This window comes from Dermacentor variabilis, chromosome 5 (assembly GCF_050947875.1).
Source record: "Dermacentor variabilis isolate Ectoservices chromosome 5, ASM5094787v1, whole genome shotgun sequence".
NCBI lineage: Eukaryota > Metazoa > Arthropoda > Arachnida > Ixodida > Ixodidae > Dermacentor > Dermacentor variabilis.
The window spans coordinates 194,197,099-194,341,277 of NC_134572.1; the positions used below are offsets into that span (position 1 = coordinate 194,197,099).

Sequence of the window (144,179 nt, forward strand, 5' to 3'; positions counted from 1 at the left end):
CCTCCGCTGCGGGTGAGGTCGGCCTTGCACTATCTTCGATATCGGCCCACGTATGTGGAGTGCTTAATGCCTGCTTCACCTCCGCTACGCGTCGGCCAGGTATTGTAATACCTTCGGAATTGTCCGACGTGTGGGGCGTGCTTAACACCTGCTTCACCAAGCCGCGGGTCGGCCCGGCATTGGACTAACTTTGGTTTCGGCCGCTTGTGGGGAGTGCTTACACCCTGCTTCCCCTCCGCCGCGGCCAGGTCGGTACTGCAATGTCTTCCGGATCGGCCTACGTATGGGGAGTGCTTAATACCTACTTCACCTCCGCCGTGGTGGCGGAGGTGAGTTGCAGCGGTGGCGTAGAGGTAGAACACCCGCCTCGCGTGCAAGAGGTCCGTGGTTCGAAGCCCGGTGCCGGCAATTTTCCACCGGATTTAAAAAAAAAAGTCCGCGTGTTGATAAAATTGCAGAAACAGGCCTGGAGTGTGGCCTAATCCCGGTGACCAGAACCGGTAACGCACTCCCTCACCAGAGCAGGATTGGCCACCCTGGTGCAGTACTTGGCCACAACTTCCTATATGAAAAACACAATCAAACCCCGGCCCTCAGTCCCCAGCAGTTGTGAAGCAACTGACCACGGCGGCGGTCAGGCCTGCGACGCAGCAGAGGGTGCTAAGAATCACTGGCTCCGGACAGGCCGCCATTGGAATATGAACCTGGCAACGTTTAAGGCTAGAACGTTATCTAGTGAGGCGAGTCTAGCAGTGCTATTGGAGGAATTAGAGGGCAGTAAATGGGATATAATAGGGCTCAGTGAAGTCAGGAGGCCAAAAGAGGCATATACAGTGCTAAAAAGCGGACACGTCCTGTGCTACCGGGGCTTAGCGGAGAGAAGAGAACTAGGCGTCGGATTCCTGATTAATAAGAACATAGCTGGTAACGTACAAGAAGTCTATAGCATTAACGAGAGGGTGGCAGGTCTTGTTGTGAAACTTACTAAGAGGTACAAAATGAAGATTGTACAGGTCTAAGCCCCTACATCCAGTCATGATGACCAGGAAGTCGAAAGATTCTATGAAGACGTGGAATCGGCGATGGGTAGAGTGAAAACTAAATACACTATACTAATGGGCGACTTTAATTCCAAGGTAGGCAAGAAGCAGGCTGGAGACAAGGCAGTGGGGGAATATGGCATAGGCACTAGGAATAGGAGGGGAGAGTTATTAGTAGAGTTTGCGGAACAGAATAATATGAGGATAATGAATACCTTCTTCCGCAAGCGGGATAGCCGAAAGTGGACGTGGAGGAGCCCGAACGGCGAGACTAAAAATGAAATAGATTTCATACTCTGCGCTAACCCTGGCATCATACAAGATGTGGACGTGCTCGGCAAGGTGCGCTGCAGTGACCACAGGATGGTAAGAACTCGAATTAGCCTAGACCTGAGAAGGGAACGGAAGAAACTGGTACATAAGAAGCCGATCAATAAGTTAGCGGTAAGAGGGAAAATAGAGGAATTCCAGATCAAGCTACAGAACAGGTATTCGGCCTTAACTCAGGAAGAGGACCTTAGTGTTGAAGCAATGAATGACAATCTTGTGGGCATCATTAAGGAGTGTGCAATGGAAGTCGGTGGTAACTCCGTTAGGCAGGACACCAGTAAACTATCGCAGCAGATGAAAGATCTGATCAAGAAACGCCAATGTATGAAAGCCTCTAACCCTACAGCTAGAATAGAACTGGCAGAACTTTCGAAGTTAATCAACAAGCGTAAGACAGCAGACATAAGGAAGTATAATATGGATAGAATTGAACATGCTCTCAGGAACGGAGGAAGCCTAAAAACAGTGAAGAAGAAACTAGGAATTGGCAAGAATCAGATGTATGCGTTAAGAGACAAAGCCGGCAATATCATTACTAATATGGATGAGATTGTTCAAGTGGCTGAGGAGTTCTATAGAGATTTATACATTACCAGTGGCACCCACGACGATAATGGAAGAGAAAATAGTCTACAGGAATTCGAAATCCCACAGGTAACGCCGGAAGAAGTAAAGAAAGCTTTGGGAGATATGCAAAAGGGGAAGGCGGCTGGGGAGGATCAGGTAACAGCTGATTTGCTGAATGATGGTGGGCAGATTGTTCTAGAGAAACTGGCCACCCTGTATACGCAATGCCTCATGACGTCGAGCGTACCGGAATCTTGGAAAAACGCTAACATAATCCTAATCCATAAGAAAGGGGATGCCAAAGACTTGAAAAATTATAGACCGATCAGCTTACTGTCCATTGCCTACAAACTATTTACTAAGGTAATCGCAAATAGAATCAGGAACACCTTAGACTTCTGCCAAGCAAAGGACCAGGCAGGATTCCGTAAAGGCTACTCAACAATAGATCATATTCACACTATCAATCAGGTGATAGAGAAATGTGCGGAATATAACCAACGCTTATATATAGCTTTCATTGATTACGAGAAAGCACTTGATTCTGTCGAAACCTCAGCAGTCATGGAGGCATTACGGAATCAGGGTGTAGACGAGCCCTATGTAAAAATACTGAAAGATATCTATAGCGGCTCAACAGCCACCATAGTCCTCCATAAAGAAAACAACAAAATGCCAATAATGAAAGGCGTCAGGCAGGGAGATACGATCTCTCCAATGCTATTCACAGCGTGTTTACAGGAGGTATTCAGAGACCTGGATTGGGAAGAAATGGGGATAAAAGTTAATGGAGAATACCTTAGTAACTTGCGATTCGCTGATGATATTGCCTTGCTTAGTAACTCAGGGGACCAACTGCATTGCATGCTCACTGACCTGGAGAGGCAAAGCAGAAGAGTGGGTCTAAAAATTAATCTGCAGAAAACTGAAGTAATGTTTAACAGTCTCGGAAGAGAACAGCAATTTACAATAGGCAGCGAGGCACTGGGAGTCGTAAGGGAATACATCTACTTAGGGCAGGTAGTGACTGCGGATCCGGATCATGAGACGGAAATAATCAGAAGAATAAGAATGGACTGGGCTGCGTTTGGCAGGCATTCTCAGATCATGAACAGCAGGTTGCCATTATCCCTCAAGAGAAAAGTATATAACAGCTGTGTCTTACCGGTACTCACCTACGGGGCAGAAACCTGGAGGCTTACGAAAAGGGTTCTACTCAAATTGAGGACGACGCAACGAGCTTTGGAAAGAAGAATGATAGGTGTAACGTTAAGGGATAAGAAAAGAGCAGATTGGGTGAGGGAACAAACGGGAGTTAATGACATCTTAGTTGAAATCAAGAAAAATAAATGGGCATGGGCAGGACATGTAATGAGGAGGGAAGATAACCGTTGGTCATTAAGGGTTACGGACTGGATTCCAAGGGAAGGGAAGCGTAGCAGGGGGCGGCAGAAAGTTAGGTGGGCGGATGAGATTAAGAAGTTTGCAGGGACGGCATGGCCACAATTAGTACATGACCGGTGCTGTTGGAGAAGTATGGGAGAGGCCTTTGCCCGGCAGTGGGCGTAACCAGGCTGATGATGATGATGATGATGATGACCTCCGCCGCGGGTCGACCCGGAATCGCACTACCTTCGAGATCGGCCCACGTATTGGGAGTGCTTAACGCCTGCTTCACCTCTCCAGCGGGACGGCCGGGCATTGCCCTACCTTTAGGATCGGCCGACGTGTGGGGAATGCCTAGCTTCTGTTTCACCTCCGCTACGCGTCAGCCAGGTATCGCAATACCTTCGGGATCGTCCGACGTGTGGGGAGTGCTTAACACCTGCTTCACCTCCGCCGTTGGCCAGGTTGGTACTGCAATGTCTTCGGGATCGGCCCACGAGTGTGGAGTGCTAAACACCTGCTTCGCCTCCGCCGCCGGTCAGTACGGTATCACATCTTCGGGATCAGCCCACGTATGGGGTGTGCCTAATGCCTGATTCACCTCCGCCGCCGGCCCGGCATTGGACTATATTCGGGATATTCGGTATTGGCCCACGTATGGGGAGTGCATATTGCCTACTTCACCTCCGCCGGAAGCCGGCTCGGCATTGCTCTACTTTCAGGATTGGTCCACGTATAGGGAGGGCTTAATGCCCGTTTCGCCACCGCCGCGGGTCGGCCCAGCATTGCACTACCTTAGGAATCGGCCCACGTGTGGGGAGTGTTTAACAGCTGCTTCACCTCCTGCTGTTAACAGCGCAAAATGCAGACAAGAGACGAGACAAGAAGACACCACTACAGCGCATGTGGTGTCTTCTTGTCTCGTCTCTGCTCTGCATGTTTTGCTGTTAACAGCAGGATGAAAAACGAGCAAGCGCAAGCTGCTATTCTAGTGCTTCACCTCGCCGTGGGTCGGCCCGCTATTGCACTACCTTCGCGATCGGCTCAGATGTGAGCAGTCCTTAACGCTTTCTTCAACTTCGCCACAGGTCAGGCCGGTATTACACTAATTTTGGGATCGGCGCATGTATGCGGAGTGCTTAATGCCTGCTTCCCTTCGCCAGCGGGTTGTTCGACCTTGCACTACCTTCGAGATCGCACCACGTATAGGGAGTGCTTACTGCCTCCTTCACTTCCACCGCAAGCCGGCCCGCCATTGCACTACTTTTGGGATTGGCCCACGTATGGGGAGTGCTTAACGCCTGTGTCATCTCCGCCGCGGGTGGCCCCAGCATTGCAGCACGTTAAGGATCGACGCACGTGTGGGGAGTGCTAAACGCCTGCGGCACCTGCGCCGCGGCTCAGGACGGTATCACTATCTTCGGGATCGCCCCATGTATGGGGTGTGCCTAATGCCTGCTTCACCTCCGCCGCGGGTCGGCCCGGCATTGCACTATGTTCGGAATCTCCTACGCGTAGTGAGTGCTTAACGCCTGCTTCAGCTCCGCCGCGGGTCAGACCCGTATTTGACTGTCTTCGTTATCGGCCCACGTATGGGCAGTGCTTAATGCGTGCTTCAACTGCGCCGCAGGGCGGCCTGGCATTGCACTACCTTCGGGATCGTTCCACGTGTGGGGAGTGCTTAATGCTTGCTTCACCTCCGCCGCGGGTCAGGCCGGTATTTCACTATCTGCAGGATCGGCCCACGTATGGAGAGGGGTTAGAGGCTACTTCACTACCGTAGCGGCTTGGCCCGGCTTTGCGCTAACCTTAAGGATCGGCCCACGTGTGGGGAGTTCATAGCACCTGCTTCACCTCCGCCACGGGTCAGGCCGATATCACTATCTTGCAACAGAACCGTTTGTTGGTCTAGTTGGTGCTTGCTAAAAGACGTGTTTTTTGCCGCCATACAACACACACAAAAGGAAGACACATATAGGCAACCCGGGTGGCACGTTTAACTGGTTTAATCTCGGCTGTGACCCAGGAAAATATATACACATACAAACATGCGCTGCCTGTTCACAAATCTGCGTTACCCAGCGGTCAAACAATCTAATTTTCGATTTGTAGAGCAGTACAGATGTATCACTAATGCAATTTGTACCTATCATTTTTATATATTAAGTTTTCAGTAGCTCACGTGCTGTTTGAAATCTACTTCTGCCAAGAATCCTAATCTCAGGAGAGCGCGGTTTGCACATGAGGCCTTGCAGTGCGCAGGGAAATTTGCAACGCCATCTTTCATTAGATTTAGTTCGTGTTCCCAGGCTTGCTCATTTATGTAACGTCCTGTCACTCCTATGTAGGACTTGCCGCGCTCAAGACGAATTTCATACTCTACGCCCGTAGCGCGCGTCGCATAGGACGTGCTATGTTTCTTCCCGCAGCCTTACGAACCGGTCTCCTCGCGAGTGGTTCTCGAACAGAGTCGACCCAGTTTGACGGAAAAGGAAATGGGTACACCATACCGGCCTGCTACCTTCTTGAGGATAGGGGAGACCTGGGTGCAGCCGTGGCGTAGAGGTAGAGCATCCGCCTCGCGTGCAAGAGGACTCTGGTTCGAATCCCGGTGCCGTGCAGATTCCACCGGATTAAAGAAATTCCCTGTGTTGATAAAATTGCATTAACAAGGCCTGGAGTACGGCCTGATCCAGGCGACGAGAACTGGTAACGCACACCCTGACCAGAGCAGGATTGGCCACCCGGGTGCAGTACTTGGCCACAACCACCTATATGAATACAACCATCAAATCCTGGCTCTCAGTCCACAGCAGCTGCGAAGCAACTGAGCACGGTGGCGGTCAGACCTGTGACGCAGCAGAGGGTGCTAAGAATCTCTGGATCCGGACAGGCCGCCATTGGAACCTGGCAACGGTTAACGCTAGAACGTTATCTAGCGAGGCGAGCTTAGCAGTGCTATTGGAGGAATTGGAGGGCATTAAACGGGATATAATAGGGCTCAGTTAAATTAGGAGGCTAAAAGAAGCATATACAGTGCTAAAAAGCGGGCACGTCCTGTGCTACCGGGGCTTAGCGGAGAGATCAGAACTAGGAGTCGGATTCCTGATTAATAGAATATAGCTGGTAACATACAGGAAATCTATAGCATTAACGAGAGGGTGGCAGGTCTTGTTGTGAAACTTAATAACAGGTACAAAGTCAAGGTCGTACAGATCTACGCCCCTACATCCAGTCATGATGACCAGGAAGTCGAAAGCTTCTATGAAGATATGGAATCAGCGATGGGTAGAGTGAAAACAAAATACACCATACTGATGGGCGACATCAATGCCAAGGTAGGCAAGAAGCAGGCTGAAGGCAAGTCAGTGGGGGAATATGGCATAGGCACTGGGAATAGCAGGGGAGAGTTATTAGTAGAGTTTCTGCCAGCGGGATACCTTCTGCCAGCGGGATAGCCGAGAGTGGACGTGGAGGAGCCCGAACGGCGAGACTAGAAATGAAATAGACTTTATATTCTGCGCTAACCCTCGCATCATACAAGATGTATACGTGCTCGGCGAGGTGCGCTGCAGTGACCATTGGATGGTAAGAACACGAATTAGCCTAGACCTGAGGAGGGAACGGAAGAAACTGGTACATACGAAGCTAATCAATGAGTTAGCGGTAAGAGGGAAAATAGAGGAATTCCATCCAGATCAAGCTACCGAACAGGTATTGTGATCTCAGGAAGATGACCTTAGTGTTGAAGCAATGAACGACAATCTTGTGTCCATCATTAAGTAGTGTGCGATAGAAGTCGGTGGTAACTCCATTAGACAGGATAGCAGTAAGCTATCGCAGGAGCCGAAAGATCTGATTAAGAAATGCCAATGTATGAAACCCTCTAACCCTACAGCTGATATAGAACTGGCAGAACTTTCGAAGTTAATCAACAAGCGTAATACAGCTGACATAAGGAAGTATAATATGGAAAGAATTGAACATGCTCTCAGGAACGGAGGAAGTCTAAAAGCAGTGAAGAAGAAACTAGGAATTGGCAAGAATCCGATGTATGCGTTAAGCGACAAAGCCGGGAATATCATTACTAATATGGATGAAATAGTTGAAGTGGCTTAGGAATCCCATAGAGATTTATACAGTACCAGTGGCACTCACGACGATAACGCAAGAGAGATTAGTCTAGAGGAATTCGAAATCCCACAAGTAACGCCGGAAGAAGTAAAGAAAGCCTTGGGAGCTAGGCAAAGGGGGAAGGCAGCTGGGGAGCATCAGGTAACAGCAGATTTGTTGAAGGATGGTGGCCAAATTGTTCTAAAGAAAGTAACCGCCCTGTATACGCAATGCCTCATGACCTCGAGCTTACCGGAATCTAGTAAGAACGCGAACATAATCCTAATCCATAAGAAAAGGGACGTCAAAGACTTGAAAAATTATAGACCCATCAGCTCACTGTGAGTTGCCTACAAACTACTTACTAAGGTAATCGCAAATAGAATTAGAAAAACATGAGACTTCTACCATGCAAAGGACCAGGCAGGATTCCGTAAAGGATACTCAACAGTAGACTATATTCACACAATCCATCAGGTGATAGAGAAATGTGTAGCATATAACCAACCCCTATATATAGCTTTCATTGATTACGAGAAAGCGTTTGACTCTGTCGAAACCTCAGCAGTCATGGAGGCATTACGGAATCAGGGTGTAGACAAGCCATATGTAAAAATACTGAAAGGTATCTATAGCGGCTCCACAGCGACCATAGACCTTCATAAAGGAAGCAACAAAATCACTATAAAGAAAGGCGTCAGGCAGGGAGTTACGATCTCTCCCATGCTATTCACAGCGTGTTTACAGGAGGCATTCAGAAACCTTGATTCGGAAGAATTGTGGATATGAGGTAATGGAGAATACCATAATAACTTGCGGCTCACTGATGATATATCCTTGCTTAGTAACTCTGGGGACCAATTGCAATGCATGCTTACTGACCTGGAGATCCAAAGAAGAAGTGTGGGTCTAAAAATTAATCTGCAGAAAACTAAATTATGCTTAACAGGCTCGGAGGAGAACAGCAATTTGCAATAGGTAGCGAGGCACTGGAAGCGGTATGGGAATACATCTACTTAGGGCAGCTAGTGATGGCGGATCCGGATAATGAGACTGAAATAATCAGAAGAATAAGTATGGGCTGGGGTGCGTTTGGCAGGCATTCTCAGATCATGAATAGCAGGTTGCCATTATCCCTATAAAGAAAAGTGTATAATAGCTGTGTCTTACCAGTACTCACCTACGGGGCAGAAACCTGGAGGCTTACGAAAAGGGATCTACTCAAATTGAGGACGACGCAACGAGCTATGGAAAGAAGAATGTTGGGTGTAACGTTAAGGGATAAGAAAAGAGCAGATTGGGTGAGGGAACAAACGCGAGTTAAGGACAACTTAGTTGAAATCAAGAAAAAGAAATGGGGGCATGGGCAGGACATGGAATCAGGAGGGAAGATAACCGATCGTCAGTAAGGGTTACTGACTGGATTTCAAGGGAAGGGAAGCGTAGCAGGGGCGGCAGAAAGTTAGGTGGGCGTATGAGATTAAGAAGTTTGCAGGGACACAATGGCCAAAATTAGTACATGACCGGGGTAGTTGGAGAACTATGGGAGAGGTTTTTGCCCTGCAGTGGGCGTAACCAGGCTGATGATGATGATGATGATATGGACATACGGAATCACTGCAGGATTTAGGGTTCTGGCTCTTTCTTCCTGCCTTGTGACGCTAGTACTTTTAACCTTCCATAAAAGGCTTTCGGTGACTCACCAACGAATCAGCGAACCGTGCTGCTTTAAGTCGCTTAATGTAATTATTGAACGAGGCCTGCATCGTGTGAGTACACGACTTTCCGAGGGCAGACTCCGGGCAGAGCATAGCAATTCGAGGCTTGAAAATTTTGGAATGGCATGAATTATACGGGAGCAACCCTTTCTTGGCACGTGGGAAATATTGCCAACAAGCTTGTCTGTCATGAAAGGTTAAGATTAGAAACTGCAGGGTGTTACGCTGTGGCACTTCATGCGTAAACGAAAGCCCTTTACCATTGTCCCTAAAAATGTTTAAAATATCATCGCAGCGCTTCTATGAGCCTTGTCTGTTAAAAAGCATTAAGAAGTCGTCCATGCATCTAAATACATTTAAAATGTTTGAAGTGCTGTCCCGTTTAAAATCATCATCGAGCAAGTGCTCAACACTAGATAACAATATGTTGCTCAGCAGCGACGCATTACACGAACCAATGCAATTGCCGCGTTTTTGCAAAAAAAAGCTGTTTGTCAAAGCAAATAAAGGTACTACTAAGATAGGCTTCCAATAAGGTTGAAATGTCCTCAAGCGTAACACCGGCTGCATTTTGAAAAGCTATGCTGCCGCTTTCTTCTATGCGCATTTTTTACCGCAACAAGTGCAGCATATGGAATTGAATAAAACAGATCCTGAACATCCACATAAAACGCATTGCCTATGGATTGTTTGCTTCGTAGAAACTGCGCTATGTCTTGTGAATTGCATGTCGAGAAATGGCCATTTATTTCAACAGTTTTTAGCACCTTTAGAACGTACCTACTAAGTAACGACTGCCAAGTGCCACGTTTGCTCACGATGCTCCTTAACGGCACATTGGGCTTGTGCGTCTTTGCACTGAAAAATATGTTTAGCGCTGTAGCTCTCAGATTGGTAATATCTTTGGACAACTTGTCCAAGTTGAACGCCTCACATAGCCTGACAACTTTGCTCTTTACCTTTGATTCAGATTTGCTATTCTGTACAAAGTTTTGGTTACAGCATCTGCAGCTTTCTTATTGTACATTCATCTAGGAAGTACCACAAAACACCCCTTTTTGTCTGCTTCCCAAAAGCTAGGTGATGATCTCAGCAAAATGTAACAGTCTTCCGCCTAACAGCAACATCACGATAAACCTACACCCTGAAACACTTTTTTCTAGACGGTCCACACCATCAAACAAACATCCTTCTTTGTCCTCCTGGGGAGATTTCCTAGCCACATCTCTGTTAAACGCTGCTAGTTCATGCACATGAACGCCGGGCTCAATGCCACACTTAGGACCTTTCATAAGGAGATTTGTGGCATCCTCAGGAATGCTGGCATTTCCTAGCAGCACCAGGTTGTTCGTTGCTACTGTTGTCTTCGTTCCAGCATGGGCTTTGCGGGGCTGTCCGAGGGCTTGGTTCCACCAGTACTCCATCATATGATGGATGAGGCGTCTAGACGTCTTCAGCTTCCTCTCCGCTAGCCAAGCAGTATCTTTGTTAAAATGGACTATACGTAGCCAACCATTAAGCAAACGTATATGTCTCCAAAGTTCAGAATGTAGTATCTTGCACAGGCGGTTACTGTGTCCTCTGGGTGGTACAACATGACCAAAGAGGGTACTCACTCCACAGGGCGTCAATCCATTCTTCATGCAGAATCTGATGTATCTTGCATGGCATGTCGCTTCGACGATATAATTGGCGATTGTGTCGAAGCTAGAAAACGAGTTCGCAAAACGCGTACAAGAAGACAGGCCGGCTGTACTAGAAGTATGTTGCAACAGAACGGCTCGTTTACGTAATTGGTGCTTGCTAAAAAGCCATGTTTTTTGCTGCAATTTAACACACAACACAAAACACCATGTACCAGAAAGGGTTGCTGCCGTATAATTCATGCCAGTCCAAAATTGTCAAGCGTGGAACTGCTATGCTCTGCCTGGCGTCTGCCTTCGGAAAGTCGTGTACACACACGATGCAGGCCTCGTTCAAATATCAGATTAAGCGACCTATGGCAGCACGGTTCCCTGACTCGTTTGTGACCTCACTCACCGAACGCCTTTTACGGAAGTTTAAAGGTAAGGCGCCAAAAGGGAGGAAGAAAGAGTCAAAAGCGTAAGACCTGCAGTGATGACGTATGTTAATAAGGTCTCCCATAACATGAAGAACGTGGCAGGCCGATATGGTGTACCCATTGCCTTTTCTGCCCCCGTCAAACTGGGTCGAGTCTGTTCGAGAACCACCCGAGAGGAGACCAGTTCGCAAGGCTGCGGGAAGAAACATAGCACGTCCTACGGGAAATGCGCTACGGGCGTGGTGTATGAAATTCCCCTTGAGCGCGGCAAGTCCTACATAGGAGTGACAGGACGTTACATAAATGAGCAAGCCTGGGAACACGAACTAAATCTAATGAAAGATGGCGTGGCAAATTTCCCTGCGCACTGCAAGGCCTCATGTGCAAACCGCGCTTTCCTGAGATTAGGATTCTTGGCAGAAGTAGATTTCAAACAGCACGTGAGCTACTGAAAATTTAATATATAAAAATGATAGGTACAAATTGCATTAACGATACATCTATCGTGCTCTACAAATCGGAAACTAGATTGTTTGACCGCTGGGTAACGTATATTTGTGAACAGGCAGCGTATGCGTGTATGTGCATTTATATATGTTCTTGGGTGACGGCCCAATATAAACCAGTTGGAAGTGCCTCCCGTGTTGCCTATATGTGTCTTCCTTTTGTCTGTGTTAAATTGTGGCAAAAAAAATGTTTTTAGCAAGCACTAACAAGGCCAACAAGCCGTTCTGTTGCAACATATTTCTAGTACAGCCGTCCTATCTCGTGCGCGTTTTCCGAATTCGTTTCCTAGCGTCGACAGAATCGCCAGTTATATCGTCGCAACGAAATGCCATGCAAGATACATCGGATTCTGTGTGAAGAATGGATTGACGCCCTGTGGAGTGAGTGCCCTCTTTGGTCATGTTGTACCGCCCAGAGGACACAGTAACCGCCTGTGCAAGATACTACGTTCTGAACTTTGGAGACAAATACGTTTGCTTAATGATTGGCTTCGTATAGTCCATTTTGACGAAGATACTGCTTGGCTAGCGGAGAGGAAGCTGAAGACGTCTAGACGCCTCATCCATCATATGATGGAGTACTGGTGGAACCAAGCCCTCGGACAGCCCCGCAAAGCCCATGCTGGAACGAAGACAACAGTAGCAACGAACAACCTGGTGCTGCTAGGAAATGCCAGCATTCCTGAGGATGCCACAAATCTTCTTATGAAAGGTCCTAAGTGTGGCATTGAGCCCGGCGTTCCTGTGCATGAACTAGCAGCGTTTAAAAGAAATGTGGCTAGGAAATCTCCCCAGGAGGACAAAGAAAGATGTTTGTTTGATGGTGTGGACAGTCTAGAAAAAAGTGTTTCAGGGTGTAGGTTTATTGTGATGTTGCTGTTAGGCGCAACACTTACGTTTTGCAGAGATCATAACCTAGTTATTTGGGAAGCAGACAAAGAGGGGTGTTTTGTGGTACTTCCTAGATGAATGTACAATAAGAAAGCTGCAGATGCTGTAAGCAAAAACTTTGTACAGATTAGGAAATCTGAGTCAAAGGTAAAGAGCAAAGTTTTCAGGCTATGTAAGGCGTCCAACTTGGACAAGTTGCCCAAAGATATTAACAATCTGAGAGCTACAGCGCTAAACATATCTTTCAGTGCAAAGATGCACAAACCCAATGTGCCGTTTAGGAGCATCGTGAACAAACGGGCCACGTGTCAGTTGTTACTTAGTAGGCACGTTCCAATTATGCTAAAAGCTGTTAATGTAATTGACCCTTTCTCGACCGGCAATTCGCAAGACATAGTGCAGTTTCTACGAAACAAACAATCCATAGGCAATGCGCTTTCTGTGGATGTTGAGAATCTGCTTTATTCAATTCCACATGATGCACTTTTTGTTGCGATAAAGATGTGCATAGAAGAAATCGGCAGCATAGCTTTTCAAAATGCAGCCGGTGTTACGCTTGAGGACATATTAACATTATTCGAAGCCTATCTTAATAGTACCTTTATTTGCTTTGACAAACAGCTTTTTTTTTTTGCAAGAACGCGGCATTTGCATTGGTTCGTGTATAACGCCGCTGCTGTGCAACATATTCTTACCTAGTGTTGACCGCTTGCTCGATGATGCTTTTAAACGGGACAGCACGTTACAAATTTTCAAAGTTTTTATATACATAAACGACTTCTCAATCCTTTTTAGCAAACAAGGCTCATCGAAGCGCTGTGATGATATTTTAAACATTTTTAGGGACAATGGTAAAGGGCGTTCGTTTAGGCATGAAGTGCCCCAGCGTAATACCCTGCAGTTTTTGGATATAAGATTAACCTTTCATGAGCGACAAGCTTGTTGGCAATAGTTCCTATTTACCAAGAAAGGGTTGCTGCCGTATAATTCATGCCATTCCAAAATTGTCAAGCGTGGAATTGCTATGCTCTGCCTGGAGTCTGCCCTCGGAAAGTCGTGTACACACACGATGCAGGTTTCGTTCAATAATCAGATTAAGCGACTTAAAGCAGCACGGTTCGCTGATTCGTTGGTGAGATTAATCACCGAAAACCTTTTACGGGAGGTTAAAGGTACCAGCGCCACAAGGCAGGAAGAAAGAGCCAGAACCGTAAGACCTGCAGTGATTGGGTATGTTCATGAGGTCTCCCATAACCTCAAGAAGGTGGCAGGCCGGTATGGTGTACCCATTGCCTTTTCTGCCCCCGTCAAACTGGGTCGACTCTGTTCGAGAACCACTCACGAGGACAACGGTTCGCAAGGCTGCGGGAAGAAACATAGCACGTCCTACGGGAGATGCGCTACGGGCTTGGTGTATGAAATTCCACTTGAGTGCGGCAAGTCCTACATAGGACAGACTGCACGCTGCATAAGTGAATGAGCCGGGGACACGAACTAAATCTAATGAAAGATGGCGTGGCATATTTGCCTGCGCACTGCAAGGCCTGCATTCGCAAACCACGATTTTCTGAGATTAGGATTCTTGGCAGAAGTAGATTTCAAATAGCACGTGAGCCAATGGAAGCTTATTATATAAAAAAGAAAGGTACAAATTGCATTAGGGATACATCTATTGTGCTCTGCAAAACGAAAAATAGATTGTTTGATCGCTGGGTAACGTACATTTGTGAACAGGAAGCGCATGCGTGTATTTGTACGTATATTCATGGGTTACAGCCCAAATTAAACCAATTGGAAGTGCCGCCCATGTTGTCTATATGTGTCTTCCGTTTGCGTGTGTTAAATTGCGACAAAAAACATGTCTTTTATCACTATCTGCGGGATCGGCAGACGTATGGGGTGTGCTTAATGCCGGCTTCACTTCCGCCGCGGGTCAGCCCTGCATTGCACGACTTTGGGGATTGGCCTACGTATGGGGTGTTTGTAATGCCTGCGTCACCTCCGCCGCGGGTCAGGCCAGTATTGCACTATCCTCTGGATCGGCCCACGCATGGGGTGTGCTTAATGCCTGCTTTACCTCCACCGCGGGTCGGCCCGGCATTGCACTACGTTCGGTATAGGCCCACCTATGAGAAGTGCTTAATGCCTGTTTCACTTCCGCGACGGGTCGACCCGGCATTACGGGACCTTCGAGATCGCCCCACCTATGCCTGCGTGCTTAATGCCTGCATCACCTCCGCCGCGGGTCGTCCGGGCATCGCACTACCTTCGGTATTGCCCAACATATGGGGATGGGTAAAGGCTACTTCACTACCGCTGCGGGTCGCCCGGCATTGCACTATCCTTGGGATCGGCCCACGTGTGGGGAGTGCTTAAGGCGTGTTCCGCCTTCACCGCGGGTCGGTCAGGCATTGCACACCTTCGGGATCGGCCCACGTGGGGGGAGTGCTTAACGCATGCTTCACCTCCGCCGCGGGCAGGCCGCTATTGCATTACTTTCGGGTCGGCCCAAGTAAGCGGAGTGCTTAATGCCTGCTTCACCTCCGCTGCAGGGCGGCCTGGCATTGCACTACCTTCGGGATCGGCCGACCTATGGGGTGCGCTTAGCAGCTGCTTCACCTCATCATTGGTCGGCCCGCGATTGCACTACCTTCGGTATCGGCCCAAGTGTGGGGGGTGCTTAACGCCTGCTTCACCTCCGCCGCCGGTGAGGCCGGTATACTTCCTTATTAGATTGTGGGATGTCGTGTCTTCTGAAGGACGAATCCCAACATAAGGCGTAACTATAGAGTGGAAGGGGAAGTGGAAGAGGAAGTGTAGTTCCTACCATCATCAGCGCCCACAGCCAAGGGAGCGGACAAGCCGCAGCAGCGGAATTTTTTGAAGAAGAAAAAAAATAGGAAATTTCCTCTTCGTTCTTGACGAGAGAGAGAGAGAAAGGTAAACTTTATTGAAGGCATACATTAGTAGTTGAGAGCCTGGCCGAGGAGCTGGCGTGGAAGTTATGTGGCCGCGACCTGGTTAGTGCGCTTTGCCAGCATGAACAAATTTGCTTCTGTTGGGGCTTGCTTGTGTTTTCGTATGGCTTGTTTTTGTTTGTTTATTCGTGTGTCGTGAAATGGTTTTAGTTGTCTTGGGTACCAAAAGTAGACTCCGCGCTCAGCTTTCCAGCATATTGACAGTAATATGTCAATAGTTACGTTTCCTTTTATTTTATCATCGTGGAATGTTTTGCTTTTCTCAATCATTTCCCGAATATCTGGATTGTTCTTTTTTATGAGTGCTTGTTCTCTTTTAGTTTTTCGCGAGTATTCCTTCCAGTTATATTCTTTCGGATTGGAAAACATTTTCTAAAAGTGATCGAATGATTCGGCGTGTGCATCGCAATTGCATGCGATTCGTTTTTTTTTTTTAACCTTTCGCCATAGTAAGGTAATCGGCCATGGCCTGAAATTGCTGCAGATGCATAGAAATTGCTTAGAAAATGGTCCAGTATTTGTTTTGTACTTTTAATAAATTGATATGCGCAGATGTTCTATTTATGCTTCACAACAATCGCCCCAATGGTCCTTTCTAATGAATGTGTAATTTCTGTCCCTGTTTTGCAGCCTCCTTCGCTAAGCTAAATTATTTCCATAATTGCTATTGTGGTCCTTTAATGTATGCAAATAAATTTTAGAGTTTATTTTTACTAACTCCTTTTTGGTTTGTTGGCCTAAGTGATTGTTGTATACATGGTTTTTATTAGCTTGAAGGGCAGACAAGCTATTTGTATATAGTTGGTAATTACATGACTGCTGTAGTGTTTTCGTATATGTGACACCTTTCAAAATTGCTACTTGAGCTCCTAAAGTGTTCTTGTATGTTGGTAGTTTGTATTGTCTACTTGTTATCTTGTGATTTTCTTCGTTTGGTATTTGGAATGCTGCTCCTACATTAGCTTGTGTGTTGAAGCAACGGTATAAATTCTAAATTTTAATGTGCAGTCGTGCTATTTGGTAAAGGGGTATTCTATAGTGTCTGCAGGTGATCCTGACAAAGAACATATTTTTCAGTTATTGCCTCCTTATTGCCTCCTCCTTAGTTAGCGCCTCCTTCCTGCATAAGGCGTTAAACTTAGTAAAACGGGTAGAAGAATTTTCTGCGCTGGCGTGCCTACTGTAATAGCGGGTGTTTGAATCGCACCGCTGGCGCGAGTTGTTGTGGTCGCACGGATGGTACGACCTGTTGGGAACTCGGCGCTGACGCCCGTTGTTGCACCTGGGTCGCAAGCCCCAAGGGTAGCGTTGGCCTGGCGGCCTGGGGTACAACTGGAAGCATCCGGAGGTCCCGGCAAAGCATGAGTCGACTGGTAACAACAAAACAACTTGTTTATTTTAACATCGCAAAGAGTTGGCGGTCAGGTTGACCGAAGTAGAGAGACGGGAGTGCACTTTACTCAACAGAAGAAATCGGAGCCCTCCTTTTGGCGTCCGGGGGCAGCTGTTTTTATACTCTCGCAGTTGAGGGCAAGAAGGAACCCCTCAATAGACGAGCACGTGATTGTACAATGGGATAAGGTGACGCATACTGTCGTAGCGCCGCCGGTCGGGCACAAAGACTGGGAGGAGAAGGTGACTTCTACTGTCGTATCGCCTCCGGTCGGGCACAATGGCACATACACTCACACACGCACATGAAGACACTTGGCATCGGAACATGCCTGGACGCGCTTGGCGGGGAGCGTAGCGGCGACGCCGAACGGGCCAAAATGTCTGCCGCTTTATTGCAGTCGCGCCGGCTAAACTGCGCGTCGTAGGCGAAACGTAACACGGGCAATGGGTCGTTTGTCACTGATTGCAGCTATGAACCACGCGCACAATGGATTCTGCATTCTCTCTCCCTGTAATCGGAAACGGTTTTTCACGCTGAAATTCTCGACCGGTTCGTCATATAATGTCACATAATCTAAGCTTAATTGCTGAGTGCGGGCTGCGACGCATGCGGGCGCCAGCTGTCGAGAATCTAAGCGCAAACTTTAGGCTCTGCTGAGTTAGTCTGGCCAAGTTCTTCAGGGTCTTTCTTTTCTTTGTAATGATTTTTCTTTGTTTACAATAGGGTTGCCTCAGTTGGGCGTTTAGTAGAAAGTAAACTGATGTTATTGCCACTTATTTTGGGCGACAGGGGCTATTGGAGCTGAGGATCATGATGCAACTTGCACTTGAATCCCTCCCCCCTGACCAATATACTTTGATACTTTTTACTGACTTTGTTACATACTTTAACACTGACCAATATACTTTCAAGCCAAGTCTATTCTACACTGATGAGGATACCAACCTTCGCGTGCAAACGACAATGGAAGCAACGGACACGCCGTTTGGTAGTTCTCTTCTCACGTTTAAAGATACGCAAGCAATCTGTACAGAAATGTTAGAATTTCGTGAGAGCTCGTAGATTTATATACCTGATAATTGCAACCGAACATTTTGGCATTTGTTACAACATAGCATGAATTGATTATTCCAGAATAGGTTATACCAGTTGGCACTGCCCACGATCCTTACACCATTAGCTCTCGGTTGCCAAACACAGGAATTACAGTGCATAAAGATTCTCCTGCAGACGTGTTAGCATGCTTCCTCATTTGGTCGTTTGTGCAGCGGTCACTGTGCCCCACTTAACAGTTTCCACATGTGAGGAGGACTTCATACACCACCACAGTGGTGAACTGCAGATAAGCCTTGACGAACATTATTCTGCAGAGCTGTTCATCTTGGATTACAAAGTTAGCTCCGCTTAACTTTCTTCCCGCATTATTGCTGCTTACAAGCGCGTAATAAACATTGTGTGTTCAGCGGGCAATGTATGTGCTCTATATGTGCTCGTGAACAAGCTCAGAATACTTTCTAAGGCAATGCGTCAAGCTCAGCAGGTGGTTTTCGCGTGAGTCAGCTGGAATCACAGCCGTAAGCAACACAAGCCATGCCAGGTCTACAGCATGCGCCTATTTGCGGCTGTCTGTACGGACGCCTGCATCATTTAGTGAAAACCTTGGCTGGCTGGCTTATTCAGTGAAACAGAAGCAAGCACATCGGATTTGAAACGCAAGTTTTTTTGTCTTTTCGTGTAACCAGCACGAATGGCCACAGCTCACAGATGGGGCCCTGCAAAGCACACTGCGCCAGGACGTGAGGCTCGTAAACAGGGCGAGTGTCGGCGAGGCTCACGGAGACTGGTAGCAGAGGACAGAATTCTTGCGGTAGATGCACTTGACACCTTCGCGTGCAGCTTCGGGTCTGTCCTGCTTCGTTTCGTCCTTATTTCGCGCCGGAAGCACGAGCGGAGCCTGCATTAGTTGGCCACAAGAAAAGCGAGAATGCCTGAGAAAGAACAGATACGTGCATTACATAAGATTTCAGCCACCTTCCCCTTTCTAATTTTTGATGACACAGCACTTAGGAAACCGTCAGCTAGCACGTGCACGTCAGCTGGCCGCCAAGCAGTATCATGACGAATATTTTGTTATTCTGCTAAGAGGTCCTGTCACTTGTGCCGACAGCATTGACCCGTCGATTGGTGCGTAAACCTTTTATCATGGCCTGACTGACATCCATCAACGGAGACTGCAAAGCTCAACGCTTCGCCCACCGAAGGGGCCCTTCCCGTGGGCAGGGAAGCTGGCCGCCGAGCAGTTAGTCAGACAAGTTACCGAGAATAATCCCCATTCAATTGCTTAACTAGTGACTGCTCCTTATCTGCATCAGAACGGCAAGTTGAGCCAGTTGGTTGGGATTCATGGTAAGGGTTGTAAAAGCGCATCCAAGACGAGGACAACAGAAAGAATAAAACGATGACACAGCGCTGACTTTAACTGATTTTTAATAAAGATATGTCTAACATATATATAGGAGCCATTTTATAACCATGACATGCACAAGATACAGATATGCGTCGAGGCAACTTTGACAAAATGACACATAATCAAAATTGGCATAGGTAATACAGTTCCTTGTCATAAAGAGTGATAGACGGTTCACTGTTACACGCTTTGTCCCTAATCTTTATATTGTGAGCTTCGGTGATTTCCCTTTTCAATTCGCTTGCGTGTTTAAAAATGACACTAGTTCTTTTAAATTCAGGACGACAACCGCACGACTTGCAATGCTCCGGGGGAAGAAGTGGCGCAACCCCTTGAAGGGATAGCTCATGCTCCCGAAGTCGAACATTCACACATTGCTTCGTTTGTCCCACGTACGCTCGACCACAAGATAACGGAATGGCATGCACAACCTGCTTAGCACAACTGATATATGTGCTCACATGTTTGACAGTGCATTTTCCCTTCACTTGCTTTTCCTTCAGCAAATTATCAAGTAATGGACATATGCGACCTATCTTATGTTTCGCAGAAAAACGAACATCAATGTTGTACCTTGAACCAACGTTCTTAAGCCCGTGCGCTAGCTTGTGTACATACGGTAAAACTGCGTTTTTCCTTTTTTCCTTCTAATTTAGTTTGAATACCTTGGTCATTTACGCTCTTGACGCCGCGAACCATACTTTACTCCTCCGCAACAATATTCCTTATCTAGCTGACGCGCAAAAACACATGAGTGTTCTTACCCTATGTGCAACATTTCCTGTTCATTTTGCTTAAGCTCGGCGTTGGCACTTAGCCTAATCCCAGGCCCACATTGTAATAGCTGCGAAACCGTTACCTAATGTGTTTATGGAATATAGTGAGGGGCTTCGTTTGGCTCATATATATATATATATAGTCATTTCATAAAAAGCCAACAAACACTGACACCAAGGACAACATAGGTAAAATTACTTGCGCTTAATAAATGAAATAAAGAAACGATAAATTAACGGAAATTAAAGTGGATGAAAAAACAACTTGCCGCAGGTGGGAACCGAACCCACAACCTTCGCATTTCGCGTGCCATGCTCTACCAATGGAGCTACCGCAGCGCTGTTTCCCCATCCACTTTCTTGGGTATTTATGTGTACTAGTAGAACCCTGGGAGTGTTAGCCAGCGCCACCACTCACAGACCTTGGCGGCGGACGTGGAACACCCTTTTTACCGCAGGCGTCACGAGAACGTGATCTTTTTGGGTGAAGGCAACTGGTCAATAAACCCACACATGCTACCTGAAGGCATCAATGTTGCCGGATTCGAGACATCATTATGTAATAAACGAGAAGAGAGGGGGTTAACCGAGAGTCCCGATTTTTATTAGTCATTTCATAAGAAGCCAACAAACACTGACACCAAGGACAACATAGGGGAAATTGTTTCTGCTTAATAAATGAAATAAAGAAACGATAAATTAATCGAAAGTAAAGTGGATGAAAAAACAACTTGCTGCAGGTGGGAACCGAACCTTCAACCTTCGCATTTCGCGAAGGCGAACAAACACAGGGTTCTACTAGTACACATAAATACCCAAGAAAGTGGATGGGGAAACAGCGCCGCGGTAGCTCAATTGGTAGAGCATCGCACGCGAAATGCGAAGGTTGTGGGTTCGGTTCCCACCTGCGGCAAGTTGTTTTTTCATCCACTTTAATTTCTTTCTTAAATAGCGACAACCTTTGTTGTGCGTCGCCTTTTCCCCTCTCACCAAATCCGGTTCCGGTATTTCCGGTTTAAAAATTTCCGGTTCCGGCGTTTCCGCTTCCTGGAGTTGCGTTGCGGGAATTTCCGCTTTGACTGCTGTTAGACGATGGTGAGACGCCCGCGCGTGCTTAGCAGAGCTGTGGCAGTCACCATAAGAAGAATGCAAAGGGGACAAGCTGTTGTATTCCGCTGGAGTAGTAGTTCGCGGTCACTGTTTTTCAAATGCACGAAAAACGGCAGTGGTCTCCAGGCGGCCCAGGCACTACATTCCACTGTACGTTGTCGCTCGTGACACAACCGGTCGCAGGTTCACGCGAAGCAGCGAACACAAACAGATTGTTGGTTACAATAGGCGGTGGTTCTTGGATGGAATCGCATGCACAGTTTCAAACGCAGCTGGTGCAATTAAAGCCTCTCAAGCGACGCGAAAGTAAACAACGCTAAAAAAAACAAAACGTCGCTTCCACTCGGTACAGGAAGCTGAAGCTATGTAAGTTCCGCTTGGCGCCAGAAGCTAAGGGGGTGAGTGGGAGAGGAGCGTGGAGGAGGAGGGCAAGTTGGCGGTACTTAACCTGGTCGGCGGAAACGTGTATGGAGGTGCTTTAGTCTAGGCTGATTTGACTTCTTACCATCCTATGCTCTCTGCAGCGCACCTTGCCGAGCACGTTCACATTTTGTATGATGCGGGTTAGCGCAGAGTATTAAGTGTATTTCATTGCTAGTCTCGACATTTTGGCTCCTCCACGTCCCCTTTCGGCTATCCCGCTTGCGGAAGAAGGTATTCTATATCCGCATATTATTCTGTTCTGCAAACTCTATTAATAAGTCTCCCCTGCTATTCCTGGAACCTATGCCACATTCCCCCACTGACTTGTCTCCAGCCTGCTTCTTGCCTACCGTGGCATTGAAGTCGCCCGTCAGTATCGTGGATATTGTTTTGACTTTACCCATTGCTGATTCCACATCTTCGTAGAAGCTTTCAACTTCCTGGTCATCATGACTGGATGTAGAGGCGTAGGCCTGTACGACCTTCAATTTGTACCTCTTAAGTTTCACAACAAGACTTGCCACCCTCTCGTTAATGCCATAAAATTAATCCGACTCATAGTTCTCGTCTCTCCACTAAGCCCCTGTAGCACAGAACGTGCCCGCTTTTTAGTAATGTATATGCATCTTTTGTTCTCCTATCCTCACTGGATCCTGTTATATCCCATTTACTGCCCGCTAATTCCTCCAATAACACTTCTAGACTCGCATCACTAGATAACGTTCTAGCCTTAAACCTTGCCAGGTTCAGGTTACAAAGTCAGGTAATGGGTGGCAACACTGATCCATCTATTGCCAGCTGTAGAAGTAGGAAATGGACCCAGGGAATCCATTCCAACTTGGTCGAAAGGCTGGCCTGGTACGTCGACCGGATGTCAGAGACCTGGGGGCTTGCCGGGGGGTGCTTTGCGACTTTGGCAGTCGGCACACCTTTGCACGTGATGTTTTACAGCAGCAGGTGGCTTCGACCAGTAGTACTTGCGTCGGAGTCGTGACAATGTTTTCGTGTAGCCTAGATGACCTGCGGTGGTTTCATCGTGGCATGCTTTAAGTATTCATTTGCGAAGTGATGCTGGTCCCACAAGCAGCTACATGCTTGTCGGACCAGCATCACTTCTCTATACAATGTTCTCTATAAGAAGAGTTCTTCTTATAGAGAATATTGTTCCGGAGACAAAACGACGGCAGGCCGTCGTTTCCATCACCCAATCTTTTACTTGGGTGATGACGTCGCAGTACGCAATTGCGGTACCCTTCTGTATGTGACGGCGTTCATTGCTGAATTTCCTGAGAAGAATTTCTGCATGCCCATGAGTCTTGTCGAGTACGCATATAGCAATAGAAACGCCTTGCGTGACCAAGAGTGCAACAATTTGCTCCGCTATCAAACCCCCGTGGTAAGGCTTCTTGCCTGATACAGATACAAAGCGACAGGATTGCGGCTGAATGGTCACCTTGCCGGCGATTCACAAACGCTCATGTTGCCTGTCATTCACCGTGTCGCCGTATGGGCTGGTAGAAAATGTCACCATACGTTCCGGAATGTTTATGAGTCGCGGAACTTCTTCGACCTTCCAAGAAATTAATGAGTGGGAGCAGCTCTGGGTCGTGGCTCTGCTTCGGTGAAACGGTGACGGCGTTAACGACGCCCAAAAACACAGCGTCTACGTCCATGTCATCAGTACCTCCTGACTCCACGGGTGACCGCGAGAGGCAGTCGGCGTTGGTGTGCCTCTTTCGTGATTTGTAAATTCTGGTCACGTCGAACTCCTTAAGCGTAAGGCTCCAGCGCGCCAGACGGCCAGGTGGGTCTTTCAAGTTAGCCAACCAAGAAACAAATGATGATTGCTGAGAACCTTGAATGGACGGCCGTACAAATAATGGCAAAATTTGATAACCGCCACACAACGGCGACGCTTTCGTTCTCGGTAGTCGAGTAGTTTTCCTCTGTACGAGAGGGAGTTCGGCTAGCGTAGGCAATGACTTTTTGGAGCCACCTTGCCACTGCACCAGTATGGCACCTAGACCAATATTGCTCGCGTCAGTGTGGAGTACTGTAGAGGCATCCTGGTCGAAGTTCCCAAGAACAGGAGGCGTTTGCAGGCGTTAGCGTAGTTCGCTAAATGTTACTTGCTCATTTTCCCCCACAGAAAGGGAACTTCGTCTCGTGTTAGGAGTGTTAACGGTGCACCAATACATCAAAAATTGACAATAAAGCGTGGGTAGTAGGCGCACAGCCCCATGAAGCACCTCACTGCCTTCTTGTCTGACGGTGTGGGGAACTTTGCCACAGCGTCGATTTTGTCTGGGTCAGGTCGCACACCCTTGTGACACAATGTGGTCGAGGAAGCACAAGACACTAAGCAAAAATGACATTTCTTGGGCTTTAACGTCAGGTCGGCCGGGCGTATGGCTTGCATAATGGTGAGTAACCGGCTTAGGCGCTCCTCAAATGTAGCTGGGAACACTATGACGTCGTCTAGATAGACCAAGCATGTTTGCCACTTCAGGCTAATAGTGCGGTATCCCTTAGACGCTGAAAAGTGGCAGGCGCTGAACACGAGCAGAAAGGAAGAACCTTGAATTCGTAAAGACCGTTGGGGTTCACGAAGGCAGTTTTCTCGCTTTCTCTGTCATCGAACTCGGCATGCCGATACCCGCTTCGCAGGTCCATTGATGAAAAATAACGTGCACGCTGCAACCTGTCCAGTGAATCGCCGATGCATGGTAGCGGGTAGGCGTCTTTCTTCGTGACCTGGTTTATTTTCCGTAATCGATGCAGACTCGCAAACTGCCGTCTTTTTTTTTTAACTAAGACCACGGGTGACGCCCAGGAACTTTTCGAGGGCTGTATCACATCATCCTCGAACATCGTCTCCACTTGCTTTTGAATCTCTTGGCATTCCTTTGGAGCTACACGGTAGAGATTTTATCGAATCGACCGAGTAGTATCCTCCATGAAGATACGGTGCTTAGTCAGAGGCGTTTGCTTGACCTTAGATGTAGTCGGAAAGCGATCTTCGAACTGGTGTATCAGCTCCAACAGGCACTGCCGCTCGGAAGGCGACAGGATGGAGCTCACGTCGACAAAGGTATCAAGGGCTGGAAGGTCGTTTCTCGTACAGCGAAACAATCTTTTACTTGGGTGATGACGTCGCAGTACGCAATTGCGGTACCCTTCTGTATGTGACGGCGTTCATTGCTGAATTTCCTGAGAATTTCTGCATGCCCATGAGTCTTGTCGAGTACGCATATAGCAATAGAAACGCCTTGCGTGACCAAGAGTGCAACAATTTGCTCCGCTATCAAACCCCCGTGGTAGGGCTTCTTGCCTGATACAGATACAAAGCGACAGGATTGCGGCTGAATGGTCACCTTGCCGGCGATTCACAAACGCTCATGTTGCCTGTCATTCACCGTGTCGCCGTATGGGCTGGTAGAAAATGTCACCATACGTTCCGGAATGTTTATGACTGCTCCATGATCTCGCAGAAAATCCATCCCCAAGATGATATCTTTGCAGCAGTCAGGGAGAATGATGAATGCGGCAACGAACCTGGAATTACCAATGTGGATTCGGGCGGTGTATGTTCCCGTTGATGTCATTAGCTGACTCCCGGCACTTCTTATGTGGGGCGCTGTCCATGGCGTCCTCACTTTCCTAATGCGGTCGGCCAGCTCTTGCCACACAATCGAGAGATCTGCACCATTGTCAACAAGTGCGATGACGTGGTGTCCACCGAGAAGAATGCTAAGATCGGGACGGACAACGTCCTCGGCGTGAGTACTCATCGTCGTCATATCGCCTTCGTCGGCGTTAGTATTCGTAGTCGTCATATCGTCTTCGTCGGCGTTAGTATTTGTCGCCGGTGTATCGTCGTTGTGGAGAGCGTGGGTGGCGTCTTTGGCGTCGCGACACAGGGCAACCTTCCCCCGGACGTCGCTACCGCTAGATTCACCGGCGCAGACTAGGGAAGCGACCACCCCTGCTGACGTTAGTGGTGAAACTCTGGCGATTTGGGGAAGTGTAACGTACAGGTGACGGGGACTGCCAGCGACAATATGGTCAAGCTGCTTGGCTGGGCGACAGCTGATCACTGCTCGGGGCGCGGTGGTCGTCGATGTGCAGAGAAGAGGCAGGCGAAAAAGGAGCCGGTTCCAGAATCTGGATGGGGCAGTAACTGGCAATGTGGCCTGGTTCACCGCAGTGGAAGCAGGGTGGTCGACGGTCGGCCGCGCGCCACGTACTTCCGCATACATGGCGATGGTTTCGTTGGGTTTCTGAACCCGAGCTTCAATAAGTTGTTGCGCGTAATCTCGTAGGTCTGTGCTCGATAATGTATCGAGGAGCTCACGATAAGTATTGCCCAACGTTTGGAAGCTCGCTTGCCGGTTCGCGTATCATGTACGATCACTGTTTTCTAGCGCGAAGTAAGCATGCGTGAGTTTTTGTTGTTGGTTCCAGTGATTTACCAGAGCGACGCGTTCGTACTGGTCAAGCTAGTCCTCGACACCTTCAAAAGCATCACCGTGGAAGGTGTCGGCGACGCGAAGGTGTCACCGAAGAGTCACCTGGGAAAGGATAAGCACCATCGGTGAAGGAGGGAGAAGCGCCGACGATGTAGCCATGCTGGTGGGAGTCGCAGCGGGAGGGAAGTCCGGGTTCAGGACGAGCAGGCGCCGACTGTAAAAGTTGACTGGAGTCGTGATGAGAGGAGGAGCTTCGGGACTGGGTGCACGGCTCCGAATAGGGGTTGCCCGCATGGGGTTGCAGGCTCCAGCAGCTCCACGAGTGTCGCGATGTTAAAAACACGGCTTGTAGAGCACAGGTAAAACTCTTGCTTGGGCTTGTTGGTTCATGCTTTACTTAGCAAAGGCAAGGCGCAGAAGACCAGGACTCAAAAAGAACACAAACGATAGGACCGGCGCCGGTCCTGTCGTTTGTGTTCTTCTTCTTGAGTCCTGCTCTTCTGCGCCTTGTCTTTGCTAATTGTAGAGAACAATTTGGGAGGCACACAACAGCAGGTCGCCTTTCGATTACGAGCAAAACCGCGACTTCTTCACTTCACAAAAACGGTCACGCATACTCGCATTCCCCTCTCCTTTATCGGAGTGCAGGCGCGGCAATATGCATACCGAAATTTGCGATTTTGTTAAGCACTTACGCGCTTGACGCCGTGAACTTGTTCGAAAGCAAATGTGTAGGTACCATTGTTTGTTTCCTTGTGCAAATGCGTAGTGAACACAGTTGATCACCGACACATATCGGTTGCGGGTGTGGCTGTATCAATACCAATTCTGTGCGAGAGCTATTTGGCAAGACAGCGGCAGTAGCACCCAGTAGCATGAGCGGCAAAGCTCACAAAGAAACCTTTGTTTAACACAAAGACAGCGAAATATTAAAAGTTCTATTTGAATTTGCAGTGCTGGTTTCCTTCACGCTCACTCGCAGAACGCTCAGCTGCATCACTCGGCATTCCTTATGTTTCTCAGCTATAAAATATTTGTAACAGCCTTATCCTGTGCGCGCCACATGGAAGACACAAAAGCACAAAAACTCATAACTGCAAGATCCCTTGTACGTTATATTGCAGCATCAATACTTTCAAAATTAAATGGAGAGAATTAAGGAAAATATTCATTGTGTATATGAAGTGAGATGCATGCAGAACTGCACGGAAATATTTGAATAACGTTCTTGGTTTTTGAACGTCAGAAAATTCACATTTATTTCAGACGCGCGGCGCAGCTCTTACGAAGTTATGGATACGCCGACAAATAGGAAGAGCAAAGCGGAGAATAGACCTCTATATTACGCGAAAGTTATTTTGACGCGAACCATTCTTCTCTGAGTCTACTCATCTTTTTGGTGCGTATCTAGCCATCTTAATGAGCTGATTCCAAAAATAGTCAAGCCTAAAAGAGCAACTAGTAAAAAGAATGAAACGGCGGTTTCGATAGTCATCGAATATGGCACATCCTGAATTAAAAGCTTTGAACTGCACGCTTAGACATCAATGCGCTTCTTAAGATGCTCATTTGCATCAAAGGTCGAGCACATCCTGCTCTTGGTTTGAGGTGGCATTTATAATAGTGCGAGGGTCCACTCACACTACAAGAGAGATATTGAAAATGCATTAAATAGGTACGGGATATTGTGGATAACGACAGTGGCATTCTTGCTTCTTTTGATCTCCGTTCAATTTTACCAGTGTAATAGCCGACTTAGCTGTGAATGTATCTGAACAAACTCTAGTTGGACAATACGGTACCACAAAGGAGCACAACAGATATACCCGACCTGGTGAGGTTACTACGATTCTGCCTTAATAACACTTCATGTTTCAACAAGTAGCCTACAAGGAAGTTTATGGTACTACCATGGGGGCCTGAATTTCCATGAATATTGCAGATCTATCTGTGGAAGACATGCAACGTCGTCCCATGGATTTTAGTTCCCCCAAAAATTCTTCCTTAGATATCTCGCTTCCATTTGTGGGCGCGCTTGTGAAGCATGAAGGGATCGCCTTGTCGTTCAACGTACACCGTAAGAGCACGCACACAGGACGGCTCTTTAATTTTACATCTGAGCACCCTGCTTCCCAAAAGCGTGTCATGTTTCATTCGACTTGCACAGAAGACCTGCTCTAAGCTGAACGATGCTTCGTCTGACGCCGGCGAGGACCTCCCTGCCTGTGGACACTCCGCTAGCTTCAGTACAGAGTCAGTTTGTACTCCCGGCTTCTCCCGCGTCTCGCCCACTGCATAAAAGCACCGCCGTTTCTTACCTTCCGGGTGGCAGTTGTTCCTTTCAGGAGACCAGGAAATAAGAAATCTGCAGGTGCCCAGGGGAGTGGCAAAAAGGCATGAAAGCCTGACAGCGCGCCTGCCTCCTTTCACTTCCCCGAACATCGAAATTCACCGCCAAAATGTGTCATTTACTAAAATTTCTAGCAGTGCAGAAAGAAAAAGCAAGACCCATAAGACAGGAGAACTAGGTGTGTACAGGAACGCCTTTCTATATAAGTATACGTAAAAAACAATTCTGACATGCAAGTCACAAAACGTATACAATAACCAGTTAAATCCAAAAGACAATAAAGCCAAAGAAAGCAACGGGGAAATCAGCTGTCGCCGGTGGTAGCCGCGCCCACAACGTCCGCATTACGCGTGCGCTGCAGGACCAATTAAAATGATGTTCCACGTCCGCGCACCAAGGCTCTTAGTGGCGCTGGCTTACGCCCCTAAAGCTACATCTAATAAACAAGTACCCAGGTTGGGGGACAAATTGATTCCCGTCTGGTACAACTGGTAGTGCAACGCACGTGTAATACGGGGGTTTTGGGTTTGGCTCCTGCCGGCGACAAGTTACCTTTTCATGCACTTTCATTTCTTCTTCATTATTTTCTACCTTCCAATTTCAATAACAGCTAATTTCCCGGATGCTTTCCTTGCTTCATTGTCTGTTGGCTTTATAAGGTTATGGTTCACAAAATCAGGCCCCTCGGTTGCCCTTCTTTTCTCTTTTATTCCTAGCGAGGGTCTCAAATCTGGAAGTCTTGATGTCATTAGGTAGCATGCGAGGGTTTATTAGCCACGTGCCTGCTCTTCTAATATCACGCTATACGTGACGCCATTGCGCAAAAAGAATGTTCCACATCCGCCGACCATGCCTCTGAGTGCCGCTGGCTAATAATCCTAGCGTTAGATCTACTAAACATTATTACCCAAGGTAGTCGACAAATTGATAGTCATCGACCAACTTGCCCAGATGTAGATCAGCGCTGCCCTCTCTATATCGCTATTTTTTTCTTAGTCGTCTTGTGCTGCCCCTTGAAGATGTTCAGCCAGTACCAACTTGCCGAAATGTCGATTAGTGCTACCGTGTGCCTTTCGTTCTTTTTGTCTTAGTCGTCATGCGCTGCCACTTCAAGATGTTAAGCCAGTGCCAACTTGCCCCTATATCGGTCAGCGCTGCTCTGTGTATTTCATTCTTTTTGTCTTAGTCATCTTGCGTTGCCCCTTCAAGTTTTAAAACCGGTAAGAACTTGACCAAATATTAATCAGCGCTTCGCTATGTCTTTCATTCTTTTTGTCTTAGTCGTCTTGCCCTGCTCCTCTGAGATGTTAAACCAGTACCAACTTGCCGAAATGTCGATCAGCGCTTCCCTCTGTCTCGTTCTTTTTGTCTCAGTGGTCTTGCGCTGCCCTTTCAAGATTTTAAACAAGTATCACCTTGCCCGAATGGCTTATCAGCGCTGCCCTGTGTATTTCGTTCTTTTTATCTTAGTCATGTTGCGCTGCCCATTGAAGATGTTAAACGAGCACCAACGCGCCAAAATCTCGACCAGCGCTACCCTATGTATTTCATTCTTTGTGTCTTTGTCGTATTGCGCTGCTCCTTCAAGATGTAAGACCAGTACCAACTTGCCCAAATGTCGATCAGCGTTGCCGTATGTCCTTCGTTGTTCTTGTCTTAGTCGTCTTGCGCTGGCCATTCAGGATGTTCAACCAGTACAACCTGCACAAATATCGGCCAGCGTTGCCCTGTCTCATTCGTTCTTTTTGTCTAAGTCGTCTTGCGCAGCCCCTCCAAGACTTTCAACCAGCACCATCTTGCCCAAATGTCGATGAAAGCTTCCCTGTGTCTGCTTTTTTATGTCTCAGTCATCTCCCATTGGCCCTTCAAGATAGTAAACTAGTACCTACTTGCCCAAAACGTCGATCAGCGCTGCCCGGTGTCTTTCGTTCTTTTTTGTCCTAGCCATCTTGTGCTTCCCCTTCAATATGTTCAACCACTACCAACTCGCCCAAATGTCGATCCGCATTGCCCGCTCTTTTTCGTTCCTTCCTTATGAGGCGCCTTGCGCTGCCCCTTCAAGATGCCCAACCTGCACCAACTTGCCAAATTTTCGATGCAAGCTCTTCTGTTTTTTTCTTAGTCCTTCTGCGCTACCCCTTCAAGATGCTCAAGCTGCACGAACTTGCCCAAATGTCGATTGGCGCTGGTTAAATCTTTCGTTCTTTTTTGTCTTAGACGCTTTACGGTGCCCCTTTAAGATGCTAAACCAGTACCAACTGCCCAAATGTCGTGCCAACTTGACCGAATGCCCATCACCCCTTCTCTGTGTCTCGTTCTTTCCGTCTCAGTCATCTTTCACTGCCTCTTGGAGATGTTCAACCCGTACCAAATTGCCCAAAGGTGAATCAGCGCTGCCCTGCGTCTTTGGTTCTTTTCTTGTTAGGCGTCTTCCCCTTCAAAATGTTCAACCTGCACCAACCTGCCCTAATGTCGATCCGCGCTGTTTCTTCTTGTCTTGGTCCTCTTGCCCTGGCCCTTCAAGATATTAAACCAGTACCAACTAGCCCAAATGTCCATCAACGCTATCCTGTGCCTCTAGTTCTTCTTGTCTGAGCCGTCTTGGGCTTCCCCTTCAATATGTTCAACCAGTATCAACTTGCCCAAATGTCGCTCAGCGCTGCCCTGTGTCGTTCGCTTTTTTTATTTGTCTTGCGCTGCCCCTTTAGTTTCCTAAACCAGTACCAAGTTGCCCAAGTGTCGATAAGCGCTGCCGTGTGTCTGTCGTTCCTTTTGTCGTAGCCGTCTTCCGCTGCCCTTTCAAGAAGTTTAAACTGCATAAACTTGTCCAAATGTCAATCCGCGCTGCGCTCTCCTTTTCGGTCTTTTTCTCTTAGTTGTCTTGCCTTGCCCCTTTAAGTCATTTAACCGGTTCCTTCTTGCTTTGTTGTGAAACTTCATAAGAGGCACAAATTGAGGTAAGGTAGTAAGAGGTACAAATACGACCTTCCACAAATTGAAGGTCGCACAGGTCTACGCGCCTACATCCAGTCATGATGGCCAGCAAGTCAAAAGCTTCTATGACGACGTGGAATCAGCGATGGGTAAATTCAAAACAAAATACACAATACTGGTGAGCGACTTCAATGTCAGAGCAGGAAAAAAGCAGGCTGGAGGCAACTTAGTGGGAGAATGTGGCATAGATTCTAGGAATAGCAGGGGAGGGATATTAGTAGAGTTTGCAGAACGGAATAACTTACGGATAATGAATGCCTCCTTCCGCAAGAGGGATAACCAGAAGTGGACGTGGAGGAGCCCCGAATGGCGAGACTAGAAATGAAATAGACCTCATACTCAGCGCTAACCCTGGCATCATACAAGATGTGCACGCGCTCGGCAAGGTGCGCTGGAGTGACCATAGGATTGTAAGCACTCGTATTAGCCTAGACTTGAGGAGGGAACGGAAAAAACTGGTACATAAGAGTCTGATCAATGGCTTAGCGGTAAGAGGGAAAATAGAGGAATTCCGTATCAAGCTACAGCATAGGTACTCGCCTTTAACAAAGGAAGAATATCTTAGTGTTGAAGCAATGAACGCCAATCTTAGGCCATCATTAGAGAGTGTGTAACAGAAGTCTGTGGTAACTTCGTTAGACGGGATACCGCTAAGCTATCGCAGGAGACGAAAGATCTGATTAAGAAACGCCAATGTATGAAACCCTTAACCCTACAGCGAGAATAGAACTGGCAGAACTTTCCAAGTTAATAAACAAGCGTAAGATAGCCGACGTAAGGAAGTATAATATGGATAAAATTCAGCATGCTCCCAGGAACGGAAGAAGCCTAAAGCAGTGAAGAAGAAACTAGGAATAGGCAAAGATAAGATGTATGCGTTCAGAGGCGAAAGCGGCAATATCATTACTAATATGGATAAGATAGTTCGAAGGGCTCAGGAGTTCAATAGAGATTTACACAGTACCACTGGCACCCACGACAATAATGGAAGACGGCATATTATAGAGGAATTTGACATCCCACAAGTAACGCCGGAAGAAGTAAAAACCTTTGGACCTATGCAAAGGGGAAAGGCAGCTGGGGAGGATCAGGTAACCACAGATTTGTTAAAGGATGCTGGGCAGATTGTTCTAGAAAAAACGGCCACCCTGTATACGCGCTGCCTCATGACATCAAGAGTACCGGAATCTTGGAAAAACATCAGCATAATCTTAATCAATAAGAAAGAGGACGCCAAAGACTTAATAAATTAGACAGATCACCTTACTGTCCGTTCCCTAGAAAGTATTTACTAAGGTAATCGCAAATAGAATCATGAACACCTTAGACTTCTGTCAACCAAAGGACTAGGCAGGATTCCGTAAAGGCTACTCAACAATTGACCATATTCACACTATCAATCAGGTGATAGAGAAATGTGCGGAATACAACCAACCCTTATGTATAGCTTTCATTCATTACGCGAAAGCGTATGATTCAGTTGAAACCTCAGCAGTCATGGAAGCATTACGGAATCAGGGTGTAGACGAGCCTTATGTAAAAATACTGAAAGATATCTATAGTGGCTCCACAGCCACCGTAGTCCTCCATAAAGAAAGCAACAAAATCCCAATAAAGAAAGGCGTCAGGCAAGGAAGATACGATCTCTCCAATGCTATTCACAGCGTGTTTACACGAGATATTCAGAGACCTAGATTGGGAAAAATTGGGGATAAAAGTTAATGGAGAATACCTTATAAACTTGCGATTCGCTGATGATATTGCCTTGCTTAGCAACTCAGGGGACCAATTGCAATGCATGCTCACTGACCTGGAGAGGCAAAGCAGAAAATTGGGTCTAAAATTAATCTGCAGAAAACTAAAGTGATTTTTAACAGTCTCGGAATAGAACAGCAACTTACAATAGGTAGCGAGGCACTGGAAGTGGTAAGGGAATACATATACTTAGGGCTGGTAGTGACAGCGGATCCGGATCATGAGACTGAAATAATCAGAATAAGAATGGGCTCTGGTGCATTTGGCAGTCATTCTCAGATCATTAACAGCAGCTTGCCATTATCACTCAAGAGAAAAGTGTATAACAGCTGTGTCTTACCCGTACCCACCAACGCGGGTGAAACCTGGAGGCTCACGAAATCGGTTCTACTTAAATTGAGGACGACGCAGCGAGCTATGGAAAGAAAAATAATCGGTGTAACGTTAAGGGGATAAGATGAGAGCAGATTGGGTGAGGAAACAAACGCGGGTTAACGACATCTAAGTTGAAATCAAGAAAATGAAATGGGGGGAGGGGCATGGGCAGGGCATATAATCAGGAGTGAAGATAACCGATGGTCATTAAAGGTTACGGACTGGATTAGAAGGGAAAGGAAGCGTCGCACGGGGCGGCAGGAAGTTAGGTGGGCGGATGGGATTAAGAAGCTTGTAGGCACAACATGACACATTTAGCACATCACCGGGGTAGTCAGAGAAGTATGGGAGAGGCCTTTGCCCTGCAGTGGGCGTAGCCAGGCTGATGATGATGAGGACCTTGCCCAAATGTAGATCAGCACTGCCTTAGTCGACTTGCGCTGCCCTTTCAAGAATCTCAACCTGCACTACGTGCCCAAATGTCGATCTGCGCTGCCCTCTTCCGTTCGTTCTTTTTGTCTTAGTCGTTTTGCGGTGCCCTTTCAAAATAGTAAAGCAGTACCAACTTTCCCAAATGTATATCAGCGCTGCCCGATGTCTTAGTCGTCTTGCGCTGCCCTTTCAAGATGTTAAACCAGTACCAATTTGCCAAAGGTCGATTAGCGCTGCTATGTTTCTTTCGTTCTTCTCAGTAGTCTTGCGCTACCAGTTCAAGATCTTGAACCTGTGCGCACTTTCCCAAATGTTGATCAGCACTGCCCTGTGTAGTTGGTTCTTTTTGCCTTAGTCGTCTTGCGCTTCCACTTCAAGCTTTTAAACCAGTACCAACTTGCCCAAACGTCGATCAGCACTGCCCACTTTCGTTCTTTTTGTCCTAGCTTTCTTGCGCTGTCCCTTGGAGATGTTCAACCAGTATTAACTTGCCCTAAGGTCGGTCAGCGCTGCCTTGTGTCTTTCGTTCTTTTTGTCTCAGCCGTCTTGCGCTGCCCCTTCAACATGTTAAACCAGTACCAACTGCCCAAATGTCGATCAGCGATGCCCTGTGTCTTCCGTTCTTCTTGTCTTAGTCGTCTTGCGCTGCTCATTGAAGATTTTCAATATGTACCAACTTGCCAAAGTGCCGATCAGCGCTTCCCTATGCCTCGTTCTTCTGACTCAGTCGTCTTGCGCTACCCCTTCAGTCGTCTAGCACTGCCCCTTCAGCCGTCTTGCGCTTCCCCTTCAAGAAGTTTACCCTGCACAAGCTTGCCCAAATTTCGATCCGTGCTGCCCTCTTCTTTGGGTTATTTTAGTCTTACTCGTCTTCCGTTTATAGTACCAACTCGCCCAAATATATATGAGCGCCGCACAATGTCTTATTCGTCTTACGCTGCCCTTCAAGATAGTAAACCAGTACCAACATTTCCAAATGTTGATTAGCGCTGCTATGTGCCTTTCATTCTTCTTATCTTAGTAGTCTTGCGCTGCACATGCAATATTTTCAACCTGTGCCCACTTGCCTAAATGACGATCAGCGCTGCCCTATGTCTCTCGTTCTTTTTGACTTAGTCGTCTAGCGCTGTCCTTTCACGTTCGTAAACCTGTACCAACTTGCCCAAATGTCGATCAGCGCTGCGGTGTGTCTGTCGTTCTTTTTCTCCTAGGCGTCTTCCGCTGCCCCCTTCAAGAAGGCCAACCTGCATAAACTTGTCCGAATGTCAATCCGTGCTGTCCTCTCTTTTTGTTCTTTTTCTCTTCGTCGTCTTGCACTGCCCCTTCAAGATCCTAAACCAGCAGCAACTTGCCCAAATGTCGATCAGAACTTTTCTATGCCTCGTTCTTTTTTCTCAGTCATCTTGAACTGCCCCTTGAACATGTTCAACAAATATCAAATTGTCCATATGCCGATCAGCGCTGCCCTGTGTCATTGGTTGTGTCTTATTTGTCTTGCGCTTCCCCTTCAAGTTATTAAACAAGTACCATCGTGCCCCAAACATCGATCAGCGCTCCCCTATGTATTTCGTTGTTTTTGTCGTAGCCGTCTTGCGCTGTCCCTTCAAGATGTTCAACAAATATCAAATTGTCCATATGCCGATCAGCTCTGCCCTGTGTCATTGGTTGTGTCTTATTTGTCTTGCGCTTCCTCTTCAAGTTATTAAACAAGTACCATCGTGCCCCAAACATCGATCAGCGCTCCCCTATGTATTTCGTTGTTTTTGTCGTAGCCGTCTTGCGCTGTCCCTTCAAGATGTTCAACCACTACCAACTTGCCCAAATGTCGATCCGCGTTGCCCCCTCTTTCTCGTTCTTTTTATCTTAGTTGTCTTGCGCTGCACCTTCGAAATGTTCAACAAGTACCAACTTGCCCAAATGTCAGTCAGCACTTCCCTGTGTCTTTCATGCTTTTTGGCTTAGTCTTATTGCGCTGCCCATTCAAGATGTTCAAACTGCACAAACTTGCGCAAATGTCGATCCGGATTGCCCTCTTTCTTTCGTTCTTTTTGTCTTAGCCGTCTTGCACTGCCTCTTCAAGATGTTATTCCAATACAAACTTGTCCAAATGTCGATCAGTGCTGCCCTATGCCTCATTATTTTTGTCTTAGTTGTGTTGCGCTGCCCCGTCAGGTTTTTAAACCAGTACCAAAGTGTCCAATTATCGATCAGCGCTGCCCTGTGTCTTTCGTTCTTTTTCCATTAGTCGTCTTGTGCTGCCCCTTCAAGACGTTCAACCAGTACCAACTTGCCCAAATGTCGATCAGCGCTGCCCTTTGTCTTTCGTTCTTTTCTTTCCTGGCGTCTTGCGCTGCCCATTGAATATTTTCAACCAGTACAAACTTGCCCAAATGTGGGTCAGCGCTGCCGTATGTTTGTCGTTTTCATTAGGCGTCTTGTGCTGCCCCTTCAAGATGTTCAACCTGCACCAGCTTGCCCAAATGTCGACCCGCGCTACAACGAGCCCCTTTATTTTGTGCAATTAAGGCATGTGTGGAATAATCTCTGAGTAGGGGACATCACCTCTATTTCTGAATTCATCACTACCAAGTACGTAAACACTCCCGCCAAACAGTGCCACATGGCGTCGGCCGTATGACCTGTGCGCTCCTGACAAGAGCAAATTGCCACATACAGATGCACGTCTACAAGCTTCGTCTTCAGTAGCGCAGCGGCGTGCGGCACGACGAGAATTTCATAGCTGCTTAATTTTGCGCAGATGTGGTATTCGTGGAATGAACTCTGCATGGGGGACATCACCTGTATTTCTGAATTCATCAGCTAACAAGTACGTGAAACTCCCGCGAAGCACGTTGCCGCGTGGCGAGAGCTAATGGACCAGGGCGCTCTGGATAAGAGCAAATTGTCACATATAGACGTATGTAGACTGTAAGCAGGCCGGTTGTCAGTGAAGAACAACGTTTAGTGCCGATGGGACGCTGGTATATATGGGAACGGGAGCGTGACGTCACAAGTCACGGTGCAGCGTTGCTGACAGCTCTGCTATATCTTCCCTTTTTTATATAAACAATCAGTTCAACGTCTCTCAAACAGTAGGCACAGACAGGGCTTCCGACGTTGCCGTGGGCTTCGTCGTAGCTCTGGTAAAAGTGGTTCGACGTCTGGGACATCAAACACTAGAGGATCGTGTGGTTGTGGGGCCACGTCGCGTAGATGCTCTAGGGTCCGCTCGATCTCTCAGCCGTCTTCCGTTTTCAGGATCGCTGAACGTGGTGCTTCCGCTGGGCTAAAGAAGACAGCAGGTGCCCAGGTCCGGTGAAGAATTTCGCATGTTGTTACGTGTTGCTCCTGCGATAAGGGGGAAGCTGTGTGGAGCGGCGGTTGCAGTAGATTTTCTAGCGCTGACGAATTTCCCGCAGACGGCGGTGAACGGCTTTACAGGGCACCGTCTCTGGCACCAGGTGCGTTGTGGGTACTGGGGGCAGGGTTCTCGTCTGTCATCCCATGAGTCTCTACGCAGGGGACCTCAGCACCTGATCCGTGGGGGTATTGCGCCACTCAAGTAAAGTCACTCGGAAGTCGAGTGTCCTATCGGAGCACTTCTTTAGTAGCTTCTTAGCATCTTTGACAGCCCTTTCAGCCATCCGTTAAAGCGGTAATACGGGATCGAATACGAGCAATAAAAATAGCGCTAAACAACAGGACGAGTGAAAGGACACAGACAACAGCGCTGAATAACAACCAGTGTCTTTATTCTTTCAGTCAGCATATATATACTCCGCCGCTATCTCAAACCACAGGATCAACAGAATTTGACATGCGAGCGGGGGAGGATTACAATTATTGCGATAGGAAGGCAATCTCCTTCGGAAGGAGAGAAATAGAGGGAAGGCTTACACAGGCATCGCCGCTAACATGAATGTGGAAAGCTTCCGAAATAAGGCGTGCGCGGACATCGCGGTATTTTGACAGGTTCACATCTTTGAAAGACGGCTTGCAGCCGCATTCATTGCAATGCAGTGATAACTCACTATCTTTAGCTCATTTTTGAACTTTGTTTGAGTGCTCGCGCATGCGGTCATTGATGCACCGCCCCGTTTGGCCGATATAAAAAACGCTTGCATAAAAGGGGAATCTTATACACCACACAGTCACAACGGTCACCAACAACCCCCTGTCTGTGCTGCTTTTTACAACTTTTGTTGTTGTTCTTGGTTACCCGATTGACTTGATGACACAGGCTACCTAACTTATTTTTGGCAGTGAACAGCAACCTGACGCCTGCCCTGCTGACAGCCTTTCTGAGATTATGCGCAACCTGGTGCACATATGGTATAACCGCAACCATTAGCTGTGAGCGATTCTCAGATTTAGCAGCTGCCGACTGCTTTCCTTTAAGGCTTGTTGCGAGGCTTTCAGCGATGCTGGTCAAAACAATAAAGACACTTTGGTTGTTAGCGGTGTGGTCTGTGTCCCTTCATTCGTCCTGTTGTTTAGCGCTGTTTTTTATTGCTCGTAATCATGAACCAACCAGCCTAAATGCGTAATCTTCTATGGGATCGAAGTTGCGTGTGCAATACCTAATCTGCTCAGAAACTTTTTGAATTCCGCGCTGTGGAACGGTGGGCCGTTATCACTGCACAGCTTTAAGGGAAGTTTATGAACAGCAAAAATCTACCAACTTAATGATTTCAGCAGTTTTGCAGTGACGTTTTGGAATTCACGCATCTGAAAAAAGAAGGAATAGAAGTCTGCGATTATGAAAAACTGTCGGCCACCCTAAGAGATAAAGTCCATTCCTACAGTTTCCTAGTGTAAACTAGGCAGTTTGTTACACAAAAGCGGCATCTTCAGGTTCCGTGATTAATGCGTTTGGCAGATCTTACATGCTCTACAGTACTGTTCAATGCCTGCGGACATGTTGGGCCAGAACATAACGCTTCTCGCTCGTTTTTTGATTGGGTCTGCTCCCGAATGTGCGGCGTGAAGGAGGCTCAATATTTCTGCTCTCTTTGAGTGTGGTACGATTACCTTATTGCTGTGGAACAGTAGGCCATCCTGGGTCTGTACGCCCTCGCGTAGTGACCAGTAGGGGCGCACGTCTTCCGGGATATTACGTTGATCGTCCGGCCAGCTTGTTTCCGCATATCCTCGTAGGTGAGCAGGGTTGGATCGCAATCGGTTGCTGCAAGGAGGTCTTCGATGTGTGCTTTGAAAGCAGAAACAAAATCGAGCACATTTACTTGAAACTGTTCGGTCTCTTCAGCCATGCACACTTTGCTAGGAAACCGTGACACAACATCCGCAAGAAATATCTCCTTGCCCGGTTTGTAGATAACGTTGATGGGATAGCGCTGCAAGGTTAGCCTCATGCGCTGCAAACGAAGGGGGCACTGGTGCAGCTGCTTCTTGAAAATCGACACCATAGGGCGATGATCGGTTTCAACCATTACTTCTGGCTGGCCGTAAATGTATCGTGTGATTTCGTACGACCATGCGTAATCGCGAGCGTTTCTTCTTTAATGTATGCATAGCGCTGTTACGTGTCCGTGAGTGACCGAGAAGAAAAAGCGACAGGGCGGCCTTCTTGAAAAAGCACCGCGCTAACAGCCAGTTGGCTCGCGTCGATTGAGAGGGCGATATCTTTTTTCGCGTCGAGGTAGGAAGCACAGGTGCTTGCGCCAAGGACTGCTGCAACTTTTGGAAACTTTTTTTCTGCTGTTTGGTACATACCCATGCATTATCATTCCGCAGTAAGGTTCGCAGCGGTGCAGCAACGTCAGACATGCCTGGAGTGAATGGCTGTTCGAAATTAATCATACGAAGAAACACTTGCAGCTCCTCACTGTTCTTGGACGCTGGCATTTGTAGAATGCCGTGCACTCGTTGCAGGTATACTCGCAGGCCCTCTGCACTGAATATGTGACCCAGGTAACGCACATGGGGCTGCAAGAATGCGCATGTCTTGAGGTTCAGTCTAAGATTGTGTGCTTGACAGCGTATCAACAAAAGTTTCAAGTGGTAATCGTGCTCTTCTTTAGTCCTTCACCAGAGCAATATGTCGTCCATGACTACCGCTACACAGGCGGTGCATTACTGCTTGGAAAATCTCTGGGGCAGAGGTGATGTCAAACGGCATTCGAAGAAACCGATAGCGACCATACGGCGTTCTCACAGTGCAGAGTTTTGAGCTTGACTCATGCAGTTTAATCTGCCAAAATCCAGATGCCGCATATAATGTTGAAAAAAAAAAAGAAAAGCCACGGAAAGTCGTGGTACTATGTCCTCTATTGTTGGCATAGGATAGTTCTCGCGTAACAATGACTTGTTTAGCTCTGCTGGACCCAGGCAAATGCGTACTTAGTCCTTTTTCACCACTGTGATCATGGGACTGGACTATTCAGCAGGTTCGGTCACCTTATTACTCCTTGGTCTTCCATGCGCTGTAATTGGGCCTTAACCTTGTGTTGAAAGGCCACAGCGACTCTTCTAGATGGCACGACGATACCCGCTGCCCCGGCCTTCAGCTTCGTTTTGTACTCGAAGTCCCTTAGCTGGCCGAGCCCTTTGAACACTTCTGCAAAAGGCTGTGCTGGGAAGTAAGTATGTTCGTATTCAATGTTCCACAAACAGCTCATGAACCCCAAACGTTCCGCCGCTGAGCCGCTCAGTGTTACCGGCACGTTCTGCTCTACAATGAAAAATGTTTCTTCCTGAGATTTGTTGTTCGCTGAAAGTAACAGCCGTAATTTCTGATGCGATGCAGTTTTTGTCCAAAAAATGCCATAAGTGTGACCCGCCAGGATTCTGTTCGCTTATCTGGTAGCGTCTCAATGTCTTGTTTCGAAATAACGTAGCAGTTTGGGCCCGAGTCTTATTTACACGCCATTAGTGTGCCTTCAATATGAACCATCGCATTCCAGTTGTGTGTTGTTATGGTATGCACCGTAAAGTTTCCAAAAAATTTACTCGTCTGCTTCTAGATAAAGTTTCCAAAAATGCACTCGTCTTCTTCTAGAAGCAGCTCATGCGAATCTTTGCATCTCTGCACCTCGTCTCGTGATGGCGGCGGCGTCTTCCATGCTTGGGCAAAATTGTTCAGCCTGCCGCACTTTATCCAAGTCTTCCAGTTCGCAGGACATATACCGCTGCGATGTGTCTGGTAGCCGCATTTACTGCAGATGTTTCTGTTGCTTGCTACTGCATGAACTCTCGTTTCCTGAGTGGTTGCGGCTGCTTCGCTAATCTCGTGAAACTGCTCTTTTCCTTGCTTATCGGCGCGGCAGATGTCGACAGTCTTCTGATACGAAGGGTGTTCATCGGTCAACTTTTGCTGCAAATGTTTGTTTCGAATGCCCACAATAATGCGGCTGCGCAGCAAGTGATCTTCTAGCGCTCGAAATTCGCACTTTTAGCTAGTATATACAGTTAGGTCAACCATTCACTAAAGCTATCGCCCTCCTTTTTGTTTCTTGATCAGAAACTGAATTCCTGAAAGGTTAGATTCGTTTGAAGCTTGTGGAAATCCTCAAATTTCTGTAAGAAGATGTCGACGTCGTTTTTGTCTGCTGTTGCTTCAAACCTGAATGTGCTGTACGTCTTTCTAGCCTCCTCACCTATCGTTACTAGCAACGTGGCTCCCTGTATATCTTTGCCCTGCTTGCTCAGCTAAGTGGTAGTAGAAAAAATGGCAGCAGCTTAGCTCGGCTATGCCAGTATATACGTAGCGAAAGCTAAGGCATATCATGGTTAGCCTTGGTTACTCTTTATTGCAAGTCCAGGTTAGCCTCGTTGTATAGCTATGTTGCGGCGTTTAGCCAGTCGTTCGGCGCGCTGTTCGTCTGCTTCGTGGGCGATTCGTTTCGTCTTCATCTCGTTCCGATGTCGATTCCAGGCCTCCTCCTGCTTATCAGAATTGTCGCCGTCCATACTGCCGCCTCAACTGTGGTCGGGGCGCACGCGAGCTCTCCTTTTCAATCCTCCGACATGTTATCAGGCATGCGATGCAGCTGGCGAAGCGAGCGGACGAAAGCGCAACGATGAGGAACCAAGTGTGACGTCATACCAAAGGACGGCGGCTGAAAGGCGCGGCGCTGTGCAGCGGCGGAACACCTGTGGCTCGGTGCTACTAGTGGCGCATGCGCAGTAGTGACTAGGGAGCGAGAGAGAGAGAAATATCCGTGGCAAGGCGAGCGTTGTGACGTCATGTGCCTCCTCGGAGCACCGCCACGGCGAAATCGCAAGCTATCGGCCAGTAAAGCTTTCGCTTCCAAATAATGTAACCTCACTCTCCCAAGTTTTCCATCCAAGCCAAGCGTTGCCTGATGTGTGTAAAGCCTTTCGGCGGTGGAAGAAGGGACGCCAGCGACGACGTGCCGACTAGGAACCGCTGCCACCAAGTAAGTAGGCCGGTTTTCGGTGAAGAACAACGTTTATTCCTGGTCTACAGTTCCGCAGCGGCGCGCTATACGACAAGCATTTCATAGCCGCTTTCTTTTGTGCAGATGTGGCATGGGGTGTGGAATGATTTCGGCATGGGGGAAACCAGCTGTATATCTTAATTCATGAACTCTAAAGCATTAGAACACTCCCGCCAAAAGCATTGCCGTGTAGTGGGAGTCGTAGGACCAGTGCGGTCTTGAAAAGAGCAAATTGCCACATATAGATGCACGTCGACAAACTTGTCACCTGCTGCGCAGCGGCGCGCTACACGACAAGCATTTCGTAGCCGCTTTATTTAGTGCAGATGTGGCATGGGGGACTTCGGCATGATTTCGGTATGGGGGACGCCACCTCTATTTGTCAGTTCATAAACTATCAAGCATAAGAACACTCCCGCCGAAAACATTGCCATGTGGACTCGTAGGATCAGCTCGCTCTTGACAAGAGCAAATAGCCACATATAGACTGCTATGAGTCACCGGCAAGACCTGTATGACAATGTGAAAAAGACGAAGACGCCGGTCGACGAAACGGAGAAGGGATCCGCAGGCGAAAAGCACGTGAAGTGCGAAAGAAAAAAATTAAGAAAAAGGAGACGCAGGCGAAGATTCAATTCAACTCTATTCAACATCTGCCAGTTATTTGGAGATAGGACAAAAAGCAAAACAGTGGCATCTCCAGCTGTGCTCTGGAGACGGGAGGCAGCAGCTTCGGGTAACCACGGAACCAGAGAAGGGACGTTCGTGAGTTGGCCAGCGACAACTCCTGAGCCTCGACTGTGTCGCCGTAGCTGTATTCCGCGGCCTCGGTCCAACCCCATGCTGCCGTAACCGGGTGCTGTCCCGTGCCACGAAGGCAATCTCCTGAGCACGTCAGCGGCACAGCGGCCGACTGGTCCTGACCGCGTCCTGTGCCACGCGGTTCCCTGCGGAAGACTACAACCTCATCACTCTCGTCGGAGCTCAACGCCCACGCTACATCGGAACCACGCAGGCCAAAGTTTTTGCCTCGTTGGGCTGGAGTCCGACACGACTAGCGACGGTCAGAACGTTCGTTTGCTCGTGACATCGTGTTGGTTAGTGGAGTAGATGAAATATGTATTTGAGAGCTTGTTTGTTTTTGATGTGTACAGCTAATCTTTGGAGGGTCTCATATGTGTATAGTGTTTATAGTGTGTTAGGGTAGTTTGCTGTTTGTTTGTTTTTGTTGTTTTTTGTCTTCTAGAGAAGTGTTCTTTAACATATTTGAATTGTGTCTCTTTCCATTTCTGGAGCGCTGCAATTTGTGACAATTCACGAGCGTGCCAGGATTGATTTTTCCTGCCTCATCACGATTTTTTTATCCGGAAATGGATTCCCTTTTTCGGTGGCATATATTGCACCTTAGTACTGGCTGCGACTACACAGCGTAACATTAACAGGCAGTTGCTGCTCTAAAAAAAAGCTCTTCGTTGTATTCACAATGTTCACTATTTACATCCTACGAAATAATTATTTCAAGAAAGCAGAATAATTAACGTCAAAGCACTGTGCGCATACCGTCGCCTACACCAACTACAAGCTGCAGTTAAAAAAACCATACAATTCCTAAAGAATGTGTCAGCCCTCGTAGAACGACCCAGCACCTGTGCAACACAAGGGTTAGCAAAAATGGATTATCAGGCACCATCGAACAAATTACTTTATGCAAACCCTGACATACAACGTACCCGCGCAAGTAAATCAACTGCAGAAGTGCGTAAATGTAGATCCGGTTCTATCACGCATGCTATTGCGCAATATCTTTGTCTTTGATAAAGTTCACCTGACTGTTTGAAATTTGTAAACTAGTTGGATTCCATACCTGTTCAGAATGAACTCATCATATGTATATTCATTTCATTTCTTCTAAGTTGCAGGTGCACATTCTTTACTCTTGCCTAACTTCCTTTTAATTATTTCTTTTAGTAATGTTCATTTTTAAAAGTGTAACGGTATATATTCCCCTGGCGCTAATGTTATTTAGCCGAATTTCAATGCGCTCGTAGTGTGTATACGTTTATGTAGATATATTCGTGCCCAGGGAAGTGGATATATACCACGTGTTGTATTTATGAAGCTACTTACGAAAGCTTATTGACTGTATTACGGATGTGTGCGATGCTGATGTCGCCTGGTGTTGGCCCCCCGGCCTCGTCAAGTTGTATGTTTACAGCTTTCTTGCCAGGGTGGCCTCAAAACTGTACTTTGTGCATGTTGTAAATAAACTTGACTTGACTTGACTTGATTGGGTCAAGATTCAAGCCTCAGTGAAACAGTTGGATTATTCGAAGGACGAAGCCGGGAGATTTATTGAGAAACACAGAGAGATCATCCAAAAAGAACGCGAGGCCGAACGTGCGGAAGCGCGGGAAGTGCATGCTAGGGAGAAGGAAATTTTAGAACTGATACTCAGATTGGCACAAGCAAGAGAGGGTCACCGCGATGACGAGGGTTTGGCATCAGTGTCGTCGTGCTTGCAGTCCCCAAAAGCCAACAAATTCTCCAGGCGTAAGCTAATGGCACCATTCGATGAAAAACGTGACGACTTGGATCAATACTTCCACCGGTTCGAAAGGATAGCCCTCCGACAAGGCAGGGACCGGAGCGAATGGGCCACAGCCGTGCTAGGCGAGGCACTGAGTGTCTTTCGGAGGATGACCGCCTCCGACTCCCTAGACTATGACAAGATTAAGAGGGCACTACACAAAGATTCCAACTTACAGCGGAAGGCTTTCGTGAGCAATTTTCCGAAACTGAAAGCCGGAAGACGCAGACATGAGAAAGCTCTTTGCATGCCACCTGTCAAACTATAATGACCAGTGGGTGGAAATGGCCGATGTCGCGAATACTTAAGCGGGGGTTCGTGATTGCATGGTCAGTGAGCTATTCTTAGCTTGCTGTAGACATAATCTGGGTGTCTTTATAAAAGAGAGAAACTTGGATTCTCTCAATGATATGCTGATCCATTTTTCGTTGAACAGGGGCTGAGAAACCTAGGAAGTGTGAAAAAGGACCTAGATAGAAAGAAAGTAGACGAGGAAACATACGAACCCCAGTTAAGGTGTTTCTTCTGTAATCGTACCGGGCACCCCACCGTTAACCACCACGTAGGGAATAGCCGCTCCCACCAACAAATAGTGTGTCAATTATGTAATAGAAAAGGACACCGTGCGAATGAGTGTAGGTGTGGCACAACATAAAAAAAAGCGTGCGTAATAGGCAAGTGCGGTGAAACAGACTCGCAACCGAACTGTGAAGAGGTGAACCAGGTTCAAGAGAGCCAAGAGGTACCGGGAGAAAAGCGGAAAGGAGACCCAAAGGAACAAGCTCTACCTGCCGTAGAAAGAGAGGCTCATGGACAATGGGCAACGGTGCTAAGAGATAGCGGCACAAATGCAGTTTTATTAAAGAGGTGCCTAGTACGTGACGAAGATCTGACAGGAGTGCTGAGGCAAGTTACCTTGGCTGACACCACAGTGAGGTACCTACCTGTAGCCTGTATCCAAGTCTCCACGCCGCATTATACCAGGTGGCTTAAGGCAAAATGCCTTCAAGAGCCATTACACGATCTAATTCTAGTGAATATTTCTGGAGCACGGAGAGTGAATGATCCAGATTGGAACTGGAAGAGAAGTACAGCGATCGCAGTAAGAGAGATGAATATTCAACTGTGGTGAACAACCACGTCATGAAGTGAGTAAGCAATAGCTGTACATCAATAATTCACGAGAAGTGGCAACTGGGGTATGCCGTCCAGTTATATCGTCCACTCTACAGACCAGAGCCCAAACCCAGAGCAAGGCACCCATGGCAGCTTTGAGGGTACCTGCAATTCAGTGGTTAAGAGTCACGCCCGCTGATTTCATGGAGAAGCAAGACATAGACGAGACGGTCAGATCGTGCCAAAAGGAGATAGGAGAATTAGTGAAAAGGAAAAGAAGCCGCATTACGTTTGAGCTTGTTATGCACAATGGTCTTTTATATAGAAGATGCGTGTTCAGCTCTGGCAGAGAAGCTCAGCAGCTCATTCTGCCTAAGGCCTTTAGGGAGACAGTGAAGTGATCAGGACATGATAGTGTAATGGCTGGTCACCAGGGCGTAAAAAGCACCTTAGCAGGGATTACATGAGAGTTCCTTTGGCGCGGAATGCAGAATGACGTGGAGAGATACGTAAGGTCTTGTGATGGCGCACCAAAAGGGCGAGTGGGGACATAATTCTAGAGTAAGGCGAAGTTAATAAACGGAAGAGTAATGAGGTGGAGCCTCGCTTTGCAAGAGTACTGTTTTCAAGTGGAATACATTAAAGGGAGAGGAAACGTGGGTGCGGACATTTTGAGTAGAGTTACTTGGCTTGGGACGTTAATTAACAAGACAACAAACAGTGTAAATGGTATTTTTGCAGTGCATAGAGTTGTGTTTAAGTGCAGTGAAGAGAACAATCGTTTCGTGCCGTGAGGTGATGTATGGAGAGTGGACATATGCAGTGGCATTGTGATCGTTTATTTCCAACCTGGTGTGACAGCGTGCGATGAGCAGTTTCTTGTACAAAAAACTCTTGAAATGGGCGCTTATGTTATGAGTCACCGGCAAGACCTGTAGAAGGGATCCACAGGCGAGAAGCGCGTGAAGCGCGTGAAGCACGCAAGACGAAGAAATTATTAAAAAGGAGACACAGGCGGAGATGACCTGGCATTGCTGACGTGGTCCAGGACCAGAACAGTGGCATCTCCAGCTGTGCTCTGGAGACGGGAGGCAGCAGCTTCGAGGACCACGGACAGCAGAGGGGACGTTCGTGAGTTGGCCAGCGATAACTCCAGCTTCTGAGGCTCGGCTGCGTCGCCGTGGCTGTGTTTGCCGGCCGCGGTCCAACACCACGCTGCTGCAACTGGTTGCTGTCCCGTGCCACAAAGTCAATCGTCTGGCCACGCCAGCGGCACAACGGCCGACTGGCCCAGCCCGCGTCCTTGTGGCACGCAGATCTCTGCGCAAGACTACAACCTCATCGCTCTCGTCGGAGCTCATCGCCCACGCTGCGTCGGAACCACGCAGGCCAACATCCTTTGCCATGCTGGGCCGGAGTCCGACACGACTGGCGACTGTCAGAACGTTCGCTAGCTCGTGACGACGCGTTGGTTAGTCGAGTGGAGGAACAATATATAGTTGAGGGCTTGTTTGCTTTTTATGTGTAGAGCTAGTTTTCGGAGTGTGCATAGTGTTTAGAGTGTGTCAAGGTAGTTTGCTGCTTTTTTTTCTTTCGTGATTTTTTCATTGGAAGTATATGTTCTTTAGCATATTTCAATTGTGTCTCTCTCCTTTTCTGGAGCACTGAAATTGCTGACATAGAGGCACGTTGACATAACTGGCCTTCAGTTCGGCAGTGGCCCGCTGCACGACAAACATTTCATAGCCGCTTCATTACGTGCAGATATGGAATGTGTGGAATGATCATTGCGTGGGGGACATCACCTCTTCTTCCGAATTCCTCATCTACCACGTAGGTGAACACTCCCGCCAAAACATTGCCGCCTGTCGCGAGCAGTAGGAGCAGGATGCTCTTCACAAGAGCAAATTGCCACATGTAGATGCACGTCGACCAACTTGGTCTTCAATTGTGCAGCGGCGCACTTCACGACAAGCATTTGATAGCCGCTTTATTTTGTGCAGATATGGCATATGTGCAATGATCTGCGCGTCGGAGATATCACCTGTATTTCTGAATTCATCAGCTCCCAAGTCCTTGAACACTCCCCCCAACAACACTTCCACGTGGCGAGAGCCGTAGAACCAGTGCGCTCTGGACAAGACCAAAGTGCCACATATAGACGCACTTCAACAAGCTTGATCTTCAGTTCGGCAGTGGCACGCTACACAACAAACATTTCATAGCCGTGTTATTTTGTGCAGATATGGTAAGTGTTGAATGATCTCTACTTGCAAGACATCACCTCTATTTCTGAATTTATCAACCATCAACTACGTGAAGACTCCCGCCAAAAACAAAAGACGAGAGCAAATTATCACATATACATGTACGTCTATAAACTTGGGCTTAAGTTCCGCATCGGCGCGTTACGCGACAAGCATTTCATGGCGCCTCTATTTTGAGCAGAAATTGCATTTGCATATTGATCTCTGCGTGGGGGACATCACCTCTATTTCTGAATTGATCACTACCAAGTAGGTCAACACTCGCGCCATAATCAATGCCGCATCGCGAGTGCCGTTGAACCAGGACGCTCTTCCCAAGAGCAAATTAGCACATATAGACGCGCCTCGACAAAACTGGTCTTCCGTTCGGAGCGGCGCGCTGCAGGACAAGCATCTGATAGCGACATAACTTTTTGCAGCTACTGGCATATGCGGAATGATGCGTGAGGGACATCACCTCTATTTCTGAGTTTATCACTATCAAGTAGGTCAACCCTCCCCTTAAAGACATTTCCACATGAAGCGATCCACCTGGTCTTGCCGACGAGAACCACCTACCAAAGAAAGCCTCACTCTCCCGGCAAAAATTGTGCCACGGGATGAGAGCCACTGCGTTAACTAGGAGGAGGGCGACTTTCCAGTTCAAGACTCCCGTCGACGAGTTTGCTCTTGGCGTTTCCTTGCTGGAAAGCCTACATTTGTCAAGAGGGGTGGTAAAGGCAGTAATATTTTCTAAAGAATATTACAGGGAGCGCTGCGATCATTCTGATACCATGGAAATGAGGGCTAGTACTTTACTTAGTGCATACGTTCGCCCTAGCTTTGTGCTGATGGTTCACACGTTCTTCAGGGGTTATTTCTTGCGCCTAAGTTCTTTTTTCAGATTCGAAGCAACATATACTCTTCAAGCACCGCAAGGTTATATGCGTAAGCTTTGGAAATTGTTATATTTCTAAGATAGTATGCCGTTAAGAAAATGATCATTCTGCTAAGTCGCAAGTCCGTTGAAAGCGAGCAGGCTCAAATTTACACAAAATTATCCAATGCATGCCATTACCGTATGCTCCTAAAGAAGCTTAAGAGAGGCCCCGACGAGCCCGGTTGGGTTCCAGAGTGTGTTTCTGAAGTAACGTGCTGCGTTCGCAAATGTGCACTAGAAATGCTGGTCCAAACATCGTCATTTCTTTAGCAACCATGGCAGTGGAGAAGCTCGCTGCTCTCGGCCTCCAAAAAGTGAGATCAGAAAATTTCTTCCCGAGCCTTTCGCGAAGCAAATTCCGTTCGCAATACAAGCTTCGTTTGAAGAGTAGCGTATTAGCTTGAAAATTGATTTTTTTTGTCACTGAGCTATGAGTTTAGCGAGCAACACAAGCTCACGCGCAATGAGTGCTTGGTTCTTCGTCGTCTTCTTCAAAATGCCGTGGAAAAGCACAGTGGTGCGTCTGCTTCATTGCAAAACTGTTACAGACGTTTCGTAGGTTTCTTTCTGACGCGCGTCAGCAGCGCGCACTCCCACCGGCTCGTCGGAATTGAAGTTCGAATCTCAGGCCTATCTGCTTCGACAAGTTTATTCCAGATGCAAAAGGGGATATCACATCAAGGTGGCAGCACTACCGGTTACAAAAAATGAGACGACAGGGCCTCCCTTATTTCGTTTGTTTTCTCAATGACGCTAGCTGATCCGCAACAGTTTCTACACCCGTAGACAGTAATGCCAGTATTGGCATACTGGCATTATATTCCATTGCCAATATAATCCCAAGGTGCTGTGTGTACAAGAAACGTACCTAAAACCAACACAGTCAGGCTTTCTGTCGCAATTCGCCATTTTCCTCAAGGACAGTGACGATGTAAACACCTCGTCCGGTGGTGTAGCAATATTAGCTGATAAGTCCGTTGCATGCCGTGCTCTTGAACTTCAAGCACCTCTTGAGGCAGTTGCGGTTCGGGCCTTACTCTTAGGAAAACTAATTAGCATTTGTTCTCTCTACACACCGCCTAACTTTCGGCTCCATAGAACAAAACTTGGGGGATTAATAGATGCCCTGCCAGATCCATACATATTGGTTGGGGATTACAATACACACAATACTCTTTGGGGAGATTCTCGATGCGATGCAAGAGGCCGAATAATATAAAAAATCCTGTTTTCTTCAGGAGCCTGCGTGGCAAATAGTAAACAACCAACATTTTACAGCCTTGCACATAAAACATACAGTTCCATAGACTTAAGCGTAGCATCCCCGACCTTAGTACCCTGTTTAGAATGGAATGTTATTCAGAACCCATATGGCAGTGACCATTTTCCTGTGTGCCTCAAAGGTACAAAAGAAGATAGTCCTTCACCACATGCCCCTGGATTGTATCTGCAGACTGAAAAAAAATTTAAGACGATGGCTTATATGCCTCCAAACGCTCTCAACGATTTTAATATTGTTACGTATGGAAATACACAGATGAAAGAGGCTATACGCAGGCCACTTACATTTGAGCCAGACCGCCAGGCCGACACTCGCTCGCGCCAAGGGCATGGATCCACTTCGTCGTCGTTCTCGCGGGGGCTCGTCCCTCGAGCATCTCTCGATGACATCGTAATACTACCCCCCGGCGGCAAAAGCGCCGTCACGGTGCTGTTGAACATCCAAGGCGCGGGGAGAGTTGTAGGGTTTGAGTCGGGCGACATGGACAATGCCACTGGTTTTCACAGCGGAGGACGTAGTGGGAGTGGCTAGAACAATTTAGTAGGTGACATCGGTCACTAGGCGAAGCACGCGATATGGGCCTGTGTAGTAGGAAAGGAGTTTTTCACAAAGGTCAACCTTAGGCGATGGTGACCAAAGCAACACGAGGGTGCCGGGCGCAAAATGGGCATCACGGTGACGGAGGTCGTAGCGTTGCTTTTGTTTGCCTTGAGAGACTTGTAGACGAGCAGGCGCAAGTTGGCGAGCACGGTCAGCAAGGGTGGTAGGATCACGGGCATAATCGCTAACTGAAGCTGTAGCGAACGGAAGCACAGTGTCCAGTGGTAGCGTCGGTTCACGGCCATAGAAAGAGGTGAAAAGGCAAAAACCAGCAGTTTCGAGACGGGAAGAGTTGTACGCAAAGGTAACGTAAGGTAGAGCTTGGTCTCAGCCACGCTGGTCGTCTGAAACGTATTTGGATAGCATGTCTGTAAGGGTGCGGTTCAATCGCTCAGTGAGCCCGTTCGTTTGAGAGTGGTAGGAGGTGGTAAATTTATGCTGTATTGAGCAGGCACGCTTGATTTCGTAAATGACTTTGGCTAAGAACGTACGGCCACGGTCTGTTAGCAATTGACGCGGAGCACCATGAATCAAAATGATATCATGCAGGAGGAAGTCCGCAACAACAGTTGCGCACCTGGTCGGAAGAGCGCGGGTTACGGCATAGCGGGTCGCGTAGTCCGCCGCGTCTGCAGCCCACTTATTTCTTGATGTAGATTCCGGAAATAGGCCGACAAGGTCAAAGCCGACACGATGGAAGGGCTCGGCAGGGATGTCGAGCGGCTGCAGGTAACCAGCGGGGAGCTGGGAAGGCTTCTTGCGTCATTGGCAAAGTTCACAAGCGGCGATGTAACGTAGTACGGAACAGGCAAGGCCCGGCCAAAAGAACGGCAACGTACACGGTCATAGGTTCCAGAAACGCCGAGAAGTCCACCGTTGGTGCATCGTGACACTCTTCTAAAACGGTGGAGCGGAGGTGTTTAGGTATTACAAGCAGGAACTCAGAGCCGTCCGGATGAAGGTTACGACGGTACAGAGTACCGTCGTGGAGGACGAAGAGGCGTAAAGTGGCGTCGGCCGGAGAGTGTTCAAAACGGTCGATGAGTGCTCTGATGTAGACGTCATGGCGTTGCTCGTCGGCGAAATGAAGCAGCTGCGAGACAGAGAATACGCAAGCAGCACTGGCAATATTGGAGGAGTCAGGGTCGTCAACATGGTAACGCGACAAGCTGTCAGCGTCTTGGTGCAGGCGGCCAGACTTGTAGACCACCGAATATGAAAATTCTTGTAGCCTCAAAGCCCGTCAACCAAGCCGGCCTGTAGGATCTTTTAGCGATGAGAGCCAGCAGAGAGCACGATGGTGAGTGACTACGGAAAAAGGGGGACGGTAAAGGTAAGGACGGAATTTCGCAACCGCCCAGACTACAGCAAGATATTCTCGTTCCGTAATGGAATAGTTGAGCTCCGATGGTGTGAGGAGGTGGCTCGCATAAGCAATAACGCGATCCTGGTCACGCTGACGCTGGGCTAAGATGGCACCTACGCCATGACCGCTGGCATCTGTACGCAATTCTGTAGGGGCATCAGGGTCGAAGTGGGCGAGAATGGGTGGTGGCGAGAGAAGAGTGACGAGACGAGAGAAGGCGGCGGCTTCTGCAGTACTCCACGAGAATTGTACGTCTTTCTTCAACAGATTAGTGAGGGGTCGAGCAATTGCTGCAAAATCTTGAACAAAAGGACGAAAATACGAGCATAGCCGTACAAAACTTCGAACGTCTGCGGCTGTCTTCGGGACCGGAAAGTCTCGGACAGCGCGAGTTCTGTCGGGATCAGGCTGTACTCCGGAAGCGTCAACGAGGTGGCCCAGAACAGTAATTTGGCGGCGGCCGAAACAAGATTTGGACGAGTTCAGTTGCAGCTTCGCCTTTCGAAATACATCAAGTATACCTGAGAGACGCTCAAGGTGAGTGTCGAACATGGGTGAGAAGACGATGACGTCATCGAGGTAGCAGAGACATGTGGACCATTTGAAACCTCGGAGCGAGGAGTCCATCATACGCTCAAATGTGGCAGCGGCGTTGCATAATCCAAACGGAATTACTTTAAAATGGTAAAGGCCATCAGGTGTGATGAACGCGGTTTTTTCTCTGTCCATATCGTAAACAGCAATCTGCCAGTATAGAGAACGAAGATCAACACAAGAGAAATAGCTGGAATCGTGGAGGCCGTTAAGGGCGTCGTCTATACGTGGGAGCGGGTACATTTCCTTCTTATGAATGTTGTTCACATGACGGTAGTTTACACAGAAGCGCCACACGCCATCCTTTTTTTTAACCAACACTACAGGTGGACGCCCATGGACTCGAAGAAGGCTCAATGATGTTTTTGTCTAGCATTTTGTTCACTTCACTTTGAATTACTCGGCTTTCCGACGCAGAAACTCCATACGGTCGTGGGTGAATACGAGCACCATCGCCAGTAAGAATCCGATGCTTGAGCGCGAGCGTCTGGCATAAAGGGCAATCGTCGAAGTCGAAAATATCTCTGTAGGACGATAATACTTGGTAAACGTCTTCAGCCTGCGCAGAAGACAGGTCCGTCGCAACCATTTTCTGTATCTTGGGATCGGTGGCCGAGGCTGGTACGATGGACCTGCTAAGCTCGCAAGAAGCATCGGTCGATAATGTTGCCACGTGATGGCCGTCGAGACAATCAACGTTGGCAAGGCAAATACCTTGCGGTAGAATTTGCTTTGCCAATCCAAAGTTAAAGATAGGCATGAAAGTGTGGTTCCCAGTAATAGTAAGTATACTGTGAGGCACAGTAACGTCATACTGCAGTGGAATGTCGGGCAGAGGAGTGACGAGGTACTCGCCATCAGGAACTGGTGGGGAAGACAACAGTTCAACATAGGCTATTGATTTTGGCGGCAGGCGAATAATGCCGGTGGGGCGTAGGCGGCACTGGGGTGCGTCGGGGGTTCTGCGAGAATCGGCAACTCAAGGCGAAGGGTACTGGCAGAGCAATCAATAAGAGCAGAATGCGTAGAGAGAAAATCGAGCCCGAGAGCGAGGTCGTGGGGGCAATGAGCAATCACGGTGAAGAGGGCACGAGTGTGGCGGTCGGCGATGCTAACACGTGCCGTACACATGCCTATGATAGGCACAGTACTGCCATCCGTAACGCGGAGGACGCGTGCCGACGGTGGGGTGAGGAGCTTGTTCAGTCGTCGTCGGAAGGCAGCACTCATAACAGAACGATCTGCACCTGTATCGATGAGTGCCGTGATAGGATACCCATCAATGTCAAGAAGGTTTTGGTTCGTGTGTAACGTGAGCAGAGGATTTGAGGGCAGGGTGGACAACGCAGCTTCACCTCCAGAAGCAGCAGTGCCTTGTTTTCCGGCTGGATCCGGGAGGCGATAGGCGACGAAGAGAAGCAACGTGGTTGGGGCGAAGGAGACTGATGGCGGCGAGGTGAGGGCGAGCGGCTGTAGGGAAGGTTCGGTGCAGCGGCATCAGGGGTAGTGGGTTCATGGCGGGTGGCATAGGGTACAGAAGGTCCATGGGTGCGGGTATAAGTGGCGGCGTAAGTCCGAGGAGGTGGTGGCCATCGGTTGCGTCAGTGACGAGCGACGTGGCCGATGCGACAGCAGTGGAAGCAGATCGGCCTGTCATCAGGGATACGCCATTCGGACGGGTTGCGGCGAGATGTGGCAGAAAAAGACTGCCGGGGACGAGGAGGGCTGCTAGAGAACTGGGAAACCGTGAGTGGAGACGATGAACACACGGAGTTGAGACCCATGTTCTCAAATTCCTGTCTGACAACAGCCTGAATCATCGCAATCGTGGTTGCTGGTGGATCGGGAGGCGTCGCGGAGAAAGCTGACAAACAGGCGGCCTCGAGCTCACGGCGAACAATACGGGTTACGTCGTCACAGGGCGTGGTCTGACGCGGTCGACCCTCACATGTCGACGTAGCAGCAGTGTTTGGTAGCCGCGAGATGCGATGTGCGATACGGCGGCTCTTAGCTTGTTCAAGGCGACGCCATTCTTTGATGATGGCGTCGATAGTCGAGAAGTGGCCGAAAACAAGCAAATTGAAAGCATCGTCGGCGATGGCCTTTTAGCGCATGCGATACTTTATCTGCTTCAGACATAATATCGTATGCTTTGCGGCAGAGAGCCAAGACGTCGAGGATGTATGAAACGTACGGCTCTGTAGATGTCTGAGCACGAGACGCAAGAGCCTTTCTCGCGGCAGCCTTGCGCCCAATGGGGTCGCCGAACAGTTCCCTGAGCTTTTCTTTGAAGCTGTCCCAACTGTTTATCTCGTCGTCATGCGTTTGGTGTCACACGCGTGGGGTTGCCGCCGAGATAAAAGATGACATTGGCGAGCATGATCGTTCGGTCCCACCTGTTATTAGCACTGGCGTGTTCGTAGAGCTTGATCCATTCGTCAACGTCCTTTCCCTCCAGGCAAGAGAACACATCAGGGTCGCGATGTTGGGCAACCGTGATGATTGGAGCAGTCGGACAAGCCGAAGCCGTTGCACAGGCGGTCTCGTCACCGGAAGGCATGGTTGCAAGATCGATGTACCGACCACTCCGGAGTTCCGTGGTGAGGACGGGAATCGCTGACCTCCACCAGAATGTTACGAGTGGAAATACACAGACGAAAGAGGCTATTTACAGGCCATTTACACTTCAGCCAGACCGCCAGGCCGACACTCGCTCGCGCCAAGGGCACAGACCCACTTCGTCGTCGTTCTCGCGGCGGCTCGTCCCTCGAGCATCGCTCGATGATATTGTAATAATATAAACGATGCCGTTGCTTGTTTTACCTCTTTTATGATTGACGCCGCTTTGGAGTGCATTGCACAAACGAATGGGGCGCCGAAGAATAGGTGAGTGCCCTGGTGGAACAAGGATTGCGGGAATGCACGAAAAAAAGAATAAGGCTTTGGACAGGCTGCGCCACTCTCCATCCACTGAGAACTTCATTAACTTCAAACACACAAAGTCCCAAGGAAGACGAACACCGCGCACCGCTAAAAGTGAAGCTGGGAAGAATACGCCTCCGGCATTATCTCCTAAAAACAAGAAGGTAAAGTATGGAATCGCTTGAAAAAACATTAGTAGGCCAGGAACTTTGCCTCCTGCTTTTAGTCGGTGCCCAAGGCAATAACCTTGAAGACCAGGCTAACGCCCTTGGACAGCATTACGAGCATGTGTTCAGCTCCGAACAGTACTCGAAGCCTTTTCTTAAATTAAAACAATCTGCGGAAAGCAAGCCATTCAATAGAAAGTGTGGTGAAAACGAACCTTACAACCGTCCATTCAGTGTTACGGAATTCAGAGCATCATTAAACACTTGTCAAAGCTCTGCTCCCGGAGCCGACCGTATTATGTATGAGATGATAATGCATCTTAACTCTGACGCTCAAATGGCTCTGCTGTCCCTCTTTAACACTATTTGGACAACGGGGTACTTTCCACTGGCATGGAAAGAAGCCATCGTAGTACCCATTCTAAAACAAGGTAAAGATCCATCCTCAGTGGAAAGTTACCGTCCCATCGCTTTAACCAGTTGTCTTTGCAAACTTTATAAAAAATGATAAATCGCAGGCTTTTATATTTCCTTGAAGAAAACAATCTGCTCGATCCTTACCAGTGCGGCTTTAGAGAATCGCGTTCTACAACAGGCAGTCTTGTTCGCATGGAAGCAAATATTCGCGACACTTTCATACACAAAGAGCTTTTCCTGTCTGTCTTCCTCGACATGGTAAAAGCATATGATACAACGTGGCGGTTTGGAATATTACGAGATGTTTCAGAAACTGGTATTCGGGGGAATATGCATAGCATATTTCAAAGCTACTTATCAAATCGCGCGTTCCGTGTTAGAGTTGGGACTGCTCTGTCCAGACCACATACACAGAAAACCGGAGTGCCGCAGGGAGGCGTACTCAGCTGTACACTTTTAATCATAAAAAGGCACTCTTTGCGTTCAGCAATACCACACGGCGTGTTCTACGCCCTATATGTAGATGATATACAGATGGGTTTCAAGTCATGTAACCTCGCAATCTGTGAACAACACATCCAAATTTGACTGAACAAAGTGTCTAAATGAGCCAGAGAAAATGGCTGTAAAATAAATCCCAATAGAAGCTCGTGCGTTTTATTCACACGAAAGAGAGGACTGACCGCAGATCCCAATATACACCTAAATGGACAGCGCATACCTGTAAATACAGAACACAAATTTCTGGGCATTATTCTGAATGAAAAATTAACAATCATTCCGCACCTAAGGTATCCTAAATATAAATGCCTATAAACAATGAACATTCTGAATATCTTGTCGCATGCAACATGGAGCAGTGACAGGAAATGCCTCATGAATGTATACAAAAGCCTTATACGTACACGCCTAGACTACGGGGCCGTGGATTACCAGTATGCCACTCCAAGCGCCTTAAAGATTCTTGACCCTATTTGTCATCTAGGTATCCGCCTTGCTACCGGTGCTTTCAGGACGAGTCCTGTAGAGAGTCTCTACGTTGAAGCCAACGAGTGGTCGCTTCATCTTCAGAGGTCCCATACTGCAGTTTTTTTACTTTCTGAAAGTTAACGCGAGCAGCGACCATCCATGTTACGAAACCATAAACGACCTCACATCTGCAAAGCTGTTTGATAATCGGCCTGCAGCAAGAGAACCATTTTCTCTGCGCGTTAGAAAACTTTTTGAGGAAATGGACGTTCTGATGCTTGTGCAAAACCTCATGGTCCCAGCGAAGCCATTGCCGCCATGGCAGTGGCAGCACATAGAATGCGATACATCGTTCGTAGAGGTTACAAAACATGTTCCAGAGGCACACATAAGAATGCATTTCTTAGAACTCCAGCACAAGAACCCGTACATGGAATTTTACTCTGATGCTTCGAAGTCGCATGCTTGCGTTTCGTATGCAGCTGTCGGCCCATCGTTCTGCGAATCCAACGTTATGCACCCGGAAACAAGCATCTTCACCGCAGAGGCGTACGCAATGTTGTCTGCTGTTCAACAAATCAAGAAAACAAAGCAACAAGAAAGCCATTGTATTTACAGACTCCCTGTCTGTCGTAAAATCTTTGATGTCACTCAAGAACCTCAAGAACCCCATGCTATATTCACTCCTGTGCAAATTACATTCGAATAATAAACACATCATAGCATGTTGGGTGCCTGGGCACAAAGGCATCGAGGGCAACGCCCTTGCTCATGAAATTGCCACATCCGTTACAACAAAAGCTGGCAACTTTTCCATAGGTATCCCACCTTCAGACCTAAAACTATTTTTGCGCAAAAAGCTTTCAATGCATTGGCAACAGATGTGGAACGCTGAAACTTCCAATAAACTCCATTTAATTAAGCCACACTTAGGAAATTGCACACCAATAACAAAAACACGGCGAACTGAAGTCACATTCTGCCGCCTTAGGATAGGGCATACCTATGGCACACACTCGTATCTATTGACCGGTAGCGAAGCTCCAACGTGCTGTAAATGGGGCGAGACACCGACCGTCCCCCATGTCCTTATGGAGTGTCGGGAAGCGTAATATCAATGGAAAAAGCACTTCCCTCTAGCCTACCGACAGCAGATCCCTTTACACTCGTGTATGTTCCTTGGTGCTGACGGCCTCTAATCAGAGGGTCCTGCTGCGAAAGCAGCCCTTTGTAAAGCGCTTGCCTCCGGGCCCTTTCACTTAAAGGGAAGCTGAAGAGTCTGTCGAATTCAATAAGACACCCATATACGGATGCGGGAACCTTATAAACCATGAAGGCAAAATTTTGGGGGGGATTTATCACTTAGGAGCGACGCAATCGTCGGTTAAAATTGCGCTGTAGCTCCGCCCCCCGTCGAGCGCCGCGCGCTGCTGCTGACGCTGACGATGCGAGCGGAGACCGGAAACCGCGGCGTAGTGACGTCAACACTGGTGTTCCGCTCCTTCGTAGTGTCCGCGACCGTGCCTGACCGGGCTTATTTCTGCGTGCGTGCCGTCCTGATCTGCTTCGCTCGACCCCACATTCCTTCGTTTGTGTGCATATAGGAGGGGTAGTTGACGTGCGCAGCATGAGTTGAACTTGTAGGCCGATCATGTCGCTGTTCTGTGCAGCCTACGCTTGTACGAACACCAGCGGCCGCGACGATGTTTCGATGTTCCATTAGTTCCTGCAAGACAAGAAGCTTTCAGCTAAGTGGGAGGCTGCTGTGAAGCGAAACAACTTCAAGCGCTCAAGAACAACAGTGTTGTGCTCTAACCACTTCCGTGACGATTACTACCGGAGTTTATCAATAATGCATGCTTTCGGTTCTGCTAAAAAAAAATTAGCACGCTGAACGGAAGGTGCATGTTTATCTCCCTCCCTTGACGCAGGTTTCATCGCCAAGCGCTGCGAATTTTCTATTCGCACGTGTGTTGTGAAACAGCCTGCATGCAGCTACCTTAACGCAGTGCAAGCGTAAAGTTTGCATGTGTTGGAAAGCCTGCTCACGCCAGGATGCTGCGCTCCCCCTTCTGTCGCACACAGAGAAACCGACCATCTCACGTAGCTGACGGAATTTTCCGGTTACGAGTAGCGTGCGGATGGCGCGCTGATGAAGGTTCTATACTATACGTGCTACAACAGCCAATGAACTTTTCCCGCGTTTAAACCGTCTGTGTAGATTGCCGACAGCTTTGGGGCAGCGCACAAATGCCGAAGACCGCATCACCGCTTACGTTCTACGAGGAGGCATGCGGGAACATAACAATACAGTTGTTTGCCCGGAAACGTACTCACCGGAACGCTGAATGCAGCTTAGCAAGAAACATACTCGCCAAAGAACATTTCCAACACAAGGAGATGCTAACACTTCGCCTTCGTTCGCGTGGAAAGCAGTGCTTGCACCAGCATTTTTTGCTTCTTGGAGAGGCCGGCTCTTCGCACTCGGCTCGTACATGTAGGGAGTAAAGTATAAACCCCTTACAAGTGATCTTGCACGCGACGACAGCGCGACAAGCGAGGCGATGTCTGTCGCGTTCACTCGTCGCCTGCAAGCCGAACTCCACGCGAGCGACGGCTTTGAGCGACGACTTCCCGGCATGAGGGCAGCAGTATACGCGCCGAAACTAGCGTGACGCATGCTATATCAATTTTAGTTGATGTATTTTACTGAAGAAGGGGCATAAAATATTTCTGAAGGTCTTGCACTAGGTTCTTATTTTTGCACCTGTAAAATTCAATAGTTTGCTCGTTCCGTGCGACAAACAGTAGTATTTGAGTTATGTACATCCAGTTTCGGCTTCGCACTATTGGCTAGTCGCTCTTAGCATTTCCGGGCGACGAGTGACGAGTTCTAGATTTCTAGAAACGAGTGATCGAGCGACAACACCGAGCGATTTGTTCAAGCGAAGGCCCGTTTTGTCGCTCGAAGCCGTCGCCCGTCACCGTCGCGCGCAAAATCGCTCTCGTGGAGTTTGGACTTAACGCCGAACTCCTCAGAGAAACGCAAGCTCTCGAAATGTTCCATGACCGTCTCAGCAAAACACCACCAAACTACCTTGGACCGTCCTTCGTGTGTAGCGGCAGCAGTCGGTCCGGACGAACACCATTGTTGACGTCACGAGGCGCCCGACCAAGCACAGGCGAAAACGAGGCCCGCGAGCTGGGCGTGTCTGCTGCTGTACTTTTCGTCGAAATAAAATATGTTTCCGCTTTCTTTCGCTCAATTTCGATGCGTTATTCGAATTCAGAGAGGTAAAAACCACGACGTACTGCTCTTCACTCATTTTTTTTTCTGGAAAAGCTTTCAGCTTCCCTTTAAGGACCCCATTGAGGCTGTAGTGCTACTGGCATATATAAGTTTTTAGCATTTCACACCTTCATGGTATAACTTTCAGGTTAACAGCACGCCTCGCAAGCCATTGTCATTATGTTAACGTGTTCACATTGTTGCGTGTGGAATGACACAGACGAAAGATGCTATTTACACGCTATTTACAATGGACCCAGGCAGCCAGGCAGACACTCGCTCGTGCCAAAGGCACCGACCAACTTCTTCGTCGTTCTCGCGGCGGCTCGTCTCTTGAGCATCGCTCGATGATATCGTAATATTACCACCCGGCGGCAAAAGCACCGTCACAGTGCTGTTAAATATCCAAGGTGCATAGAGAGTTCCAGGGCTTGAGTCGGGCAACGTGGACAATGTCACTGGTTGTCACAGCGGAGGATGTAGTGGGCGTGGCTAAAACAATTTCATAGGTGACATCGGTCACTTTGCGTATCACGCGATATGGGCCTGTGTAACAGGAAAGGAGTTTTTCACAAAGGCCGACTTTACGCGATGTTGACCAAAGCAACACGAGGGCGCCGGGCACAAAAGGGACATCACGGTAACGGAGGGTGTAGCGTTGTTTCTGCTTGTCTTGAGACACTTGTAGACGAGCGCGCGCAAGTTGGCGAGCATGGTCAGCATGGGCGATTGCGTCACGGGCATAATCGCTAATTGAAGCTGTAGCGAACGGAACCACAGTGTCCATTGGTAGCGTCGGTTCGCGACCATACAAGGGGTAAAACGGGGACAAGCCAGCAGTTTCGAGACGGGAAGAGTTATATGCAAAGGTAATGTAAGGCAGAGCCAGGTCCCAGTCACAGTGGTAGTCTGAAACATATTTGGATAGCATGTCTGAAACGCTCAGTGAGGCCGTTCGTTTCGGGGTGGTAGGAGGTGGTAAATTTATGCTGTATTGAGCAGACACGCATGATGTCGTTAATGACTTTGGCCAAAGAGATGCGGCCGCGAACTCTAAGCAATTGACGCGGAGTCCCATGCATCAAAATGATATCATGTAGAGGGAAGTCCACAACATGAGTTGCGCAACTGGCCGGGTGAGCACGGGTTACGGCGTAGCGGGTCGCGTAGTCCGCCACAACTGCAACCCACTTGTTTCCGGATGTAGATTCCGGAAATTGGCCGAGAAGGTCCAAGCCGACACGATGGAAGGGCTCGGCAGGGATGTCGAGCGGCTGCAAGTAACCAGCGGGGAGCTGGGAAGGCTTCTTGCGTCGTTGGCAAAGTTCACAAGCGGCGACGTAACGTCGTACGGAACGGGCAAGGCCCGGCCAGAAAAAACGGTGACGTACGTGGTTATAGGTTCGAGATACGCAGAGGTGTCCTGCCGTTGGTGCGTCGTGAAGCTCTTCTAGAACGGTGGAGCGGAGGTGTTTAGGTATTACAAGCAGGAACTCAGAGGCGTCAGGATGAAGGTTACGACGGTACAGAGTACCGTCGCGGAGTACGAAGAGGCGTTGAGCAGCATCGGTCGGAAAGTGTTCAAACCGTCGATGAGTCCTCTGATGTAGGCGTCACGGCGTCGCTCGTCGGCGAAATGAAGCAGCTGGGATGCAGAGAATACGCAAGAAGCACTTGCAATATTGGAGGAGTCAGAGTCGTGAACAGGGTAACGCGACAAACTGTCAGCGTCTTGGTGCAGGCCGCCAGACTTGTACACCACGGGATATAAAAATTCCTGTAGCCTCAAGGCCCATCGACCAAGACGGCCTGTAGGATCCTTTAGCGATGAGAGCCAGCAGAGAGCATGATGGTCAGTGACTACGGAAAAAGGGCGACCGTAAAGGTAGGGACGGAACTTCGCAACCGCCCAGAGAACAGCAAGGCATTCGCGTTCCGTAATGGAATAGTTGCGCTCCGATGGTGCTAGGAGGCGGCTCGCATACGCAATAACGCTATCTTTGCCACGCTGACGCTGGGCTAAGGCGGCACCTATGCCATGACCGCTGGCATCTATACGTAATTCTGTAGGGGCGTCAAGGTCGAAGTGGGCGAGAATGGGTGGTAACGTTAGAAGAGTGAGCATTACTGACGAGGCGGCGGCTTCTGCAGTACCCCACGAGAATTGTACGCCTTTCTTCAAAACATTAGTTAGGGGTCTAGCAATTGTCGCAACATCTCGAACAAAACGACGAAAGTACGAGCATAGCCCTACAAAACTTCGAACGTCTGCGGCTGTCTTCGGAACCGGAAAGTCTCGGACAGCGCGAGTTTTGTCGGGATCAGGCTGTGCTACGGAGGCATCAACGAGGTGGCCCAGAACAGTAATTTGGCGGCGGCCGAAACGACATTTAGACGAGTTAAGTTGCAGCTTCGCCTTTCGAAATACATCAAGTATAGTTGTGAGGCGCTCAAGGTGAGTGTCGAACGTTGGCAAGAAGATGATGATGTCGTCGAGGTAGCAGAGGCATGTCGACCATTTGAAACCTTGGAGCAAGGAGTCCATCATACGCTCAAAGGTGGCAGGGGCGTTGCATAATCCAAAAGGCATTACTGTAAATTGGTACAGACCATCAGGTGTGATGAACGCGGTTTTTTCTCTGTCCACATCGTCAACAGGTATCTGCCAATATCCCGAACGAAGATCAATAGACGAGAAATAGCTGGAACCGTGCAGGCAGTCAAGGGCGTCGTCTATACGCTGGAGTGGGTAGACGTCCTTCTTTGTAATGCTGTTCAGATGGCGGTGGTCTACACAGAAGTGCTACGTGTCGTCCTTCTTCTTAACCAACACAACAGGTGACGCCCAGGGACTCGATGAAGGCTCAATGATGTTTTTATCGAGCATTTTGTTCACTTCATCTTGAATTACTCGGCGTTCCGACACAGAAACTCGGTACAGTCGTCGGTGAATAGGCGCAGCACCGCCAGTAAGAATGCGACTCTTGACCGCGAGCGTCTGGCCTAAAGGCCGATCGTCGAAGTCGAAAATATCGCGGTTGGACGATAATACTTTCCAAATGTCTTCAGCCTGCGTAGAGGACAGGTCCGTCGCCACCATTTTCTTTATGTCGGGATCGACGCCCGAAGCTGGCGCGAGGGGCATGCTAAGCTCGCGAGAACCATCGGTCGATAACTCTGCCACGTATTGGTCGCCGAGACACTCAATGGTGGCAAGGCAAATACCTTGCGGTAGAATTTGCTTTCCCAATCGAAAGTTACAGACAGGCATGCGAGTGTGGTTCGCAGTAATAGTAAGTATACTGTGAGGCACAGTAACGTCATACTGCTTTGGAATGTCGGGCAGAGGAGTGACGAGGTACTCGCCATCAGGAACTGGTGGGAAAGACAACAGTTCAATGTAGGCTATGGACTTTGGCGGCAGGCGAAGAAAGCCGGTGGAGCGTAAGCGGCAGTGGGGCGCGTCAGAAGGTTCTGCGAGCATCGGCAACTCAAGGCGAAGGGTACTGGAAGAGCAGTCAATAAGAGTAGAATGGGCGGAGAGAAAATCGAGGCCGAGAATGAGGTTGTGGGGGCAATGAGCAATTACGGTGAAGAGGACAGGAGTGTGGCGGCCGGCGATGCTGACACGTGCCGTAAACGTGCCGATGATAGGTACTGTACCGCCATCCGCGTGCCGACGCCGGGGTGAGGAGCTTGTTAAGTCGTTGTCGGAAGGCAGCACTCATAATAGAAAGATGTGCTCCTGTATCGATGAATGCCGTGACAGGATAGCCGTCAACGTCAACGTCAAGAATGTTTCGGTTAGTAGGTAACGTGATCAGAGGATTTGAGGGCAGGGTCGACAACGCAGCTTCACCCCCAGAAGCTGCAGTGCCTAGTTTTCCGGCTGGGCCCGGGAGGCGATAGGCGGCGAAGAGAAGCGGCGGGGTTGTGGCGAACGAGACTGGTGGCGTCGAGGTAAGGGCGAGCGGCTGTAGCGAAGGTTCGGAGCAGGGGCATCAGCGGTAGTGGGTTCATGGCGGGTGGCATAGGGTACAGAAGGTCCAAAGGTGCGGGAATAAGTGGCGGCGTAAGTCCGAGGAGGTGGTTGCGGCACTGCCGGACGAAGTGGCCGATGCGAAAGCAGTGGAAGCAGATCGGCCTTTCATCAGGGGTACGTCATTCGGACGGGTTGCGGCGAGATGTGGAAGAAAAGGACTGCCGGGGACGAGGAGGGCCCCTAGATAACTGGTGAACGCTGGGTCGAGATTTGGAGCACACGGTGTTCAGACCCATGTTTTCAAATTCCTGTCTGACGAGGGCCTGAATCATCGCAATGGTGATTGCTGGCGGATCGGGAGGCGTCGTGGAGAAGGCTGGCGAACAGGCGGCCTCGAGTTCGCGGCGAACGACACGGGTGACGTCGTCACAGGTGGTGGTCTGACGCGGTCGACCCTCACATGTCGACGTAGCAGCAGTGTTGGGTAGCCGCGCAATGTGGTGTGGGATACGGCGGCTCTTAGCCTGTTCAAGGCGACGGCATTGCTTTATAATGGCGTCGATATTCGAGATGTTGCCGAAAACAAGCAAATTGAGAACGTCGTCGGCGATGCCTTTTAGCACATGTGCCACTTTATCTGCTTCGGAAATATTATTGTCACCTTTACGGCATAGAGCCAAGACATTGATGATATAGGAAACGTATGGCTCCGTAGAGGACTGAACACGAGACGCAAGAGCCTTTCTCGCGGCAGCCTTGCGCCCAATGGGGTCGCCAAACAGTTCCCGTAGCCTTTCTTTGAAGCTGTCCTAACTGGTTATTTCGTCATCATGCGTTTGGTGCCACACGCGTGGGGTGCCGCCGAGATAAAAGATGACATTGGCGAGCGTAATCGTTGGGTCCCACCTATTATTAGCATTGGCGTGTTCATAGAGCTTGATCCGGTCGTCGACATCCTGTCCCTCCAGGCCAGAGAACACACCTGGGTCCCGATGTGGAGCAACCGTGACGATTGAAGCAGTCGGACAAGCCGAAGCCGTTGCTGAGGCGGGCTCGTCACCGGGAGGCATGGTGACAAGCTCCGTGTGCCGACCACTTCAGAGTTCCGTGGTGAGGACGGGGATCGCTGACCTCCACGAGAAATGTTACGTGTGGAAAGACACAGACGAAAGATGATATTTACACTCTATTTACACTGGAGCCAGGCAGCCAGGCTGACAATCGTTCGTGCCAATGGCACCGACCAACTTCCTCGTCGTTCTCGCGGCGGCTCGTCTCTTGAGCATCGCTCGATGATATCGTAATATCTTACTTCTGGTCGTATGCCTCCATACAGCCACGCTATCTCGTGATAGACAGCCACCATACCCTTTGTTGTTATTTTCCTCACCCGCTACCTAACATCATTGCTTGGCACTCTTTGGCCATGACTGGCCCTTGCGCCACAAAACGCTATACATCATCATCATCATCATCATCATCCTTCTAGTACACAGAGTAGGCAGCCGGTACTTTCACTGGCTAACCTCACTGTCTTTCCTCCCCTTTTGTCTCTCTCTCTCCACCTCCAGTTATCTTGGGATGAAACTATGGGTATGGACTGGTGTGGAAGCGCGAAGTTGTCAGAATGTTTTGTTTGGGGTCTTCGGTGGCAGCAAATCCAAAATCAAAAGTTGTCAGTGTTACAGTGCATCGGCAATGGTAGTCCGTCCTTTACTTGGGTTCCCATAGCGCTTAAGTCCCGGATTTGTTATCTCTAAAAAACTCCTCGATGTGGCGTCTATTGAAGCAGCGCTGACAGCCCTACTAAAAACATTTAGATGTAGTTCTGTTGTAGAAAGAAGCAAAATGTGGCGCCCTGTGTCCAACAACTGCTCCTTCTGTCTGCCACGGCTTGATGCTACTAAATGGTGGACTAATTCCTTCTCAAAACTATCTTGAGGCACATTCTTACAATAAGCGAATAAGAGGAGCCCGAGTAGCTCGGCTTCTTGTTAGTTGTAATCACATGAACATTATAGGTAATGAAGCCATAGAAAGGATATGGGTAAATAAGCTGTCATGTTACACTTGAAACGTAGAAATGATAAATAAAATGCATAATAAAGTAGACGGAAAGACAAGTTGCCGCTTGTATTAACCGTAATCGAGCAAATATACCGTATTTGCTCGATTATACCGCGCCACCGATTACAAAGCGCAGTTGCGTTACCACCTAAATATAAAAAAAAAACTTCGTGCCACTTCTAACGCGCAGCAATAACGAAACCGGAGTCGATGCGTACCGTGTTGAAACGATGTTATGCAACATACAAACGCACACAGACACGCACACAGCTGAACCTTAGCGGCTAGTCCCTATCAGTGTCTAACGACACCTCCTTTCAACTGTCTACCAACTACAGAAAGTCATCTGCAGTTTCATTTACCGCATTAGAAATGCAACATATCTGGAAGATAGCGCAGCTGTCGTCTGCGGGAGGGCATTGCGCGCACCATGGAACCACCTTGCGATCTATTCGAGCGATGTCTACGACCCGTTCAATGGCAGTACGGCTAGCTACCTTGTATTGGTTTTCTTTTTTAGTAAGAATCGGTTTGCTTTTAATTTTTGAGTAGAATTAGCTACGATTGTAAAGCACATTCACATTTGAAAGCATCTATTACTCAAAAAAAAGGTGCGCGTTAGAGTTGTGCAAATACAGCACTTCGCATTATGTATGCGGTGCTCATGCTATGGATTTCAAATGCGCTTGGTGGTACCGAAGGAGGGGTTCATCAGCAGGTGTCTCGCAGCAACAAATGCTGCCATCCGCCTGCGTGTTTGCTAGTACCGCCATGCATTAAACTCCTATAGTGGGCGAAAAGAAGCCTTTCTCCTCCACTTGTTGCAGCAGTTAGAAATAAACGAGCGTGCGCAGAAACCTCGCGTGCAACTTCGTGCCCATGTCAGTGTGTTTGGGAGATGCATGGCAATCTCCGGTTCAATACTAGTGCCACCTTGATTTGCTTCTTCTGAACACAAGTGTACCTGTCTGCAGATGACATTGGCTCTACCCCGTGAATGGTGCTTACGATCGTTACTACAGAATTTTACATCCAGCGGACAAAATTATCCCATTGTCGCTCAGCACGGGCTCTTCGTGCCCGCGAGGTTGGCGCTTGAGAAATTGTGGTCGAGCGATAGGGCACTCTTTAGGAACACGGCTCTGCTTCACTGTGCCTGTGCCTTCGTAGCCCTGTTCCTTGAGACGCCTGAGTAGCGGCATGCCTGTGAATACATTATCAAAATAGAAAAAAGAAAGGAAGGTCGGGCGTCTCTGCTGCGAGTTCATCCACCATTTGAAGAAGGGGCGCCGCTGCTTTTCCGAAGTTCTTTTACTATTTTTTCAGATGTTCCGGGATACCCTGCTTGCCTTGATACACTTTGAAGTTTAAAAGTTATCCGTTCTTGGCATTTAGGCACCATACTTTATACCCAAAGCGGATAGGCTTTCCGCGTATAAACTGTTTACAGCCATGACGACCATAATACTCAATCATACTTTCGTCATAGCTCAGGTGGCGCACAGGTTGAAAGTGCTCCAGAAACCTTGCTTTCAATAGTGTCATCAATGGACGCAACTTTGCCAACTTGTCACTAAGCGTTAGGCTTGCATTTCGCACAGTGCAGGAATCGCATTATCTGTACGAAGCGATTTCCTCGCATAGCATTGTAGGCCATCGTGTTGCGCATATCGAAGCCGCTGTCCCAACGGCACTTTTTTCCCTGGCTAGCGGTTTGAGCCGGACAAAACGAGCACTCCAAGAAAAACCTAATTCTTCTTTGGTAACCTCCGTCTCGGGCCTATTGAAAAAATAACGCATACTTTGTTGTTTCTTCGACTAGCAGCTCCACGACGGCTTCGTCAAAAAAAGATTTCGAACAACTCAACATGTTAAAAGTCCCTGTAAGCAGCAAAGTTCGGGTAGGGAAATATGCCAAGGCTTTTCTGGAGATTACCGTTCGTCCACTTGGAAGCAGTGGATAATTTTGCAGGAATGGCCGCATCAACTACAGCAGAAGAAACCTGGTTCCGTCACCTAGCCCGCCGGGGTCGTCTTCGTCCGAGTCGGATCCACCGATGCGGCGTCCGTCAGAGAAAAAAAGTTTCAGCGCCGGCTCATAGCTGCCACCCGATTAGATTGTCAATGAGCCGGCTGAGTCTTCATCGGCCGACTCTTCATCCGAATAGGTGCTAGCCTCTCCCGGGTCGATATAAGTCACTGACAAGTCGTCATCGTCTTCGTCGAGTATCTTCGCTATTTATTCCAACATCAACCTATTCAGACAATAAAAATAAGGAATAACTACTGCGGTAACATGCTAGCAGCCGTGCAAGAGATGAGAATGCCGTTTTTAAAAAAAATAAAAATGTTAGGTAACCTAAAGGCACAGCGTGACCATATGGCAACGCGCAAGATAGCACGCTCGTTCATGGATAAATCAAACAATAATCTTTCACAAATGCTCATCGAAGGTCACATATTCAAAGAGCAATATGGAGGTAAGGATATCCGACTATTGCTCAAACAAGTAGTGAAAAAAACATTACCCCTTGGAGTGATGCATGGCGACGCTACTCGCACAGCAACGCTTATTCCCGCCCTTGCGAGGGGCTGCGACAGAACGACTGACAACTGCTGCCACTTGAAATCCATAAAGGGAACTCTCATCTGTCTAACGGCATGTCAAAGGCGATTTTGGTGCCGTTTTGCTAATCTTAATTAATTGAAATCCACTGTGCAGACTAACGAGACCATATGGTCACGCTGGTCTTTGATGGTTTAACAAACTCTGTGTCTGGGTTTGCTTCTTCAGGAGACTAACTCGCTCTCACGCCTCTACGCTTTCAGCTCGTATACCGCCCCTTCTATTGTAGACCACTGCTGTGGTGCCTCTGCCTGTACTCCTGGCCAAGCGGCAGGGTATGTAAACAGCAAATATCCCCAGACACCGATCCCGCTATCACAGTGGTGCACTCAGTTTGAGTGGTTGCCGTGTTGATTCACCTCTTCTCACACAGATATGATTCTTGTATCCTGCTATGGGCGGCTGTACATTGAAAAGCAACACCAAAATCCGTCTCGGATGGCTGCGTCGCCTGCTTCAAGCCTACTTCGGCCAAACAATATTAGTGGCTGGTGACTTAAATGTACCGCACGTGGCCTGCGGATATGCCGCTGTTAGCGCCCGGAGCCAAATAATCATTGGAAATTTTAGTAGACGCCCAGTTTGTGTCTTTTAACGCCCCAGTCACATAAACTCGTCGTTGGGATCATGCCGGTATCCCTACTTATTCCCCGGATGTCACTTAGTGGTTAGGCATGCATTAGTCAACTGGAATCAGGAACCACAAAGTTGGGGTAGTGGGCACTATTCCATACATATAGGCATACATCCAGATTGTCCCCGATGCCTATGCCGTAAGTGTCAAGTAACTAACTGATATCTGTCCCGTGCTAAAATGAATGTGTTGTTTTCGTCGAACGCTGACGATGCTAATGGCGACCCCTTGAAATCATTGGGACTTTGGTTTCCAGTGTTACACTGTGCACATGGGTCGATGAGTCCTGTCCACCAGCGGATTTACAGCTTCTACGTCTGTGGGCAGAGCGTAGTGGTGCGGAGAGTGTTGTGTCTTGCTCTTCAGACTCCGGCTTTGCTCGTTACAACCGCAACCGAACAAGCGCAGTGGCTCGCAGACATGAAAAGAGACTTTCCCGGAGCAACTGGATGGAACGGTGTGCGTCGCCTGCACCTTCATCTCCTAGAGCTCCGGTGTGGTGGACATTCCGGGTGATAGAGCGAGGTCCACGTACTCCTGATTCAGTTTGCAGTACGTGTCTTGCATCCAGACTGGATCCTGCGGTATTCGCATCGGAGGTTGCGCGATCTTTCTATCCGAATTTCGACATAACACCGCCAATCTTTACCCGCTCATTCACTATTCCGGCCCTGTGGCAGGATTCCCTTGCAAGGGAGACGTCGCCGATCAAGTGTTCCCACTCATACCGCTGCCAGACGCCGCGTGCTGTCCCTTCAGGGTCGTGCACCCGTTGCCCCTGCTCATGATTCCCGACTCTGAAACAACGGGCATTCAAAAAAAGAAAATTCGCTGTTGCGCCGGAAAGGCGAATCACTGATTGCGATTGCAAAATAGTAGATAGCTGTACGAAGCAAGGATAGTAGTTTTATCGGCCGTATAAGCCTGTAAACATTGGCTGGTTAAGTAAATTACCAATGATAGAATACGTAAGCGTGACTCAACGATGGCGCAGAAAAAACAGACACACAGAGACAGCGCTGTCTTTGTGTGTCTGCTTCTTTCTACGCCCTTCTTCAGCCGCGCATGCGCATTCTAATATAGAATCAAACTAACTAGCGCGTCAACGTCTTTTATCCAAATTAACCAGCACTGTGTCGGGCGCACAGGTAAACACGAACACACATCATTCGCTGACAGCGGAAACTGTGTGTGAAAACGCTGGAGTTGGGAATCACGGCCCCAGCCGGAACCCAATTGATCTCCGTGAATATGTCGCTTAAACGCGTAAGAAATGTCGAAAGCACAGCACACACGAAGCTACCCACAGTACGCGCACTCTGCAAACATCGCAGTTGGGTTTAAAGATGAGGCCCGTGCGGGCGCGCACTTTAGCCATGTCGGAGACCACTTTCAAGACACATGAGCGCCGGCAACGCGTTCCTACGGCGTCCGCCAAAGGCGTCTACTACGGCGTCCGCGATTCGCGTGGCCAACGGGTTGTGTCAGAACCACCTAGGTTAGGAGAAGGCCTCGGCACTCCTTCCGTGGCGTCACCAAACTAAGCCCGTCCGCCTCCGCTTGAGGTGCCATCGAAAGAAATAAAAAAGCACAATACTGCAGCATGTTCGAGGGTATACCTACGGAATTTATTTGCATCCAGTATAAATTTAGCAATTACGTGATTTAAAAAACTGAGACAAGTTCTTTCCACGTCAACTTCGGCATTTGGAGCAAAGCGGACAATGGCCCCCATAAAACAAAGTGCACTACAGAATTTGGGTATAGAAAGACGGTGCGCCGGAAAAAAATATCTTTCTTTTTTCAGTCTGTCACAGACAGCTGTACAATTCATATCACACATTTTATTTGGCATTGGTTTCCACTATCACAGAATTACATTCGAACACACAACACTCATATCAATAAAATATGACATACATCAACCTCACTAGCTTAATAAGAAAAATCTGCTGAACTTCACAATGCTGAATAATTTTAAAGATTTCCAGAGATGTCAAGACAACATAACACACAGTTCATATATTGTATGCATACACATTTGCGAAAACAGCACACATCATTTTCACTTGAGGGTAATCAACATTCTCTTTTCCTCATTATTCTTTTCTTTGTTTATCTTGTCGTTCTTGAAGGCTGCGTAATTCTTCAGCAGAGTGTTTACTGCTGGATTAAGGATGTTCTTTAACATTGACTCTTGACTGTGACCAGTTGCACAAGTGTAAAGTCTTCACTGCCACAGAGCAAATACTTCATCACACTTAGAAATGCAGCTCTCTGATTACTCTCTGCATGAAACATATTCTCATATTCTTTGCCGTTAATATGTTCTAGCAAACATGAACGACACATGGCTGTGGAAATTTCAGGCTGCCTCTACTCTTATTATCAATCAGCACATGCTCACTGCGTTCAAGCTCTCTCTCAGTAATTGTGAATAAATCACAGCAGTCATTGCAAGGCTGGTGCTTCAAAGCAGCATATGGAGAGTAGCCAGCGATGTACACCAATGCAGGCATGTCTTCCCGGGGCTTCATTAGGTCACAGCTTCTTAGCTTTATGTAATATTTGTCAATCAGCATTTCAACACAGGTCTCTTTGCAAGTGTCAGTGGATGCTGGCATATCTCGCAAGATCAGTGTGTTCTGGAGGCGGATCTTTGCATCAGCTTCAAGTACCTGTGTGATCAACACATTGTAATGGGACCCACACAGCTTCCGATACTTTCCAAACCTAGCTTCGAGGGATAGGTTTGAAATTTTCCAAGGAGAACGTACGTAAAACTGAGCTCCTCCAAACAATACCTTGACACCTTGATCAAGGCGTATGCGGAAAGTCGGAGAGCTGAGTGGGTCTCCTATGTCAACGCACCTGTATGCACACGCCTACATTCCCTGTCATCCACCCAGGTAACAAATGTGTCGAGGAACTGCAGCTGCTCACCATTGATTTCTCGTACTGGCTCTTGCCACACATCTCTCACTCTGTGTCCCTTTTGGGGAGTCTTGACGTTGATCATGCTCCACCATCGCACAATTAGATCAATGAAACTTGCAATACCCTCTGCAAGTGTCAGTTGCAGGGTTTCACCTCTTATCCTCAAAGCAGATGAAACAAAATAGTTAAAAATTTGCAGAGCAAGTTTAACGTTCTGCCTCTCAATATTTGTGGGATTTAAGGCTTTATACGTTAGCCCAAAAGCCACTTTTACAGTATTAGTTGGTTGAGCCTCATGAAGCTTTCTGAGTGATGTGAATGAAGCATCCTCCATTTTCTTACTTTCAGTGGTTTCACAGGGAAAAGGTGGGTAATAGACATTTGTCAGGATTTTTTTGGTTTAGCCAATTGTTCCTGATGCATATCAGCAAATGCACAGAGTCCGCAATATGAAAGAGTGGCTCCTGTGGATTAGCTGGATGGGGGTAAACAATTTCGAGCTTCTGGGCCTCACTGAACATAGCCATTACTTTCCGGTTAATGGAATTATTGTCTGTGATGACTGCAACGATATGAAGGTTCGCTTCTTCAAGCCTCAAGACTACTTTTTACAGTTTCATACAGCTCCTCCGTAGTAATTTTTGACACTGGAAGGATGTGTGCAATATCTTTGAACGGTGACAGGAGAAACTGCACCATAAATACATGCGTTGTCTTAGCAGGTTCAGAACAGTTCGCAGCAGCCCGTGTTATGCTGCCACCCTTGTATTCAAAGAACTGCTGTAAGTGTATCTCATCTACCATTAATGTAGCATTTCTTTCATGAGCTTTGAGCAGAATTGCCCTCCTGTTCATATTTCTTAGGAAGCCCTCTTCATTTTGCTCCTTTAAAGGTCTAACATCATGTGCGCCACAGACACACTTGATTGTTTCAGTATGAGGCAACACTTACTTTTCACTGCTCCTCAAAAACTTTTAGCCATGCAGTGAAATAGCGTACAAAATGCTACACAACACCAAAAGTTCCGCAGAGTACCAAACAGCATTATTCCTCTTCATGAGGAGATGACACTGCTCTTTGAGGAAGATCGCAGCGCCCACCTTTTCGTCCTCCAGAAGGTCTCCACTTGAAATGTCATCAAGAAGTGAGGTCACCAATTTAAGTGCAGCCTTTCCTTTGTCCACTTGTGGTTCTCCTTTAGTACAGTGGTCCTCGACATCAGCCAAGAGCCGAACAAGCACGCGGAAATCGTGAATATGATCCGGGATCTCAACACATTTGTCAGATGTAAGACGAGCCCCTCTCAAAGAAACACGCACAGACATATCCGACGACACAGTCACTGACACCAAAATATCGGGAGCATCTGTTGTCACGTTGATGTGAGCAAAGATCACGCACTTGTCGCAAGGTACCGCTGCCCAAAACATTTCCTCTCCTAGCTTGTGCAGGCGTGAACTGATGTCTTGGAGGCTGTTAACTTTGTTTTCTCGTTCCTCGTTCTCGTGCGCTAAAGATGACTGCTTTAAGGCTCTTTGAAGCTCTTCGTTCTCCACACGTGTTCGCTTTGCATCAGGGTCTTCTCTCGACTGGCGAGAATCCGAAATATATTGCAGGCAGTCGGGAAATATTGTTGAAATGGGATCAGGCGTAAGCCGGGTGACTTTCATTTGAACCTCGATGGTCCGTCCGTCGCAGTCCATGTATTTTGATGTTGTACGTAGGCGCTCGGGCTTGAAATGCCGTGCACAAGCCTGCGAAACAACCAGCGCCGTTGTATTATGAACACACCTTGACGCCTGCAAAACTGTTACATACGCTTACAAAGCTAAGCGCGAGCTCTATTAAAAGCGCATTTTACTGAACCATGAGCCATTCAGCGAATGAATATACGCACACCATCGCAAACGCATGCGAACCCACCTTGGTTGCTCAGTGGCTGTGGTGTTGGGCTGCTGTGCACGAGGTCGCGGGATCAAATCTCGGCCACGGTGGCCGCATTTCGATGGGGATGAAATGCGAAAACACCCGTGTACCTAGATTTAGGTGCACGTTAAAGAACCCCAGGTGGTCGAAATTTCCGGAGTCTTCCACTACGGCGTGCCTCATAATCAGAAAGTGGTTTTGGCACCTAAAACCCCATAATTTAAACTCACGCGAGCCCACGTAGTTTGCACGTGTAAACAAATAGTCACTTGAAAACGTATTTATATAACAATGGAATATCGTAGTTTTCACTAATGCAATTTTATTGTACATTCTTTATATAAATCATCACTACACGAATTGAAAAGCGAGACAACACTTACAGGCGGATCTTTCAGTTTTCCAACGACGACATCGTCCCGTCGCACTGCCCGCTGCCATTCTTTCCTTCGTTCGGGATCACTTGGGAACCCAAACAGCCTGACCTTTGGCCCGTTGTCGTAGTTTCCTCTACAGTTCGGCACACAACACTGGCCCATGACATCGAACAGACCGCACGTTTACACAGAGGAATAAATGCAAAAAAGCGAACCGCGTGCAGCGACGTTCTCCTGCGGTGTCTCGATGGCGCAGGACATGCGCGTCACGTGCGTCGCGTAGCACCGAGCATACAGCGCCATCTCGGCGCGTCCTGATTGGTGGAGCAGTCACGTAGTACCACTCGCACCATCTCGACAAAAACAAGGGCGCGAACGTCTGCGAGCAGCCAACCGTTTGTTTTCTTGATTTTTCGTTTTTAGTTTCTTCGGTGTCATCACACTTGCTCGTAGCGACCTTACTGTACTGCGTACGCCAATGCGTGTGGCGTCTTTTGCGAAAATTCTGACATCGCTTTTTTGTCATTATCGAAGTTTCTCTTGGGTGGAACTTTACTATGAAGTCTGGAGAATGCAAGAATGTGGTCACCTTCCATCTAGTGGCTTTCACACATCAGCGATTTGAAGGATCTCGTAGATGTAACTTTGACAGTTGTGAGCCAAAACGGGGATGACGGTGTTTGCGGAAGACTTGTGCACAAGGCGGCTATCTGGTGTACGTGATTGTTGTTCGCAAGCACCAGAAACAATGTTAGGGTGCAGCTCTCAGGCGCCCGTTCCTGTGTTGGGCACCGGCGTTCATCGGCGTAACTGAGCGAACGAGCACAGTGAAGGATGAAAGAGCGAACGCGGAGCGCAGCGGTTGATGAAAGACGGCGATAGCGAAGAGAGCGCGAGGAGGAAAGCGAAGGAGGAGGGTGCAGCGGTACCATGAAACGGAAAGCGGAGGAGGCGGGTATGGCGAATGCGGGATAAGGAAAGCGTAGTGCCACACAAGACGTATTCTTCGGCAACGATCGCCACGAGGTAGTGCCAGAGTAGCACGCGTCGTTTTTTCACCGATGACGTCATCGATAAGGCATGCGGCGAGCTCGTCCACTGATACCATATATGGAAACAAAGCGCTGCATGAGCGGAGGTGTTTCTGCAGCGGCTGCTGTAAATGGCACCCATGCGTCACTCATGCACTGCGTCTCGCGACCTCCCGATTAGCGAGGCGATCTCGCCCCAGTTCGCACCGTTCGCAACGTGCCGCGTGAGTCGGATTGTCCGAGCCAGCGAATATATTGCGAAATGAAAACACGTATACAGATCCGCTCAAATTTCGCATTAGGGAGTACCTTAATCGTGATTTTTTTTAATTTTGTTGGACCACGTTACATGCGTAACTGGTAACTGTAGCAAGGTGTGAGACTGGACTAGTTGGTATTCCGTGCTGAGGTGGCTAGCGCAGGAGTGGACACGGGACACTGTAAAGGCGACAAGGGCAGGCGCAAACGTCCAACTAGTGTTTATTACAAAAAGGTGCGTATATATACTCTCGCGCACTTGATCATACTCAGTTACGATCGTGCAAGGCAACATGGCCATCACAAATAAACAAGAGCGCACCATGGCCGCGCCATGAATATATATACTTTTTGTAATAAACACCCGTTGGAATATTGCGCTTGTCCTTGTTGCGTTTTTAGTGTCCCGTGTCCACTCTTGCGCTAGTCACTTCAGTGAGACGTAATACGTTTATGGACAAGGTAAAACTCCACAGTGGCATTTGCGCCATTGTGCAGAGGCTTTTTATTGACGTTCGTCTAATTAGATGGCGGCTCACTAGCTGGTCGGTTGGCAGTGCAGCGACTCCCACCAATTACAAAAGTGACAAGCAAAAACTGCTGACAGCATAGGGTGTTACGACTGAACACCGCCAGATGCGTTAATTAGATGTTTGCCCCGAGGCAACATCTCCCCCCTCCCCCCATTCGTCAGCGCCTACCTTAAGTAGTCAACGCAGCGCTGACACCGACTGCTGACGCGTCCACAGAAAGCACCCACCCCCACCCCTATCTGGCAGCCTAACTAATGGTGAAAGCAACCAACCTTAAGTGCTACCTAAGCCCGGCGCTGACCGCGGATTCCTAGGTTGCTATCCCGTCCTCTATTCTAACCTTCGGGTGAGTGGAGGCTTCGGAGAGGGGGATGCTGCGGAGCGTTGCGAAAGCATGGGCGTGATATCGCAGCCGGCTCGGTGATTGCGATTTGCCTGCTATATAGTCCTCAGATTCCCAAGTCCACTCGCCTAAGGAAGAATACGGCATTAAAAGCGGAGACTTTTCGTGCAGCAGGGCCAATGTGTCCTGGTGTGAAGTGGGACGTTTAACTTGCTCCTGCATGGAGCGGGCTTCTGTAACTGGAGCCGTGTAACTAATGCCAATTAAACCCTTTTTTCTCATTCCTACAACTTTAGTTGACGGCCTTGAGGGATCCTTTGGCCTAACGCCACTTCGAGCTGCAACGAGTCCATAAAGTGCTTTCATGTCAAGCGGATAAAATAACACCAATAAACTGCTTTGGAATGAAAATATACTTTGAGCAAGAAACACAAACATTTTTAGGTATTTACGGACATTTTGCTCGAATGCAACAAGGTTGGTCGGAGTTAGGAAATTTCCAAGCAAACATTTTTGTACATACGCGTTTGCTGCTACATTATGCACATGTATAAGAAGGAATTTCCGAATATATTGAAGGAAAACAGGGGGAAGGTGGGAGATGGAAATTCAAGATGATGAGCAAGATCACCTTGTCTCGTTTTGCTTATCGTCTCACAGGTATCCAAGTATCTTAAGATAAAAACGGAATTACCGCATAGGATAATATAATTGCGGTAGTATCTCAAGTGTGTATCTCAAATACTTGTTGCCCGAGTATATTGTATCGTATCACCTTACAATTACCATTGCCCAGCCCTGCCCTATTGTCCATACTCTCTTAGCAGCAAGCACACGACGTTCCGCGCAACACAGTGCGGTTGCATCCCGATACAGCCATCCCGATGATTTCTTTGTGATTTTAAATGTACTCCATCATTTTCGTTCTACTGGTGCTCTAATGACCGGACGGCCAGTTGTGAGCCGTGGTCGCGGACGTGGACAATGGCTCACCTGTTTCGGTGACGCCCGTGCCGGCCGGCTGGCTGTGCCGTTCGCCACGTACTCGAACAGTTCGCCCGAGTAGCGGTTAGACGGCTCACGGTGTCGGGCGGGCTGCGGCTTGCCGGCAGGCGGCTGTCGCGCCATTAAATCCTGCAGCGCAGCCTCAGAGACCCGCGCGAAGAGCGTGTAGTAGCCGCCCGACTCATTCGCCGGCTTGGGGTTGATTGCGAATGCGTTCAGCGCGTAGTGGGGGCTGCGCTTCGGCCTGGTCTTGACCCAGCCCGGTAGTCGGACGTTTCGTGCGGTAGCGCTACGTTTGGGCCTGCCCAGAGAGCCACCCATGGGCTTTGCCGACAGGAGGTGCTTGTCGTCAGCGCTTCGCTTGAGCCTAAATGGCGGCTTAGAACCGGCGGTTTCGTGAAGGTAGAGGTCGAGAATGCGCAGGCTGTCGCGTATCACCGGCTCCAGCTCCTCGCGCGAGCGGCCCTGTGGCAGCAACAGCCCGTGGCGCACGTCCACGATGATCGCTCCTGGCACCACGCCTGCGAGAAGGGCGCTGCAGACGCATGTGGCGGAGGCGCGCGCAGCCATTGCTCACCGGCGTCTTGGCGTCCATGGGCTCGCGCGGTAAGCGCCAGCAGCACGGACAGCAGCGAGGCCACACGCATCCTGCAAACATCAGGGGTATTTGGAGCACTGGACGTGTCTTCGGGGAAAAGTGCTACAATGGTTAAACAACTGTGCCGAGAATAGAGCGGATTCGTTTGGAACGCGCCATTGATGCGAATGAGCCATCTTTGCTGGATGTTCGTCCGAAATCACCTAGCTTTGCGAACAACATCACGGTGGCTGGATGGGTAGCTATGCCGTCTTCGAACGTGAAGCGCAGTTCAACGATTCCCCGCTTCAAGGCCAACTGCAACGAAATTTCTCTTGCGCTAAATGTACCATAGATGCCTAGCGTATACTGTCAAAATGGTATTTGGAAAGCCGTAGGGCTGGTAATTGGTTAATTTTGTTATTAGCAGCTATTAAATAGCGCCTACGCAGAGGATGCGTGCACCTGGCGGCAAAGCGGCAGCGATGCGGATATGGCGAATATTGAAGAAGCGTACGCAATGGTTGATCTCTCAGTTGCGCCTGGAAAGCCAGACGCATTGCTCGCTCTTCATTTGCGAGTTGACGGGCGTCTCTCTCGGCATGAGTTCTCCCTATTGCGCTCGTGATTTGAGCTGTTGTAAGAATAGCGATGCGTTAGATGGCCGTCAGGTGCTCGAATAAGTACTCCAGCACAAGCGATGATTAGGCAATAAACAACGCTGAGTACAGGAAGACCGAACAAATCTTTCCTGTCCCAGCTTTCAAAGCGCAAGCGTGCACCGCACAGTAGCCGGCAAGTGCGCCGCAGAGCAGCCAACGTGCACAAAGCATGTAACCTGTAGTTGACGAAGTCGCACAAGCCAGATTTCTACAGCACAATCACTCACCCATCAATATCTGCTTGGCAAACGCTTTCTAGGGGTGAATATAAGTACTGTAAGACGAAAACCAAAGGTAAGTTGTATTCAGGGCCGATATTCTCGAGCGACCATTTTGCATTGTAAATCATCTTCAAGACATTTCGCGCGTCTTTACATTGAACGCGTCGAAGTAGACGAACAAAAGCTTTCTAACCCAGCTCCATAGACAAGCAGAAACCGCATGCCGCATTTGTCACGAAGTAGAACGCGACGCGGCGGTTATGGTGTAGATGCGGCGGGACGCCTTGTATTCCCATAGAAAAAAAATCAACAAGAGCGGGCACTCCAGAGAGCCCAGCGATCGAATCGACAGTTGCTCTCCAAGCTGCCGGCATTAATACCTGAACCAAACATCCGGTTTCGCTTCTACACGTGCTGCGTTTTGAGCGCTTGCTGGAACGCGTTACGCCGGCTGCGCTGACCGGCGCGGCCTTTGTTTTCCTTTTGGCTTCTGCTGCTCAACCAGGCGCGGTGGTATTGCGGAATCGTTTTAGTACTAAGTAAAAATGATTGCGAACGGTCTTTACAATCCTGGCACTGAATCTGTGCTATGTGCAGTTTCATAAAGTAGGCGCATGACGCCTTCCGAAATAAGGAAATGTTTATTTTGCTCTATATAAAGGCTCTTTCCGATATTTTTGTACACTCCTCCAACGTTTTGGCACCAGGTAAGCAGCAGCACTTCCCGTGCGATGCTCCAACGGACGGTCCCAGCTGGAAAAAATTAATTGCAAGCAAGTGTCACTTCGGTTATCAATGTCTCATGGGTATACTGCGTGTAGGGGCGAAGCGTGCGAAAATGGTGAATGGGCGGCATTACAAACAAAGCAGTTAACTTTTAGATATACATGGCGTAGAAGATACGTGACTCACATAAACAAAACATCAAGTTTCCCAGAATTACCCCATTCCAGGCCTTATTTCCTGCACTTTAGGATCACGAATACAAGGTCGACTGCGCGTTTTATAAACTACTTGGCCTTAGCAGACGCGATGGTGCGCTACGTACACCGAGCTGGCCACAACACACCCTCTCTACGATACAGTGGTAGACGCTAGTACAATTCCTTGTACTGGCACTCAAGACAAATCGTGGGTGCAAAGCCTGTTTTTAGTCGTTCTGAAGACAGAATTTTCGAGTTACAAGTTCGTCGTGTTTGATATCCTCGGCGTTACCTTTTGCGCGTTTTGGCGCAAGCAACACACTCCCGTGTTATCAGTAATAGTCATCACTCGTCGCGTTTTGGACAAGCGTCAGAATCAAAACAAGGTATATGTTGTTGCAGCTTCATAAAAGTGTCACAACTTTGTCCCACTAATATTCAATATACGTCATATTATGCCCCGCGGCCGAACTTCTTTTCCCTAACTGCTTCACGACAGGCGCAGAGAGCGTGCCTCGAAATTATCCCAAAATGTAACGAACTTGATTGTAACAATGCTCAGAGTCCGACAAAGTATCACGACGTTATCATAGTAAGGTTCAGTACACGCGAACTTAACTGCGACACACAGCCGAGCTGCTTTCTGCTATAGAGAGACAGAAACAACTTTATTTAGTCGCCTGCAGAACGACACCATGACTAAATGGCGCCGCGACGCGGGCCCTGACGTCTTCTCAGCGGGTGGTCTCTACTCAACTGCAGCGTGTGTTACTCCCGTGGTCGGTCACCCTGAGGGGCAACGTTCCGTCGGTTTCGCTCGGTCTTTGTCTTTCAAGAGCAGCCGAGACCTGCTGGACGGCCCAGGTTTGGATTTCATGGTCGTAACATTCCGCCGCAGCCGCGAGTCGCGGCGGAATCGTCGTACTTGTCGAAGCTTCGTCGGGGAACCTGGTGCACTCCCATAGGATGAGCGTCAGGGTGGCCCTCTCCCGCTGGCACACGGGGCACACATCGCTCACATATACTTTCGGGTACATATGATTCATTAACACTGGGGTGTGTAAGGAACCAGTTTGTAATTGTCTGAACAGCACCGCCTCCGCTCGGCTCAACCCCGGGTGCGGCGGTGGGAAAGTCCTTCGAGCCAGGCGGTGAAAGTGTGAAGTTCGTTGAACGTCGTCATGCGGTCCTTGGCACTACACCACGTTGGACGGCCGGTTGCAGCGGCGTGGTTGGTTAGCGCTCGCGCCACTGCGTGTGCCGTCTCGTTGTGGTTATCGTGCTTCTCTCACGCATCGCTGCCCGCGTGCGCCGGGAACCACTTGATTTTAGCATACCTATTCTCTCGTTGCAGGTCAGCCGAGCACAGAACGCACACAGCCTCACCACACACTTTGCCCTTGGCATAATTCCGCACAGCATTTCGCGAATCACTCAACACCGTTTGGCATCCGGTGTCGGCAATGGCCAGGGCAATGGCCACCTACTGCACCTGACACGCCTCTCGGACCCGTAAGCTCGCTGCTGCCCTCGTCGCGCTGGAAGACGCCTCAATGGCGGTAGCTACGAACGCCGCGCTGTATCATTGGTATTCTGCCGCGTTCACGAACCTTGCGTGCTCGTCCTTGGCGTGAAAGTCGATGAGGGCCTTGGCCCTCGCTGCTCTTCTCTCCTTGTTAAACTCCGGTTCATGTTTCTCGGGATGACGTCTACCCGAATCCGACGCCGGGTCCCGTCCGGGACAGGAACTTCGCTTCTCGCCTTTTTCGCTCCGGGCGTGGAGCCCAAGTATTGAAGTATGCGCCTGCCGGCTTCGGTCACAGAGAGCCGCTCCAGCTGGGCGGTCCGTTGCACTTCCGCAATTTCCTCAACGATATTGTGTATCCCCCGGCTCAGGAGCTTGTTGGTGTTCGTACACTCGAATAGTCTGAGCGCCGCCTTGTAAGCTCGGCGTATCAGGGCGTCCTTTCCCACTGCATCCAGTTGTGGAAGGCTGGAACGCCGGTGACGTGGCTGATTACGAAGGAGTGCACAAGCCGAATCAAGCTTTCCTCCTTCATTCCGGCATTGCGGTTGGGGACTCGTCTGATGAGACGTATTGCGTTGGTAATCTTGGCTGTAAGGCGGGAAATGGTCTCACCGTTGCCCCGTCGCTTGTCTATAATCATGCCGAGCACCCGGATTTTTTCGTCCTCCGGGATCACTTGGACATTCCTCGTCACGATCTTGATGGCCTCGTAATCCCTCGGTTCGCTCTTGTTAAGTCTGTCGTACTTCGGTGGTAACACCAGCAGTTCTGACTTGCTCGGTGAGCAGATCAAACCGGAACCGTTTAGCTGGTCTTCGATCGCGTCGTTAGGGTGTCATCGTCAATGATATCTTTCTTCAACAGAATCATCGCGTCTTGGGTGCCGAGGGAACGCCGAAACCCGATGATCGTGGTGGGGTATTGTCCCGACTCCTCCAGGTAGTCCTGCTACCTATACATGAGGACATGCTCCAACACTTTGCCCACGCAAGACGTGAGCGAGATGGGCCGGAGGCTGCCCATGTTCGGCGACTGCCTGGTTTGGGGATGACGATTGGCTTGGCAGTCTTCCACTGCTGGGGCAGTGACCCCACCCTCCAGCACTTGTTGTAATAACCGGTGAGGTTCTCGATGGCCGCATCGTTGAGGTTCTTGAGCGCTCTGTTCGAGATGTGATCCGGGCCGGCCGCCGACTTGCAGTTTAGTTCGTGCAGGGCCGCTCGCACCTCCTCGACGCTGATGTCGTGGTCGACCCTCTCCTTGGCTCGACCGCCGTACTCGGAATGCCTTGCCGTGGGTGTAACCAGGAGGTACTTGCTGTCTATGCGTCTGATTACTTCGGTTTCCCCCTTTTCGTTGACTGCTCAGTGAACGGTCTTTGCGAGGTGGTCGCGTTGGTAGGATTTTGTTTTAGTCTCTTCGAGCAGATGTCGCATCAAATTTCAGGTCTTGTCGCAATGAATCTGCCCGTCGGCAGCGCTACAGATTTCGTTTTACTGTTGCGTACAGAGCACCCGATAACGGACTTCTATGGCGCGATTCAGCTCCGCCACCTTCTTCCTTAGGCGCCGATTTAGTCGTTGCTTCTTTCGCCTGTTTAGAATAGACTGCTTTGCTTCGATTAAGTGCGCCAGGCGGCTGTCAACCTCGTCGACCTCTTCATCCGTTTCTATGATCTTAGTCGCCTCTTTGATCTTCCCCGTGATGTGGGCTGACCATTCTTCTATGTTCTCTATTTCCTCCACCTCCGTTGGTAACAGGCTGGGGAAGGCATCCCAATCCATAAAATTATGTTTTCTGGTGTCCTTCGAGGCCTTGACCTCCTCCGGTATGATGACCTCCACGATGTAGTGGTCGCTGCCGAGCTCAGACCCCGTGTTGCGCCAGGAGATATTTCCCTTCTTGTCGTTCTTCACGAACGTGAGGACCGGCGTCGTGTCCTTGCACACAAAGTTCCCAATCCTCGTAGGATCAGTCGGGTCTGTGATGAGGATGACGCCCAGGTCTATTGCGTCTTGGAACAGGTCTCGCCCCTTGGCCAATTTCTTTTATATTCCCATGCCTGGTGCGCCACGTTGAAGTCCCCGCAGGCGACGAGCGTATGAGTCCCCGCCACAGTACTGGTTCTGTGGAGCCTCTTGAATTTTTGCTTCCAGTGTCAAGGGCCAGTGCAGACGTTAAGCAGAAAGGTGCTGTTTTTTTTTTTGCCCGTAACGACTTCGATGAGAGTGTATTCAATTTTACTGTTCTGCAACTCATGCTCAATGAAGGTGAGTTCCTTGCGAACCAATGTGCATATCCCTCTACCGCCGCTGACCTTCGGAGACTTGGTGTATACCCGATAACCGGGTAGCGATTTCTGCTGAGTCACAAAGCCAGGCGCGGCGAGCGTGCCTGAAAGAATCTCAGAAGTAACCATATTATTTACAATAATTCCCGCGGTCAGAAAAATCACCACGAACACGTCCCAGTAAGATCAAATACATGCGAAACTAAGTGCGCCACACAGCCGAGCTGCATTCTGCTGAGTCACAACGCCAGGCATGACGAGCATGCCTCTAAGCATCCCAAAAGTAACAAAATTACAATAATGCTCGCGGTCAGAGAAAGTGCCACGAAATTGTCCCAGTAAGATCTAATACATGCGAAACTAACTGCGTCACACAGCAAAGCTGCTTTCTGCTTTCCGCGTCACAGCGCCAGTAGCGGCGAGCGTGCCTGATAGAGTCCCAAAAGTAACAAAATCAATCACAATAATGCTGGCGGGCAGAGAAAGTGGCACGAACTTGTCCCAGTAGGATCCAATACATGCGAAACTAACTGCTGTTGCGTACTCCAGGGTAGCGTACCGTACTGCTCCCGAGAAGCAACGGCGCCTGCCTATCAAAGCTCGACCGACATTACTTATTGGGTAGCGTGGCGCTGTCGGCGGGCTGCAGGCATCCGGTAGATCATGGCGACCAAGCAGGGGCGAGACGATTTGCTAAAGCGAAACATGCACGGTATATTCAAAGGTAGTTGGAAGAAAATAAGAAAAGCATGAAGTATGAAGTATCAAGTATGAAGTCTGAAGTCTCAAGTAGTACATTTCGGAGCCCCTTAAATAGGCTCTTTACAAGTGTGGGCGGGATCTTGCTTCCGTCGAATGACACGTGACAGGCACGGAGAGACGGCCCCCGTGGGCTCCGGCTAAGGTGGGGGGGGTGAAGAGGATGAGGTAAGCACACACGATGCCACGACCATGAGAGGTGACGGGGATGAGGTCAGCACACGGGATGCCACGACCATGAGAGGCGACGGGGATGAGGTCGCTCGTGGGCTCCGGCTCAGAGGGTAGGGTCAATGACCTCTCGCCACGTGGTGTCAGACGCCAACCCTAACAGCATCTCCGGCGGGGGAGGAAGATCCCGACGTGTAGGGGCCAACAACCGCTGTACGAGGGATCGGCGTTTCGGTATCAGGATTCCCCGTAGAGGTCACGAACACTTCGGTCGTAGCAGGTAGATTCCGGGGAGTGGTCTTCCGTCCTCGTGGCGCTCTTGTAACTTTCTCCTTGGTCCGATCCGGTGAAATTGGTCTTTGCAAGCAGGTCTCGCAACTTCTCGTCTCCTGCATGGGCAAGCAATCGCCCCAGAACAGTGCCGGACCCACAACCACAAAGCAGCGAGCACAAGGCCACTCTCCCCCAAGACACACCCGGCTTTTAACAAAAAAAAAAGAAAACCCGCTGCACCTTTCCCATTTCCTACGCGCGTCCCCCCCCCCCTTAATACTAAAAACGGCCATTTCTTGAAAGCTCTATGACGTGGTTATTAAAATCAGCTAACAATCGGCTTCACTTCGGAAAAACATATGAATGCACGAAAAATATGCCACGGAAACCCGGATGAGCATAAGGCTTTCGATACTCTAGGGGCAACGACTTAAACCGTCGGCATTGCCGTTAAGCTTACCTTTCTTGTAGCGAATATCGAAGGTGTACTGTTGAAGAGCCAAGCTCCAGCGCAAAAGTCGACCGTTTTTCGTAGACATGGACTGCAGCCATGTGAGGGGACAGTGGTCAGTCTCTATGGTGAATCTTGAGCCAGCGATATAGCAAGCTAGTTTCAGTACCGCCCAGACTACGCAGGCACATTTTTTTCTGATGCACTGTATGCTTCCTCACGAACTTAAAGCTTTCTACTGGCGTACAGTACAGGATGTTCGTTCTCGTCATCTCTCTTTTGACAGAGCGCCACCCCCATACCCCTGTCACTGGCATCACACTGAAGAATGAATGGCTTAGAGTAGTCGGGCGCGTTCAACACTGGCTGACTCGTTAGTGTGTTCTTCAGCATACTAAAAGCCTTTTCTTTTGCGTCATCCCACTTTACCGTTTGTGGTTCTGTTTTTCTGAGAGCATCCATTAAAGGACTCGCAATCTCGGAATACCGCGGGATATATCTTTGGTAATAACCCGCCAAGCCAAGGAATGATCTGACGTCCCGCTTGGTGCGTGGTTGCGGGAAGTTGTCTATCGCGGTCAGTTTAACCTCGGAAGGCCGACGATGGCGTTGCCCTATTACATGACCTAGATAAGCTACCTCTGCGCGCCCTAATTGGCATTTGGGAGCCTTAACAGTTAAGTTGGCCTCTCGTAGACGACACAACACGGTTCGCAGGTGTTGCATATGGTCCGCCCATGATGACGAAAAGATAGCTATGTCATTCAGATAGGGAAGTGCAAAGTCCTCCATTCCTCGTAGCACCTGGTCCATAAGGCTAGAGAAGCAATATGGCGCATTCTTCAATCCAAAACTCAGGACTTTCGGACGAAAGGTTCCCATCGGGGAAATAAACGCTGCAAGCCTGCTTGCCCTCTCGGTCAATGGAACCTGCCAATACCCTATGACTAAATCGAGCGTAGAGATGAAATTAGCACTGCTCACCTTTTCAAGCCTTTCCTCGATATGCGGTATTGGATAAGTCTGGTCCTTTGTGATTAAATTGAGCCTGCGGTAGTCAATACATGGGCGCGGCTCTTTTCCTGGGACCTCTACCAAGATAAGAGGTGAGGTATAATCACTCTCTCCTGGCTCGATTACACCTAGCTCTAACATCTTGTTTATTTTAGCGGTCATGACTTCACGTTGACGAGGCGAAACGCGATAAGCTTTCGAACGAACTGGGTCCGACGAGGTTAACTCGATATCGTGAACGATCGCAGTCGTCCTGCCCGGTGTGTCTGAACATACGTCTTTAAATTCAAACACGACTTCCCTCAGTTCGGCCCTCTGATTGGGATTCGACTCCGCCTGTTCTACTAACTTATCAATGGTCTCGTCAATGTCTTTTGTCTCCGTCACTGCTGGTAACTCTGGAAAGTCGACAGGCATTTCCTCAGGTTGGTTAAGGGACATGTTCACAATGACTTCCCTCTGCCTGTAGAGTTTAAGTAGATTGCTATGGTACACTTGTGGTGTCCTTCGTTTTCCCGGTACCGTGATTACGTAGTTTGTTTCAGATAATTTCTGAATTATGTCAACCGGTCCTTCCCATTGAACCTCTAGTTTGTTTTTCAACGAGGGTTTCAGGATCATTACTTTTTTCCCCACTTCGAAGCGTCGCGTGCGAGCCGTCCTGTCATAGTAACGCTTAGCCTTGCTTTGTGCCTTACGCATTTCTTGCCCTGCTAATTCCTGAGAAGCGTGCAGACGGTCCAACAGCTCTAGCACGTATGCCACAACCGAAGGATCGTCTGCCCGGCCTCCCCAGGCTTCTCGAACAATGCGGAGAGGGGAGCGAAGGCAGCGTCCGTAAACGAGCTCTGAAGGGGAAAAACCTGTTGATTCGTGCGGTGCAGTTCGAAGCGCGAACATTGCTGCAGGCAAGCAACTCTCCCAATCGGCTTTGTGCTCGTAACAAAGGGCTCGCAAAAGCAGTTTCATGACTGAGTGGACTTTCTCTACCGCGTTTGACTGCGGGTGGTACACTGAGCTACGGATAATTTTAATACCGCACCTTTCCAGAAACGTCGAGGTCAGTGTGCTCGTAAAGACGGATCCTTGATCTGACTGGATTTCTGCGGGAAACCCTACTCGCGCGAAGATAGATAAAAGCGCGTTGACGATCTCCGCCGAGCTTAGTTCCTTGAGAGGCACTGCCTCGGGAAGTTTTGTTGCGGGGCATAGTGCAGTAAGAATATGTCGATATCCAGACTGCGTCGCAGCAAGTGGTCCCACTGTGTCTATTATGAGCCTGCGAAATGGCTCCGTGATAATGGGAACAAGTTTCATTGGCGCTTTAGCCTTATCTCCGGACTTGCCTCTGCGTTGACATGAGTCGCAGCTTCTTACAAATGCTTCTTTCTCGAAAGCAGCCGGGCCAGTAATATTCCTGCAATCAGCTGTCCTTTGTTTTCCGAATGCCCAGATGCCCTGTCCAAAAGCCCCCGTGAACCAGGTGCAGGAGCTGATCACGATAGGGATGAGGCACCACGAGTTGGTCGAATTTCACTCCCTTTCGACTGGTGTACTTTCTATAGAGGACGCCTGCTCTCTTTAGGAACTTCACGGTCTGTTTGGCTACACATTCTTTAGCGTCAGGCCTTAGGTTACGCAGAGTGGAATCTTTTTCCTGCTCAGCACTCAATGTAGCAGGGCTTACATTCAATAACCTTTGCCTGCATTCTGCCTCGCGAGACATTTCAGGCTCTGCTGCTTTCCTGACTTCTTCATTAGCTGGTGTGCCTTCCGCATCATCCCCTATAGGGCTGTCCTGTTCGCTACTGGTGGACGAATCCTCCTTCAAACCTATTTCCTCCACTACTGGACACTCATACACTGCCTTGACCGCGAGCTCCCGTGCCTTGGAACGAGTTAAGGCTTGCACTATCCCTTCACTAAACCCGATTCCCCTGCGTCGTAGCAAATTCTCTGATTTGTTAGAAAACAAATATGGATACTGCGGCGGGAGATGTGCCGAGACGGCGGCTTCAGTGTCCAGTACTCCGAAAGGTCCTTCGATACGAATCTTGGCCACAGGGAGACAAACACTGGAGGGTTCCACGGCTTGCCTTATCCAAGCACATTCTCCCGTGAACTGGCCTTCCTCAACGTACGACGGGTGCACTACATCCATTGTGGCTGCTGAGTCGCGAAGCACCCTACACGGTTTGCCGTTTACCACGAGGTCTCGAATGTACGGTTCAAGCAATTTCAGGTTTTCCTCGTTACTAGTTAGTGACATCAACACTAGTTTGGGATTTTTGCATCCGACGGGGATATGCCCCGTTTGCTGGCAGTTGTAGCAAACTATTGGTTTCTTGGCCTCGAAAGCCCTTTTCTTTTGCCTTTCTGCCCTCTGTTCGGGTGACTCCTCCCTTCCCTTGCTGTTCTCGTCACTACTTTTAACTGAATCTGACCTTTCCTTTGCTTTATACTCATTCGACTTCGACCAACGCTCTGGCTTGTCGGCTCTGTATTTAGTCACCTCCTTCTTAGGAGCTTCGTTGCCTTCGAACGCACGGCGGGTTACGTACTCCTCAGCGAGATTGGCCGCTCTCGTGATAGTGTCAACGCCTGGCCTATCCTGAACCCAATACTTGATGTTTACTGGCAGCCGGCGGTAGAACTGTTCTAAGGCAACGCACTGCATTGTCTTTTCGGCATCGCCGAGTGCACCCTCTTCTCCGAGCCATTCCTTCAGGTTTACCTCCAAGGTGCATGCAAAATCTGAATATGACTCACTTTTGGTCTGCTCGACTTCCCTGAATTTTCGCCTGAATGCTTCAGCTGATAATCTATACTTTTTAAGCAGATTTGCTGTGACTTCCTCGAAGTCCTCTGCTTCTTCTTTCCCCATGTGGGCGATAATATCAGCTACCTCACGTGGCAGTAACGTAAGCAAGCTTTGCGGCCACGTGTTTCTCGCGAATTTCGCCTTCTCACACGTGCGCTCAAACTGCACCAGAAAAAGACCTATGTCCCCTCCTACTGCGTAGGGTGCCATCAAGTCTGTCATTCTGCGCTCGCTTTCACGTGCCTCTGTGCTAGGTCTTTCGTTATTTTGTGCTTTCAAGAGCTCAATCTCTAGGCGCTTCATTTCGAGGTCGCGCTCTTCTTTGGCCTCACGTGCGGCTCGCTCTTCTTTGGCCTCACGTGCTGCCCGCTCGCGCTCCTCTTTTTCCTCATTTTCTTTAATGCCCTCTAGGCATTCCGTCAGTTCCTCGTCGTCTGTCCCGGTCGCTTCAATTGCCTCAATGATCTACGGCTTTCTCTTTGATTCGGCAATTTGGAGGCCCAACTCCTTGGCCAAGCTCAACAATTCCGGCTTCTTTAGTGCCTTCAAGTTCATGGCTGCCCGTAGTTCTGCTAAACCTTCACTCTATACAACCTTGACGTACTCAAACTTCCGTCAACGGATTAAATAAGAATCACTGCTATGTACTTTCCAAAAAATACGTAAAAGCCAAGTGATATCTCAGTGAAGAAAAGCTGTGCACTCACCATAAGTAGTCATGATCCAGACACCTTCCTTCCGTACGTTGTTGCCAGGACGAAGAGGCTACGATCTCGTAGTTGTCGTCCAAGTTGTGGTCTCCAGGATTCTGTATCCCAATCGCTGCCAGCCAGTTTGTTGCGTACTCCAGGGTAGCCTAGCGTACTGCTGCCGAGAAGTAGCGGCGCCTGCCTATCGAAGCTCGACCGACATTACTTATTTTGTAGCGTGGCGTTGTCGGCGGGCTGCAGGCATCCGGTAGATCATGGCAACAAAGCAGGGGCGAGACGATTTGCTAGTGCGAAACTTGCACGGTTTATTCAAAGGTAGTTGGAAGAAAATAAGAAAAGCATGAAGTAGGAAGTATAAACTATGAAGTCTGAAGTCTCAAGTAGTACATTTCGGAGCCCCTTAAATAGGCTCTCTACAAGTGTGGGCGGGATCTTGCTTCCGTCGAATGACACGTGACAGGCACGGAGAGAGGGCCCCCTTGGGCTCCGGCTCAGGGGGGGGGTGAAGGGGATGAGGTAAGCACACACGATGCCACGACCATGAGAGGTGACGGGGATGAGGTCAGCACACGCGATGCCACGACCATGAGAGGCGACGGGGATGAGGTCAGCACACGCGATGCCGCGACCATGAGAGGCGACGGAGATGAGGTCGCTCGTGGGCTCCTGCTCAGGGGGTAGGGTGAATGACCTCTCGCCACGTGGTGTCAGACGCCAACCCTAACACTGCGTCACACAGCCGAGCTGCTTTCTGCTCACTCGGTCACAACGCCCGGCGCGGTAAGCATGCCACAAACAATCCCAAAAGTAGCGAAATTACATCCAATAATGCTGGCGGTCAGCGAAAGCGTCACGAACTAGTCCCAGTAAGATTTAATACACGCAAAACGAACTGCGTCACATGGCCGAGCTACTTCTTGCCAACTGCATCACAACGCCAGGTGCGGCAAGCGTGCCTCAAAAGAATCCCAAAAATTAACTAAATCGATTATAATAATGCTCCCGCACAGAGAAAGCGCCACGAAATTGTCCCATGAGATTCTGTACACACAAAACGAGCTGCGTACAAGACTCCACAGATTTTCGCCAACTGTGTCACAACGCCAGGTGCGGAGAAGGTGCCTCAAAAGTATCCCAAAATGTAACAAAATCGAATACGCTAATGCTCGCGGTCAGAGAAAGCGTCACGAACTTTTCGCAGTAAGATTCACAACAGGCGAAACTAACTGCGTCACATGGCCAAGCTGCTTTTCACCAACTCCTTCACGACGCCAGCTGTGGCGGCCGTGCCTCAAAAGAATCCCAAAAAGTAACAAAATTGATTATAATAATGCACGCGCACAGAGAAAGCGTCACGAACTTGTCCTAGTAAGATTTAGTGCAAACAAAACTAACTGCGTCACATGACCTTACAGCATTTCGCCAACTGTGTCACAAAGCTAGGCGAGGCGAGGGTGCCTCAAAAGTATCCCAAAATGTAACTAAATTGATTACAATAATGCTCGGGCTCAGAAAAACTTCACGAACTTGTGCTAGTAAGATACAGTACACACAAAACGAATTGCGTCACATGACCGTACAGCATTTTGCCAACTGTGTCACAACACCAGGCATGGCGAGGCTGCCTCAGAAGTATCCCAAAAAGAAAATAGATTGTAATAATACTTGCGCGTAGAGAAAGTGTCACAAACTGGTCCCAGTAAGATCCAGTACACACAAAAATTAACTGAGTCACACGGCCGAGCTGCTTCCCGCCACCTGTGTCAGAACGCCAGGCTCAGCGAGCGAGCCTAAAAAGAATCCCAAAAAGTGACAAAATTGATTGCAATAATGCTCGGGCTTAGAAAAACTTCACGAGCTTGCCCTAGTAAGATTCAGTACACACAAAACGAATTGCGTCACATGACCGTACAGCTTTTTGCCAACTGTGTCACAACGCCAGGCATGGCGAAGCTGCCTCAGAAGTATCCCAAAAAGAAAATAGATTATAATAATACTTGCGCATAGAGAAAGCATCACAAACTTGTCCCAGTAAGATCCAGTACACGCAAAATTAACTGAGTCACACGGCCGAGATGTTTCCGCCAATTGTGTCAAAACGCCAGGCTCAGCGAGAAAAAGCCTCACGAACTTGTCCAATAAAATCCTAGTCACGTGAAACTAAATGCGTCACGTAGCCGAGCTGCTTTCTGCTAACTGCGTCACAGTTAACGCCAGGCGCGCCGAGCATGCCTCAAAGAATCCCATAAGTAACGAAATTATTTACCGTAATGCTAACGGTCAGATAAAGCGCCACGAACTTGTCCCAGGAAGATTTAATACACGCGTAACTAACTTCGTCACATGGCCGAGCTACTTTTCTCCAACTGCATCACAATGAGAGGCGAGGCAAGAATGCCTCGAAGAACTTTTCACCAGTTGCGCCGCAAAGCCACGTGTGACGAGCATGCCTCAGAGGAATACAAAAATTAGTACAAATGATTAAAATAATGCTCGGGGTCAGAGAAAGCGTCACGAACTTGTCCCGGGAAGATGCACGTATCCAGCTTTTCTGGACACAAGGGTTATAGTCCGCGTGAGTGCCACCACGTGGCGTACTCACCTTAAACTTTTCATACTTCCCGCGGTGACGCGTGATGACGTCATCAAAACAAAAATAAAATAATTAAAAGCTATCCCTGCGCATTGAACTTCGCCACAATGCTTGTCCCACCGGCGTTATCAGCGTTCTTGATGAGGCGTAGCCGCTCGTCGCTGGAAATCACTCGTCATCCCAAGAGCGTTTAGTCGCGAAGAGCAATGGTTGATTCTGGGCTTTTGATACGGTTCTTTTCTTTCTTCTTGTTCTTTCTTATTTTCCTTTTTCTTTTAACGCGATAGAGTTAAGGAGCTCGTGTCGCAGAAAAGCCGGTGTCGTCGGCGTCGGTGTCGGCGTCCGCGGCGTTGGCCGTGAGCGATAAATCACGGCAGGCACTTCATAAATAAAAAGCAACTTCCAAGATGGGCTGGGTGGGAATCGAACCAGGGTCTCCGGAGTGTGAGACGGAGACGTTACCATTGAACCACGAGTTCTTTTTTTTTCTTTATTTCCAGCTTGGCTACAAGCCTCAAAAGTGTTTGTGATCATAGATCACACTCGTTTTATATGTGTCAAAGTATCAAGCATTGACACCACAGCTTCATCACAGTCATTCATCTTGTACACGTCACGTACCTTCACAACCATTTCCACAAAATATTCATACACAGTTCGGCCTTTAACATCGCAATGTCTATATGCCAACAGACTACGCCATACTGCGTGCAGTCCAAGTAAAAAGATGACATCCATCTGTTCAAAATCGCGTTCAGGCGGTAAAAAACGAATGCCATGTGGATTGAGGGGCAGGTCTATCTTTAACGTTCTCTGTAATATATCCCAAAAGAATATGGCATTATTACAATCGATGAAAACATGTTCAATCGTTTCAGCTTTGTTGCACAGAAAGCATCTGCTTCCCCATGGCACATAAATCCCTCTTTCCTCTAGCCACGTTTTAACAGGCAAGGTTCCCGTGTGAAGCTTGAAAAAGAATGTTTTAACGTTCGCCGGTATACACATATTTTTAACCCTTTTAAGTACGTCTTGCCCAGGCCCTTGTTGAAAAATTAACCGATATAATGGAACAGGGAACACACTTTCAATGAGATCCTTCATAAGACGCTTTCTTTTTACATTGGAGAGGTACTCAAGGGAAAATCTCTCCCTAAGGAAACGATAGGACGTTACAACTTCACGCAAGAACCTTGAAATTGTGTAGTGAGGGCCAATGGCTGCAGAAACAAAAAAATCAGGCATAGAAACTGTTAACATGGTTTGAAAAAAACAACACAGAAACGGGTCTCTTTCGTCCCTTATCAATATGAAACGTGATACAACTTGCTGAAGAAACAAGTGGCACACCGACAGACCACCTTTCTTTACTCGACGAAACAAATTCGTCCTTGATGTTCGCTCCCACGTAGAACACCAGATAAACGTGGCAAATATTCGGTGAAATTTTTGAATATGCTTACGTGTACAATACAGTGCCTGCAGAAGATACATAATTTTCGCAACGAGAAAAACGTTACAAATAGTGGCACGTGCAAAAATCGACAACTCACGTCCACCCCATGCTTCGGCCTGAACCACGAGTTCGATGCTTCAAAGCGGTACAAAAGCACCTCTAGTGAACGCGGTGTTGCCTTAGAAACGAGCTGTTTCTAAGGCTCAGGCGTGCGTCGCTTGCTCAGGCGCACATTTCGTTGTCGCGCCGAACGCTGCGTTGCTCGACGCTCACCGCGTCCGATGCGGGGCGCGTGGTCGCTGCGCCGTAGCCCTTTGTCTTACACCCCTTGGAGGGTCGACGGGAACGCTGTCGCGTTCCACTCTTGAAGGCGAAGCTTAAGCGTCCTGCAATTTTTTTTTCTTTTACGGAGTAAAGACGCTAGCCTAACCGTCGGAAGCACTCCGTGGCAGTCTTTCGTCAGTCGGCACACATTTTTAACGTCAGAACATCCCACAGCGTCTACAAGAGACGCCGTCGTGGACGGATTTTGATTTTCACGTATCGAATTCATTAAGGTGCACACAATTATTTCACTAGCAACTTTGCGATGCTCACTCATGAGCTACCACCGCAGCTGCAAATCTAGATGTGCTTAAGTATTAGGACATATACATGGATATGTAGGTTTTTCACCTTGACACAAAAGTCACGCCACAAAAATTGAGCAAACTGTTCCTGTGTCCTCGTAGCGTGTGATACTGGGCTAGTTGGTATTCCATGCTGAAGTGACCAGCGCAAGAGTGGACACGGGACACTAGAGAGGCGACAAGGATAAGCGCAAACTTCCAACTGGGTGCTTGTCCTTGTAGCCTCTTAAGTGTCCCCTGTCCACTCTTGTGCTAGTCACTTCAGTCTGTGTCGTCATCCGTTAGCATGCTATGGCCGAAGCTGCTCGCAATATTACGTCACATTTACTGGCCACCAGGCCAGGTACACCCTTGGGTATGACATATACAGTACATGCAGTTAGTTTCCAAAGACCTCTCCTATTACGGTTACCCACATGCGTGAAGCAAGAGAGCTATATGAAATTATCGTGCAGTAATATATTGCCGCCAGGTGTCACGAGCCAGCGCTGAAAAAAAAAAGAAGTTGGGACTGGAACACGCGCTCAGCAAGAGACGGGCGCTGAAGAAGAAGAGGTAGAAGCTGAGGACACCGGCTTAGATTATTGCACGCCATCTTGTACAACCGCCTCCCTCGCCGACGCCGGGTACATCGTCTATTGTCTTTTCGTGACAAAACTGGTGGAGGTGCGGGGTACGGTTTATCCGATGCCACAAACCCCTCCTGGTAGCAAGAGTACCAGCCCTATCCTAGTGGACACCCCTGTTCACCGGGCAAGCAGGAGAATCCGAGGATTGCCTCCGGAGCTTGATCATCTCTCCGCAACAACATCGACGCCCCCACACACCGGTATGGAAGGAACGTCGACGTCCCTACCGACCATTAGGCAAGGTACGGCCACAACGGCAACGCAGTATCTGCTGCAGAATCTCCGAGTGCCTAATGTGTTCCACGGAGATATCTTCGAGGATGTAGAAGACTGGTTGGTCCAGTTTGAGCGCGTTGCCGAGATAAATGAATGGAGCGACGTGGCGAAGTTAAGGAACGTCTCCTTCAGCTTGGAGGACGGTGCCCGCACTTGGTACGAGAACCGAGAAGGGCTCATCAAATCGTGGCTTGATTTCCGTCGTGCCTTGCTGGATACCTACACCAATGCTGATCGCCGCGAACGAGCTGAACGGGCGCTCCAATCCCGCATTCATCTGCCGAACGAGAGCGTGACGTCGTACGTCGAGGATATGACGCGCCTCTTCCGTCGGGTGGACCCAACCATGTCCGAGGAAAAGAAGCTGCGCCATCTAATGCGGGGAGTTAAGGAACAGCTATTTGCTGGCCTTGTTCGAAGCCCGCCGAAGACCGTGGCTGAATTCTTAACTGAAGCCACCAAGATGGACAAGATGTTACACCACCGCTCAACTTTCTATGACAGGCAATTGAACCCAACTTCACCTTCGGACCAGCGCTCAGCTCCGTATGACAGGCACGCGAACGCTGCTTTACTGACGGACGCGATTGCCTTTGGAAACGTGGACGTTCTCCGAGATCTTATCTGCTCTGTCGTGCGTGATGAGCTTCAACGGCTCACCTGCCTGCCTCAGCCCACGCTAGGTTCCATTTCTGCCCTTGTGAGGTACGAAGTGCAGCAAGCGATCCAGTGTCCCGTTCCTAACAACAATGCGCCGCCTGTGACAGCACAGTTGCAGCGGCCGTCGTATGCGGAAGTTTTGAGGCGAGTCCCTGTCCAAGCTCGGACCCATTTCGACCCCGCCACGTCTTACGCCGCGTCATACGTCCCCCCGCTCCCATCTGTGCAACCAATCCAACGTATGGAGGTTCGTCGCCCACCCGAAAGGAAATCTGACGTCTGGCATACCAAAGACAGAAGGCCTCTGTGCTATCATTGTGGAGAAGCCGGTCACATATACTGCGAGTGCCCATACCGCCGTCTCGGACTGCAAGGTTTTGCCGCGGATTCACCAAGGCCCAGATATGGTGAAAGGCCTAGGGCGATTGAAGAATACCTGACCCAGCAGAGTATGCCACTGTTCCCGCGGCGGCTGTCGCGCTCGCCGTCCCCCAGGCGTTCTTCCCCCGCTCCTAGAAGCCCTCCAATGGCAGCGCAGGGACGATCGTCAAGCCCTCGCCGGGGAAACTAAGAACAGCGACCTTCGGGGGCGAGGCCGCTGATAATCGCCCTTCCGAAGACCTCCCATCGACGCCAGCACGGTCTATTCAGCACGATTCAACGACGACAGCAGCCGAACTCAGCGACAGACTCTCGCTCGACATACTTATTGTGCTCGACGGCCGCCACGTTAGTGCTTTATTGAACACGGGGGCTGACTACTCAATCTTGTGCGGAAAACTAGCGACGGAACTTAGAAAAGTTATCACGCCTTGGTCTGGAGCGCAAATTCATACTGCTGGCGGGCATGTCGTAACACCGTTGGGCATGTGCACGGTCAGAGTACAAATTCGTGGGTCCACGTTTCCAGCCAGCTGCCTTATACTCCGCGATTGTTCTCGGGACCTTATCTTGGGCGTCGACTTTCTGCGAGAGTATGGTGCCATTATAGACCTCCGGGAGCGCACAGTGACTTTTTCGACAGAAAGAGCAGCGAACAACCGCGACAATTGCCGACGTAACGCGCTTCGAGTTTACGCCGACAGTGTCACTGTACCACCACGCGCAAGTGTCATGGTAATGGTCGTATGCGACGACCTGCGTGACGGCGAAGCTGTTGCAGAGGGCAATTCCTCCCTTATGCTGACACACGGTGTATGTGCAGCCCGCAGTCTGATTATGCTTCGAGGTGGACTTTCGGCGCTCCTCGTGACGAATTTCAGCCAGGAACATCGGCACCTATTTCGTCGTACTACTATTGCTTTCGCTGAGCCCATAGCAGACGTTGCTGAATGCTGTGCGTCTGTGACGAAGGAGAACCCAGCTCAGACACTCAGCAATATCGACATCAATTCAGACCTTTCGGAGGAAAAGCAGAAAGCGCTGCGTGAGTTGCTCCTTCGGTTCAAGGAGCGCTTCGCATCTTCTTCTAACGTACGCCAGACGTCCATCACGAGACAGCGAATAATCACGTATGACGATGCTCGTCCCATACGACAACTGCCTTATCGCATATCGGCAAAAGAGCGCAACGTGATTAATGCACAAGTGAAAGAAATGCTTGACGATGACGTCATACAACCATCCCAAAGCCCTTGGTCATCGCCGGTGGTCCTCGTCAAAAAGAAAGACGGAACGCTTAGGTTCTGCGTTGACTATAGAAAGTTGAACAACGTCACAAAAAAAGACGTTTATCCGCTTCCGCGGATCGATGATTCGTTAGATCGACTCCGGCGAACCAGGTATTTTTCATCCATAGATCTGAAGAGCGGATATTGGGAAATCGAAGTTGACGAACGAGATCGCGAAAAAACTGCCTTTGTTACCCCAGATGGACTGTACGAATTTAAAGTACTTCCACTTGGCCTGTGTTCTGACCGGCCACATTCCAGCGAATGATGGACACTGTTCTGACGGGTCTGAAGTGGCACTGCTGTTTAGTATACTTAGATGACGTCGTCGTGTTTGCGGCGACGTTCGAAGAACATCTGAAGCGTTTAGAGGCGGTACTTGAGGCGCTCCGCTCCGCTAACCTCACACTAAAGCCAGAAAAGTGTCACTTCGGTTACGAAGAGCTGAAGTTCCTCGGGCATGTCGTGAACGCCGACGGTGTCCAACCTGACCCAGACAAAACATCTGCTGTTGCTGCTTTTACGACTCCTCGTGACAAGAAAGCAGGACGCCGCTTTCTCGGTCTGTGTGCGTACTATCGTCGCTTCATCGCCAATTTCTCGCGCATCGCTGAACCACTCATACGCCTAACGCGAGAAGACACACCCTTTGTTTGGGCGGATGAGCAGGACGCAGCTTTCACCGAGTTACGGCAACGCCTGCAGGAATCACCTGTCCTCGCTCACTTTGACGAGGACGCTGACACCGAGGTGCATACCGATGCCAGCAACATCGGTCTTGGCGCTGTACTCGTTCAACACCAGGAAGGCGTCGAGCGAGTCATCGCTTACGCCAGTCGCACCCTTTCACGCGCCGAAATCAACTACTCCACCTCCGAGAAAGAGTGTCTAGCGGTTGTGTGGGCCATCATGAAATTTCGGCCTTATCTCTACGGTCGCCCTTTCAAGGTGGTGACAGACCACCATTCCCTGTGTTGGTTAGCCAACTTACGAGACCCGTCCGGGCGACTTGCTCGATGTAGTCTCCGTCTGCATGAGTTCGATGTTACCATCGTCTACAAATCGGGCCGAAAACACGAAGATGCCGACACGTTGTCGCGCGCTCCCGCCAAAACTTGCGATATGGACATGGACGAAGACGGCGCATTCCTTGGGACCCTCACCGCATCAGACTTGATCATACGGCAGCGCGAGGACGCCGAAATACGCCCTCTCATCGATCACCTAGAAGGCAAGAATGCCACAATCCCACGACATATTTCTCGCAGTCTCTCGACCTTCTGCCTCCGACAGGGCGTCCTCTACAAGAAAAACTCGAGTGCCACCGACAAAGAGTATCTATCGGTAATACCTGCCGCCCTTCGTGATGACATTCTCCTAGCCTGCCATGATGAGCCCACGTCTGGACACTTGGGATTTTCACGCACTCTTGCACGAGTACGCCAGACGTACTACTGGCCCAGACTTTCTACCACGGTGAAGCGTTACGTGCAAAGCTGCCGGGAGTGTCAACGCAGGAAGTCGCCGTCTTTGAAGCCCGGGGGATTACTCCAACCCATCGCACCACCAAGCGCGCCGTTCGATCAAATCGGCATGGATCTTCTGGGACCCTTTCCCTTGTCAGCCAGCGGAAACAAGTGGATTATAGTCGCCACGGACTATCTAATACGCTACGCCGAGACGAAAGCTGTACAACGTGCCACGGCCTACGAAGTTGCCCAGTTCTTTATCGAGCACATAGTACTCAGACATGGTGCCCCCGACAGAGGCACTGCCTTTACAGCCCAACTTACAGAGGACATATTCGTGCTGAGCTGCACGCAGCATCGCAAGGCGACTGCCTGTCATCCGCAGACCAACGGACTGACGGAACGGCTAAACAAAACCATAGCTGACATGCTGTCTATGTATGTGGACGTCCAGCATAAAACATGGGATCAAGTCCTGCCGTACGTTACATTCGCGTACAACACCGCCATTCAGGAAACCACACGCTTCACACCGTTCCGTCTTGTCTACGGGTGCGAGGTCCAGACCACGCTAGACGCTATGCTCCCGCACGACACCGAAGCATCACTTACTGCCGACGCCGAGCAACTTACTCAACACGCAGAGGAAGCTCGCCAACTCGCGCGCATACACATCGCGAAGCAACAGAGTACAGACGCACGACGCTACAACCTTCGACATCGGCACGTCGAGTACCAGCCAGGTGACCAAGTCTGGGTGTGGACTCCAGTCCGTCGCCAGGGGTTGTCTGAGAAGCTCCTTGGTAGATACTTTGGGCCCTACAAAGTGATACGCCGCGTTAGTGAACTATGAAGTCATTCCCGACGGTGCCGCGTCGCCTCGGCGTCGACAGCACCGCTCAGAGATAGTGCATGTTATTCGCCTCAAGCCGTATTTCGCGCGTTAAGGCGACGCCAATCCGATATCATACGAATTCCACACTTCCTCCTTCTAGCTTAGTAAGCATCGGGTCGATGCCATTCTTTTGGCGGGGGAGCAATGCCGCCAGGTGTCACGAGCCAGCGCTGAAAAAAAAAGAAGTTGGGAGTGGACCACGCGCTCAGCAAGAGATGGGCGCTGAAGTAGAAGAGGTAGAAGCTGAGGACACCGGCTTAGATTATTGCACGCCATCTTGTACAACCGCCTCCCTCGCCGACGCCAGGTACATCGTCTATTGTCTTTTCGTGACAATATGCGGGATTTGTATGTTCTCCACATACTATACCATGTTGCCGTTCCGCCTTTATTATATAGCCGCAATATGAACCTCCTATATGAACAGAACAATTAAACCCCGGCCCTCAGTCCCCAGCAGCTGCGAAGCAACTGACCACGGCGGCGGTCAGACCTGCGACGCAGCTGAGGGTGCTAAGAATCACTGGCTCCGGACAGGCCGCCATTGGAATATGAACCTGGCAACGTTTAACGTTAGAACGCTATCTAGTGAGGCGAGTCTAGCAGTGTTATTGGAGGAATTAGAGGGTAGTAAATGGGATATAATAGGGCTCAGTAAGGTTAGGAGGACAAAAGAAGCATATACAGTGCTAAAAAGCGGGCATGTACTGTGTTACCGGGGCTTAGCGGAGAGAAGCGAACTAGGAGTCGGATTCCTGATTAATAAGAATATAGCTGGTAACATACAGGAATTCTATAGCATTAACGAGAGGGTGGCAGGTCTTGTTGTGAAACTTAAGAGGTACAAAATGAAGATTGTACAGGTCTACGCCCCTACATCCAGTCATGATGACCAGGAAGTCGAAAGCTTCTATGTAGACGTGGAATCGGCGATGGGTAGAGTGAAAGCTAAATACACTATACTAATAGGCGACTTTAATGCCAAGGTAGGCAAGAAGCAGGCTGGAGACAAGGCAGTGGGGGAATATGGCATAGGCACTAGGAATAGCAGGGGAGAGTTATTAGTAGAGTTTGCGGAACAGAATAATATGAGGATAATGAATACCTTCTTCCGCAAGCGGGACAGCCGAAAGTGGACCTGGAGGAGCCCGAACGGCGAGACTAGAAATGAAATAGACTTCATACTCTGCGCTAACCCTGGCATCATACAAGATGTGGACGTGCTCGGCAAGGTGCGCTGCAGTGACGATAGGATGGTAAGAACTCGAATTAGCCTAGACCTGAGGAGGGAACGAAAGAAACTGGTACATAAGAAGTCGATTAATGAGTTAGCGGTAAGATGGAAAATAGAGGAATTCCAGATCAAGCTACAGAACAGGTATTCGGCTTTAACTCCGGAAGAGGACCTTAGTGTTGAAGCAATGAACGGCAATCTTGTGGGCATCATTAAGGAGTGTGCAATGGAAGTCGGTGGTAACTCCGTTAGGCAGGATACCAGCAAACTATCGCAGGAGACGAAAGATCTGATCAAGAAACGCCAATGTATGAAAGCATCTAACCCTACAGCTAGAATAGAACTGGCAGAACTTTCGAAGTTAATCAACAAGCGTAAGACAGCTGACATAAGGAAGTATAATATGGATAGAATTGAACATGCTCTCAGGAACGGAGGAAGCCTAAAAACAGTGAAGAAGAAACTAGGAATTGGCAAGAATCAGATGTATGCGTTAAGAGACAAAGCCGGCAATATCATTACTAATATGGATGAGATAGTTCAAGTGGCTGAGGATTTCTATAGAGATTTATACAGTACCAGTGGCACCCTCGACGATAATGGAAGAGAAATTAGTCCAGAGGAATTCGAAATCCCAAAGGTAACGCCGAAAGAAGTAAAGAAAGCCTTGGGAGATATGCAAAGGGGGAAGGCAGCTGGGGAGGATCAGGTAACAACAGATTTGTTGAAGGATGGTGGACAGATTGTTCTAGAGAAACTGGCCACCCTGTATACGCAATGCCTCATGACCTCGAGCGTACCGGAATCTTGGAAGAACGCTAACATAATCCTAATCCATAAGAAAGGGGACGCCAAAGACATTACTATTTACTAAGGTAATCGCAAATAAAATCAGGAATACCTTAGACTTCTGCCAAGCAAAGGACCAGGCAGGATTCCGTAAAGGCTACTCAACAATAGACAGGCACGTACCCAAGGGGGGGCCCGGGGGGGGGCCCGGGCCCTCCCCCCCCCCCGAAATTTAGGCGCAAATTCAGCTGGTCTGTATGCACGTGGAACGAGTTGCGGCCAGAGAAAACGCCAATTGCGTTTAACTTTTCTTTTTGCTTCAATATTTCCTCGAGTGACGGCTCGCCGCGACGCTGACAGATTCTCGGAACCATATACCCGTGATATGGGCTAGATAAGGTGGAAAATAAAATAATGCGGGATAGCATTTATCATCAAGCCCTGTAATAATCTTGAAACTTATGGGCAAATTAATATGACTGTCACCTGTTAACTCGTCTGGCTTTTCCCTAATTCTACAGCTCTTTTCGTGCAAAATTGCCAACTGGAAACAAGAGTCGCAAGGACTTGAGAAATAAGTGATGTACTAAGGGACATAGCCAAGGCAACAGCCAAACAGGAAGGAAAAGCGAAAATTAACAAATGCAACCGTTGTTTATGAAAATATTCATGGATCAGCATCTTTTTAGTTAAAAAGGGAGTAGAGAAAACGCCGCCGGAAGTGGAGGACAATTCCGTGTGTTCTGAATGACGCTTCTACAGTTATCATTCGAGCCGCTTAACGTTGCCACTTCTCTGCTGTGCTTGTGCAGGTGTTTTTCCAACCTTCGGCGGTGGGCGCAGTACGTGCAGAGTCGCAGCTTCCTGTGCCATACGCGGTTGTACGCGACTGGCGGCCACGCATCGTTACGTAACTTCACCAAATAACCAGAAGAGTCGGTTGTGGCTCTTACCTTATCAGAGCAGTAAACGAAGGATCGAAAAGAACTGTGACTGTTCTGCAAATATATATTTCTGTATATTTCTTCCAGAGATAATTCAAAGAACGCTGCTATGGTGGGGTACAATTTAAGAGGAAGCTTTAGCTCGAGCCCAACTCTGAGGCGGCGTATTCAAATACACGTATAACGCAAAAACGTTTTTCTGAGATAACCTCTGGACCGATTTTAATGAAATTTGTTGCATTTGAGAGACACAGTTAAATTCAAATGGCTGCTTGAAAAGGAATATCGAATTAGTGCCTGAATTTTGTTAAAAAGATTTTCAAATATTCGACAGTTTGAAAAAATAGAAGCACGATTTTTGCGAATCCATAGATCTGCATCAAGAACAGATGTCGCGGTTCTGTAAACGGCATCCATTAGATCATTAAAAGTGGACAAATTCGATACATCATTTTACACATTATGTGAATTTGTTACGTTGTTTACAAGGGTTCTGCAAAAGGTGTATTTCAATATTGCTAAATTTTTTGAGATTCATATGTAACATATCACTTTTGTCCGCTTTAAATGTACTACTAGATGCAATTCACAGAATTGCGATATCATTTTTCGTTGCCGAAAGACAGAGTTGTAAGCTTGATAGTCTCGTTTTCTAAATATTTTCGATTTTGATAATTTTTAATGAAAATTGACAATATAAAGCGAGAATTCGAAACCAACAGTAACTAGAGTTTAAGTTTTTCTTTTAAATGCAACAAACCTCGTCACATTTGGTGCAGTTGTTGCTGAGAAAAACGAATTCTCCTTTTACATGTATTTAGATAGGAGCACCCGAGCTAAAGCTTCCTCTTAAGTCTGCAATGAAGCCCTGCGCCGCTATTTTGTAGGGATGCCTTATGCCTTATTCTATGCTATTCTTATCATCCACCACACACGGCCGCCTGATCCCGTTGATATTGTGGGTAGACCGTCGCTCTGACCACTGGCCAACCGCAAAAAGCCTGAAAAAGCATAGAATCGGAAAAGGCCTCGCTACAAAATACCGGCCCTGCCCGCGCCCTCATAGCCGCCAGCCACTGTTCCTCCGCGAGGCTGCAAATAATTCGTGCTTCAAACCTCTTCTGTTACCCAAATAAGGCGGTAACTACAAAAATAAAATTATTAGCGTGTAATTTTATACCTTTCTCCTCGCCTATTATAGTTGAATGGCGAATGCCTAATTCATTATTGAACTGAAATAACATGCTTGCTTCGCTACAACTATTTGTTGTGAAGTTTCACTTCAGTTGGCAGTGAAGTTTCATGAGTAAAACGGGTTCAGCAGTGACATGAACTGCACAGCAGACTTTTGAATAGTGAAACGCTCAGAGTCGATACATTTTGTCCATGTCTGTTGCACACCTCATTGTTTCCGCCGATGAAAAGACTTTTGAAGAACAGCAGACGCTCCGGAGGTATCAAGTACGACGTCATCTTGAAAAGGCCGCATGACGACGATTTTTTTTTTGCTTCTGTCATTGGCTGGCTGAGTAACACAACTCCGCGCGGTCCGTGTGCCTTTGTTTCCAACTGCTGTTTTTAAAGTTCTATTCTACTAAAGCAATCTTCATTTTACAGTTTCTCTTCTTTACTTGTTCTTGGCAGTGTTGTTCCTGCGCTTCTTTCCTGCGCAAGTCCATTTGGCGTGGTTCTTTGTTTGCCAGGTAAAGGAAAGGCGTATCGCACAGGCGTACCTGTAAAATACACCTTATTTCATTTCCTTTTTGTGGGTTTACGCGTTTTTATGGCGAATGGTGGGCGTTATTCATATTTGTACTAATAAAAGTACCCCCCCCCCTCATTTGCATAGAAAAGTTACCTTGGGTTGGGGCCCCCCCCCCCGAAAAAAAATCCTGGGTACGTGCCTCACAATAGATCATATTCACACTATCAATCAGGTGATAGAGAAATGTGCGGAATATAACCAACCCTTATATATAGCTTTCATTGATTACGAGAAAGCGTTCGATTCTGTCGAAACCTCAGCAGTCATGGAGGCATTACGGAATCAGGGTGTAGACGAGCCGTATGTAAAAATACTGAAAGATATCTATAGCGGCTCCACAGCCACCGTAGTCCTCCATAAAGCAAGCAACAAAATCCCAATAAAGAAAGGCGTCAGGCAGGGAGATACGATATCTCCAATGCTATTCACAGCGTGTTTACAGGAGTTATTCAGAGACCTGGATTGGGAAGAATTGGGGCTAAAAGTTAATGGAGAATACCTTAGTAACTTGCGATTCGCTGATGATATTGCCTTGATTAGTAACTCAGGGGACCAATTGCAATGCATGCTCACTGACCTGGAGAGGCAAAGCAGAAGAGTGGGTCTAAAAATTAATCTGCAGAAAACTAAAGTAATGCTTAACAGTCTCGGAAGAGAACAGCAATTTACAATAGGCAGCGAGGCACTGGAAGTCGTAAGGGAATACATCTACTTAGGGCAGGTAGTGACGGCGGATGCGGATCATGAGACGGAAATAATCAGAAGAATAAGAATGGGCTGGGGTGCGTTTGGCAGGCATTCTCAGATCATGAACAGCAGGTTGCCATTATCCCTCAAGAGAAAAGTATATAATAGCTGTGTCTTACCAGTACTCACCTACGGGGCAGAAACCTGGAGGCTTACGAAAAGGGTTCTACTCAAATTGAGGACGACGCAACGAGCTATGGAAAGAAGAATGATAGGTGTAACGTTAAGCGATAAGAAAAGAGCAGATTGGGTGAGGGAACAAACGCGAGTTAATGACATCTTAGTTGAAATCAAGAAAAAGAAATGGGCATGGGCAGGACATGTAATGAGGAGGAAAGATAACCGATGGTCATTAAGGGTTACGGACTGGATCCCAAGGGAAGGGAAGCGTAGCAGGCAGCGGCAGAAAGTTAGGTGGGCGGATGAGATTAAGAAGTTTGCAGGCATGGCATGGCCACAATTAGTACATGACCGGGGTTGTTGGAGAAGTATGGGAGAGACCTTTGCCCTGCAGTGGGCGTAACCAGGCTGATGATGATGATGATGAATGTACCAGCTATCGAAAGCCATAAAGGCTATCCACATACTCAAAGACCTCGCGCACAACTCCTGACATTTAATTGTATTCAAGAGTTGTGCAACTGCCCAGGGCATCCTTAACGAATGTTGCATAACACATTATGAGGTTTTACTTGCTAAAACCACGATTTCATTATGAGGCACGCTGTAGTGGTGGATTCGGGAATAATTTAGACCACTTGGGATTTTTTAACGTGCGCCTAACCTTAAGTACACGGGTTTTTTCGCATTTCACATCCATTGAAATACGGCTGCCGTGGTTGGGATTGGATCCCGAGACCTCGTGATTCGCAGCCGAACCCAATAAAAGCTAAACAACTACGTATAGGAAGGAATGTTGGCAGTTCGAGGAAGGTGACAGCCGGCACGTGAGGCAATTTGTTCCAATCCACATTGCGTGAGAATCGGTGCCAGCTGCCAAATAATAACACCGTAGAATGTACTGCATTTAATGGGATGGAGTCTGCATCCAATATTTCAGACCCGAATCATACTGTAACCACTGACGACCAGGCATCTCGCTAATAGGTGCAGTCGCTTCACAGCTGCCGAGCGCTGGCGTCGGCCACAGGACCTACTTGACCTTTGTTCAACACTCGCCGACATTCTCGCCTTATTTCGCACCATTGCGTTTGAGCTGAACTGCTTCAACCGTCAGTTTATTTGTCCTAAAATTTGGCCATCCTGTCAACATTAAAATTTCTTATTTTTAAGCAATCTTTTATATTTAGGCTAATGCTGTCCGGAAATTTCCAGTGGTTTCACCTTTTCCAAAATGCCCGCATTTTTGTCGGCCTCTGTTCACATTTCGGAGGATTTTTAATAGACGTGATAGCCATTGCGTGGACCCCTGACCAAGCTGCTCAAAAAGTCATTTTATATCCCTGAGGTCTTGTGCAAGCTCCTGCCTTCTTGCCGTTCATGAACCTCCTGATTTCCCTGTCAACTGTATCCCATTTTGACGACTCCATTCCCACAGAAGTTGGCAACGATGTAATGCGCATGGGAATAAAGCCATTTAAATCAATTCTACTGTGGGTACGACAGCCGCTTTTGCTCACTGTGAATGGAAATATTGCGTTAATGAGCGCCATTCTTAAGCATATAAATCGGTAGTAAAAAAAAATTATGCGGATCCCATGTATGTGCGAATCGATGTAAGCAAAGCTTTCTGTGTTTGTTGTCGTTGCCATACGTAATCTTCACAGAGTAGACAGGCACTCGCTAATGAAATGCTGTCAATGTTTGTCGGATTACGCCTGCCATTGTGACGCAAATAAATGGAACTTCAACTCATTTTCTCAGAAATAAACGCTGAATAAAATGCTGACGACATCCTAAACAAGATCAACAAGCGCCGTAGTGATCAATCTTAGGATGTCCTTATTCGTAAGCTTACATTCGTGATTTTCTTTTTTTTTGGGGGGGGGGGCGATGTGCTCTTGTACCCTAGAAATGTCCCTCGGGCGTCTCTGGTGTGCTCGTTTTTATTCTCAAGTACCCAATGAAAACTCTCATCGCTGCAGCTTTATGGTGTCCTGGTGGCAGGCCACCATGGCGTGTCACGCAAGTATGACCACGCTGATTCATTGGGGTTGACATATACTATTTAGTGCGTCATACTTCGCCACATTCATTTTTCAAGCTATGCTAGAACTCGAAAAGGGCGGCCAACTCACTACGTCCCTTTCCTCTGTTTACTTCCGCAAAGTTTGTGTTTATCGCTGTGGTTACCAAATACGCCCAGCGTTATACTACCACTCAAGCCTTTCGGGCGGCTGAGCAACTGAAGTCGCAGGCTTTATTCAACATGGCGTCGACGTTCAATATGGCTATCCTCAATTACTTTTCGCAGACGTCGCTCATCGCCTTCTCTCCAGTGTCATCTCTTACACTACTCGCTCCTGCTAGACACAACGCAAACACGCAAGGACCTTAATGAAGTATCAGTTGCACGCTAGTTGACATGCTGTCGATGTATATCTCCGCTGAGCCCCGGGATTGGAGCGTGGTCCTGTCTATGGTGGCATTATCGGTCTACAGTCTCGCTCAACAACACCGCTCGTTACTTATCACGTTTTCCTTTTTTTTTTTTTTGGTCGACAAGAGTATAGTGTATTTCCTCTGAATATACTTTCGGCTTTAGGTCTGACCTTGTACGCCCACTTATTCTGTTACGTTGACGGCGACCGTTGTCGTCTGGCTACCGCCTCATTCTGAGCTTCGCCGTCACCAGAGAGCGCAGAAAGCTGTCTTCACAAACAAACCACCGGGATTCGAGCCCATCTCCCAAATGCACCATCTTGCATTTGGGAGATGGGCACGCTAACCGTTACGCTACCACACTACCTAACAGCGACACACAATGAGGGACTGATATACTCCCTAAGGGGGTATCATTTTATTTTTTCATCGCAGAACCACAAGCACAGGTTGCGTCGCTCGTATACCGCTGCCACGTAATGTGGCCGCGCTCCTTTTTCTCTAACAATGTGGCCCCCGGCGGCTTCACGCGCTCCCGTAGGAGGCGGATTGGACTGCCACTCCAGAAGTTTAAATACATAACCTCTTGCATAGAAACGACGGCATGATTGTTAACATATTGGCGGCTTCGATATTTTTGGCACGAGGCCCAAGACCCTGTCTTCTAACGCGTTCTTATGTTTTCGTTCGCGTCTCTGTCTTCAAGGGACGCGCACCGTAACATGCTGCAATGGTGCCTGGGTTGAGCGTATGTAAGGCGTCAATCGGGGTTCTAAAATGTCTGTTCACTAACTTATGCAGTAAACTCATCGTTATATTATTCGCGCAGTATAGTAGTAGTATAGTAAGAGTCACGAGTATGGCATCCGTAACTGCAAGCGTCACGTTATGGTCTTGTCGGGACAGCGTAGTTGTAATCCACAGACCCTGCCACTAAGGAATACGTGGCTAGGCATGACTGATGAATAAGTAATTGCGAAGATTGGTTTTCAGTAAAGGTTTGTTACCAAGAACGGCGGGACCTTATATTGCCGCAAAGGCCGGATGCTGGGCGGTGACTCCAATCATTTACTCGGCACATCACACATCTGCACTGGAATTCAACTGGTTTCGTCAACTCTTGCCTATAACCTGTCGCCCCTAAGCTGCGACTTCGCCTGCCACCCGGGCCCCAGCTTTTCCTCTTTGTCGCTCGCTTCTTTCCGAATCTGCTGAGACGTGCTTCCACTGATGCTTGCTCCTCCTTTTTCTCAATAAATGAAGGCATTCATTCATGCATTCCTAAGTTACTGAAGAAAATGGCGTGTCTTTATCTCCATAACCACCCTGTCTCTCACCTGGACTCTCCCATCGCAAAACAAAGTTGCTGTGTTGCAAATGGCTGGGCGTCACATATACAATATTCTAGGAATGGCCAGTAGCACGGCCGGCAATTTTCGGTGGGTGACGAGACAGTATATAGAACACCTTCTCTGCCACATCCACACTCAGTGCTCTGCTTCGTGGCCTACTATTAGCCGCTACTACGAAGTACGAAATGTAAGAAACCTAGCTGGGCTTGTCGCGGGCAGCTCTTTTTGGATTCGTGATGCATCGATTTAAAATATATATATTTCTTATCTAAGCCTAAATGACAGCGATATAGGCGAGGTGAGTTACGGTAGCTCGTTGGTTTGGTCTAACGACGCTCTTCACGCAGCACTTTCGTCGTATGCGTGGTTGCAAACGGGAATGAAAGGCAGGAGGGTAACACGCTTTCCTGAAATGAAACATTTGGAATAACCCTTTGTTTGGCGGTTGGACATATGTCGAGGGTCCCCGATACGAACCACCTGCAAGTCTGTATCACCTTGCAAAAGGGAGCTCAGATGAAACGTTTTCAAACTGATAGGTTTTTAATTATCATAAGTATATCTTTATTGAAATTCATTACCATGAGGGGAAGCCGACTAATAAGCATTTAAATTTTTTGTGTTACTAAAAGATCCTGTTAATAAAAGGTTGTTGTGCTTTACAGCCCCCTAAATTAAAAAGTAAGTTATGAAAAATAAATTGGTGCGGTAAATGTGTAAACGCATACGCAAGAAAAGGCCTAGTCCCGTTTCCCAGTATTCACTCAATGAAGATAGAGCACCTCTATACTCTCACGTTGTAGTAATGTCAAGAACAAAACACTTCCAAAAGAGTCAGTCACGAATGTTACTCATTATAAGATGAGCTTGCACTGGAAAAGAAAATAACACTCAAACACAACGATGGCTGCGCGCAAAGTGCTTCCTCTGATTCAGATCTACGGATCAAGACGTTGGTTCGTCAGATTGGAATGCTCGTACATTTCAGCGCAATCTCGGGTCGTCAAATGTGATGGAGAAGGTACGCCAGTGTATTCGCTTCACGCGCGCAATCTGATGAGGTGACGCTCTTTCGCTATTTAATCCGTGACAACATACTGGATATTAGAAACACATGCAGGAGGCGCATCTTGAGCTAACTGATAACTTTGGAACTGTGGTTACACGGTAAAAAAAGCCCCCCCCCCCCCTAAAGAAAAGAATACAATTAGCTGAAAGAATATTAGCTGAAACATAGTGCTTGTGGTTTAAATAAAAAGGGCCCCCAACACTGCAGAGCGGCGCCGACATACAGGAAATACAAGAGCGAACCACTTTCGAATTACTGGGGCGCGATCGGAGATATTTTGTTCGATACGCGTTCTGTTCAGTTGCTGCAACGTCACAAAGTTGCAGTATGCAAAATTTGTGACAGCGAGGCGGAGAGAGCAGCCAATCAGGAAGCGGTGACCTCCCCGGAAGTTTACCTCCCTCGTTTGTCGTCTGCTTGCAAACAGTATACTACAAAGCCAAATGTTTCTCGTCTTCCAATTGAATGAAATCTTTATCTAAAGAAATGTATTTTCTCTTCTCAAGCCCAAACACGTTTTCAAATAGTAGTACGTGTGACTACTGCAATTTATAACTATTAGGTTCTTTGCGTCGTCCCTAGGTGGTGTCGCGCACAGCGAGAAGGAAAAAGAAACAAAAAAACGACGGGAAGAGTGGAGCACTTTTCAAGAGGCAGCGACAACATCCGAGTGGCTCGCTGGCTCCGATGTTGTTGTCGATTTCTCTGTACAACCAACGAATTATTTGTTTCGAGAAACAAAAACGACGCCGGAATTCACTTTCTGCCATTTCTTCAAACGCGTTTCGCACCGCCACCCGCTCTCCTCCTTCCTCTAGAAACGCCAGCGCAACAACCCAAGTTTCCAACGGAAGCGCGATTTTCTAGAATTAAACTATGGATTGGATTCAAACGTGCCATTCCGCAGCCGAAAAGGCCGCCTGTTGGATCCAATCCAATCCACCAGACGCGCCATGCGAAGCCGTATGATCGCTCCAAACTTCTCAACTCCCGTCGCGTTCGGACGAAATGCTCGGTGGGCGGATGATTGACAGGAGCGTGTCGTCATTTTGACGTCATCAAAAACGGGGCGGTGCCCCGCGGCTGGCGACGTCGGCGCGGAGTAGGCCAATCGCGCGCGCCGGCAACCGAACGAACGCGCCGAACAACCATCTCCGATCGCACCCCTGGTATTTATCCAACCAGCATATCGTGGTTCAATATAGTCCTGTAGTCCAGGGGCCAGTTCCACCGCGGGTACTGTGTCGAAACTCATATTTCATGTCAGCATTAATTGTCACAAATCACAGTATTTTGTTCTTTAAATCTTATCATTAGACAACTAAAATACATCCAGCGAAACCCTCACCTTAATATTTCAGTACTTTTCGTTCTAACGTACATATCCGTGCTGATCCATATCTTCCAAAGTACTGGAAATGTACCCAATACTTTCCTCCAGGAAGCTGTTTTTATTCCTTATGATGCCAGGAAACCAAGCCTGATGCCACCAACACTCAGAAACCTAACCGGGAGCGCGCACAATGCTCTCGCACACCTTGTGGGATATACCGTAGCGCTGAGGTAATTCTTGTATAGCGTATGAGAATCGGATGTAAAGACAGACGTGCAAGGTTGTGCCATGTGCTTAAGCTCATAAAGTTGATTTGTGCCAATATAACCCGTCCAAGCTTTCACACTTACTTTATAAGAAGTCTACAGCACCATCAATATGCCGGCTGCGTTTAACTGCTCGAAACAAAACTATTGAAACGATACAAACAATGTTCGCATCATTTTATCAGTTGAGTGTTCAGATTGGTAAACTCTAGATGCGGAGTAAGTTTAGAAGTTGTTTGCATAATTAACAAAGGTACGTTAATTAAATTTTCAGTAATGGTTCTTACGTGGCTAAAGAAAATGAGCAGTTTGGAGCGCGTCCTCGAGATTATGCAGCCAAGCGAAAACATTTCGACTAAACATGCTTCTGTAAGAGCCATGCGAACAAAAATTTTCCAAGTAAACACTCTTGGAAGACGTAACTGACGCAGAAAAAGAACATCTGTAAAGTCACAGAAAAACAGCACTTCACGAGGGGACACAAAGGAGGAACCAAACACAAACTGCGCTAACGTTAAGCGCTGTTATTTATGTGATAATGAAGCAACTAGCCCGTCAGTCAGTCCTTCCAAACCTGTAAAGTCAACCTGACCACATCTAGCCTTTTGTGATGCTGTCATCAATAGTATGGCCCCGTGAACATGTTCCCCATGGCCACGTAGTCGCGTTCCATTTTTTATTCATGCTGCTTTCTCGAAGGCAAGCATTTTAAAGTTTTAGTGTCAATACGGCAGTGAACGTGTGCCGCCGAAAGCTTGCTTAGTCGCAGAAGCGATGCGTGACAGAATGATGGTGCAGATTTAGCGCGTCGTTGGCATAGAGTTTCTCACTATAACACCTAGAGGGAAATCTGGCGCCACCGTCTATGGGAGTTTCGGGCACCGTGCCGTCATGGGAATGACGGTATATGTGTCTGCGAGGCTTGTGTTGGCTGGTGTTGTAAGAGGCTTCGTCTAAAACGTGGATATGGCTACACAAATAACGCGTTCTCAAAGTAAAATATTCATCAAATGTTTCCATTAACGAATATTACATCTTTACTCACCTACAATGCATGACTAAGCGAAGAAAAGCAAGAACAGATGACAAACTGTTTCAAAGCGAGCGCGAACCTTGTCGTCTGTCCTCCAACTTTAGCGGCCCGCTGATACGTTTTACGTAACATACAATCGTACACGCAATAACAAGTTCTTATAGTTAAACAAAACATGTTTTTTCGTGATAATAAAACCAAAGCAGCTTTTTACGTGCCGTTTTAGTAGAAAATAAATCATTTTGACAGACAGAACAGTGCTTGCCAAGCGCGTCTTCAAGGTGTCCTGTCTCTCCGAGAACGATGCCAATCCGAAGTCACAATATACCGGCATTCCCATGCATACCACAGCGCAGCAGCGCCAGATTTCCCTCTAGCTAATCTAGTGAGAAGCTCTATGGTCGTTGGCATCAAGACAATGCGCTGCCGCTGAGGGAAGGAAGGTAACGAAAGTGAACAGCTTGGTAGGTGCTCACGGAGCCGCGCCGATGGTGGCGGTGCCATTATAACGAAATCTGAGGCGGTGATATTGACGGCTGAGGCGTTTTTTTATTATTTTATTCCTTTTTTTACAACGAAGCCGTTAAGAGTAAGCTTTAACTCTGGCCCAACTCCGACGCAGCCTATTCAAACAGATGTAAAACGCCGAAACACTTTTCTGAGATAACCCCTGGGCCGATTTTAATGAAATTTGCTGGATTAGGGAGAAAAGGTAAATTCTAGTGACTATTGGAAGCGGAATTTCTATTTAGGGTTGAATTCTGGTTAAAGGTTTTCAAAAATTCGAAAGTGCGAAAGATACGGAAGCACGAAGTTTACAAATTAATAACTCCGCATCAAGAACTGATATCGTGGTTCTGTAAACAGCATCCTTCAGACAATTCAAAGCGCACAAATCCAATATGCCGATTTATATCCTACGTGAAGTCGTTACGTTGTGAACAAGAGTTGTGGGAAAGCTGTATTTCCACATTACTAAACTTTTTTAGATTCATGCGTAATATATCAATTTTGTCCGCTTTAGATGTGCTGTTAGATGCAATGTACAGAATTGTGATATCAGTTTTCATTGCCGAAAGACGGAGTTGTAAACTTGAAGGTTTCGTTTTCTGAAAATTTGCGATTTTTGCAACTTTTGAATAACCAAATGATGACCTAAATCAAAAATTCTAGACCAACAGTCACTAGATTTTAAGTTTTCCTTTGAGTGCAACAAACCTTGTAAAATTTGATGCAGTTGTTGAGGACAAAAACGAATTCTCCTTTTACATGTATTTAGATAGGGCCACCAGAGCTAAAGGGTCCTCTTAAGGGCTACTTTCCCCACAATCGCGTCCGCGTGTAGAGCAAAATCCCGAAGATAGCGTAATACTGGCCTGACCCGCAGCGGAGGTGAAGCAAGCGTTCAGCACTCCCCATACGTGGGCCGATCCCGAAGACAGTGCAATGCGAGGCCGACATACGGCGGAGGTGCAGTGCGCCATTAAGGGCCCCACACACACAGCTTTGCTGGTCATCTTTCTTCACAGAACGGGAGGGCACTGATATTTTTTACTTATCAAACATCAGGTCATTGACGACGAAACAAGGGACACCGAAGCCGTCCTCGGGCTCGACCTAGAAAGCGCCTTCGACAAAGTGACGCACTCTGCCATCTTCGCGCAGGTATACCATCTAAACCTAGGCGAGAGGTCGTACGAATATTTCAGAGAATTCCTCACCGGCAGAACGGCGGAACTCAGAGCCGGCGACCTGAAGACGGACGAGAAGACATTAGGGAGCCAGGGCAATCCCCAAGGCTCCGTCATCTCACCCATGCTATTTAACCTTGTTATGATTCAAGTTGCCAAAAGACTATGCCAGCTTGAAGGACTGAAGCACACGATATACGCGTACGACATTACGCTGTGGGTGGACGGGGTCAGTGATGCCAGCATAAAATCCACACTACAGACGGCCATCGACACGATCGAAGAAAGCCTGGAAGGTACGGGACTGCGTTGCTCCCCCAAGTAAGTCGGAGCTCCTGCTTTACCAACCGATCAAAACGCACAGAATCAAGAAGCAAAGGAAACACGAAGAGATCAAGATCCGCACCAGGGATGGTAACACAATACCGACGGTCAGCGAGATCGGAGTCCTGGGCATGACGATCGAAGCGCTCGGCAGGAACGGAGACACCGTCACCCGGATCATTGGTAAGGCAGCCAACGCTACCAGACTGCTCAAGCGCGTTACCACCAAGAAGGGAGTCATGAAGGAGGAAAACTTCATCAGACTTATACACTCCTTCGCACTCTGCCACATAGTGCACGTGGCAGCCTTCCGCAAGTGGATTAAAAGCGAAAAGAACAAGCTAGACATCCTAATCCGGAGGGCATACAAGACACCTCTCGGTCTACCCGAAACTACCAACACGAAACGTCTCCTCCAGCTAGGCAAACACAACACGATCGACGAGGTCGTCGAAGCGCAAAGAGCCGCTCAGTTGGAAAGACTGTCATCAACGAAGGCCGGCAGAAAGATCCTGTGCAGTCTAGGCTTCGGTTATCACGAACAGCAGGGACCAAAATGCCCCGTCCCCGACCATGTACGATGGAACGTGCGGGTTGACCCCTAGCCGAGGAACATGCACCCGGAATTCAACGAAGGCAGAAGACACGCTAGAGTCAAGGCACTGATGGACCTGCACGCGGAAGACACCGGCGCCAGATACGTGGATGCAGCCGAATATGCCGGCCGCAACGGCTTCGCGATCGCGGTAGTCGACTCCGGAGGCAACGTGCGGGCGACCGCCAGCATATCGAGCAAGCAAGTGGAGGAAGCAGAAGAAATAGCCATCGCCCTGGCCATCGTAGACCGAGAATGCCACCTGATCCTCAGCAACTCCAGACAGGCGGTGAGGAACTACGCCAAAGGAAGAATTGCCCCAACGGCGGCACGCGTCCTGCTCCGACAGGCAGACCGCGAAAAGAGGACTCGAATCAACTGGTTCTCGGCGCACGCAGGACAAGCGTCGGAGAAGCATGCCAATCGCAACGAAATGGCACACGCCCGAGCGCGAGGACTGACCGACCACGCCCAAGGCAACGGCTGCCCGCTGTGGTGCAACACCAAAGACCGGATGACCAGCTATAACGAACTGACCAAGACTTTCAGCTGGCCTCTCCCGCCGCCCTGCAAAGGGCTGAGCAGGTCGCGGCCGTGCTATGCAGGCAACTACAAACGAGAACGCTTCCAAGCCCGGCGCTATTGCATAGGATGTACCCAGAATCGCACCCCCTGACAAGTGCAGAGCGTGCTGCAGGGAGACGGCCACATTCGAGCACATGCTATGGGATTGCTCCAAACATCCAAGCGAAGCTAACTCAGGACGTATACCGCCGCAGCTTGAGGAAGCAACGCGGAGCGACGACCAAGAAAAACAACTCCAGGCCGTCCAGCAGGTCATCGAGGCGCTGGCTAGGCAGGAGCCTGGCGAGCCGGCAACGGTGAGCGGGGATCCTCGCAGAGCGCCCGCCACGATGACGACGTAGGCCACGTCCGAAGTGCGCCTTCCCGTTTTACTGCAGGCTCAATAAACGTTTTCCCAATCCAATCCAATTACGTATCCGCGTTTGTCCTGCATGCGTCTGCGATGAAATCAAGAAGCAGGTATGCATAGAAAATCTGAGGTGGCGGCGGCAGATGGTAGCGCAGAAGTTAGCATGCCCAGCCCCTGCACGTACTTATATCTGCATTGACATGAGTTCGTGGTAGTGATAGCGACCAAAGCTTTACTTCTTCTGCGCGCTCTAGCCATTGAGAAACTAAGGATTTAGTTAGCATGCCCAGCCACTGAATGCAAATTGCAGCAGTTACGAGTGCTGGAATCCCGCTGGGGCTGATTGTGAAGAAAGCTTCCTTTCTCTGTCCACTCTGGCATGGCGAAGCTAAAATGAGGAGGAGGCCTGACGGACACAACGTTCACCATAACAGAATGGATGGACGACCTGCGGAAAGGACAAAGCACACCAAGTTTTAGCACTTGTCCTAGAGTAAAGTGCTACAATGGCTAGTATGCCCTCATGGGTATGATAGACCGACCTGGTTCGCAGTGCTAATACTGGAGGGATACTAAGAAAATACTCCGTTCGCAGACACCACGCTACACTGAAATTAGCAAAACAATATCAGTTTATAAACTGATAGTGTCAATTATCTGCTGTCCTTCTTGTGTGTGTGGAGGGCATAAAGGTCCTGGCAATGCAATTGTAGTATCTTTGTTTTTGCTGCAGTTGCACACAAATAAAATTCGTTGATCGGACAGCAATCTACCAGCGGAGAAGACCAACCCGCAAATTAAAAATAATTGCTGGTTTCAGATCCTCCAACGTACTTTGTGCTTAGCTACTATCTGTAATATTTTCTTTTCCTTTTTGTGCTCTTATGAAGAGGAAAACTCCACATGACTACAATATCAACAACAGTACACAAAATAGACTGGCTTTGAAGCTGTGACCACGCACCTCACTTTTGTACATTCAGCACATGTAGTATTGGGGCAACACGTTTGAGCAAAATGATTAGGTTTTCGGTCAATGCACTGTGACAGGCGGGAAGAAATCGTTGTCATGCCCGGTCGAAACAATACCATCTGAAATCTTATTTACTCACATATATTTTTTTTTGAAAAATCACTATAACCCTTTATACATTTGCTTCGTATGAGTTATATACTAGCTTGCCTCGTCAATCTAAAAAATGTATTCTCTTTGCGGGAGAAGGCTTTCGTGAAAAACGACGCAACATAACAGCAAAACATCCAGCAAGGTTCCTATCCAGATGATTGACGAAATTGTGCACCGAGAACGTGTCGGCTAGCGTGCGATTGAAAGTTGAATTAGGATTGTTGTAAGCTTGTGTTGCGTCTGGCACGAGCGAGGAGTGTTAGCGATGACATTGGTGTGAAAATGGTCGGCTCGGTCTGTGATCTGTTCATGTGGCTCTCCACATTGAACGCCGCAGTCGTCACGATGAGAGCACTCTTGACACATTATTAGCTCAGTGGGCGGGGAAGGCTCGAGTGGTAGCTCACCTTGAGGGGTATTGGGTAACAATTATTAATCTACGTACTTTGCGATGATGAAAAATATGCAGAAACACCACTTGTATTGTCTAACTATTCGTAAGCAGGCCCCCAAATTTCAATTGTCCCACCCCAAACATTAAGTAGGCCCACCCCCAAATTTCAAGTTGGCACACCCTCAAATTTAAATTGGCCCACCCCCAAATTTAAAGTCCACCACGCCCGATTTTCTTTTCGCCCAGCCTTACACTTCAAGTTGGCCCAATCCCAAATTTCAATTGGGCCACCCCTAATTTTCAAGTTGGTCCACGCACGAATTTCCATAAACCGTCCTCCAAATTCCCAGTCGACACACCCCAAAATTTAGGTTGGCCCACCCCCATATCGCCCCCAAATTCAGATTGGCCGACCCCGAGATTGCCCCCACATTTAGGTACCGGTACACCCAACCCCATATCACCCCCAAACACAGATTTACCCGCCTCCACAACACCATCAAATATAGGTTGGCCCACTGCGATAGCACCTGCAAATCGAGGTTGGACCAACCCCATATCCGCCCCAAACTAACGCTGGCCCACCCCTCGATCACCTCAAATTTAGGATGGCCCACCGCAATCACCCACCAATTAAGGTTAGTCCACTCATATATCAACCCCCAATTCAGCTTGGCCCAGCCGCACACACCCCCATGGTTAGGTTAGCCCGTCCCCATCTCACCCCCAAATTTAGGATGGCCCACCCCCATATCATCCCAAAATCCAGGTTGGCCCACCCTCATATCAGCCCCAAACTTAGCCTCGCCCACCCCTCTATCATCTCGAATTTAGAATGGCCCACCGGATATCACTCCCACATTTAGGTTAGCCCATCCCCATATCACCCCTGATTCAGCTTCGCCCAGCCCCATATCACCCCCATGAACCCGAGCGCATGCACCCTCTGGTCTCGTACCAAGACATCACACAACACTACAAGCTAACCCGCAGAACATATGCACCCCCACAAAAGTCACTACCTAGAGAGCAAGAGCGATTCCTCCGAGCTCTACAGGTTAATACATTCCCCCACCCAACCAGAAATCACCTCATAGACCCTACAGAATTCTCTCCGCAGTGCCACTTCTGCGCAGAGCCCGGGTCCATCAGGCACATAGTAGGGTGTTGCAGAGCGGCACCATTAAATCCTCCGAACCCTTACCCCACTAACGAGCTTTGGGAGAGAGCCTTGGCCAGCTCCGACCTCGAGGATCAGCAACGGCTGATTGCGAGGGCCCAGGACGCGGCCCGACCTCAAGGCATTCTGGAATGCGGACGCCTCTCCAAAGATGCATTCACCCAATAAAAATATTTATTCTCTCTCTCACCCCCATGGTTAGGGTGGCCCACCCCCCATATCCCCCTCAAATTTAGGTTCTCCCACCCCCGTATCATCCCCAATTCCAGGCTGGCCCACCCCCCATATTCCCCCAAACTTAGGCTTACCCACCACTATATCATCTCAAATTTAGGTTGCGCCACTCCCATATCACTACCAAATTCAACTTGGCCCATCCCTGCATCACGCGCAAACTTATGCTGATGCCACTTACAATTTCAGGTTGGCCACCCCACCCCTTTTTATAAAGACCTACGTATTCATATGGGAAATGCGTAAGTTTTTTGGCGTCACAGACGCGATTTTGCTACCAAATTGCTGGGGTACTCGCCAAAGAATGCTGCACCTTAAAAGCAACTGCACCGAACGAGGGACGCCATATGTTGATCCCAAATGCTGACGGCTAACCAAGCTAGCTTCTCTGTAGAGCGACCGGGGCAGACACAGCATGGGACATTTATTCAAATGGTTTTTTTACGGCCACACCTACGGATTCATACCACTTGGCTGTAGGGAACGCATAAACAGTAGCTATTAATCCACACGCTGCACATCTTCTCCTAGTTGCTGCATTTCTTATTTGGATGAATCTTTAGAAATAATAAACGTTCGGGCAGCGACTCAGCTTAGCAGACCCTTTGTTCCGCACGAATGTTGCAGAGGAATGGCACTGGCCACCGGGTGGCATTGTGGCCCAGGTGGTACTGAATCACTCGGAGTATGTGCCATTAAGGACAGGTGAAAGTCGAAGAAAACGGACCTTCCAGAAGAACGTAATAAGAAGAGCCATTTTGTTCTCTCAGGTTCCACGCCACAAAGCACGAAAGCTTTTTTTTTTTTTTGCATAACACAAAGCTATGCGCAAGCTTCTAGTTATGATGTCCAATGAATAAAATCTTCATAAATGCGATGACTTAACAAATGAACACGACACTGCTATGTTTTAGGAAGGAAGAATAGAAAACAATATTTCAAGAGAACCAGTGGAAAACCCGAACCGAAAGCAAATCATGAGTTTTGTGTTTCTGCCATCTGGTGGGAAACTATAAAACTAAGCCACATGTGGCCTTGAAAAAACACTGCACCGCTGAAAAACCAGAACCGAAAACATATGTTGGGGGTTGTGTTTCTGCCATCTAGTGAGAGACTACAAAACTAGGTCCTACGCTGCTTAAAAGGAAGTGCGAAGCGGGAATCGAACCGCGGCCAGTGCGACGCGAGACTGAAGGTGCGCGCAATTCTACCACTCGGCCACGGCTTCCGAGCCCTCGCCCAGCGCTACGCTCTTGTTTTTATAGATAACGCGTGAATTTTCGCGACACTGTTACAAAAAACGCCTTTGGGAACAGTGTTACGCCTTGAGTGGAGATTCGCGATAGGCATCAATCGAAAGCTGACTCTCCGAACTATATACGCTGCACTGGGTATTACGATAGACGCCATAGTTTAATCACAGGCACCGTTAATGCCTCGAAAATCGAGTACAAATTTTCGTCGTTTCCATAGGCTTCCATTGCTAAATCTTTAACCACTGTGGCAACAAAATTATTACGTGCCATAGCGTGTTCACTGCATTTGGTTCGTGTGGATTGTCTTCCAGAACACGTCTGTCACCTGCCTTTTTCGATAATCGACCTGCAGCTTTTGTTATTCGCGAGAAATCCGCTCGTTCCATTGAAAACGCGCTAGCTTCCTGCCGGGGCCGCTTGTGGCGCTAGTTGGTACGCGTCCACTAAAGCTGGATGTGGGACACGCGAAACTGACTGCGTCACATGGCCGAGCTACTTTTTGTTAACTGCATCGGTACGCCGGGCGCGGCGAACGCGCCTCAAAAGTATCCCAAAAAAGTAACGAAATAATTACAATAGTACTAGGGGTCAGAGAATGTGTCATGAGCTTTCCCAGTAATATTCTCTTTGTGCGAAACTAACTGCGTCGCATGGCCGAGCTAAAACTCTAGGCGCGGCGAGCGGGCCCAGAAACTACCGACAATAGTTGCAGTAATGTGGGACCCATAGAAAGTCTCGCAAACATAGTCCAGTACGAGTCATTAATTCAAATCAACTGTGCTAATACGCCTGAGCTGTTTTTCGCGTATGGCGTCAAAAGTCTAGGTTTTGGGGCGTAAGACTAAATCGTTTGCAGTGTGTCGCAGGCTGTGAAACAAAATTTGTCACCTTGCCGTAGTCCAGTAGTGCAGTGGTGCCGTGTCGAAGTGCAGAAGGAATGCAAGAATATGCCGGCAGCCCACCAAAAAGGCCACAACCAAGAAATCAAGAAAGAGAGACGGGTCGCTTAAAAAGTGAACTTCAGAACCGCAGCCGGCCTCGCTCGCTTCGGTGGCGTGTTTAGCGCATGACGGATGCATCTGGTTCGCCTGGCGTGCCAATAGCTTGTTGCTAGGTAACGCAAGGAAACTAAGTCGTCAGATATAAAGTCATTTATATGCAAAACTTTTCTCTTAACAGGAAACTAAAAAATCACAGCCCAAGCACTCCGCACAGATGGTTAACCAGCGAAGCTGAAACGTACAGCGCGTGTGCTTGTCATTTGTTTAAACCCATTATACATTGTATTTTTTGTATATGTATTCACATATGTACTCTAATTATTGTATAACCCTTGTGTGCTCTCCCCCCTTACACAATGCCTCTAGGGGCCTGTAAGGTATCTTTAAATAAATAAATAAACCCGCCGGTTCATTAAACGTGGTTTGGTAGGCTGCCGGATACTTGGTACGCAGTTGCTGGTTGCGATCGGCTCCACGGGCTGCAGCATCGGCATGGCGTACATAAGCTCCTTCCCGGTTCTGCTCGCGGCATTGGTGATCGAAAGCTACCTGCTCCTCAGGAGTCCGAATGACGCTTGGCCTAACCATTTGGTAGCCGGAGAGAAACTGCTGCGTGCGCGTTCGCCTACGACTGAGAGCAACGACGTCACTACTGGCGCAGCGAATTGCGCGCCTCTTTCTTTTTTTCTTTATTGCGCATGCGCATGGCGTTGCGCTGGAGGAGTTTTCGGCGTACATGCTACCAGATGGACTGAAGGCCGAATAGGCTAGCCATTACAGATTCGCTGTAAATATAAACAATGTCTGTTAGCTTCACTTCACATTCTTAGTTTCCGATGCTCGCGGCAGCTAACGGACGGCATTAACACAACCGTAACATATTTACTTTTGCCAGTTTTCGGCAAGTGCCCCCCTTCTTGAATATCTTCCTATATGGTAATGCCGCCACAGCGAAATGAGCGACGCTTTATCATGGGTGCAGTCCGGCCTGTATGACTATGAGTTTATGTGCACTAAGCACCGAACGCTTCTAGTCCTGTGGTGCCGAGCCTAATCTATTTATCGTTTTTTTACAGATGGCGGTATAGTCGTCTGATCGGCCGACGCATCGGGGGGAAGTTTTCATTTTTCCGGGTAGTGGGGGGGGAGGCGGGTCTGGGGCCCAACCCGCATATGCATATATTTCTTGCACTTGAAGAAACTTCGTTTGCCCTCGAGGAATTGTTCACTGAAGTGAAGGCGTTATATGACAATTTACAAGACCTGATAGTAGGAGACCGTTCAATTTCACAGCCTGAGTTTTGTTGCCCGACCAAGTATCTGGCATCTCTTTTTGGTGTAATCTTCCTTCATGTAATTGTCTTATATTTCCCTATCACTAATACTGCTTCGCCTTTCAGGTGAAACTGCAGCCTCTTTCTTTCTTTTTTTTCTTTTGCTGCGAGTTTTAGTATGAACGCTACTGCTGTTGATTCTGAATTCGACTGTAACCAACATTTCCTCATTTCCGTCACTGAGTGAATTATACAGGGCGCCCAAACTATCATGCACCAAGTCTTTAAAAAATAGCACTTGCGTTATTCGAAGAAAACCTAGTGCATATTATTTCCATTAGAGTAGCCGCCTGTAATTCTTACATTGTTGAGATTTAATTCGGTAGGTGCAATTAATTATCGAACTCGAGAAGACTGTCCTGCTTATGAAAGTGTCAATGAGGCATCTGTAGGCAGCCCCAAATGACATCTAACTGCGGTGTTTTCAGCGGCGTATTAATTGCGTACATTTTTTTCCTATTAGCAAAGAAACCTCATGAAATAGGAAAAATACCACGTGTCTATGCTGCCACCCGCATTATCAAGCAGCGCCCTCGAATAAGCTAATTCAAAGCAACTGCCGTGCCTGTCGATAACTCGAAGAGACAGCGCACCACTTACGGAAGAAGCACCAAGAGCAGGTTTCGCGGCTTTGCAGCTATTCCTTTCTCTCTACGTCAGACTTACTATCCGTCTCTGAAGGCCGACTAATCACAGTGATTACAAAAGCCCCTTGATAACGTGGCTGAAGCGTCGCTCTGAGCACGCACGAAACGCAGTCAGCAATGCAAGAATATGCAAGAATATGCAGTCATAAAATGTTTCTAAATGCCGGCTTCCTCGCACCTCATCGACAGAGTGCGCGCGCGCAGCTATATTTCGCGCCAGAAACTTGGTTTGGAGCAAAGCTAAATTAAAGTGACGGTGCTAGTTTTCATGAGAGTGTATACGTGCTACAAAAAGAGGTTCATGGCATAAAACGAAAGCGAAATAAACAGAGCGGGAAGCGACTCACGTGTTGAAAAAAGTCAGAAGCGGTGCGTTCAAGAAAGTAAATAACTACTTCTAAATTTCATTCAATTTCAATTCGCATTGGCAATCGGGACGCCTGGACAAAAAAAATGCATCAGATTTCCGTGCGCCCTTATTATCCATGAATTCGTAAGCACTGTTGAAACCCAGCTGCTGCCTAGAGGACGTGTTAGAATAGGTGTTACGCAGTACTGAGTATTCTTTATCACATATTCAGTTGCTTACTTGATGTGCGACGCTCAAATTATTACGCAGACCTCTGGTATCCTTGTCTTGAGCTAATCTGACGTCGATCTCGATCATGTACGCACAATCTTTCACATAACCCCAAAGAAAGAAATCGTGTGGAGCGAGGTCAGGTGACCTCGCCGGCCAATTTACACGCCCGTGCCTTCCAATCAATTGCGCATGAAAAGTCGTATCCAGCCAGTTTAGTGCTCAGCTGCTGCTATGTGCTGGTGCTCCGTCTTGCTGATACCACAGAAGTGGAAGACGTGACAGTGGGACTTCACTGAGAAACTCATTCATCACTCCTTCAAGGATTTCATCCACGTAACGCTGTCCGGTCAGTGTCTGATTATAGCACCGGAGTAAATTTTGCATCCCACATTGAACGACCACAGTTACTGGTGCCGATTGCGCTTTGCCCGGTGTGTATTGTAATGACTCCAATAGTGTGCACTAGACAAATTTACCTGGGCGTTTCTCTGAAAATTGGCTTAATCTGTACACATGATGTTGCTCAAAGAGTCCAGTGACTCATCGGCTTTTGTGAGGACCCTATTTATTTATTTTATTTTATATATTTGTCCATACTGGGAGCTCTTTTCGGGCTGTTACAGGGTGGGAAATACACTCATAACAAAACAGTGGCATGCGAGAAATCTAGACGATTCTACAGGTCCTTATCTTCCAAGCATTGGTGCAGGTTAAAGATGGCACGGGTAAAAGGCCGTCGTTTAGAAACCTCCAAACTGATGACTTAGAAATGCTTACCTGGGCGGCCACTTCGCACGCTAGCATGAAGGTTTGGGGCCAATAATGCTGGAACAACCATGCGTAGGCTAGGATTCAAAGGTGGGATACTACGCCAGTGTTTCTTGAAGCTGCCATTTGTCTCAAGTTTTCATAATTTCTGATGATAGTCGACGCGTTTGATCTACCGCCACATTTCGCATGACTATGAATATATAGCTGTGGTCTTCCTCTTGTCATTTACAGCTCCCAAGGCAAGGATAATTATTAAAATAACCTTCTGCTCGTTAGAGAAATACATTGCAACTGGAACAAAACAAAACACACCCTAAAAGATTTGCACTGACGTTGTGAATTCGCTTTTGTGGCGATAGGTTTTGTGGTAAAAAAAAACAGACCAATCCGCCCACTTTATCTGCGCTAAGACAACAGCTATCACAGCTTATTTCCAACTAACACCAAACGCGGCGTGTCACTTCGGCCGAACCGCGGCAGATAAGGCACTGGCTCGATCACTATGTTTTTTTTTTCTTCTTTCTTTCCTTTATTTTGTTCTGGCTAACTCAGAGGGATCTTGTTCGAGGGCGCTGCTTTATGATGCGGGTTAAAGCGCAGTCACATGATATTTTGCATATTTCGCGGGGTTTATTTATCATCAGAAAAAAATTAGTATGTTATTATTACGTCGCTGAAAATACCGCCTTTAGATATCCCTTGGCTGAGCCTACAAAAGCCTCACTGACACTTTGATAATACGTCTTGAGTTAGAAACTTAATTACAATTACCTGAATAAATCTCAGTAAGGAAAATATTACTGGCAGCTAATCCACTGTACCGGAAACAATATGCACTATGTTTTCTTCGGATAACTCATTAATTTTTTTAAAATTGGTACGTGATCGGTAATGGAACACCCTGTATATATTTATGAGCTCGGTATGCAAGTGACGATGTTTCCATCCCTAATAAATGCTGAATAATATTAGTACCTTTTTAATGAGTTTTTGGCTTTGCTTACTGGAAAGAGGAGCGACACTGAGACATATCTTTCACGTGTATTTCACACGGGGTCACGAAAGCTTACGCGTTTTTTTTTTCAGGCTTAAAGAGCACGCAAAGCATTTTGAAGCGAAGTGAACATATAGCAACTTATACAGGAGCAATTTGGACTAGGCCTTTTTCGAGTAACGCAATTACTCTTTCTTTTTAAAATAAGTGCATGATAGTGTTACGGGGAGAAAAGATGCATGAGAATATATTTACAAGATATACACAACGGGCAGAAGACAGGCATACTAGGTGAAGCCCATGCGCACGACTATTGGTGATCGTCGTCTTCGTCCGTCCTCTCATCATCGTTCGCTCCTGCAGCGCTTCGTAGCATGACCCCCGGCGGCGAAAGCGCTGCCCCTGTGCTTGATAGCTTTGAGTGATATCGCTCCAGTCGAACGACGTGAACGATATCAGAGGAGGATCGCGGTATGGAGGGATCGAGAGGTTGTAACTCGTTGGTCACGTCTGTCACTTGACGCAAGGTCGGGTATGGGCCTGAGTAGGGTGAAGTCAGCTTCTCAGAGAGACCAACTCGCCGTGGAAGTTTTCAAAGAAGCACGATGGCACCAGGATTAAAGTGGGCATCGCGGTGACGAGCATCATATATGCGTCCTTTCTTTTCATGGGAAGAGGTCAGATGCAGGCGTGGAATCTCTCATGCGTCGGTAGCTCTGGATATGACATGTCGGGCATATTCTGACGTTGTATCGAGAACGGCTCGCAGTATCGTGTAAGACGGTAGTATAGGGTCTCATCCATACAAGAGAAAAAATGGAGAGAAACCAGCAGAATCATGGCGGGATGTGTATAGGCGAATGTGACCAACGGGAGAGCGGCATCCCAGTCACGGTGGTTGGTGGAGACGTACAGGCGCCGACAAAAGTGGTATACTCCACGCAGATTGCTACTGCAGCGGCGTCGCGCGGCATTTTGGCGAGCTGAAGCACGAAACATTGACACGACTCAAGCGACATGCCTGCAGATAATAAAGGGCACCCATTGGCTGTCTCGATCCCACATGCTGCCTGTAGATGGCGCTGCGATGCAGTTTGCCGTTGCTCCGGCTCCCGCTGCGTGGAGTATATCACTTTTGTCGGCGCCTGTACATAGCGAGCATTTCTGTGATAGTTCTATTGAGCCGCTCTGTGAGGTCGTTCGTCTGAGGGTGATTCGTCGTCGTAAACTTGTGCTTCGTAATGCAGATGTGCAAGATGTCCTGGACAACCTGCGAGAGAAAGTAGCGGCCCCGGTCGGTAAGGAGTTGTCGGGGAGCGCCGTGGTGAATTATCAGTCCGTCGAGAAGGAAGTCAGCGACGTCAATTGCACAAATGGTAGGGAGAGCTCGCGTGATCGGGTACTATGCGGTGTAGCCTCTAGCAACTGCTATCAACTAAGCGATAGAGGAAAAGGGCCAAAGAGATCAAGGCCAACTCAAAAGAATGGCGAAGATCGTATTTCAGTGGGCTGAAGACGGCCAGCTGGTAGGGCTACTGGTTTTTTGCGGTGCTGACAAGATTTACAGGAGGCGACGCAACGGCAAACAAAACGGTAAATACCGGGCCAGAAGAAACGACACCAAACACGGTCATATGTCTGAGACTTCCAGATGGCCTGCGGTTGGGACATCATGCAACTGCGCGAGTTTCACGCATATGCTTGGGAACGACAAGCAGCAGTTCAGGTCCACCAGGGTGCATGTGGTAGCAGCAGAATATGCCGATTTGCAGCACAAACATACGTGATGAGGGTGAGTCGGCAGGTCGGTCAGGCTGAGAATGGTGTCTCTCAGGTTGGGGTAGCGTCGTTGCTCATCGCGGACGTCACCAAACGCGGTAAGCGCGAGTTAACTCGCCGGTTTCAGGCTGGTCTGGTGGGTCTACTGGCAGCAGCGGTTACGGCTACGTGCACGCATACTGAACCACTTCTTTCCGCCTGTACAGATCATGGCTGCAAGGAACTGCCGGCAAGAAGACTTTATCTACCCAGGCTGCGCCGCTTATCGCCCCAAGAAAAAGCATCCTGACAGTGGCCGTGTCTGCGGCCTACCGTCTAGCGCGCCTGCGCGGGACCCCAAGCCCCTTGGTTTAAAAGCCCTGCAAGAAGCACGTTCGCATCAGTTGGCAGCAGCGGTTACGGCTCCGTGCACGCATACTGAACCACTTCTTTCCGCCTGTGCAGGTTGGTGATTTTTATGCCCGTCCTTAATAGTGGGATGCACATGCGGCCGTAGCTGCTGCTGCCACATTCCTGTTCATGTCACATTGCTGCCACATTCCTGTTACTGTTATTTCCGTTATTTATCTCGCGTTCTTGTTAGCTTATCTCCGTTTTGTCCCGCGCTCTGGTAGCAATGACAGGCAAGCAAGAGCTATCTAAACTTTTCGAAGAACTTAAACGTGAGTTGAAGAATGAATTTAGAGAATTGCGCGAATGCCTGGAAAGAGACTTAAGGAAAGAAATTAGAGAAATCAAGGGATTCTTGGAATTTGCGAACAAGAACTATGAAGAAATTAAAATATCTGTGAGTGAGCTGAAAAATGAAAACTCTGATCTAAGGAACACAGTGGAGGGTCTGGAAAAGGACCGAGATGCCCTGCTCGCAAAACTCAAGGATCATGAAGTAAGGCTCATGCAAAATGAACAGCATACCAGGTGTTTCAACATAGAAATCAAAGGTGTGCCAACGAAGCCAAAAGAAAACACCCTGGATATAACCAGAAAACTTGCAGGTGCACTTGATGTACCTTTCGAGGATTCTGATGTTGAAGTTTGCCACCGAGTTAGGACAAGCGGTAACGCTAATTTCCCTAGTTCACACACAGGGCCAAGCACGATTGTTTCCTAGAAAGCAAGGAAGAAACAGCTGACAACAGAAGATATTCAGCTGGAGCCCAGCACTCCAATTTACATCAATGAACACTTATCTCCTCCCATGAAACGCTTGTTTGGAGCGGTGAACAGCAAAAAGAAAGAACTCCGCTGGAAATATGCCTGGTATCGTAATGGCAAGATTTTCACCCGGAAATCAGACGGCAGCCCCATTGTCCCCATTTGCCGTCTTCATGACTTGCAGAAAATGACGTAGGAACAACAGTTGGGTCCATTTTTTTCCGGTAGCTCCTTATCTAAAATATGGGTTTTGTACCAACCGAGGTAAAGGATCTTAAATCAGGTAAACAACCAGCCATGACATTTTTTCATCAAAATATTCGATCGCTCGCAAATAAGAGTGTTGAACTTACCATGTTAATACACAGCTTCGGAATATCGATTACAGTCATAATGTTAACCGAAACGTGGTTAACGCCCACATCACAATTGTTCCAGTTATCTGGTTATCAGTCGTTCTTCTGTAGTCGACAGGATAAGCGAGGGGGCGGAGTAGCGCTCTTGCTCAAAGATAATATTTTTGGTGAACCAGTCGATGATTTCACTGGTATAACTTCTGATTATGAGGTACTAACACTACAAAACCACACAAACTTGTTCTCTGTTGTGTACAGACCACCATCAGGCGATGCGACCCGCTTTCTTGCTTTCGTTGAAAAGCTTTTCAGTTATGCAACAGAAGAAAGAATGAATCTTGTTATAGGAGGTGACGTCAATATAAACATGCTGTCATCTTCTCCGCTGCAAAATGATTTCCAGACTCTAATTACAACTTGCGGTTTTTCAAATACAATTTCTACAGCAACACGCATAACTGTTGACAGCGCCTCCTTATTAGATGTGTTCATATCAAATATAAATATTCATTCATTAGAGGCCGACGTTCTGAACACTGATATCAGTGACCATCTAGGCATTATTCTACTAGTGAGTAAAATCAATCGTGTGACTCGGAAAACTAAGGAACCAGTTTATATTCAGTCAATTACGCCATCAAATCTGGAGGCTTTTCGCCATGCCATTGCTCAGCAAACTTGCGATAGCGTTTATTGTGCACAAGACAGCGACTCTGCATATTCCGCTTTTATTAATATTTTTAAACCATTGTATGATACGCATTTTCCATGCAAAAAAATTACGAGGCCACCTAAAACACGGTAACCTTGGCTGACCCCTGAGCTTCTTGACATGATTAAACAAAAACATGTTTTATATGCCAAATTTGTGAAATCTAGGGATGAAGCCTTGCTTAAGGTGTTTAAGAAGTGCAGAAACAGTTTAACAAATAAACTTAGAACTGCCAAAGATGCTTATTTTTTAGGAATATTTAGTGACCCTGCTAACCAACGAAGCGATGTACTTTGGCGCAAATGGAATGCCTTGTTACAGCCTAACTCTTACTCAGCTATTCCTGATATATTGTAACATGATGGGCAACAAATTTCTGGAGATGCAGTACGAAATGCATTTAATGAAGTCTTCAGCACCGCAACAGGACCGAGAACACAGCCTCGCTAACTACGCTCAGTTCCTACCAGTAAACAGGAATGGAGCGTCGCTTTTCCTCGCTCCAACTACTTCTGCTGAAGTTTTTTTGTGTATCAGAGCTACAAGCAACAGCAAGTCACTAGACGCCGACGGTATCCAGATTCGCCCTATAAAGTATGTGCTCGATATTATAAGCCCTATTCTAGCCCATTTTTACAACTTAATATTATCAACAGGTGCCTTTCCTAAGAGAATGCAAATTACCCGCGTTGGGTTCCCGTCTTTAAGCGCGGCGATAAAACAGCATTAAATAATTATCGGCCTATATCAATAATTCCAGTATTTTCTAAGGGAATTGAGAAAATAATGCATGTGCGATTACTTTCATTCTTTAACCATCACCATTTGATTGCAGACTTTCAACATGGTTTTAGAAAGCACCTCTCTACGGAAACAGCCCTCCTGAGCCAAAAAGAAATAATTTTAGATGCATTCAGCCGGAAGCATATGGCACTAGGCATATACACAGATTTCTCTAAGGCTTTTGATTTAATTAATCATTCCATCCTCCTTAACAAATTAAAAATGTATGGTGTACGTGGAACCACCCACTCGCTTATGACATCTTATCTGTCCCACAGATCACAGTTCGTAGATGCCAGTAACACAATATCTTCAAGGAAGCCAGTTTTCACTGGTGTGCCGCAAGGAAGCACTTTGGCCCACTTTTATTTTTGATTTATATAAACGACATTGTGCGCTGTACAGATAACGCTACATTTGCTTCGTATGCCGATGACACAACGGTTCTTATAACAGGCAACGTGGAAACAGATATAGAAATAAAGGCTAATAAGACGCTGTCTGACTTAGAACGGTGGTCCGTGATAAACTGCTCAAAAATCAACCCTAAGAAAACAAGTTATCTTGTACGCGCCTAGAGGAAAGTTGTTGACAACTAATATGAATTTGTGTGCGGGCAGTGAGCAGTTAGAGATAGTGGATTCCGTTAATATCCTCGGAGTGCGTTTTACAAAGTACCTTAGCTGGAATGAGCATGTTGATCATCTCCAGTCTAAATTGTCATCTGCCGTTGGTGTTATTGCTCGTCTGCGTCGCTTACTCCCCACCAAGGTAAAAATAATGCTATACAATGCTCTGGTGGTATCTGTCATGCAGCGTCATGGTGTGGGGCACAACTGGTGTAACAAACTTGCACAAACTACATTTGCTACAAAAAAGAGTTGTGCGTTACATAGCTGATGTCCGTTATATGCACTCCACAGAACCACTTTTTTCTAAATATGAAATTCTTCCTGTATATTGTTTTTACAATTATAGGTTGATGTTGTGCTAAAAAGGTTTCGTAAAATTTGGCATTGATGATACAATTCATCTGGAAAACATCGAGAAAATACAAATATTCGGCAGACCCGACATAAAGAAATGTGGTTCGTACCCACCCCAAGATCCTCCTATGATGAGCAATTTTTATCTTATACATTACCTTCGCTTTTAAACTTATTAGACCGACAAAATTTTGATCCCTCCAGAAACCGAAACTCTCGCATTAAACGTTTTTGTAAACTTATTTGTTTGCAAGACTAGACCATGCCTTCTTATTCTCCTAATTTTGTTCCCCCCTGTTATTTATGAGTGTTGATTATTTCTTGCCGTCTTGCTTCACTCTATATTACCCGTTACATTGTGATGCTTTTTTCATTTGTTGTGTATGACTGGCTGTCATCTTGCTGTTATGCCAACTTACAAGGGGTCGGGACCTCGTCAAGCTGCCCAAGCTTTTAGTCCTTTACTCCTCCTTTTTAAGGAAATAAATTGATTGATTGATTGATTGATTGATTGATTGATTGATTGATTGATTGATTGATTGATTGATTGATTGATTGATTGATTGATTGATTGATTGATTGATTGATTGATTGATTGATTGATTGATTGATTGATTGATTAACTTGACAAGCAATCGGCGTCCTCATGGAGTCGGCCTGTCTTATACACCATTGTGTAAGAGTACTCTTGGAGTACTCTCAACTGTGAGTTCCTGTATTTAACTGAGACAACCTGTATGTATTTATGACTTCTGCGTGCAAGTGACGATGTTTCCATTCCTAATATATGTTGTAAATTATGAGAAGAATATTTTGTTTTCATGTGTCGTTCCCATTGCTTAATGGAAAGAGAAGCAATACTGAGACACTAATCATTTACGCGCATTTCACACGCCGTTGATAAAAGGCTCTGCGGAAGAGTTCACTGAAGTATGCAGTTTCTTTCAGGGTCGAAAAAGCACGCAAAGCAATTTGAAACAAAATGAAGATACATTAACATATTCATTCTCTAAGCATAGGCTATGCACGTCTTTAGAAATAATTGATTTGGCTACCTCATTCTTTTTCAAAAAATATAATAAACTGCCTTCCATGTGTATATTTAAATACAATGTGTATGTGCATGGTATTTACATTGGAAATTTAAAACAATGCATGTTGAAGTGACAAAATACAGATCAGGCAGCCGCTACTAGTGCTTATAGTGCACTGATCCTCCTATTGTCAAGATTTGCAGAAATAACGTGAAAGTAAAAATTAAAAGCCGTGCACGTCCGCGCAAACAATGACGTAGTAAGCTATTAGCCACAATAAAATTTTAAGTGATAAGGTTGAGGCAAGTGAAATGCACCTCAAATGATGTGGGTGACCAAACTCCAGTGATGACACATTAGGTGTGTGGCGGAGGAGGGGGCTCTGGCCCCTTCGGAAAACTCTAGAGGGGGCGCGGTGCCCGGAGCTCTCCCGTAGTCGGCGCCTGGCGGACATCGAATATATACTTATCCCCTCTGCATGCAAGTGACGATGTTTCCATCCCTAATAAATATTGTAAATTATTAGAAGTGTTTTTTCTAATGAGTCGTTAACTTTGCTTACTGGAAAGAGAAGCGATACTGAGACATAATTCACGTGCATTTCACTCGCCGTTGATAACAGACTCTGCCGAAGAGGTCACTAAAATCTACAGGGTTTTTTTTTTCGGGGTAAAAAAAGCACGCCAAGCGTTTTGAGGCGAAGTGAACATACAGCAACATATTCATTCTCTAGGCACTTGCTATACATACCTTCAGAAAGAATTGTTACTTGCCTACTTCCTTCTCTTTAAACATATAATAAGCTTTGTCCTGTGTATATATTTCAATATTTTGTGCATGTGCATGGTGTTTGCAGTTGAAATTGAAAACATAGGTGATGTAAGAAAATACTTATGAGACAGCCACCTCTGGTACTCCTAATGCGGTTGTTCTCCTATTGTCAGGGTTTGCAGAAATAAAGCAAAGTATGAATTAAAATCTGTGCACGTCCGCGTCAACAATGACGCAGTAAGCTATTAGCCATAATAAAATTGTAAGTGAGAAGGTCGGGGCAAGTCAAAAGAAACGTCAAATTATTTGGGTGACAAAACTCTGGCAATGACACCTTACGTGGCTTCGGGATTGCTGGGGGGGGGGGGGGGGACACCTCCAGACCCTCCGCAGTCGGCGTCGATGCACAACCCAACGGCATGTACGCTGGGAGTAACATCGCAGCACTGGCAACTTGGAGGGAACTTTTCGATTGCGTCGTACCATTGAAAAGGTAAGTAACCATGCTTGCTAATTACACACGTATTTTGCCTGCTTCTCGTGTTAGCTTAGAGTGTCTTGCGAACGTAGGAAAGAGATCTCCCACGACAGCGGTGAAACCTACGCTGATGCTTGCTGAGCGCTGGGTTTCGGAAATTAGTTCCGTAAGTTTATTGTCTTAATGCGAAATGAAAAACCTTGGTATGCGTTTTCATCTGATGAGAAAGATTACGTTCGGAAATAATCGTGTTGATCATGCACGCCTGTGCGTGAGCGCTCATTTTTCTGTTGAAGCTACATGATATCGACTCATGTGCCTCTTCCCCGAATCTTCCTGCAATGACGTTTGCTCACTTATGATTTGGCGTTGTAAATAATCTCTGCTTACGAAGTTTTCCGTTTACGAGCAGCATTAGGGAAGAATATGTGAGAAATCAAAGCTTGCTACTGGCACAGGTTTCTTTTCAAGACAAGTAGTCTCGCCATAATTTTGACGAAACTAAATATGACAAGGGAAAGTCGCTTAAACTAAGTCAAAAAAGAAACTCTAGAATTGTTATGTAAACATTTCTTGTAATGTGCTGCTACTACTGCTGTGTTCGTGTTCAATATTTAGCTTTGTTAAAGGGGTCCCTATAATCATGACATTCATCACTGACTTCGACTTTGTGCTCTGTTGTCACCCTGCACTAATGCAGGCATTCTTTTTGTGACTGTTTTTATATGCTCCTTGCATGTGTTCACAGTATGACAGTCTTATTGTGCCACAGCTATAAGTAAGCACAAAATTCGTTCTGTAGTGGTGACGCCGTGACCCACGACACTGTCCACATAATAACCCATGGCCATCGCTGCAGCAGCTCGGCGTGCAATCTGGATAGTCATGTCAGGTATAACGTCATATGAGGTATAAAATAAAGGAGGAGCCACCAGAAATTCAAGGGAACTCTTGGATGGCTGCCATAGCGCATTATGTAACCTGAATGGTTGGTTCAGGTAAGTATGAAGTGTACGAGTTCCAAAAAGTAGGATCTCGGTATCAGTCGTGTATAAGTTTATCGACATATTACTTAGCGCAACTTACTAAATAGGCTAAATATTTATGAAACATTATTGGACTTGGTGCTTATTTGTGTTCGTAGACTGTATGCGCACATTATCGTGTTCTATATAAATGTAGACCTAACATGTCCTGACGTTTAGTATTTTTTCTCGCATCAATCGCTTGGCTGCCAGTTAAATTTTATTTTTGCTTAGTATACACTGTATATCTAGCTTTATTTTGGTTTTATTGGTCTGAAACTGTTTCCTATACTGTAGCATTTATTTTCATGTGTTGCTTTCTGCTACGCTGCACTCATGTGCAGTTATTGTCTATGGAAGAATTCAAAGTGTAGTGTGCCATATATGTCACAGGTCTAAGCATGCAGAGTGCATACCATTATTTAACCTTGATATTTACAATCATTTTTCTCTTGTTCTCAGATGAACTGTGACTGGCAAATACACATTTGATGAGCTCGAATTTCCTGAAATGAAGTTGGAAGGTCAGTATTCATAGTACTGCAGTTACTGCAGTAGTTAGGTGTTTTCTGGTAAGCTTGCTGTATTTTCTCTCAATTTCTTTACATCCTTTGCAAGCAACCCTCTTTCATGCAGGTAGGCATTGTGGCAGTTGTGAGTCCGTGCCTACTGCAACAATGTCAAAGCTAGTTTGCCCACCCCACAGGATGCAACCAGATACCCGTCATTGTATTTGTGCATTTGTAAGAACTAGCCGTGTCCACTAGGTGAAACTTGTATGTCCGTTTGAGTTTGCCGGTCAGTCCATATAACATCTCAGGACAAAATTTACACAGAGAGGGAAGAGAGACCATACAGGATGACCTCGGCTAACAACTGTCTGTTTAAGTTGATGGAAGGATTAAAAAATAGCACTGGATCTGCGCTTGTATTGTGCCCAAGTTAATTTGCACAAGTTAAGGCAGAAGTTGTAATACAAAGGGATAAACGGTGATTGCATAAAAAGTGTGAGTAAATAGGCACAGATTAATTTCTATCCCTTGGCATCTAGAAAGGAAGCCTTTCTTCATTCATTGATAATGGGGGCCGGCTCACAGGTATTGTTATTTATGTGGTATGCCTGACCGATTTCTCTTGCCAATTTTCAACCGTGTGTGAAAACATATAAACGATCCTAATTCAGCCTGAAGCCCTATTGCGGCAATGCATGGCGAGGTTGGACGAGCGTACTGGTCTTCTGAGTGAAATGTGGTGATCTCATGGGTACACATTTAGGCACCAGCCAGTCTGCCATATGTACATCTGACCACATGTGAAAGGAAAGCAGTACGCTGGCTCTGATATACACTGGACAAATTTGGTGGTATCTTTAACCAAGCAAGCCTCGCTTGCCTCCCGGGCTTACCCAGTTGAACTGTTCTGCATAAAGTGCTTCCAGGCCCACAAGTATTGTTCCAATTAGAACGTGAATGTGTACTTGTTTCCAAGTTGTTATTTATGTCCGGCAACGTAGGACTAAACTCTGGACCCCCTAAAGAAGATCCTAACCTGTGTAACAAGTAGTTGCTACAGCTTGTTAAATCGCTACACGATAAATTTCATTCTAAACCCGAAGAAGTGATGAGTGCCTCGAGAGAAGTCAAGGAGGCTCAATATTCAATGGAGCAACAAATAGCCGATATCGACAACAGGCTCTCGGCAGTTGAACAATACATTCGATCATCTGAAGGCCTACAGGTGAATGCCTCGCGCCGCGAGTATCCGTATTTAACCAACAGCTCAATGAATTTGAAGACCGTTCACGTCGCGAAAACTTTATATTTCATGGGGTAGCAGATGGCGCTACGAAAACTTGGGCGCAGTCAGAAGATAAAATTTGCTCGGTTTTAAATTCAGCATTAAGAATGAACCTAAATAAAAGCGATGACCGTATTTCCAGGGCACACAGACTTGGCCGTTTTGTCCCCAACAAGTCCAGGCCCATTACTGTCAGATTTTTATTGTCTAAGCTAAGGGAAACGATTCTTTCTTCTAAAAATAAGTTAAAGACAATGTGTTTCCGTAAGTGAAGATTTTGTAAGGCAACTGGAGCTGTCAGAACTAAACTGTACGAGTTTGGCAAAGAAAGCGGTCAATTTTTCACTGTGAAGTACAGCAAGCTATATATCAACAAAGAAATGTTATATTTACTCCCCTGATAACGACAGTGTCTGTGAACTTCAATTGGGCAATGTTCCCTCCACTGCTACTAACCACCATTCTGACGCGTCTTTTTCTTAACAGAAATTAGACACCGGCCACGCAGCCAACCTTTTCGCGATTTCTCTTTTTTATTACCGAATTTGCGAAGTGCAGGTAATAAACGTGAAGCTATAGCATCTATTTTTGATTCGTGTGCCGCAGACGTGGCTAATTTCTTAGCGAATAGCTGTTCCGCTGTGACAAGAATTACGTTGTTCACCGTCATGACCGCGACCTAAAATCAGGTGGTGGTGTTTTAATGGCCGTCGCCGACAATAGTTTTTTTAGGCGGTGGTCGTCTTTAGAATTGGTTTGTTTTCGTATTGTTATAAACCACCAAAACACATTGCTTTGTGCGTGTTTCGGCCCCCAAGTGCAACCTCTACTTTTTGCGATTAACTACATGGTACTGAATTTTCTTGTCTCAGAATTTCCACACTCGCCGTTATTCCTTTTAGGCGATCTTAATTTCCCCCAAATAAGGTGGACTTCGGTATCGCCCTTCGTTGTCGGTACGTCCACCGAAAGCCAATCTTTCCTCAACTTGTGCCTAAATTTTAATGTTACGCAACTTGTCTCTAGGCCTAATAGAACTGGCACCTACTTCATCTAACACTCTAGGCTAGATCCTTGTCACTGAACCAAACTTAGTACATTCTTTAACTTGTTTCCTCGGACTAAGCAATCACTGTGTTTTTTTTACATTTTTTTGGAACAGGCCCCGTTAGATTTGAGAAGAACAGTGCAAAATTTATTAGATATTATGCGAGCGGTGATTACACTGCGATTAATAATGAGGTTGCAGTATTCAATGACGACTGTATGCCAGGATTCTTCAGCCGTATTCTGGAAGAAAATTGGAACTTGTTTAAAAACGAAGCTACATCCCTTGTCGCTAAATATGTACCACTGCGCAGACTTTCCGGAAAGAAAGTCTCCTTGGTTTTCCGCGACGTTAAAAAGACTGTGAAACAAAAACCGCCTTTTCCGTCTTGCAAAACGCAGTCGAACATCGACTCGTTGGAATGATTATTCTGATCCGCTGCATGCTTATCGTACCGCATTAAAAGAAGCGAAGGATGTTTCTTTAATACCTATCTACCCTCACTTCTTTCTAAAAATCCGTCAAAATTTTGGAGCCCTGTTCAAATAAGAAAGAAAATTACCATATCTCTTACAGATACGGATGGTAGCACCATGAGCAATGCAGAATGTTGCAATGTCCTAAATGATACTTTCGCGAAATCATTTTCTGTTTACTGTGTTGATACAGTGCCACATATGCGCCAAGATTTTTTCGCATGGATCCGCTTGTTTTCGATTTTGCGGGGATATTGAAGTTAATTCAAGATTTAAAACTATTGTCTCCCTGTGGTGCCGACGAAATTAATCCGAAATTTTTGAGGAATACTGCTGTCTACTCCTCTATATTTTTATGTACCTTTTCACACAATCTATTGAGTGCTCAACTTTGCCCGCAGACTGAAAGGTGGTCCCTCTGTTGAAATCAGGTAACCCGCATTCTCCTCTCAATTACAGACCCATTTCACTTACCCGCGTGCCTTGTAAAATTCTTGAACACGTAATATTTTACAATCATGTGTCATTTCTTGAATCCGACTCTTTCGTCACTTCATCTCAGCATGGGTTTCGCAATATCTACTCCTGCGAAACACAGCTAATATCGTTTATACACAACATTTCTTTCTCTTTAGACAAAGGCCAAGTCATTGACTATCTTTCTAGATTTTGCGGAAGCGTTTGACAACGTATCTCATTACTTACTGCTTCTTAAACTGAGTGCTCTTAATATTGACCCTAATATTGTGAAATGGATAGAATGTTTTCTAAACAATCGTACCCAGTTTGTAACAGCTAACGATTCTGCATCCCCGCACTGCGCCCTGAAGTCAGGTGTGCCTCAAGGCTCAGTCTTGGGACCGTTACTATTCCTAATTTATATAAACGACTTACCTGCCATACTTAATAGTTCTATTAAACTTTTTGCCGACGATTGCGTTCTATACCATGAAATAACTAATCAGCATGATAACTTCATGCTTCAGAAAGATCTAGATAACATGTGAAGGTGGTGCTCAAAATGGTTAATGTTCTTAAATCCGACTAAATGCAAAATTATGTCTGTCTCGCGTCGCTCGAACTCATTGACCCCTTTCGGCTATATTATCAATAAAACCAACCTTGAGCACGTGACTTCCTATAAATATCTTGGAATCCTGCTAAACAGTAACCTTTCGTGGCATGCACACATCGAACATGCCACGAACAATACAAACCGATCTCTTGGCTACATTCGCAGGAATTTTTCTATAGCCCACCCCGTTTGAAGTTACTGCTCTACAAAACGCTAATTAGACCGAAGCTAGAGTATGCGTCATCTGTCAGGGACCCTGGTCAAAAAAGATTAGCAGATACCATTCAGTCAATTCAGAACAGGTCAGCACGTTTCATCCTTTCAAATTATTCCTGCACAGCTAGCGGTTCTTTAATGAAGTCAAAGCTTAGCCTTATTAATTTGCAGATTCGAAGAAAAATTTCCCGTCTCTGCCTTTTCCAAAAATCTTTTACCAATATAACTCGCTTAAACAAGACTTCATTTCAGAGCCTTCTTAAATGTCGTCGCGTCTTGATCATCGGTTTAAAGTGTTCATTCCTTTCTGTCACACAAATGTTTTCTCTGATCCATTTCTGCCAAAAACCAGTGCCGAGTGGAACCGCCTTCCCTCCCCCCATGACCTGCATCGAGGAGGTATCTTTCAAGATTGCAATAAATTATTATGTTTTGAGTTTTTGAGCTTATAACCTAAATGCTGATAATTGTTTGAACATGTTGCATTTTTTTTTTTGTTATTGCACCCACCCCCTCTGTAACGCCCTTCTGGGTCGTGAGGGTACTGTAAATAAATAAACAAGCAAATAAATAAATATCCTACGTGCTCATTTTTTGCTGAAAATATATGTGCATAGCAGTCCACAATTGAACTGAGAAATGCACCTGTGCAGTGGAGGTTTGCTTAGTTAAAGATACCCGAAATTTTGATCGTGTCTGTCAGGGGTAGTGTAGTCCATTCTTTTGATCATGTGTATATTTGGTCAAATGTACACAGGGCATGCAGACTGGCCGGTGCCTCAGCATGTGCCTATGAGTGCACCATAATTCACTTAAGGGACCAGCGTGTCGTCCCTCTTCACCATGCATTGACACTAGGAGCTGTGCACCAGATTTACATAGTTCATCTGTTTTGTTCACCTATGGCGATCGATTGACACTACAAAATCAGTGAGGAATACCAAATCGAAAAATCGGACGGGCATGAGCCGACGCTTATTATGATTGAATGAGATGGAATAGCAATCGCCATGTTTATTCATTCAATTTTATGCAAGTATTGTTTATCACGTTTTTATACTTTTGTTTTTCAGCTTGGGCCCTCCTTCTGAAAGAAGCCCTCTAGTGTAAACGATAAATAATATTAGACATGGTGTGGTGTATTGCTTCATTGCGATATATGCCATCGTACCGGAGTCGAACGCAGGCATGAAGTAGTGGCTTGAAATGTTCGAGAACTATGCCGGTAGCTGATGCAAATATTCTATAACGACTGGCACTTGCCGATGACTTCGGGATGCATTGGGTTGCCCGTACACGAGCACTCCTATACTCAGTTGCACGCCAAGTTGTCAGATAGTGAGAATATTTTTCTCGACAGACACTGCTGCCGTTTCTCGAGTGGAGACCGATACAGCCGAAGTAATCCCTGACATGTACATACACCACAGCTGATGCACGTGGCATGTTTGTACAGCAAGTAGCAATTGGTGCGTGCTGTCGTTACTGCAGCACCCAAAGGCCACACAGTGTTCCTCAACAACTTTGTGTGAACGGACATCACAAATTTTTCGCAGAACTACCTATAGCATCTCGAAATCGTACGGGATCAAGTGATAAAGTGTGTATTTCTGTGGTTGATTGAAAAATTTTGTTAATTTCCAGTCCTTTCTACCATGCAGGGTACACGTGCACTCACTTCAAGACGACGACCCTCCACCCCAGGAAAAGCCTCTCCTCAATGATAAGTGGCGAGATTAAACGAAAGCAAAACATCACACCCGTAACCAGACGAATACCATGTTTTCTTTTCACTTAGGATCCTTCTGCGTTCAAGAAAGCGTTGATATGCTCAAAAATGTTTTGTCAACATTCTTTCGTTGAGTAGTCTAACATGCAGCATATGTACGGGCCCACGTATATGTTGTAAAATATGCTGCACCTTTGCTTGGTGTATATATATATATATATATATATTGGAATGGACATCAAGGGAGAAGAGAAGACGAAGAGGAAGAGGAGTTTGAGAGGCCGGGCTGCGCTACGATCACGCTACGATCATCGTCCATCTCCTGTAAATAAGGCCATTTCTGCGCAACTCTTCGCAACAGTTGTGGTGGAAGTTGCAGGGTAATCGGCACCCGAAGACGCAGGCTGAACCATAAGTTCTTCGACGGAGCTGTCGCCTTGCTGGACTCCCACCGAATCCACCGGAGCTGAATATGTCCCATGACGCAGACGAACAACGGCCCATTCCAACTGCTGCCCCGACAAGTTCTGTTCTGCAACTGAGAGATGCGCCTCCCTTCACCGGAAGATCGGACGAACACGTCGAGGAATGGCTCATCCATTATCACCGGGTGAGTGCTGCCAACAGGTGGAACAGCGCTTCTCAGCTTTCGAACGTCGTGTTCGTTCTAACGGATACAGCGTTGTTGTGGTTCGACAACCACGAGGAAACGTTCACAACATGGGGAAGATTTGTTTCGGAAATCAAAGAGCGATTCGGCGACTCCGCGACGAAAAAGAAAAGGGCAGAACAGACGCTACTGCAACGTGCGCAAGTACCAGGTGAAACCTGCATGACCTACATTGAGGCAGTAATAAAACTGTGGAGGATGATGGACTCTGGAATGTCCGCGGAAGACAAAGTCGGGCACGCCCTAAAAGGAATTGCCGAGGATGTTTACAATTTCCTCATCGCCAAAGACAACCTCGCTTCCGTCGCCGACATCATTCGGCACTGTCGCACTTTCGAGCAACTAAAGACGAGGCGCATAACGCCGAAGTTCGGCAGGCTAGCCAATGTGACGACAGTTGCAAGCGTGGACAGCAACCAGCCCCTTGATCTTGCATCAACGATCCGACAAATAGTTCGGGAAGAACTCAGCCTGCACGCGC

At 47.8% G+C, this 144,179-nt stretch overlaps 1 protein-coding gene across 1 annotated transcript; it reads right to left on the reverse strand.

The window, feature by feature from the left end:
* Positions 1–18,693: 18,693 nt before the first annotated feature.
* LOC142582064 (uncharacterized) lies at positions 18,694–79,480 on the reverse strand. Its single transcript, XM_075691484.1, has 3 exons — positions 79,351–79,480; positions 78,762–79,294; positions 18,694–18,941 (listed from the first exon to the last, which is right to left on the reverse strand). The coding sequence occupies exons 1-3, from the start codon at positions 79,418–79,420 to the stop codon at positions 18,819–18,821; spliced, it is 726 nt and encodes a 241-aa protein (XP_075547599.1). The 5' UTR covers positions 79,421–79,480; the 3' UTR covers positions 18,694–18,818.
* Positions 79,481–144,179: the final 64,699 nt, after the last annotated feature.

Excerpts from the sequence above, each read along its gene's own strand:
- LOC142582064 (XM_075691484.1), bottom strand. The coding sequence starts at position 79,420 with ATGCGTGTGGCCTCGCTGCTGTCCGTGCTGCTGGCGCTTACCGCGCGA. Across the intron at positions 79,295-79,350 it reads CCATGGACGCCAAGACGCCG|GCGTGGTGCCAGGAGCGATC; the intron begins GTGAGCAATGGC and ends CCCTTCTCGCAG. Across the intron at positions 18,942-78,761 it reads CACGGGCGTCACCGAAACAG|GCTCCGCTCGTGCTTCCGGC; the intron begins GTGAGCCATTGT and ends CAACTAATGCAG.